The following is a 144,179-nucleotide window of genomic DNA, read 5'->3' as shown; positions in this document are numbered from 1 at the left end:
AAAATGGTTGGCATACAGATTAAAAAAAGAAAGAGAAAAGAAAATGATTAATAAAATAGAGTTCGGGGAGAAAGTGACAACGCAACAGGAAGAAATTAAAAAAGCCTTCACTGAATTTTATAGAAACCTATATGAAGAGCACCCGATAAACCAGGAACAGGTGATAAGATATATAAAAACATCAAAAATAACAACTTTATCGGAAGAACAAAGAACACATTTGAATCAACCAATTTCCATACAAGAAGTCTGGGATGCGATAGACTCAAACAAATTAGGGAAGGCACCCGGTAATGATGGATTAACTGCAAAGTTTTACAAAGTCTTTAAAATGGACTTGGCGGGTATCTTACAAGAAATCATGAATGGAGCCCTGGAGGGGAACCTCCCAAACTCATGGAAGGAAGCCGAAATAATAATGATACCGAAAGAAGGGAAGGACAATTTGAAACCTGCAAATTATCGTCCGATTTCTTTATTAAATAACGATTATAAAATCTTTGCTAAGATCCTAGCCAACTGTTTAAAACACTGTCTTAAAGATTTAATTGATGTTGACCAGAGAGGATTTCTTCCACAAAGATATATGAGAGATAATTCCAGAATTTTGTTAAATATTTTAGAGTACTATGAATCCCACAATGATAAACAATTGGGCTTATTATTTTTAGACCTGGAGAAAGCCTTTGATTCTGTGGATTGGTTTACCTTATCGGAAATATTAAAGAAAATTCAGGCGGGACCAAATTTCATTAATTGGGTAGAGAAAATTTACAGTAATCAAAAAGCTCAAATTAAAATAAATGGAGAAAAATCTGGATTCATAAGTATAAAGAGGGGCACCAGACAGGGATGTCCCCTATCCCCACTCCTGTTCTTATTGATTATAGAACTCTTATTAAAAGAGGTTAAAACCAATGATCAAATTAAAGGGACAAGAATTAAAAATCAAAGCTACAAGATCAGAGCATTCGCAGATGACCTGATCATGATTGTAGAGGACCCCCTTGTAAGTATAGAATCGGTTATTGAAACTTTAGATAAATTCGGAGTAATGACAGGCTGTAAAATCAATAAGACGAAATCGGCAATTTTAACAAAGAACATGAAAGAATCTGAACAGAAACAATTGGAGAATAAATCAGGAATTAAAATTGAGAAAAAAGTTAAATATTTGGGACTTCAATTTACAAACAAAACAAGCTCCTTATTTGAAAATAATTACAAGAAGGTTTGGGCCAAAATTAAACAAGATTTGGCAAATTGGAATAATTTGAATTTATCCTTAATGGGAAGGATTGCCACCATCAAAATGATGGTTTTACCAAAAATCTTATTTTTATTTCAAATGCTTCCCATTATAACATTGGAAAAACCCTTCAAAGAATGGAACAAGGATCTGGCTCAATTTATCTGGAGAGGTAGGAAACCTAGAATTAAACTTAAAATAATGCAAGACACTAGAAACAGAGGAGGTTTAGATCTACCAAATCTTAAATTATATTTTGAAGCCTGTGGACTAATGTGGCTCAAAGATTGGATGACCCTAGAAAATACAAATTTATTAGACTTAGAAAGCGAGGGGAATACCTATGGTTGGCATGCCTATCTAATATATGGAAAAGATAAGGTTAATAGGGCCTTTAAAACACATTGTATTAGGAAACCATTAATCAGAATATGGAATAAGTACAAACGAAGAATAATAGAGTCTCTTGAAGGTTGGGTTTCCCCCCAGGAAGCTTTCTATAGAAAAGAAATGATTATGAATTCAAAATGGTACAGATATAGAGACTTACTGTATAGTAACGAAGGCAAAGTGTGTTTAAAATCCCAAGAGACGCTCAATGAGGAAGGCTGGAAAATTAATTGGTTTACATATAATCAGATCGTTATGAGATTTAAACAGGATATGAAAGAACAAAAGGTAGTAAGATCCCAAGGTAATCTGGAATTAGGGAAATTATTATTAGAAGATCATGAGAAAGTAATTGGAAAGATCTACAAAATGTTGTTATCTTACGAAATGGAACAAGAAGTGGTGAAAGAGGATATGATTAAATGGGCACGGGAAATAGGTCATCCAATTGAAATGCTGCAATGGGAAAGAGCATGGAAAAACAATTACGAATTTACAGTTTCTCAAAATTTGAGAGAGAATTTTTATAAACTATTTTTTCATTGGTATATAACGCCAGCAAAAATTGCGAAAATCTACAAGGTCAATAACAATTTGTGTTGGAAGTGCAAGAAAGAGATTGGAACTTTCTACCACTGCTGGTGGACATGTAAAGAAGCTAAAAAATTTTGGAAAATGATAAATAGTCAAATTGTGAATATGTTGGGGGAAAAGGTACAATTGAAACCAGAGATCTACCTGTTGGGTATTTTTGACGATCAGATAAAAGGAACTGATAAGAAAATTCTTTATTACTTAATAGCTACTGCTAGAATATGCTTCGCTCAAAAATGGAAGAACGGAAAGGGCCCAAGGCTAGAAGATTGGATTACAAAAATGTATGAAGCTATCATGATGGTCACTTTAACTCAAATGTTAAGAGATAATGGAACAGAACAGGTTAGGGACGAATGGGGAAAGGTGATTCAATTTTTAGAGAGGCAATGGGGCGAAATAGCAGTAATGTCCTTTAAATCTACTATTGCTCAGGCTCGCTAGGAGATATATATATATGTGGGTAGATAAATCTCGATAGTTAAGGAAAATCGGATCCACTTGTGATAATGTTAGCATCAGAAAGTCATATATCCTGTAAATTTAGTAAAGGTAGGAGGAAGTCAAATGGAGAGATTGGTAAGAATGAAGAGAGAGAGAGTTGTATGTGTGTAATTAATGAAGAGTAATAAGGCGATGATAAGGAAGAAGTCAGAAGGTAACAGTAAGTGAGGAAGGTGTGTGTAGGTAGATTAGAATAGATAGATAAGATAGGATTGGAAGAGAGTATGTGAGAGAAGAGATTAGAGGGACAATGAGAGAGAAGAGTCAGAATACTTAATAGAAAGAAGAGTGGGAGAAGTGAGATTGAAGGTTACTCTTTATTTGGAATAATATAATGGATATTATTATATTTCATAAGTAGGAATATATGAATGAGGTATGTTTGGTGTTAGTTTGTATGTGTTGACATGTATATACGTATCTGCTTATGTATTGTTTTTTTCCTCTTTGGTTTTTTCCTTTTGAATGTTGTTGTAATTGAGTATATTTGTGTACCTTTTAATAATAAAATAAAATAATTAAAAAAAAAAAAAGAAGGGCAACCTCTCCTGGATGACTCAGACTTCATAGCAGAAGTATACCAAGGCTTGAATGAGACAGCCAAGATTTACATAGGGCCAGCTTCACAGAAAATATGCACACTAAACTGGAAAGGTTTCCTAGGTCACATATGTGCAGCCTCACAGATATTCTGGGCATGGGAAGCGCAGAAAGACATGGCAAAGAATATGCTTGCTGCCGTGTCAGGCTGCAGCACTAGGAACACAGGCAGGAGGGCAGACAAGGACAGTGACCCGGTCCACATAGTTACATACCGGAACAATGGACCCTATTCACAGCCCATATCTAAGGAACCTGGACACATTTGGATCAACAACCCATTCCGGAAGAGTGCTAGAGGCAACCTCAGAGGTCCCCCAGAGAAACAGGACCCCTTGCAGGAAATTAGGAACACAGTTTGGAGGCAGCTTAAAGAGTTTGGCTTCACCGGGGAGGAATTACTCGCCAAACCCACTGCAGAGCTCACAGATCTCTTAGAGAAAACTTTGAATGGCTGCCATGCGGTAGGGCCTAACCCTGCAACGGCTTCCCCCAACCCCCAGAATATAGGACACTCAGGCTAGGAACGCCTGGGATCCCCTCGCTCGCAGAAAGCATGGGCAGACCCTAGGAATCTGGGCTGCAACCCCCATTGCCTGGAAAGATAACCCCCCCCCCCCCGTCACAGACTACCCCCAGAACTGGACATATTAAGGCCCCTGCACACCCGTTTTCTGCAATCCATCCACAGACCGCACCCCCTCATCTAGATCCCACATCCAAACTGCCATGCCTGCAGATAGTAGTGACCCTAAAGCCAGATTTATGGGGACGTCCCACAATATATGTAAAGGTAGGTCCCCCAGCAAAGCTGAAGCTGGCACAGATGCTAGTAGACTCCAGCGGCTGCCGTTAACACCATGAGCCCCAAGCTAGCTGCATTGGGACACAAGACAGTAGACAGCATGGAGCTGGTGGGATTCGGTAAAGGAAAACACCAAGCTGCCATTTGGTCAGACATTCCCCTACAGTTAGGCCCCCTTTTTGATTTGATCAGGGCATGTGAAAATCAAGGAGAGGACGATGGGATTCTTGGCGTAGGATTGCTCAAGAAACACAGGGTCACTTTAGACTTAGCCAACAGTCTCCTGTGGCAACTAGAAGAAGGTCCCTTGGTTATTTCAGCCATCCACCGGTGCGCTGCCTTAAAGGCCACGGCACCCATTTTCCCTATTGCAAATGACCCCTGGACAATAGATTTCCCCGATGTTTGGATTAAGGACAAAATGGATTGTGGAAAGGTTAAGGGAGCATGCATGCTCATAGAAGGAAAGGATCTCCCACCCCAGAAGCAGTATAGATACCCCTGTGAGGCAGAAGAAGGTATAGCCAAGACTATAGAAGGTTTGCTGAGATGGGATGTAATTTTGCCCATGCAGTCCATTTGCAATTTGCCCCTATGGCCTGTGCTTAAAGCAGATGGTGTCACTTGGAGAATGACTGTGCATTTTAGAGCCCTCAATGCGGTCACTCCACCGGTAGCCCCCGTAGTAGCCAAGTACAATGAAATCCTGGCAGCCATTGCCGCTGGAGCAAGGTTTTACAGTGTGATAGACCTAGCAAATCTTTCCACTCAATCCCACTCCACGAGAGCTGCTTCTACAAATTCACGTTCAAATTCCGTTGCACTCAGATGTGCTTCTCCCGCACGCCACAAGGGTTCCACTCCAGTCTCAGTATTTGCCATGCACACGTGGTCAAAATGTGGACAAAATTGTGCCCCACGTCACGCCTTCACATCTTGTCCTACGTGGATGACATTTTGATCCATTCGGGTTCACAAGAAAAGACTGCAGACATTACCCGAGAGGTGTTGGAGCTCATTCAGGACACAGGATTCAAGGCCAACAGAGAAAAGGCCCAGTTAGTGCAGACCCAGGTCAAGTATTTACGACTAAACCTCCAGACAGATTGTAGGACCCCAGATCTGCAGTGAGTAGACACCATAAGAAAACCCCCTACCTCCACAGATGTAGCTTTCCTCAGAGCACTCCTAGGTACCTTTAATTTCTCCTGCAAGTTCCTAGAGGACTTTGCAGTTAAAGCCAAACCCCTGTACTCATTGTTAAAGAAAGGAGCCATTTGGAAATGGAGACAGGAACAGCAAGAGGCTTTTGCCACTTTAAAGACGGATTTGGCCAACCCCGAAGTAACCCAGCCATTTTACATTCAGTTAGCCATTGCAGACAGTCATGTAGGAGCAGTCCTCACCCAGCTGAGAAACAATATACATAGAGTTGTGGCATATGCATCCAGGAATCTCTCACCCACGGAAGTAAAGTTTAGTCCGTGTGAGAAGAATTGCTTAGCTTTAATATGGGCTTTAACTAGATGGGAATTCATTATAGGAGGAGCCCGAGTCATAGTGCAGACCCCACACACCCCACTCAAGTTCATTCTGTCAGGGAAAGTTCAGGACGGACAAGTTCACAGTGCTAGGATAGCAAAATGGACCCTAGAACTGTTGAAGCGTGGCACTGAGTACCACCGGCAAGCTAGTGAACCTAGCGCCCCCTACAGACTGGTAGTTACTGGTGCTGCCCATGAATGTCCCCTTCCTGTTTCCATCCAGAGCGACTGGCCAGTTAAAGCAGGCAAGCCTCTGGAGGAAGCTTTGAAAGAGGAATTTATGTGCTGGTTTTGTGACGGTTCATCCTCCTGCCCCGACGGGACCCGCCTAACGGGATTTGGAGTGATCCATGTCAACAACAGCCATGTCCTGCAAGGTTCAGTCAGGCCCCACTCCAGCCAGGCCGCCGAGGTAGAAGCCCTCCGTGCCGTCCTCGACTTTGAAGACCCTCACTCCCCCTTAGCAATTTTCACAGACTCTCAATGGACTGTAAATGCAGCCATAGATTGGCTCCTGGTATGGATGTCCCAAAAGTGGAGAACAAATGATGACAAGCCAGTCACTCATGCAGACAAATGGCAGGAAGCTGCCTACCTAATTCAGAAACGGATGTCCCCCACGTGAATGTCCTACGTTAAAGGCCACCAGAAAGGCACCGGAGAGGAAGCCCAATGGAATAACAAGGCAGACGCCTTAGCTAAAGAAGCAGCAGCAATCCCTATGGCTCCGATTAATGTAAGGCCCAAGGAGCCCATGTTACCTGACACCCTAGATTTAGCCTAACTCCACAAGGGAGACAGTGAGATCAAGGCATTGGCAACAGCAGAGAAGGATCCCACAGGAAAGTACAGCATAGCTCAGAAAGAAGGAGCATGGTGGGCGGTATAAGCAGAGGGTGTCCATCACTGGATTGTTCCCACAGAGGTTCACAGAGAGCTCATTCAGTTCATGCACAACATAGGACATAGAGGCAAGGCGGCCACCTTAGAGAGAGTTAAAGAGACAGGATGGTGGTCCCGCATGAAGGAAGATGTAGATCAATGGGTAGAGAATTGTCTCTCCTGCGCCATGTTAAATGCGGATCTCAGTGGCCCTAAGGCCCCCATCCGCTACCAGCGCATTGAAGGACCCTGGTCTAAGCTGCCGATAGATTTCATTGGCCCCCTACCGACCACTCCATGGCACACCAAGTACTGCTTAACAGTCATAGATCTCATTAGTAAATGGATAGAAGCTTTTGCCACGCATGACAACACCGCACCCACCACTGCAAGGGTGTTGTTCGACCAAGTATTCAGCCGTTGGGGAATGCCCCGATCCTTCACTATAGATCATGATTCAGGCAGCCATTCCACAGGAGAAGTCATGCAGACCCTCTGTAAGGCTTTAGGAATCAGGCAGCAGTTTCATCTGGCTTTTAATCCAGCGAGTTCCGATTTCATAGAAAGATCCAATAGGACCCTAAAGGAGGCCATGAGAAAGGTAGTTAAGGCCTCTGGGAAAGACTGGGATGCAAAGCTCCCCATTATTTTGATGGCCCTTAGAGGAACTACAGCTTCCCACGGCTTTACACCGCACCAAGTAATGACCAGATGCAAAATGATCATGCTGGAAGCCTTCTGGCTCAACACAACTCTCCCTGCAGATCTAGAACCCGTGGTCCTAAATCACGAGTGGATCAAAAACCTCCTTCAGAGCATTCAGCAAATGCATAGACTAGTTGCAGAGAAACTAGGTCAGAACATGCAAGCCATAGACAGGAAGCTAGGATGGGTCAGAAACCCCCAACAGTGGGATCCCGGACAACTAGTTATGTACCGGAACTTCTTTAAACACAAGCACAACCTGGCCGCGAAGTGGTTAGGACCAGTAGAAATCACAGAGAGGATTTCCTCTGCTGTGTACTAGGTGCGCATTCCAAGCCACCAGGGCACCCGGTTAAAATATTTTCACTCATCACAGCTGAATGAATGGAAAGGAGGACCGAACCCGGTAAAGTCGGTCCGTCCTGAGCTACCCTTTCCGCCACCCGTGAATCTGTCAGAGACTTTTGTGAGTCTGTTCCCAGAGTAGAGATAGCATTAGTAAGTTTGCCTCTCTGTTTCCCTACAGGGACAGGAGATGGCTCATATGTGGTAACCGCTCACCTCAAAAGATTATAATGAGGATGGATAAGTGAAAGAGTCAGAGCAGGCGTCAGATTCATTTCATCTTTGTTCCACAGGTTGAAGGGAAACACAGGAGAAGAAGAAAAAAGAAGAAAAAAATCACTAAGCAAACAAGCAAACTGTAGTTACTGCTGCTGCCAAAAAGAGAATTATGGTGTACCTGGAAGAAGCCTCCTTGAATGAAAAGGAGGAAGAGGAGATCGAGGATTACAAGCCTCAGTTAAAGATGGAGGAGATTAGCACTCTTGCCATGATGCCAACAGAGGCAGAGCCTGGTTCACCCAATAGTAGCAGCAGATCAGGAGATGTCAGAGTCAATTCATCCTCTTCAGTGCAGAAAATCAACATCCCCATCCTTGATGAACATCTATCACTTTCTAGATCTCTAACCTTTGATCTATACCTTTCTTGACTACCCTTTCTTGTAAATCTCTCTTGGCTTGAACTCTGTTCAGGACTGATTCTTCCTTTGAACTTTGGATGGTATGCATCATGATTCTGGTTGTGTCAGCCTTGAGCCTAGCTCAGTTTTGCCCTGCCAGTCTCTAGGGATGTTAAATGTATTCCCTGGAGAACTTGTCAGCTTTAAACAGGACAAATTGTCTATATTCACTCAAGTTCCCTGAAACAACTCTGAGAGCAACGAAGTCAAGATATTGTTGTGCAGGACAGCTGCTGAGACCTTTGCTTCCCGAAGCAGACCAGCTCTTCACTCTATGCACTTTCAAATGGGCTTTTGTATCACCAGGATGTTCCTATAGGACTATCATTCCATGATCGTCAGCTAGCAGGACATGTTTTCTCTATAAAACTCTTCACATTGTTTTGGTGGCCTTGCATATATGATGTATTATATGAAAATCTGCCCCAACTGCCACTATGCTAAAAAGCAGCCTAGCAGGCCCTAGCAGCCATTGCCAACCCCTTCTGAGCCTTGGAAACTGGTCTCTTTGTACTTTATCATGTGGGGACATCCACCATCCTTGCCTGAGGGGTGCAGGGGAACCCTAATTGTTGTAGACTTCTTCACAAAGATGGCAAACTTTGTTCCCTGGGTGGGCATACCTACCACCAAAGATACCATACAGCTACAGTGCGCCCTTGCCTTATGTGGGGGATCCATTCCGGATCCCCTCCTTGCGTAAGCCAAAAAACATGTATGCTCGAGCCCCATTCACTTGAATGGGGCTCATGCATGTGGCAGTGGTGTGTTGGTGCGGCGACGCACATGCGCTGCCCCTTGCACCCTGCGCACTCTTGCGCAGGCGCACTATATTTATTCAACAAATCTTTTGCTTCCATTGGCTACCAGTGGCCACAGATTCAGAATAAGGCCATCAAGTTCACGCCTCAGTTTTGGCAGATCTGCTTCAATAATTTTTTCTCCACTTCTTTCCTTAGTACTACCAAATTTTTATCTTCTATTTCCTTCAAATCTTTCGTTATATATTTATATTTTATATTACTTCTTAATCTTATCTCTAAACTTTTTTGTTTTATAAACTCAGATTCCTCTTTTTTTGTATAATTAAATATAATCATTTCTGATTTATTCCAATTAATCTGTAACCCTGTCATTTCTCCAAATATCTTTAAATGTTCTTTTTCAGTCAGTCAGTAATTTATTTCAGCCAACAAGCCATCAACATCAGAATATATATAAAAATATAAAACATATAGAGCATTTAAAGTGTTTAAAACATTAAAAACATCAAAATACACGGACTTTTTAAAAATAAAATCATGGAATATATATTCATAACCTGTGCAAAGGATAGAAATTTATATTTATTTTAACTGAAAAGCTCTAAAAGGAAAAAAAAAAATGTATAATACAAGGCCTTAGGCACAGAGCCTAGATAAGTGCAAGTTGCAAAAGGCCAAGCTGTTCAATTATGTTGACTCATTGTCTTGCGTGTTTTAACAGCCGAACAAAGAAACTTAGCCACTATTTCCGTTCTACTTTTCTCAGTATCGTTCAGCAGGTATTCCATATACCAACTGTTCGATCTGCCTGGAGACTTGAGCAGGAGGGGAGAGATTAATCTTGCCCTCTCGTCTTTATAGAAGGTACAAAAGAATAAAACGTGTTCTAACGACTCAATAGAACCATCACCACAGGGACAAACCCGTTCATGGTAAGGGATTCCCTTGAACCGACCCTCTAGAAGTGCTGAAGGAATTACATTAAATCTGGCTTTAGAGAACACAGCTCGGTGCTTTGGAATAGTCAGGTTTTGCAGATAAAATGCCTCCTTCTCTGAGTTAAACTGTAGCCCTAGGCTAACGGGAGAGCAGGTGGTACAGGCAGAAGATAAAGAATATTGAGTATCAATATCTCTTATGCGGCGTATCATAATCTGCTGGGCTCTCGAAAGGTCTTGTGACATTAAAAAACTATTTGAGAAACCCAATCTCAGCAATTTTTCCTGGATATTTTTAGACCATAGGGTGGTATAATTGTCTTTCCGTATAAGATGCCAGAGACCTGAGTCAGGGCCCGCATAAAAGAGTTTCAACCAGTACTTTAAAGTCCACGTCCAAGCAGAGCATTCCACAGAGTGGCAGCCCGCTTCAAGTCGTAAAGCAGCTGAAGGGACGCAATTAGGTACTCCAAATAATTTGCGAAGATAAACGGAAAAGACCTGTTCTAATTTTACAGAGAAACCTTGGATCCAGATGGGTATTCCAAATAACAATTGTGGTATAACCTTGGCCTGAAACACCTTCAAGGCTGCAGGTAAAAATTGGCCTCCTTTAGTATAAAAGAATCGGATTAGGGCTTTGGCACTATTATTTGCTGATTGAACAGCTATTGAACTCTGGGATGTCCAGCCAAGAGATGCTTGAAAAGTTATTCCTAAATACCTAAAAGTGTTAACTTGTTCTAACCTATGTCCATTTAAAATCCACCTGGATCGAGTCTTTTTTCTTGAGAAAACCATAATTTTTGTTTTACTATAATTGATGATCAGGCCGTTATCTTCACAATAACTTCCAAAAACTCTCAAGATATGTTTCAAGTCTATTTCCGAAAAGGAAAGGAGAACTGCATCATCTGCATACAAAAGTAAAGGAATATTAACAGAGGCTAGTTTAGGAGAGTGGCGTGCTTCCGCGGAAATGGAAGCAGAGAGATCATTAAGATAAAGGTTAAATAATAAGGGTGCCAAAATGCAACCTTGACGCACACCTTTTTGAGTGGGGATAGATTTCGTGAAATTACCCTGAGTGCCACATCTCACCTGTATAGTTGTATCTCTATATAGATTCATAATTAACCAAAGTAGTCTCCTATCAATAGAAGAGGCAAAAAGTTTTACCCAGTCTATCCAATAAATTTTAATAGTTAATAATGTATCATCGGCAAATAAACTAATTTTATGTTTTTTAAGTCGTATTCCTTCCAAACTATTATCATTTCTCATAACATTCGCTAACAACTCTATAACCATTGCAAATAATATTGGTGATAGTGGACACCCCTGTCTTGTACCTCTTGTCACTCTTATTTCACTTGTTATCCCATCATTTAGTGAATATCAAGATATAATTGGTCTATTAATCCTCTTATTCTATCCCCCTTTCCAAATCTTTTCATAATTATTTTTAATGTTGACCATTCCACACAATCAAACATTTAAATATATCTAATGCCAAAATCCTTGCCCTTATCTTTTTCTCCCCTATTACATGTATTTAATTCAACACTCTACCTACTAAATTGGACATTTGTCTTCCTTTCACAAATCCACACTGATCCTTTCTTATATATTTATACATACATTTATTCAATCTATTTGCTATTATTGCTGATAACATCGTTGCATCTTGATTTATTAATGATATTGGTCTGTATGATCCTGGGTCCATTAAATCTTAATCTACCTTTGGTATTAAGATTACTAATGATTGGTGCCATGATACTGGTATCTTCTCCCCATTCATTATTCCATTATAAAATTCTAACAATTTTGGGATTAATATCTTTTCAAACACTTTATAATATTCTGGTCCCAATCCATCCATCCCCGGAGCTTTCCCATTTTTCAATTTCTTTATTACCTCCACTATCTCTACCTTCTCAATGGGTTGCTCCAGTAACTCTTTATCTTCTTCCTCTAATTTTTGCCCCCAATTTTCTTCCACATATTTCTTTATTTTATCCAAATGATTTTCTCCTGCCTGATATAATTCCTTATAAAATTCTTCAAATTTTTTAAATTTTTCTTACATCAATCTACATATTTTACCAGATTTATCTCTAACCGTATTTATCATACTTTCCATTTTCTTCTTTTGTGTGGACCTGGCCAACATTTTTGAATTCCTATTACTATATTCAAAAAATTCTCTTCTTAAATAAATCAGATTTTCTTGTATTTCATTTATTTCCATTTTATTCAATTCTTCCCTTTTTGCCCTTAATTCTACATATATCTGTTTAGCTCTGTTAACTATATATCTATTTTCCAATACTTCTATATCCTTTTGTAATTTCCTCTTTCTTTTGTCTTGTCTTTTCTTAAAATGATATGATTATTCCTCTTGTAACTGCTTTCATGGTGTCCCATAACAACCCTTTTGTCACCTCTTTATCATTTATATCCCATATTTCTTACCATTCCTTTCCAATTTTTTCTACAATTTCTTTATAATTCAATATCTTAGTGTTTAACCTCCACCTTTTTACTTGTTCATAGCCCTTCTAAACCACTATTTCTACATTCACCAAGGCATGGTCCGTTATTTTTATATTTGATATTTCTGAATTTAATATTTTATTTATCATATTTTTTGATACAAAGATATAGTCTATTCTTGTATATGTTTTATGTACAGCAGAATAATACGTATACTTTGCTTCATCTCCTTTTACTAATCTCCATACCTCTTTAAACTCCCTTTTGCTCATTATTTTATTTAAATTTGTTATGTTTTTACTTCTATCCTTTACTGAGGGATTAGATTTATCTTTTATCCTATCTATTTGCATATTAAAATCACCTGCCAATACCACGTATTGTTCTTGTAGCTTTTCCACTTTTCTTAATACTTTCTCATAAAATTCTTCCTTTTTTTCATTTGAGGCATATACATTTGCCCATACATATTTATCTTCCCCTAATTCCCCTTGTATTATTATATATCTTCCTTCATCATCTTTTAATACCCTTTTTATTACAAAATTACATTTTTTTGCCATTATTATTGCTAACCCCCCTTGATTTAGAACTTCCAAATGCTTTCTCATAATTCCTTGCCCAATCCAATTTCAGTTAATTTTGTCCATGCTTATGTTGGTGCGTTTCTTGTAAAAAAAAAAAATCAAATCTGCTGCGTCCCTTTTTAATAATGCTTCAATCCTTCTTCTTTTAACTGGTGAACCCAGACCTTTGGTGTCTAAGGTTGAAATTTTCAGCTTATTTGACATAATCCAGTTTATTTCTATTTCTAATGGCTCCAATTAGTGCTCCCCAAATCCAAATCCCATCCCCTATCCCCCCTTTCCTTCCACCCTCCCCCATGTCCATTTCACCTCCCCACTTCCATTCACTAGGGCACTTTGCCCTAGCCTCGATTGCCAAGGCTACCCTTGTGGAGAGGGGTGGCGAAGACAGCCAAAGGCCCCAAAATGCCCTCCCCCTGAGTGCTCATAATTTTTTTATTTGATTGTAGTAGTTCTTTCTTCCATCTCCAAATTTCTGACTCTTCCAACTGCTCCCAAGCTTTCTTCTCCTCCAGTTGCTGCAACCATTACTTCTTCTCCGACTCCTCCAGGTGTTCTCCCACCCTCTCCAGCTCCTTTTCTTCCAGACATTTTTCCGGGTCCTCCAGGCTTTTTTCCTTCTTCTTTATAGATATTCCATTTCTAGCTGCTTGCATCCTTCCGAGTCCATCCTGTGTTTCACCCCTCCTTTTTGGTCACTCTAGATCAGGGGTTCCCTGCAGGCACTGCATGGGGAAAAGGGGAGGGGGCGGGCCTCCTTCCTCTTTCCCTTCTCCCTGCGAGTGCTGGCCCTCGAGAGGAGAAGGGGATGGGGGCGGGGTCACCTCCTCCTCCCCTCCCTTCCCGCGGCTGCCAGGGAAGGGGTGGGGGCCCCTCCTCCTCTTTCCCTCCCTTCCTGTGGCTGCCAGACAGCCGCAGGGAGGCAGGGAAGGGGCGGGGGTCACCTCCTCCTTTTTCCCTCCCTTCCCGCGGCTGACAGACAGCCGCGGGGAGACAGGGAAGGAGCGGGGGTCCCTCCTCCTCTTTCCCTCCCTTCCCGCAGCTGCCATTATTATCCTTTTAATAATAAAAATTAATTAAAAAACCAAAAAAACAAGGCAGACTTGTATATTTTTAATGATAAAAATTAATAAACAAACAAACAAAAAAAACAACAACAAGGCAGACTTGTATCTTTTTAATAATAAAAATTAATAAAAAAAGGCAGACTTGTATATTTTTAATAATAAAAATTAATTAACCCCCCCCAAAAAAACAACACCAAGGCAGACTTGTATCTTTTTAATGAAAAAAAATAATAAAAAACAAAAAAACCCCAAGAAAATTAATTAAAAAACAAAAAAGGCAGACTTGTATCTTTTTAATAATAAAAATTAATTTTAAAAAAAGGCAGACTTGTATATTTTAATGATAAAAATTAATAAAAAACAAAAAACAAGGCAGACTTGTATATTTTTAATAAAAAAAATTAATAAAAAACAAAAAAGGCAGACTTGTATATTTTTAATAATAAAAATGAATAAAAAACAAAAAAACAAGACAAGACTTGTATCTTTTTAATAATAAAAATTAATTAAAAAACCAAAAGGCAGACTCGTATATTTTTAATAATAAAAATTAATTTTAAAAAAAGGCAGACTTGTATATTTTTAATGATAAAAATTAATAAAAAACAAAAAACAAGGCAGACTTGTATATTTTTAATAATAAAAATTAATAAAAAGCAAACCAAGACAGACTTATATAGTTTTAATAATAAAAATGAATAAAAAACAAAAAAACAAGGCAGACTTGTATAGTTTTAGTAATAAAATTAATTAAAAAAACCAAACCAAACCAAACAAAACAAGGCAGACTTGTATATTTATAATAATAAAAAATAATTAAAAAACCAAAAAAGGCAGACTTGTATATTTTAATAATAAAAATTAATTTAAAAAAAACCCAAAAAACCAAGGCAGACTTGTATCTTTTTAATAATAAAAAATAATAAAAAACAAAAAAACAAGGCAGACTTGTATCTTTTTAATAATAAAAATTAATAAAAAACAAAAAAACAAGGCAGACTTGTATCTTTTTAATAATAAAAATTAATAAAAAACAAAAGAAAAACAAAAAAAAAACCTAGGCAGACCTGAAATGGCCACTCACCTCCCCACCTCCTCCTCCTCAGCACCATTTGGCACCAAGAAATGGCGCTTTCTCCTCCTCCTGGTCCAGAGGCCTACTCTCCTCGGTCCGCCTCCTCCTCCTCCTAGTCTTCCTTGTCCTCCTCCTCCTTTTCCAAAGCTCCGCCTCCTCAACACTGGCCAATGGCACACTGGGGCTGGAAACAGCCCTGCTCCCGCTCTTCTGCCATTGGCCAGCCAGCCAAAGGGGACAAGCTCCTCTTTCTTAGGCCCGCGCTCAGGCGCGCAAACAGGGCAAGTGTGCGCTGCTGCCAGCTGTGGCCCAGGCAAGTGCCGTGGGTGGCGCAGCCGCGCAGAGAAGGCGGCAGCGGAGGAGGAGGGCAGCGCTGCCGAGGAGGAAGAGGAGGAGGGCGGCGCTACCGAGGAGGAGGTGGAGGTGGCTGGCTGGTCGCGTGCATTAGGGACTGCGGCGATGGCTGCATGAGCGGGCCCGGCCCAGAGGCCAGACCCAAAGCCAGGATTTGGCGGCAACTGGGACGGGATGGGCCCGGTACCGCCAAAACTGTGATTGTCTCGGGTGCAGGCGGGATATGGCATCCTTAAATCCAGGGTCAACCGAGAGATGGGTAAATTTGGGGAAACAGATAATTTACAAATCCTGTTCCACTCCTGTTCCACTCCAAACTTGTGTTCAATTTGAATTTGCCAGGTATGGAACGCATGTCTCGGTCGCCCTTGGATTGCCTTCGAATCAGACTAGAATTCCCAAGCTCCTTTCCCCGGGGGCGGGCAGGGATGTAGCTAGGATTTTAGGAAAGGGGGGGGGGGTCCAACCATTATAATGGGGCTTGGGTGCGGCGGCGCAGCAGCACACACCATTCATTTTTCTAATGGAAGGGGGGTCCGGACCCCAACCACCCCCCCGGCTACGTCCCTGGGGCGGGGATGCTCTGGCCTCCCCAAAAAGTTAAAAGACCGGCACCAAAGTCAGCTTCTCTCTCCCTCCGGGTGTGTGTGGGGGGACTTCCTCTCAGAGTTCTGGAGCTGTTTGGGGGATGAAGCTGTCCTCCCCACAGACAGACAGACAGTCACACACACACACACTCCCTCCTCCTCTCAGCCCTTTCCGGCTCTTTCCCTTTTCAAACTCATCCTCTCCAACTGGTGGGAAGGGATTGGCCAGAGCTCTCTCTTTCTCTCTCGCTTGGCTCCCCGTCCTTTGGCCCTTTGGGGTTGCCCCCTCCTCTATTTCTGGTGAGATGACTCAGTGGTAAGCTTTGAAGCCGCTTGCCCTTCCTCCCCTTGCCTTTAGCATGAGCTTCTCCCGTGTGAAATTGTCCTTAGTGGCTGATTCCTGTACTTGATCCTGTCCTCTGGGGTATTAGCTACTCCTCCTAATTTGGTGTCATCTGCAAATTTCTAAGTATGCCCCTAATTCTGTCATCCAAGTCACTGATAAAGACTTCACAATAAAGGGCAGAAGGTATGCAGACAAAATATAATTTCCCCTAGAATACATATGACACTACATTGACAGGGGTTTATTCCTAGATTGAAGTGCCTAGAATTAAAAATTCAATCCCAGAACCAAGAGATAGGCAGCAGTGTCCTTTCATTAAATGTACAATTCCACAAGCGTGGTCCACTTTTCAAGTTCTCTGGAGTATGACTGCAGTCTCAATTTCCAAGCAATCTCACACTCTGCCACTCAGTCTAAACTAATTAAGTTCCCTCGCAAAGTGTCAGCAAAGTGTCCCTCTCACCTCTTATGTCCAGGCTGTGCAAAGCTCCCATGTTTCACAACCACACTCTTTCCTTATCACTATAACCTCTCCAACCAGTGGCGGGGGGGGGGGGGGAGGCTAGATAAAGCAGTGCCAGCCTTGGGAGGAAGCTGGCTCAGAGTACCAGCTTACTGTGTATCCACACTATAGAAATAACCCGGTTTGGCACCACTTTAATTGCCCTGGCTCAAGGCTCCGCTCCGCTGTGGGCTCACAACAAGCTCCAGTTCCCAGAATCCGATAGCCTTGAGCCAGAAGAGTTAAAGCATTGCCAAATACAAAGAGAGCGCTGCAGAGTCGGTATGCAGAGAGCTTCTAGCACCTTTGAGAGTCCCTGAAAAAAGAAGAAGTTGGGAGCCTGGGCTGCCCTCCGGAGCCCTTCTCCCGCCCTCCTGCTGCTTCCTCCGGAGCCTCTGGGGAAGAGGGAGCGGTCGTACTCATGGGGCACCGGTCCCAGGAGCGCCGAGGGCCAGGCTTCTTCTGCTGCTGCCTCCTCCTCCTCCTCCTCCTCCTGGGCTGCCTTATCTGTCCAGGGCGGGCTCAGCAGAAGCAGCGCCGGGCCAGCAGACGCATCACGAGGAAGGAAGGGCTCTGGCCCCTTTTCCCGGGCGAAGGAAGGGCCGCTTTGCTGGCTGCCAAGAGGCCCAGAGCCAGGCCCAGTCCAGGCTTCCCTCACTGGCCAGCCCTGGAGGCGGAGCCTCCTCCTCCTCCTCGTCCTCTCGGCCAAAGGGACTGGTGGAGTTGGAGGGAGGCGGAACGCTCTGACTCGCTGAGGGACGCAGGGGCAACTCTCCCGGCAGACAGCCCTTGTGCAGCACCGGGGGCGCCTGCAAGGGTCTTCAGTGGCCGGGGAGTGAGTCAGTGGGTCAAGCCCCCCCCCCCCCCCCCAAACCTCGAAGCTGCCGTCGACAAAGAAACTCCCAGATGGAGGTCCGTCGGGAAACAGCTTCTGGGAGCCCTCCAAGAGGAAACTTAGGGGCTTTGCCAGGAGAAAGGAACTGACTCCCCCCCCCCCCCCAGCCCTCCTGGGCCCCTACTGACTGCTTCCAAGACTCATAGAATCCTAGAATTATAGAATTATGTAGAATCCAGTCCAATCCCCTGCCATGCAGGAACTCTCAATCAAAGCATCCCCAACAGATGGCCCTCCAGCCTCTGTTTAAAGGCCTCTAAGGAAGGAGACTCCATCACTCTCCGAGGGAGTTTGTTCCACTGTCGAACAGCCCTTACTGTCAGGAAGTTCCTCCTAATGTTCAGGTGGAATCTCTTTTCCTGTAACTTGCATCCATTGTTCTGGGTCCTGTTCTCTGGAGCAGCAGAAAACAAGCTTGCTCCCTCCTCAATATGTCATCCCTTCAAATATTTAAACAGGGCTATCATAACACCTCTTAACCTTCTCTTCTCCAGGCTAAACATCCCCAGCACCCTAAGTCATTCCTCATAGGGCATGGTTTCCATACCCTTCACCATTTTAGTCGCCTTCCTTTGGACACACTCCAGTTTCTCAACATCCTTTTTAAATTGTGGCGCCCAGAACTGGACACAATATTCCAGGTGGGGCCTGACCAAAGCAGAATACAGTGGCACTATTACTTCTCTTGATCTAGACACTATACTTTTATTGATGCAGCCTAAAATTGCATTTCCTTCTTAGCTGCCGCATTGCACTGTTGACTCATATTCAACTTGTGGTCTACTTGGACTCCTAGATCTCTTTCACATGTAGTTTCATTCAGCCAGGTGTCCCCCATCCTATATCTGTTCATTTTATTTTTCCACCCTAAGTGCAGTACCATACATTTCTCCATGTTGAAATTCATTTTGTTAGCTTTGGCCCAGATTTCTGATCTATTAAGGTCATTTTGAATCTTAATCCTGTCCTCTGGGGTATTAGCTATTCCTCCTAGTTTGGTGTCATCTGCAAATTTGATAAGTATGCCCCCAATTTTGTCCTTCAAGTCACTGATAAAGATGTTGAATAGCACTGGGTCCAGGACAGAACACTTTGGGGCTCCACTGGTCACTTCTCTCCAGGATGCAAAGGAGCCATTGCTGAGCACTCTCTGGGTTCGGCCAGTCAACCAATTACAAATCCATGTAACGGTTGCCTTGTCTAGCCCACTTTCTACAAGCTTGTTTTCAAGAATGTCATGGGGAACCTTGCCAAAGGCCTTAGTGAAATCAATATATACTATACCCACAGCATTCCCTTCATCTACCAAGCTGGTAATTTTATCAGAAAAAGAGATTAGATTTGTCTGGCATGACTTCTTTGAAACCCATGTTGACTTTTTGTGATTATGGAATTGCCTTGTAGATGTTCACAGACTCTCTGTTTAATGGTCCTGGAGCTTAGTATCAGCAGTGACTGCTTTTTGAAAGAATTGGTGCCAGCTAAGCAATTCTCTTACCTGGTGGGTTTGTGAAATGTAATTAGTCAAGACAAACCTTTCCTGATTAATGTTGTGCCCGACTCTTTCTTTTTCATGATTCCCCTACATGATGTGCACTGATGAAAAGTAATGGCAGGCTCTTTCTAGTAGGAGCAAGGAGTTTCCTGGCATGTGTCCAAGGGGCAACATAGTTGGAACTTTGTTCTTGCATCTTAGTCTTCCAAGAGATTCCTCAGTGGGAAACAGAAGACTTTCAGCCACCATCACCTCCCCACACTTTGTGGTGAAGGATTGATTCCCATTGTTATTTCAGCTGTTCCAAAACTTAAACTCATTGGTACTGTTTTATAACAAATTCATAGAAAATGGTCTAAACATAAAATTTCCACTACATGTTTTCATTAGGAAAATATTATGGAATGAATGATTAAAGAGTGCTAAATTATTATGTTTGCTACATCAAGTATATACTCACACTGGAAAAAAAACATGTTTCTCATTAAGTGGACTGCAGCAGAATGTTCTTCCTATATTAAATTTAAGGCTGACTGGAAAACCTGGAAAACCTAAAACACTGTCTGCTGAAGGAAATGGTGTAGATATAACATACTTTCATTATAGGGGTCATTCCCACTAGCAGTTTTAGTCGCAGTGAATCAATTCTTTGCTGCGCTTTGAAATTCAAATGGTCCCTCGTTCCTACTATCCAAGTGTTTTTTTTTTCTTACCCCAACTAAATTGGTTCTTTTTGTGGGACAGTTGTAGTTCCCACTAGTTGCCCCGCTTCAAAGTACACGCCAATCAAAATTGACATAAGAAGTGCCTGGAATTACAAGCCTGTTCGGGAGGTGGGCATATCACACATACGCACACACACACCTTTCTCCCTTCACATCTGTCTCTCACACACACTTTTCTCCCCTCACATTCCTCTCCTCACATAACATAGGCAGCAGTGGCCGGCTTTGGCCTCTGGGAGTCCCCAACACCCCCAACTGAGGCACAGGGAGCCTTGGAGCTCCCCGACTCTAGGCTGCTATTGTGTGCCTCACCCAGGACACTGGGCTGCTCCACGGAGGATCCGGAGCTGCCTTCTGCGTGAGGATTGTCGTTTGTCATGGAAAAGGAAGAGGAAGAGGAGGAGGAGGAAGCTGAGAGGAAGGCAAGGAAAACCTTTGGTTATTTAAAAAAAACTGAGCATGAAATCACTAGAACAATTTAGCAATTTTTAGTTGTTGTCAAACCACTCTATCAATTTATCAATCAATTTTTACTTTAAAAAAGGGAAAAAATGCAGCATCCCTCTGCCATCCCTTCCTCCCACCCCTCTGCCATTCGTCCCTCCCACTCCAAGTGATGTGATTCTGATGCATTGTTCCCACATGTTGAAATCGTTGTAGAATTGATGGTTGTTTTTTTTTAAAACTGCTAGGGAATTGCTCTTTGAATAATGCAGCTTTTTTTCATTTGCGTCGCATCATCGTGATTGCAGTCAATCACACCAGTATCAGAACCAGTCTCAAATGGGGATGAGGGTCATATAATTTGCTCCGTGATGTGATTTATTTTGTAGTGGGAATGACCCCCATGTAAGGCTTTTGAGAAGGTCCCCCATGACATTCTTGCAAAGAAGCTTGTAAAATGTGGATTAGACAATGCAACTGTTTCTTAACTGATTTAATTGATTTAATGGATTTTTAATTGACCAGCTGAACCCAAAGGGCGCTCAACAATGGCTTCTCTTCTTCTTGGAGAGAAATGACTAGAGGGGTCAGGATTCTGTTCTAGGCCCACTGCTATTCAACATCTTTACCAACGACTTCGATGCAAATTTACAGATCAAATTTACAGATGACACCAAATCAGGAGGAGTAGGATCAAAATTCAAAATGACCTTAATAGATTAGAAAGCTGGGCCAAAACTTGTCCTTTAAAAAAGCTGGTGGGCGTCCCTGCGTGATAATCGCCACTTACTAGAGCGGGTGTGGATTGCTCTCCAGATTCCCCTTCTCAAATGGCTTCCGTCTGTTCCACGTAGCGAAACAGACTTACTGCTGATTTCTCAGCTCCTGAGAGGTGTGGAATCTTCCACCGAGCCGCTAAATTAGAACAGTGGCTGAAGAAACAGGAGGCTATCATCTCCAGAGTTAGTTCCAAATATTTTGGGCCCACTCCCACTGCATACTCTTAATGAGTCTCTGCCTATGGATGCAATCCAAGACGCCCCTTACAACCCCAACTGGGAGAAAGAGCCTGCACAAGTCTACCCCTTTAGAAGCAAAAAGTTGCGCGAACTCTGGCTAGTGGCAGGACCAAGGGGCAAGATGAAGAAAAAATCACTTTGACTGTGACAGAGGCCAAAACCATCACAGACCTGTTAGATCCCCTAAACAGGGGAACAAAGGTTGTGGCTGAATGCAGTTGCACACACACATAGACCCCTCAGCTGCTTACTACTACTACTACTACTACTACTATTTTCTTATATCCCACCTTTCTCCCAATATAGGGACTCAAGATGGTGAACAAGTATAAAATAGGATTTGATGGACACTGAGACATTGGCTCTAAAGTCATCCCTAGTAGCCCGAGATCTTGCCACTTTGGATATGTACCCATGGATGAGAGAACTCATTCAAATCTTGTGGCTAGGTCAGATGTCAGATGTCCCGTATGTGATGGAGTGCCAGGCTCTCGGTCAAAACCCTGAGGCTTTCATGGCTCAGAAAAAGTTACTTGCCATCCTAGCAGGTGAGGTACAGTGTGTGCAAGTGAGAGGCATATACGATTTTGACAACAATGAATTTAAGATGCTTCTTTACAGAGAGATTTCCCAATCAAAGATGGCATTGGGCCTGATCAATCCCATTTTGGCGAGGCTTGTTGGGGAAACTAAGGATAGTTTCACAGCTTTTTGGGGCTGTGTAAACTTAGATGTGTAAGAAAGGCACCATGGAAGAATGTGGATTCCATGTCTTAGGAGTCTGTTCAACTGGTCACCTACAGCAAGTATTCCCCCCCCCCCCCCCCAAGTATAAGAAGACTGAAAATCAGGCATCCCACAGTAATGGGGTGCGGGAGAGAACAGAGAATTGCACAAGTGGTCATAACAGTAAGAACTAATGTAATGGATCACTCCTGAACTCCAGGACAATCCCCCCATTCTAATACCACAGCAAGGAAATAGTTTAACAGAGCACCCACAGGGAAAGCCCCATTGGGAGGGTATGATCCCCAAAGGCCCATTTTTGGTGAAGAGAAGAGACGTATTTGGGAGCTGTTGTGATGAGCTCATATAGAGATGTCCTAGTTTGACCAGCACCCCACTATGGAGCTGATGTCCTCATAAAACATCAAAGGGATCAGGATAAGGATCCCCAGCCAGTGGATTCCATCCTGCTCAAACAGACCTCAGATCCAGGGTATTCATACTAGTGATAACTTCGGTCTGCTGCTCTTCACCAGGGAATTGTAGCACAGCTGAAAGCTGATGTCTGGGAAAGGCTGATGGTGAAATCAGACATTGGAACCACATGAGCTAAAGCTCCTGCAAAAGCTCTTGGTACATACTAGAGCTGCTCAGAATGTCCCTCATCTGGATTTGGCTGCATGTTATTATTATTTATTATTTATTTATTATTTACAGTATTTATACCTCACCTTTCAACCCTAAAGGGTCACATTCACCCCAAACCTCCAAAACTATGTCACTTAATGGCCTTAAAGGAAGTTGTCAGGCCCATCCTGGCTGAGGACTCAGATGAGGACTCTGAGCATGAGCTGGTGCCCCAGACTGGACCTGAGCCTCAACCTGGTCCTAGCTCTGCCCTGACATCTCCAGCAGAGGGTCTGGCTTTAAAAGACAATTAGGAGCCAAATCCGGCAGCAGAGCCTTCTAATATTTGGGCATGGAGGAGGAGGACAAGCATATACTTACCTTTAGCCAGAGACGATCTGAAAGGGTGTGCCTTTGGCGCTCGAGGAGGCTTTATGAAAAATGCCAGCTTATCAAGACCACCTGCACTAATGAGGGCTGATAATAAAAGGCTGGGAAGGATGCTAGGGCTTTTGTCAGAAGTATCTGAGTTCTCTGGAGAAAGCATCTTGCGTCCTGATTTGGTATTGCTTTCTTGGCTTGAAGCTTTTGACTACGGACTGACCTGACCACATTACTTTTCTGGAACCCTTGACCTGGACTGTCTGACTTTGCTCTTGGCTTGACCCTTTGGCTTATACTCAGACTGATTTCTGATTTGGTTTGCCTTTTCCTGTAAGTCTGCCTTTCAAGGCTTATCTGGTTCCACAAATTCTGTGTGGAGTCTTTTTGTTTTGGACTCATTATGAGCTGTTGGCTGCTTTCCCGGAAGAGGCTTTCATCATGCTAAAATATGGAGGAAAGTCCCCCCCTAGAAATAGGAAAAATTCAAACTGGCATCAATGTTTGTGAAAACTGGAGAGAAGATGACAGTATCTTAGGTGTGCCCTTTTTCCAGGATCACAACCTGACCACAGATTTAGGCAACAGCTTTCTCTGGCAGCTAGATGGAGGCCCCCCACCCACTATGAGATTAATGCTATCCACTGGTGCACCACCCCTAAGGCACCATGCCTATTCTATCCCTTTAAAAACAACATTTGGGTTACAGAATTCACAGAAGTCTGGAGGTGAGACAAAGTGGAATATGGTACTGTGAAAGACACTTGTATTTTAATAGAGGAATGATCCCCTAGCACAGAAACAATGCAAGTGCCCTGCTGTAGCTGAAGAAGGGAGAGGAAAGGCAATAGAATATTTACTTCAATGGGGTATAATCATCCCATGGAGTCTATCTGTAACATTCCCTTATGGACAATCCTCAAGGCAGACAGTAAGACTTGGAGGATGACAGACTTTGATTCCTTCAGAGCCACCACCCCTCCTGTTGCCCTTGTAGTGGCCAAGTATCAGGAAATTCAGACCACTGTGACTTCTGCTCCAAAATATTATAGCATAGTGAACCTCGCTGATGCATTCCATATGGTTTCAGGAGATATGTTTACATGAATTTATGAACTTGTTTCATGACCAACAATATATCTTCAAAGGAATGTCTTGGGGATTTCATTCCAGCCCTGTGCACCGGTGTACAATTGTCCCTCTGTATGGTTGGTGCTTGTCATCCAAACCGGGCATAATGGCAGAGGCATCTACAAGTCGGCCAGAAAAAGGGAGAAGGACATCCTGGTTTTCTGTGGAGATGGCTGAACTGATAGCCATATGATCACAAGTGAATGTGCAGGAAAAACAAGAAATATCACCTTTCCACCACATTCCTGGTGTGATTCATGTTCTTGCTAAATAGTCCCTACTTGGGTGTGGTGTTGTCCTGGTAGTTTGGAACAACAGTGGAACAAACTCCCTCAGAGTGTAGTGGAGTCTCCTTCCTTAGAGGTCTTCAAACAGAGGCTGGATGGCCATCTGTCGGGGATGCTTTAATTGTGATTTCCTGCATGGCAGGGGGTTGGATTGGATGGCCCTTGCGGTCTCTTCCAACTCTATGATTCTATGATTCTATGGTATGGCTTCATGAGCCACTTCCATATGGGATAGGCACAGTCAGAGACCAGGAGTGGGCTGATCTGCTAGCTCCTCAGGGTGTTGGTTGGGCTCCCTGGCATGAAGATGCCAGCATCCATGGTCTAGAAGATGGCAGAGTTGCAGATTACCCAAGCATTGTAGGTGCTTACCCTCCAGCTTATCCTCCAGCCAATCTCCACACCCACAAAGTGCCCTGTCTGGTCATTGATCCCATGGGGGAGGATGGAGTAGCTGTTCTTGCAGTTGACAAACTGTTCTCTCCACCCCAGTAGTGGCAAGATCAGACAGTCGCACCCATCCATGGTACCCACTGCTTGTGGGAAGCCCAGATCAGCAAAGCCATCCATGATCTATGGGTGAGAGGAAGGGGGGAAGGGAGGGATCAATGACAATGGCAGTGCACATGCACAAGCTTGTTGGAAAGATAACCCATGGTCATTGCCCCTTATAAGATATGATGACAGAAAAAACACAGGTGTGCAGGGATGTTGAGGGATGAGAGTTTGTGGCTCATAGAATCAGAGAGTTGGAAGAGACCACAAGGGCCATCCAGTCCAACCCTTGCCATGTAGGAACTCTCAATGAAAGCATCCCTGACAGATGGTCATCCAACTTATGTTTAAAGATTTCCAAGGAAGGAGACTCCACCACTTTCCGAGGGAGTGTGTTCCATTGTCAAACAGCTCTTACTGTCAGGAGGTTCCTCCTGATGTTGTGGTGTACCTTGCATTCCCCAGGTACACAGTACGTGAAAGCAGTAGCTTCTCCATGGTCAGGGCAAACTCCATCAACACCTTTCCAGTGGTGGTTGTGCCAACCCCAAACTGCTGATCAGTTTGCTTGCAGCTGCCTCAGTCTCAAGCACCAGGTGACCATGGTGACCCTCTTCTCCACCAGGATAGCTCTTCTCATGGCGGTGTCTGCCTTCTCCAGCTCCAGATGGGGCATTCAGAAGAATGTCTGACATTGCTCATCTGCTCAGATGAATGTGACAAACCCATCTCACCAATCAGTGCTTCTGGAATACATCCACCAGCAGTGCAGGCATCTGGCTGGTACCATCATGATGGTGGCTGTGGCATCGCTATGTTTAATGGCTGCGGCACCTGCTATGATGACTGTCTCGCTCTGCTGTGTGTGATCACTCTTTTGGGTTCCTGTGGGGGTTGGTGTTGCTAGTGGAAGCGTGCATGTACTGGCTGCTCTACCCACAGATTGCAGGGTGAGTGACAGTGCAGGCCACACAGGCAATGTGGTATTCATGATCTTGCTAGCTGGCTCTGCCCTACTGTGACATTGCTGTGATGGTGCGAAGGGTTACATGGTTGCAGGTGTCAACGTTGCATCCAGGGTGGTGATCCTTTGTTTACCTGATTGTGTGTATGCATAGGACAGGCAGTGGGGGGGGGGGGGGCAATAATGGAGTGGTACAGCTCTAAGCATTCACTCCAGGCTGATGTGGTTTGGTGGCTCTTGAATGAACTCACTGCCATTTCAGGAGCCAACTTTCAGCGCAATCTGAGGAGGATGTACTTAGATGCAACTCAACAATACCATAGCAGAATAAAAAAAAATGTAAAGATAATCCCTTGACATTAATGTCTAGTTGTAACTGACTGTAGGGGGTGGTGCTCATCTCTGTTTCTAAGCCGAAGAGCCAGCATTGTCCAAGGACTACTCTGGTGGTCATGTGACCAGTATGACTGTATCGGATGGTGTTACTTTCCTCCTGAGAAGTGGTACCTATCTGTCTACTTGCATTTGCATGCTTTTGAACTGCTAGGTTGACAGAAGCTGGGACTAGTGACAGGAGCTCACCCCATAATGCAGCACTGAGGCCATGAACTGCCAACCTTCAGATCTTCCAATCATCAGAACTGGCATCTTACCCACTAAGCCACTGCATCCCATAGCATATTTCAGTAAGCACTAAAGTTGCATCTGTCTGTAGGCACTCTAAAAGTTCAACTGTGATATCATCTGTTCTTGGTGATTTATTTTTCCCATTTCATTTATTGCTAAATCTTAGAATTTGGGGTTCATCTTCATATGGCTCCTCATTCCAAATATCATTCATTCCTTTATCTTTTTTGTATAATTCTTCTGTGTATTGCCTCCAGCATCTTTTTATTTCTTCTTGTTCTTGTATTATGTTCTTTTTTTCTCCATAGAGCATCCCTGCCCTCAGTTTGACCTTGGCTTTAATTTCTCTGATTTTTTAATAGAAGTCTCTCATTCTTACCTTTTTGTTGTTTTCTTCTATTTCTCTGCATTGGTCATTGTAGTATTTCCCCTTACCCCTGTGTGTCAGATGTTGGACACTTGTCACTGTTCATACATCTGGCTTTGTTCCTGTCTCCCTTTGATTTTTGCTTTTCTTCTTTCTTTTATTGCACGAAGTGTTTCATCTGTCATCCATTTTTTCTACTTTTTTTTGCTTTAGTAACAATGAGACATTATGATTAATAGTGATTAATAATTATGATTAAAATTGTATAATTAATAGTGCCTTGACTATAAAGAAATCAGATGTTATATGGGATTCAATGCCATTCTATAGAGGACACTTTCATGGTTTATTACTTTGAATGTCCCCAAGCCGATTATAAAGAAATGGCTTCTGTATTTTTTGTACACATTTTTGCTACTGTTATTATGACATACCATGCTAGACACTATATGGATATGCTAGACTACATGGCCACCCCTAGATGTTTTTTGGACTTCAAGATACCACATTTTAGCTGTCACAGGGGAAGAGAGAGCCAGTGCACTGGGACTTCGCGATCTGAGGCTTACTAACAAAGGTAAAGTAATCAAAGGTAAATCAATCAGTGTAAGAGAGTGTGTCTTCTGCTGAGGGGGTAGGGATTCTGTGAGTCACTTCTGTGAGTCACTGGGGGGGGGGGTGGAGCTAGCAGTCTAGCTCTTTATAACTGTTGCCAGAGGCTTTCCAGGTCAGTCTGTGCACAGTCTTAGATGGGGAACACACAGAGAAAGTTGCTGAGGAGGAGGTCACTTCACATACAAGCCAGGAGTGCTTGGTACCAGCTTTGACCGATACACCAACTGCGTCCCTGCCTGGACCGAAAGGACCTTGAAACTGTAGTACACGCACTGGTAACCTCTCGCTTAGATTTCTGTAATGCGCTCTACATGGGGCTACCTTTGTACCAAGTTCGGAAGTTTCAGCTAGTCCAAAATGCTGCAGCCAGATTGGTCGCTGGAACCTCAAGGTCAGACCACATAACACCTGTATTAAAATCTCTTCACCGGCTGCCAATTCACTTCCAGGTCCAATACAAAGTGTTGGTTATTAACTTTAAAGCCCTACATGGCTTGGGCCTGAGTTACTTGAGGGAATGCCTCTCCCTACACAATCCACCCTGCACTCTCAGAACAACTGGGAAGTATCTACTTGAGCATCCCAAGGTGAGACTAACAACTAATCACCAAAGAGCATTTACGGCCATGGTCCCTATGCACAGGAATAATCTTCAAGAAGGCGCTGAAAACCCACCTCTTCCAATTAGCATACCCCCCTGACTCTATATAATAGAATATCATTCCCAAACTGGAGCCTACCTCAAGATGCTAATTAGGATTGCATATTGCAAGTTTTTAGACAGATGATTGTTTTTATACTTTGCTTTTAATAATTGTTACTGGAATTGTTTGTAATTGAATTTGTATCTGTATTGTTGTATTGTATACCCTGATTGTAATCCTGCTTCGATCCATCGGGAGAAGCGGGAAAATACAAATGAAAAAAACGTATTATTATACACAGGAGGTAGACAGATAGAGGAATGTCACATACAGAAGTAGGCAAACCAGGGACCATTCTGGGAGCTTACAGCTGCAGAATCAATTTGAAGCTTCCCTTATCAGGAAGAGCAGCAGTGACAGTCCTCAGGGACAGTGCAGGAGTCCCTGGAAGTACCACTGCAAGGAAGAGCTGCTTGCCTCAGAAGCTTGCTCAAATAACCACAGGAGACCAAATTGGAAGAAAGGCCACAACTTTATTAAGCAAACCATTGGAAGGGTTGGCATAAAGCATAAGGTCAGGATCTGAAAATATCAGACAACCCCATGTTTGTCTGATAGCAAAACCTGGTACCCACCAGGCATTGGGATGACCTAGGGGCTAATGAACACCGCTTGACCACACCACTGCCGTGTGTTCACATATTCTCTAAGCCCCTGGTCACCGGGAGGCGTCCTTGCGTTATGGCCCCCGCAATGGCCATACGCTTGCCCAATTTGCCCCCGGGTCCCTACTGACTCCCAAACCAGAGCTCCGTAGCCCTGGTACCACACCGTGCAGATCCTGGCCTATGCTGCCGCCACAAAAGCCGTTACCAGAACGGCTACCGCCAACCCTGCCAAGAGCGAATTCAGTGCTCGCCGCAGAGGTCCAAGTGCGGACGAACATAAACCGAATAAGCCTTAGACTTCCATCTCCCAATGCGCTTGATATCACGCACCTGCATGCCTGCGCGGGAGGCAGCAGTAGCCGCACCAATGCGGAATGAATGTCCCCCAAAAGCATCGGCTGGGAGCCCCAAAGCATGTAAGGATTTCTTTAACACAGCAACAAATTGGTACCTAGTCAAAGGAGTACCATCCATGTGAACAAACAAAAACCTGTCGACCGAAGGCCGAATTTTCCAATAATCTCACAAGGCTTTAACAGCACAGACAGGAGAACCATGCAAACGACGCAACTCAACTGTCTGTCCAGCCCCCAGCTGGTCGCACTTGGACCTGCGCACAGTCAAATATACACCATGTCTCGTGAATGAAATGTCAGAGGCACAAAATGCCCTTCCTGACATATCGCTCTTGGACCCAGCCACCAGCTCTCCCAATCTGAATGCCCCAAAAAATGCAACAGTATAAGCAGCATAAAACAGTTTACATTCAAAATTGGAAGAACAAATAACAGGCAATTGAAAACAGAGCTTCGATAACAGTTGATAACAAATCGGCCTGCAAACATCTTTGGCCGCAGCATAAACCCGTTTCCAGCCCTCAACAGCCCTTTTGACCAAAAATGATGAGCAAGGATCAACAAATCCACCCGCCTTTGAGAAGAATGAGATCCCGGCAAGGTGAATCGACATAATCTTGGGAGCAACGTTGGAATGTCTGAGCCATACCAAGAAGCGTAATACCACATCAGTATGCACCGGCCAAAGAGGCTGCATACCCACTGAAGCATAAAATTCAAACAATTTTTTGATGGCATGCTTATAAGTCTTAAGGGTGGACGGTGCAATAGAAGATATCACTCCCTCCATTACTTCAGACATCCAACCTCCCACATGGCAACAGGAAACTGGGTGGGGCACAGGTCGGCCTCTGGAGCCAACTGTCAAAATCGCTGTTCCTGGAAACGAGAAATGGCGTCTGCAATGTTATTTTGTACTCCAGGAATATGGCCGGCTGTAAATGAAATGTTATTGATGAGACAGCATAAAACAAATGTATGAACCAGAGCCATAACTCTCTCAGATTTAGAGGATTGTTTGTTTATGACAGCAACCACGGCCTGGTTATCACACCAGAAACAAACCCGCTTATCTTTAAACTCAGAGCACCAAATGTGAATGGCCACCACAATAGGAAAAAATTCAAGGAATGTCATGTCCCGTAGGACACCAGTTCCATGCCAAGACTCAGGCCATCTCTGAGCGCACCAGTGACCCTGGAAATAAATTCCAAATCTGATGCCCCCTGCTGCATCAGAAAAAACCTGCAACTGGTCACCGAGGCACCACACCCTTTGCCAGATGGCGACACCATTAAAACTTTTTAAGAATTGGAGACAGATTTGAAGATCTAACTTAATGGGTCTGGTAACCCTAACATGATGATGCAGCAACTTAGGGCCAGCCAATGACCTGGCAAGCCTAGCACAAAATGCCCTGCCCGGCGTAACAACTTTGCATGCAAAGTTGAGGTGACCCAGCAAAGATTGAACCTGTTTAAGTCGTAGCTTAACAGAACACAAAGCATGTTGGATTAACTCACACAGATTAGCAATTTTGTCCAAAGGCAAAGCAGATAAACCTTTTAGGGAGTCCAATTGAATGCCTAAAAAGGACATGGACGTGGAAGGACCTTCGGTCTTATTAGCAGCCAAAGGAACCCCAATCTCTTGAGCCAAGGCTTTAAAGGTGTCTAACAGCTGAGCACACCTGGGAGAATTGGCAGGGCCAACAAAAAAGAAATCGTCAAGATAATGGGTCAGCAAAGGCGAGGAAGCCCTTTTTTTAAATTCCCATTCAAGAAAGGTGCTAAACGACTCAAAGGCCGCACAGCTGATGGAGCAACCCATCGGCATGGCCTTATCAAAATACCAGTTACCCTCAAACTGGAAACCCAGGAGATGGAAATCGTCAGGATGAACTGGTAGCAACCTAAAGGCAGATTGAATGTCACACTTTGCCATGAGTGCACCCTTTCCACATGCCTTAACAAGCCTGACCGCATGGTCAAAGGAGGCGTATTTAACAGAACACAGCTCCTCAGGAATGGCGTCATTTACAGAGGACCCAGGTGGATAGGAAAGGTGATGAATAATACGAAATTCACCAGGCGCCTTTTTAGGGATGACACCCAGCGGAGAAATATGCAAGTTAGGCAACGGTAATTCAGCAAAGGGGCCAGCAACGCGTCCAGCTGAAATCTCTTTATGGATTTTTGTCCTAAGGACCTCGGGCATGGACCTGGCAGATTGTAAGTTTTTAGGAAAATTATGGGCTAAGGGAGCAGAAACCGGGATTCTAAAACTGACAGAAAAACCCTTGGACAGGTAAGCAGCAGCCTCCCGATTGGGATAGCTAGCCAGCAACTTACTAAGGGCCTCAGGATTTATAGGTGAAAAGGCCCTAGAAAAAACAGATGACGAAGAAGAGGCAACTGAATTATTTATGGCCCCCTGCAATTCCGGCCTCCGAACCTCCAGATCCTTCCTTTCTGCCGGCAGTTGCTGAGGCAGGGCGCCCACCCCGAAAGGGCTGAATACCTGATTAGGCCGGGCACAAGAAGACTTAGCATAGGGCCCTTTACAATTCATACATCAATGGTCATATTTACACTGAACCCGCGTACAACGCCCTGCATTAAAGTCCCAACATGGTAAAATACGAGAACTCTTTTTTGCAGTGTCTTTTTGGGAGCCCTTAAATCTGGCTTGCGTGCCCACTTCCAGCAGCCAGATCTCGTTATGTAGCAAGTCCCATCGCTCCCGCGAGTTTTGTGATGCATGCTGCCGGAATGCAGCATCATAAGCGATGGCCGCCGCATCGCCCGCAAAGGCTTTTGCCCGAAGAACATTCAACAGATGACTGTCCAGGTGCCAAGCACGTTCCGGGAAGGCCATAGAAACAACGGCCTTAAAGACCGTGAAACCTTCCAACCAGTTAGCAAAGGTATGATCTGCAGGAGCAACCTTAGACTCGTGCTTGGACTTCTTCGTCGAAGTCACCGCAACTGCTTCTTGACCCTTCGGCTGGAGAAGGGAAAAGACATCAACATAACACCCCCACAGGATATTCTTGCGGACCTTCCTAGGCAAGTTCGCCCCAGGTGGACGCTCATCCGGAGAGCAGATGGGGTAATCAGCCGCAGTAGAATCTACCCACACACCCTGAAGTCCAGGACACCAAGCCCTCTTTTTAATGGCCCAGCGAGGCAAGCCCGGCAGCAAAGCGTGCTCAACCCAAAAACCCTCCCTCCCGATTGGCACAGAAGGATGATCGCCACCTTCAGACGCCGGCAGCCACGCCCCGTCACCATGGGATCTGCGCCTCCTTTTCTTGGCCTTGCGTTTCCGCTTCTTTTCCTTTCGCCGTGCAGACACAGAAGATGGTTCCCCCATCATCGTCATCAGAAGACGAAGTAGACGAGCTCGATGAAGAAGAACTGGACGAGCTGGACACACAACCTACAACTGGTTGTGATGGCGACACGACGCTGGCAGCTTGACTCTGCGACAACTGTGACACAGGAACAGTCGAGCTGGCCACATGGCGTCTAAATGGCTGACCAGAGGGAGGGGCAGGCGAAGCCTCAACAGTAGACTGACTAGACATAGTTGCTTGTTGAATCAGCTCTGCAATAGATCTGGACAAAGCATCCAAAGCCCCAGGCGACAGCCCACCAGACACATTACGTTGAGAAGAAGTGGTTACAGGCAAAGCAAAATGTCTCTGGTCCTGAGATGAGCCCCCGCTGAAACCAACCGACCGACCAGGACATGATGACTCATCGCTGGCACTGGCAGCCGACCCCACAGGCACAAGGGCAGGAGAAACCTTATCACCCCCAGTCTTCTTGGGCCTCTTGGAAGGCATGATGAAGCTAACAACAATTTAATGGCCCACAGCGACTCAGAAGTAAAAGAGAGGCACAAAAGACAAATAGTCCAATCAGCAAATTATCAGCAAAAAACAGCCACAGAGTTCACTAAAAGAATAAAAGCAACCAGCCCAAAGGAAAAAAGGTGGGGGCTGCTGAGAAAACAACTGCAAAATTGTAAATCTGGGAGACTCCTCTTCCAGGGCAGCTAGCCAATGAGCTGCCCTGGAGGACCGGAACTCCCTGACCATAGAGCCCGGCCCCCAGAGCGTTGCGGGGCGGGAGCAGCCTACTTCCGCCCCGCACACCAATCAGGGGCCAGGGCAAGCCCCAGAGGCATCTGGGGCTTGTAGTTCGCGCCGCGTCTAGCGGCAAAGCGGCCTGCCTGCCGAGCCAGGTGGCCGCTTTTTGGAGGAGGCCTGTGGTGATGGTGGGGGACTCCTTGCTGAGGGGTACAGAAGCAATAGTTTGTGGGCCTGACTAGATGTCTTGGGAGGTGTGTTGTCTCCTTGGGGCAAAAATCTGTGATGTGGCAGAGAGGCTGACAACACCTGTCAAGCCTTCTGACCATTACCCCTTCTTTTCATCTATGTGGGAACCAATGATACTGCAAGTCACAGCCTTCAGAATATTAGACAGTATTATGAGGCTTTGGGTAGGAAGATGAAATTACAGGATGCACAGGTTGTCATCTCATCTCTTTACCCAGTTGAAGGTCATGGTCCAGGAAGAGAGAGGAAAATAGTGGATGTTAACAATTAGCTCTGCAAATGTGTCACTGAGAACGATTTGGATTCTTGGACTGCGATTCCATGAGGGGAGACTTCTGGCAAGGGATGGGTTGTATCTCTCTCCAGTTGGCAGAAGCATTTTTGCCAATAGTCTAAAAAATGTGATGAGATGGACTTTAACCTGAGGCCCGGTACAAGCGCCCCAAAAGGGCGGTCTGCCCGCGCCTTGTTTTGCTGCGCGAGGAAGCTGCAGCGGACAAACCATGTGGCTTCCTCACGATGCAAAAAGAAGCCGCAAAAAGCGGGTTCTTTTTGCGGTGCCATAATGACACCGCAGTGCGCCAATGGTGTACTCGTGACGTCATTATGCTGTGACGTGCGGGCACTAAGCGTTCATTGCGTAAAAAGGGTGGCACCCATCTGTACAGGGCGCTGCCATTTTGATGCCCTCATCACGTGCGAGGGGCGTCTGGAAGCGTCGCCCCTCACACGTGACGAGGGCGCCCTATCATGCCCGTCTATCCCACGCCTAAGTTATGTGGGAGAGGAGAAATCATTTTGGAAGGCAGGGGTACATCAAGGGCTGGAGATAATACTTAAACTGTTATACGTAGATGCAAATAAATAAATACAAATAAATTAGTGAAATGGCTAAGCAGGGATGTTGGGAGCACAGAAATAGCATTTAGTATTTTTATTCTGCATCTGATTACCTGGTCAGTGTCGATCACACCAACTGGGCTGCCCAATACTCACCCATAGAACATAAAGTTTACAGGATGACCAAAAGTCCTTACCACAAAAGAGGACAAAGCATCACAAAATGTAGGACTTTCAAGAGAAATGTAGGACATTACAACATATAAATGCTAACAACACTAATATAAATATAAATTAATGCTTCTTAGCCATACTCAAAATGGAAGACGTTTTGGAATTTTTCCCGGGCAGAAGATTGATATAGGACATGTTCTGTAAAATATCAAGCCAACAATCTCAACGGGTTTTGCTGCTGAAATAAATAAGTTTCTAATTTAAAGTTGAAAGCTTTCATGGACAGCATGCATAGTTTTTTGTTGGTTTTTCGGGCTACATGGCCATGTTCTAGAAGAGTTTATTCCTGATGTTTTGCCAGCATCTGTGGCTGGCATCTTCAGAGAATGCTGGTATGGTAAAGAGTGCCAACTCTCTACCATACCAGCATTCTTTGAATATGCCAGCCACAAATGCTGGAGAAACGTCAGGAATAAACTCTTCTAGAACATGGCCACATAGCCCAAAAAACCAACAAAAAATATAAAATAAGTTTCTGTTTTGGCAATTTGAACTAGTCACAACATGGCTGGCAGCTCAAACCATGTTTAATGTGTCCAGGAACAGGTTGATTTCCTGCTTGCACCAATATGCAATATGGCAAGCTAGTCTCTATGCTTTCATTGTGCCCTTAGGCAACAAAAGTGCACAAGGGCTTATCTGTATCCCCACCAGCCATCCAACAGCACCTGAACAACTACATGATTCCCATGTCTGTAATAAAATAATAACCTTATAGTTATTATGCTGTTTGTTTTTATTTAAATCCTGTTTTATTCACACATTTTTATCTTCTTATTGCTCTGATTCTAAAATAGGTGATGAAGCAGCATGTACAGCTGAATGGATGCCTGTACGTTTCTCTCTATGACCACATCCTGCCAAACCAGAAGTCTTAATTAAAATGCAACTATAGAAAGGAAATCAATTAACAGACACCTTACAGTATGGTTAAGTCTCCACTATACACACTCAAAATTACTTACCACAGCATTGCTCACTTAGGATATTAGTTAGCCAGTGCCGCAAATGAGCTGTAATATTATTGGACTGGATAAAAGACACCTTGGGAATCCATGAAAATTACGCCACCACAGCATTTGCTTACCAGTGAACCTCATTTTTCATCACAGAGAATAAGAGGGAAACTGATTTCAACAAATAAATAAAACTCCCATGTGGATTAATTCTGGATTCTCTTCAAATTCTCCAGTTTGTTTAGCAAACAGCTATTATGAGCAATTAATGTCTTTGCTATGGGTTTAGAAATATTTTCTGGGTGTCATCATTAAGCTCTTCTATATGTGAAATATAAGGTAAAATAATATTTTTCTTAAATAAATGGAATGCTGTTTCTTTTTAGCAAAGCCTAGGGAAAAGAAGCCTCTATGCTACATTATGTATAAAACTAAAACATATTTTTCCTGCAAAAAACTTTTCATGACTTTTTAAGTTAAAACATTACCAGTCATTTAGAAGAAAGCATATTTCTATCCAGCTTCGTCATTCTTGTGTTGCTTTCTGGTGGGTGAGTGCAGTCAGCAAAGTACATCCAGTGTGGCTCTAAACCATCAAACCCAGGAGGCCATGAAACATCTGGTGTTAAACAGTGCTTTTCAAGGGATGGGGAGTGGAAATGTGTATACCAATTAGTTTTTAAGTTCAAAGAAATAGCCATGTTAATCTGTAGAACAAGTATGTAGAGAGATCTTGCAGCACCTTTGAGACTAATTCAAGAAAGAAGTTGGCAGCATGCGCTTTTGTAGACTTAAGTCTTCTTCCTCAGGTACATTTGGTGGAGTGGTAAATCAGGAACAGACATATACAGTGCACCCACGACATACGCTGGAAGAGGCACTGGAAGAAGCAGCGTTACTGTCTGAACCAGTTAAGATCAAGTGTAATATTAGAACTATCCAGTTATTTAATATATATATTGATCTAGATAGTTCTCTGTGTTGAAACATTGTATAGTGTTGGGTGTTGGGAAGATAAGGTGGGATATTAAGGGTGAGGTTTGGCTTGGTGAAGGGGCCCTGCTAAGGGTTTTGGAATGTGGGATAAACTGTAACGGTTCTTCAAGGTTAAGGTGGTTGGTTGCCGTGGTGATTGAGTCATGGGTTGGTTTAAAAGAGGGAATTTTCCCCTGTGCTTCAGATTCTGCAAAGACGTGCTTGAGGTTACTTCTGCTGTGCATCTTACAATAAACTTTCTTGTTTTACAATAAGTCTGTTGTGGATCATTAGCCCGAGGTTTCCTATCTCACAGTCACGCACCGGAAAAAGTAATGGCGCACACTTCTATGGTGCATTGCCATGTGCCACTACATGCCACTACAGCCACGAGCCCCATTATCTTTAATGGGGCTTGAGCATCCGTGGAATTTCCCTTATGCGGGGGAGGGGGGTCCAGAACTGTATATGCTCTAGGTGTGTGAGAATGTCAATTTGATTTTAAAATCCTTTGTGGATGGAAATGAAGTGGTAAGCCCAGTTTTAACTATGGTCATTTATGAACAAGGGCATTGTAAACTTGTCCAGGCACAAAGGCTAGTTTACAATGCTTTTGTTCACAAACAATCATAGTTAAAACTAGGCTTGCCACTTCATTTGCTCCAACTGGCCAGAACTAGACTGCCTATGGTTTCCCAGGGGACTTTTACATCTACTTGCCCCTACACTGTGGAATGACAACTGGAAATTCTGACTGCATTTAAAACAGCGTTAAAGACATATCTCTTCCAGCAGGCCTGTTGAGTCAGTTTTAAATCATGATTTTTAAAATTTGAATACAAACTCTTATGAGTGCATTTTAATGATTTTATAGTATTGTAAATTAACTATGTGTTTATGTTTTTAAAATTGTGTTTTGTATTTTAACATGCTGTACCTTGCCTCAAGCCTTGAGGAGAGGTGGGAAAGAAATTATTATTATTATTATTATTATTATTATTATTATTGACAGCAGTTTTGAAATTACTTCTGCCAGTTCTTTTAGTACCCTTGAATGTAGTTCATTTGGCACTGGAGATTTGAATTCATTTGTACTAGTGAGGTATTCCTGTACTATCTCTTTACTTATTCTGTGTTGAATTTCTCCATCTGCATTATCTGCTTCATCTCAAGTTGAGCACTATTCTGCTTTTGGGAGAAGGCTAAAATAATGGAGTTATTGAGTAGTTCTGCCTTTTCTCTGTTCCCTATCAGCATTTCACTATCTTCTCCACACAATGTCTCTATCAATTTTTTGTTCTTCCTTATGCTACGGATATAATCCCCCCAAAAATCCCCTTTTATTTTTTTAAAATTTCTCTAGCAAGCTTGAGCTCATTCTGTGCTTTAGCTTTTCTGACTTTCTCCATATGCATGCTAGGCACTTTATTTAATTCTTCTTTGGTGATTTCCTCCTTTTTCCTTTTCTTATACATACACTTTTGCATTTTAGCTCATTGACAGTTCTTTAGACACCTCCCATTTTTGCTTCTCATTGGAAATGTTGGAAATTGGGCTTTCAGTATCTCACTTTTGAGAAACTCCCATCCTTCATGAACCCTTTCCTCTATTAGCATTCCTGACCATGGAATTACACCTAGTATTTCCCTAAATTTACTGAAAAACACAAGAGAAATCATAGGTAGGTTAGGGTCATTGAATACCCTCCTTAAGTGACTTTTTTATTCAATTTTAGCAACCATTGAACTTTTTTCCAGCCTTGCAAGTATATTCAAGAATCTGAGGGGCTGTTCAGAGTGCCGAGAAGGGACAGCATGGAGCAGCCCCTGTGTCAGCAAGATTGGGGCCATGGAAACCTCACACTGCGGCCCTGATCTGGCTTTCCCAGGGCACAAAAAGGAGCTGCAAAAAGTGCCCTTTTTGTGCCCTGGAGAGGGTGTCATAGCCACATTGCCACGACTTGGCGGCACTCCTTCAGTGCTGTGTCGTATGGACACAGCACTGGAGGAGCACCATGATGCTGCACACCATGTGGAGCTGTGTGTGGCATTATGGCGCCCTGGGGTGGGTGGAGTTGGGGCGTGCATCATGTGGACACAATGTCCCAACTCCACCCCCAGGCCAGCCTTAATGTCCAGTCTGAACAGGGCCTGAGTTCTTTTGCAGCAGTGCAAGGCCACTGTTCTGCATAATAAACCCATTTCCCCCAAATTCATCTTTTCAGCTTTTTATGCATATTATAAAAGTGTGAAGGAATTATAGAAGAATAACTAGTGTGATATGATTTTATGACTTTACCCATCTGCCTTATCAAACCATGCATTTTCCTTTTTAATTTGATAATTTTCTGGTTCAGAAACCTTTTTTAAGAAAAAATTGTCAGACCGAAATTGTTGTACAATAATGGATGCTCTTCTGGGTTGGATAGGTGGCAATGGTGGATCACCCTTAGGAGACTCCCAGGGGTGAGATCTCCACGCGGGGCTTTCCCCTAAATATAACATATAAAAATACAAATATCGGGAACCAAAGAGGGGGACTCCCCATCCTTAGAGAAAAGGAGGGGTTGCCTGGCTCGCAGAGATCTCCAGAAGTCCTGAACGGCGGGTGAAGAAGCAGAGATGGAGGTAGCCATCCCCGCCGCCGTGGTAGAGAAGGAGATGGAGCCAAAAAGGAACCACGCAGATGGAAGCCGTGTTGAGCGACCGGCAAAAAACCACCACCAGCAACAAATAAAGACTAAGTAAGCTAACTATCTAATAAGAAATCTTGTGCACTGAGAGAAAGTAAAAGGGAAAATCTGACAAGATAGCTACAAAAACAAAGGAAATAGTATTTAAAGAACTAAAAAACTCTAAGGAGAGAAGCGGCAGAGAAAAGGGGGAGAGGAAAAAGGAGTCGGAACAATAATAAGATAAATAGAAACGAAATAACAAAGACATAACTTCCTGTAAGTCTTGCTTTAATAGTAACAAAGTGGCAAGGAGGGGTGAAGAAGAAAGACAAGAGAGAAAGATACAATCATAATTACAGAAAGAAAGCTAAAGAGAAAGATAAGCGGAGAGAAACGAATCTCCCTCAAAGGAAAAAAAAATAAAAAAGGGGTGAAATGTCTTTGAGAAAAGGGGGAAAGAGAAGTCACCTCTCTACTTCAATATAAAATAAAACTGAGAAGTGCAAGAAATATTAAAGTAAAGAAGGACTTGCTTGCAGTGTTCTAAATTGAAAGAAAATAAACTATAGCAAATAAGTAGGAGCAAGCTATATGTTAAACATTGAATATTTTTAAAGGTTTTTTTTACAACTGAAGAACTGAACCAAAAGTACATTGTAAAACAATAGCAAAAAGTAAGACCTGATTACTGCTGCAGACACTTCAGCACCAAGAGATAAGAGGAAAATCTAGTCAAAACAACAGTGAAATCAAGGATGGTTAAGGGAGATACAAAGTGCTAGAAGCTAACATAAGAATCTACATAACGACGACACTTAGTGGTAAGGAAAAATCATTATAGAAGATAAATCTAGGGAATAACGACACCTGGTGGTAAAAAGAAATTAATACAAAAATAAGAACAATAAAACGACGACATCTGGTGGCGAAGAAAAAATACGAAAAAGTATTATTGGGTACTGAAGGAGAAAAATACTAAAAATTAAATAAGAAAAGATAAATTAAACAAATTAAATTATTTACAAAGACTGTCATATAAGAGGAAGAAGCAAATGAAAGAAGAGATGGCAATGTCTCTGAGAAAATATACAACACAAACTAATATCCAACAGAGAAGACCATCTTTAAAATTTAACACTAAACAAACAGAGCAATATAGTAATACTGGATGAAATTAGATAACTGAGTCAAGGAATGCAGGACATGCGGCAAGAAATGAGAGACATGAAGACGGATTTGAAACGGGAATTTAAGACAGAAATTAAAGGTCTGAAACAGACTATTGGAAAAAGTGACGAAAGATTTAAAAGAGACTGATACAAAAGTCAAGATACTGGAAGTAAGAACAGGAATAGAAATAAAAATAAATAATCAAAAATATTAGTAATAGGGGTTTATGGCCCATTGGATAAAAAAGAAGAATTTTACCTAAAAATTATGAACAAAATTCTGGACCTAAATTATAATGATATTACTATGATAGGAGACTGGAATGGGGTATTGAACCCAACTTTAGATAGAAAATCAAATAAAATGATTTAAAAAAATCAGGGAAAACTTCCAACTAAATTTAATAAAATGATTGAAAACTTGGGATTAATAGATGTGTGGAGATACAAATACGGTATAAAGAAAGACTTTACTTTTTACTCACATAGACACAAATCGCTATCCAGATTAGACATGTTCTTTATTTCTAAAAATTGGGCAAAAAATATAGAAAAAATGGAATCATTAGCAAAAATTATTTCTGATCATAATCCAATCTCAATGGAATTAAAAATAGGAGAAAAAAACCCTTCGTGGTATCTAGATGAAAATTTACTAAAAAGAAAAGATATACTGGAAAGAGCCAAAGAAACATTACAAAATTACTTTAGAGAAAACTCTGGGAAAGGTACGGAAGATGATATAGCATGGGAAGCTAGTAAAACAGTTATGAGAGGATTTTATATACAGGAAAACATACAGAGAAAGAAAAAAAGAAATAAAAAAATTAACAGAATTAGTGAGGAAATTAAAAGTAAAGAAGAAAATTTGAAAGACAATCCAGAAAGAGTAGAAATAATAAATGAAATCAAAATCCTTCAAAATCAGATATCAATGTGCTTAACTGAAGAAATGGAAAAGAAAATGAAATTTACAAATCAATATTATTTCGAAAATGCGAATAAAACAGGAAGATGGCTAGCATATAAAACAAAAAAAGAAAGAGGAAAAATACTATAATGAAAATTAAATTAGGAGAAGAAAAGATAACAGAACAGGAGGGAAAAAAAAGAAAACTTTTATAATTATTATAAAGGTTTATATGACAAACAAGATATTGATGTAAATCAAATCAGAGCATATTTAGAGAAAATAAATTTCCCGTAAATAACAGAAGATCACATTGATAGTTTGGAAAGACCAATAACTAAAAAAGAAATTAGACAAGTGATAAAAGAACAAAAAATAGGAAAAGCCCCTGGGCCTGATGGGTTTACAACAGCATATTATAAAAAATTTGAAGACCAACTAATAGATCCACTAGAAAAAATGTTAAATAAAATTAGTATTGATAAGTTTCCTAAAACCTGGAAAGAAGCAAATATCACTTTAATTTTGAAACCTGATAAAGATCCACAAGAGACTAGAAACTATAGACCTATTTTATTATTAAATACAGACTACAAAATTTTTACAGCCATATTAGCAAACAGATTAAAGAATGTCATCCGAAGTTGGATAGGAGAAGAACAAAAAGGTTTCTTACCCCAAAGATATTTAAGGAAAAATACAAGAATAATGATAGATACTATTGAACTGTTTAAAGATAAAAAAGATAGGGAATTGGCTATAATATTAATAGATAGGAAAAAAGCATTAAACAAAGTAAACTGGAAAGTAATATTTGAAATTTTAAAAAAGTAGGAATCAAAAACAGATTTATGAATTGGATAAAAGCTATTTACAAAGAACAGGAAGCATATTTAATTGTAAATAGAGAAAAAACCAAAACAGTAAAAATCAAACAAGGTACGAGACAAGGATGCCCATTATCACCCTTACTATTTATTATGGTGATAGAAATATTAATCAGGAAAATAGAACAGTTAATAACAAAGGAATTGAAATTAAAATGTAGGCGTTTGCCGATGACTTAGCCCTTTTTCTAAAAGATCCTTTATTAAGCATCAGAACACTCAAAAATGAATTAAAAGAATTTGAAAAAATATCTGGACTCAAAATAAATGAGAGTAAAACAAATATATTGACCAAAAATATGAAAAAAAAATGAGGAAAAAGAACTAATGGAAATATCAGGTTATAATACAACAAAAAAGCAAGATATCTGGGAATAGAAATTACTACGAACAATGCAGACTTATTTAAGAATAATTATAATAAATTGTGGAATCAAATTAAAAAGATATTGAGAACTGGAAATCCTTAAAACTATCTCTATTAGGAAGAATAGCATGTATCAAAATGAATATCCTACCAAAATTATTATTTCTCTACCAAACAATACTAATTATACTAAAAGAAAAATCAATTCAAATTGGGTAGAAAGACTTAACAAAATTTATTTGGATGGGAAAGAAACCCAGAGTCAGAATGAGAACACTTCAGGATGCGAAAGAAAGAGGTGGGCTAGCCGTACCAGATTTAAAAGTTTACTTTCAAGCTGCATGTTTAGTTTGGCTCAAAGATTGGCTAGAACTTAAAGACCAAAAATTGTTAAGATTAGAAGGAGAAAAACTAAATTTTGGATGGCACGCTTATTTATATTACAACAAAGAAAAAATAGATAGAGAATTTAATAATCACTGTATAAGAAAACCACTGTTATGGATCTGGAAAAAAGTTAGAAAAAAATTGGTGAAAAAATTACATTAGAAACCTCCCCTCAAGAAGCTTTCCTTTGGAGAGAGAAAGGGATGGTAAAAAATTGGTTAAGATATAGAGATTTATTAGTCAAAGAAGCAAAAAATTATAGGTTTAAAACAGAAGAAGAATTAACGAATCAAAATTATAAAATACATTGGTATTTAAAATTACAATTAAAAGAAAGATTCAAAGCTGACCAGAAAGAGAATTTAATAGCTAAGGAGGAAATAGAACATGAGAAAATATTAAAGTCTAATAACAAAGGACTTTTGTCAAAAATATATAAATATTTACTAAAAATTGAACTAGAAAAAGAAACAATTAAGAGCAACATGATAATTTGGGCCCAGAATATTGGACATAACATTGAATTAGGCCAGTGGGAATTCACTTGGAATAAAAGATTAAAATATACAAGAAGCCAAAACATTAGAGAAAATTACTATAAAATGTTTTATAGATAGTATATAACACCGGAAAAATTAGCAAAAATATATGGGACACATAATCAATGCTGGAAATGCTCAAAAGAAAGAGGAACCTTTTTCATAGTTGGTGAGCTTGTGTAAAAGTAAAAAAATATTGGCAAACAATTCATAAAATAATTTCTGATATACTAAAAATAAAAATGAAATTTAAACCTGAGATCTATTTGCTAAATATAATAGATAAAGAGTTGGAAAAAATATGGTAGAATAATATTTCTTTTGATTACTGCAGCAAAGATTATATTGGCACGTAGATGGAAGGAAGGGAACATACCAAATTTGAAAGAGTGGATTGAAAAAATATATGAATTGGCTGAAATGGACAAACTGACACGACTGTTGAACGACGAAGATATGGAAGAATTCTATAAGGATTGGAGAGATGTGATGGTCTTTTTACAACGAGAAAGAAATGAACTGCTTATAGAAGGCTTTAAGGATTAAGTAGAACTAAAGAAATAGTAACAAATGTAATAAATATAAGAGATCAAGACATGTATATAGAATCATGGTTAGAACAGCCAAGAAAGTAAACATGAATCTTAGAGTTTATTAGGAATTAAGTTAGATGAAGAAGTAGCAGACAAAGTATAAAGAACAGAATGAAGATTAATAAGGATCACAAATGAAGTTATAAACTATAGTATTCTAGTGCACAAGAATGGAAGAATTGTTTTAGTTATGTGTAGTGTGTATAATATGTTATGTGAAGTGATGTATTTAGAGACAGGTTATTAGTTAGGTTTATTTAGGTTAGATTTAATAAGACTTTTTTTAGTTTAAGACTTATGGTGTGGTTTTGTTAATGTTGTGGGTTTTTTTCCCCCTTCGGTGTTTTTTTTTGTGTTAAATGTTATAATCATCAATAAAATCTTTTTTTAAAAAAATAATGGATGCTTGGAGCAGATCATTTCTTAAATTCAAAAATTCTTCAGAGTAAAGCTTCTGCAGCAAACCTGTTTGTATCAAGGAGTTCCATTTAATCCTCTTCTCTGAAATTAATATTGCTTGCTATATTTTTTAATGTCCTGAGTCCTACTGCGAGCCCCAGGCACCATCTTGGCACACTGCCGTTTACATGGCGTGCATGTCGATGATGTGGCTCATGTCCAAATGGTGCAGTGCATGAGAGACGTCATAGTGCCGCTCCAGGGTGCTTATGGGGCCTCTGTTGCCGTGGACAAAGGAGCCGCATGTCGTGGCTCCTTTGGGGTAGGGTTGTCATAATTCTCTATCACCAAACTGGGACAAAATGTAGAAAAAATGTAGGACAAAATTTACCCCAAAATGTAAGCCATTCAAGAAAAATGGAGGACATAACCAGCTAAAAGCAAAAAACATTAATTTCTAAAAAAACATTAATATATATGCTTATATTATAGAAATCATGTTGCACCTCTGAGACTAAATGCATCTGGGGAAGCAGACTTTAGGAAAGCTCATGCTGCCAACTTCTTTCTTTCAGTTAATAATAATAATACTAATAGTAATAGTAGAATTCAAAGACATAGAGATTTTGGAGCACCTCTGAGACTAAATGCGTCTGAGGAAGTGTGGCAGGAAGCAGCAGTGGAGGAGAACAAAGATTTGATCCCTTCTTTGGGCATAAAAAACCCACTGGGCTTGCCAAAGCCTTAAAAGAAAGTGAAGGCAAATCCCCTCTGAACAAATCTTCCAAGAAAACCTTGGGGCAAGTCACACACTCTCAGCCGCGCTGGGGCTGGTCCCGCCGCCTCCGCAGGCCGCATCAGGCCCGTGGGCCGGGGGTTGCCGACCCCTGGCTTAGACAATTGTAACTTTAGTGCCCAGTTGTATGTCTTTACATTTTAGGATCTTGTCTAGTTCTTTCATAGCTGTTCTTCCCATTCCTAATGATGTCCTGATTTTTTGACTTCAGTCTCCATTCTGATCTATATTTGATCAAAGGTAAGTGAACTCTTTTTCTGTTTTGATTACCTTGTTGTCTAGGTTGAATTTATGTAGATCCTCTGTGGTCATTATCTTTGTGTTCAGCAGTAGGCCTGCCTTTGAACTTTCTTCTTTAGCTTTCCTTAGTAGTTTATGCAAGTCTTAACATTTTCTGCTAGCAGTATGGTGCCATCAGCATATCTTAGATTGTTGGTGCTCCTTCCTCCTGTCTTTACTCCTCCTTTTTCTAAGTCTATACCTGCTGTTCTGCATACAAGTTGAACAAGTAGGGAGATAACATACAGTTGTCAATCAATCAATGTTTATTGATTAGCCCTTAGGCCATATCAAAATAACACAAAAGCAGATAAAACACGCTACAAAAATTCTATACAAGTTCTATAGAAATTAGAGGAGCTAACTATAATAAAATACCATACAGATACCATGTGAATGCCATGCAATTTAAATACAAAACCCATAAATGAAACAAAATTATAAAACTTGATTATAAAAATCTATATAAAAGATTCAAAATACAAAAATGGGTAAAATAGAGAGGGGGAAAATACAGCTTTAAAATGATAGGACATAAAACAAAAGATTGAACATCAGTTACACATCAAAATTCCTCATCACCTCTACAGTTGACCCAAATTGTCCCCACATATCTAGCTTTCAACTGTATTGCTTTACGTAGAAACCAAGCTGTGGTAATAGATATTTTTGAATCTTGACCACTCACGAAGAATGAAGTTTTAACATGGGCATCCCAGAACATTGATCGTTTGATATAGGGACCAAGATACTGGTCTCTTTCCTGTTGGTACAAATTACACTTGAATACAATATGAGCTAAATCTTCAATCTCTTGGTCTCCACAAATACAAGTTCGCTCATTGTAAGGAATACCATTAAATCTACCATATCTTACCATTGTGTCAAGCTGATCAAATCTAGCTCAAGTAAATGCCTCCCTCAGGTATTTTGGCATTTGTATTTTTAGATAGTTAGGTCTTTGAAAAGTGCATTTAAAACGGCTCAGCCATTTTAAATTGCTTACCTTACTAAGGGTGGTTATATCATTTTGGGCCTCGATATCCTGGATTCTCTGTCTCGCACCCTTTTTTGCTTGCTCATTGACTGTGCAGGTTACAGGGAGACCACAGCTCATAATAAAGTTTGTTATTTGTCTAAACCAAGAGGACTCAAGATGGGATTGAGACTGTTCTAAGAGACATAATTTTGGTAGTCTATCTGGCCCCATTTCATTGATTTTACACCAATAGTTAAACACTTTGATTTTGGCTTGCGAATGAATTGAATATATTTCTAGTTCCGCTCTAACAGCAGCCGCAGATGTCCTCGTGTCTACACCCAATATACATCTCAGATGTTGAGACTGAGCTAATTCAACTACTGAAGTGGGATTTAGACCCCAAACTTCTGCTGCGTATAAAAGCATAGGTGTAACTTTAGCTTTATAAACATTAATTATTGGGGTTAGAGAGCCAGGGTATTTGTGAGCTTTTAGTTTAAGTATGAGATTCAAATGGGCCTTTGCTCTAAGTGAACTCCTTTGATGATGGCATGACCAGGATCCATTTTCTGAGAATGTTATACCTAGATAAGAGATGCTCCTTACTTGATCTATTGGCTCACCCTCTAATTGCCATCTATGACTCTGCGTTCGTTTACCAAATACCATTATGTTTGACTTAGATTTGTTAATAGTCAGAAAATTATTCTGACAATAACCACTAAATCTTTTTAACAATCTCCACATACCTACTTGAGGATATGATGACAAAATCATGTCATCAGCATAAAGCAAAGTGTTACAAGGAGTATGTAGGACTGTTGGCATATGGACTGTAGAATCTTTCATTACAGATGGCAGGTCATTAACATATAAATTAAATAATAAGGGAGCTAATAAGCACCCTTGTCTTACCCCTTTGTATGTATTGATTTTATTTGTCAAGGCCCTGTTTAAACCAAATCTCACTCTCAAACTAGTACCTGTATAAAGGGCTTTGATTAATAACAACAAACGCAATTCAATTTTAAAGTCAAGTAGTTTGTTCCATAGATTTTCGCTATTCACTGTGTCAAATGCTGTGGAAAGATCTATGAAAGCAGCATACAGATGTTTTCCTTTGCTAATATATTTGGCAATCACATGGTTTAGAATAAAGCAGTTGTCAATGGTAGATCGATTTAGTCTAAATCCAGCTTGTTCTTCTGTGAGTATTCCATTATCATTAAGCCAGCTTTCTAGTTTGTTCAAAAGAAACCTCAAGTATATTTTGGCAACAATATCTATTAGGCTAATCGGCCTGTAGTTACTAGGATCTTTGTTGTTACCTTTTTTGTGAATGGGTACCACTATGGCTAACTTCCACCCACTTGGTATCTGACAGGTATTATTTATAAAGAGATAACATACAGCTTTGCCTGACCCCCTTGCCAATTGGGAATAATTCTGTTTCTCCATATTCTGTTCTATTAGTAGCCTCTTGTCCTAAGTGCAGAATTCTCATTATTACTATCAGACGTAACAGCATTCCCATTTCTTGAAGATCACTCCATAGCTTTTCATCATCTTATGTTTGCAATGGGGCCCCTAGTGCCTCTTCCTTTCCTGAACTCTGCTTGCCTCACTGGGGTTTCTCTCTTCATATGTGATTGGAGTCTATGCTGTAGTATTTTGAACATGATTTTGCTTGCATGGGAAATTAACACTATAGTCCTGTAGTTGTGCAGTCTTTTGTGTCTTCTTTTTTGTGGATGGGGATGTTTGATTGTTTCGAATCTGTTGGCCATTGTTTTGTTTTCCATATACTGTATGTTGGTATATTTTTGTTAATATAACAGTTGCTTCTGTCTGTGTGGATTATTGCAGTTCGATGCCATCTGTTCCTGGTGATTTGTTCATTCCTATTGCTTTTCAAAATATGGGATTCAGCTTCATAACATTCTTCTTCCTATGTGTCATTCAACCTTTCACTTTTTATATAGCTCTTCTGTGTATTGCTTCTATTGTCTTTCCATGTTTTCTTAATTGTTCAGTATGTTCTTCCTGTGATTGTAGAGCATCCCCGTCCTTGGTTTGAACTTCCCTTTGACTTCGTGGATCTTGTGGAAGATATCTCTTGTTCATCCTTTTTGTTGTTGTCTTCTATTTCTCTGAATTGATTATTATTGTAGTTCTCTTTGTCCTTCTGCACTAGTCACTGAACCCTTGTGTTCATGATTCTGATTTTATTTCTATCTCCCTTTACTTTTGCTTCTCATCTTTCCTTTCCTGCGTGAAGTGTATAATTTGTAATCCATTGTTCCTTCCTTTTTTTCCTGGCCATTGGTAATGTTTTCCTGCACTCTTCCTTGATTATGGCTTTGGCTTCTGACCATGGTTCTTCTGGCTCCTTGTTGATTATGCTTAATAATGCAAATGTGTTTATTACATTATTGTTAAATTCTGTAAATATGTTGCTAACATATTTTGGAATGATTTGCCCTTGGACCCATTAATTGGTCTTTTTAGCAGTTCACAATATCTGTAGAACTCTTCTCATTTCAAAAGAGAAGAGCATAACCTAGCCCCACATTTCAAATGAACTAATTTTCTACCTATCAGCTTTCTTCACTGTCCAGCTTTCACAGCCATACACAGAAATGAGAAATATAATGGCATGGATAACCCTAACTATAGTATTGAATGATATATTTTTACATGACAGCTAGTTTGTTCATAGCTGACATTCCAAGTCCTAATCTTCTGATTTCTTGAGTGCAAGCTCCATTCTGATTAATGCCTGAGCCAAGGTTTGGGAACAGAGCCATTTTAATGTCTTCATTATCTAATTTAAAGGTAGGTAAATCATCTGTGGCCTTTATTTTTGGTTTTTTAATGTTAATCTCTAAACCTGCTTTGTACTTTCTTGCTTGATTTTCTTCAGTAATTGTTCCAAGACTCTACTATTTTCTGCAAGTAGTGTAGTGCCATCTGCATATCCCACACTGTTGATGTTTGTTCCACCAATTTTCATGCCTCCTTCCTCCATGTCTAATTTTATATTGGATTATACCAAGTCTTATTTTAAACTGGGTTAAAATAAACCTAGGGAGTTGGTATTAAAAGTCTCTGATAGAACTGGGAGCTGGCAGAAAATATTCTGGATAAACAACATGTGTATGGATCTCCAAAATAAATAGGAAAGAAAGACTAGTCATGTTGACTGTACAAACAACAATTTTTCCTTATTCCAATCCAGACATTAATTATATAGCAAAGACAAAAAAAACCTAAAGGATGCAGATTTATGTCCATTATGCACTTTCTAGATTTATGTCCATTATGCCCTCTGATAATAGAGAATATGCATATTTTAATACCGATAATGCAGAGTTTTTATAGATATGTGAACACATTGGTCTGAGACCATTTCTTGGTGTATGTGCTCTGCATTGAATAGAATGTATATTCTGTTTTTGTTTTATTGTTCTCCCAATTTAATGGTATTCATTGACAAGAAATAAATAGTGCAGTGGATCAAATGCTTTTATTAGTTCCTTCAGTGGAAACTGAGAGGATCACCCTACTCTTTGGCCATTCTGATGACTTCCAAGCCCAGCCCTACAACTCCCCAATCACTGAGCAGCAGCAGGATATATATTTTTAATTAATTCCAGTTTTACCTTCATTCTGTAAATTAAGGGGAATAGTACTGGATTTATCTGTGGTCAGAATAACAAGGATTTCTCCAGGGACATTCTCCTAGTGAAAGAGGCTAGCAGTAATTTTCAGTCATGAGTAATTGTGTATAATATAGTCCTAAATGATTTTTCTACTGTAATTTCATTAGAGTTTAGAAATTTAATTAGATTTTGAATCGCTCTGAAATAAAGTAGTAAAGTATCCAGAGACTAAGAGCAGTGGTTATTTTGTCCTATGAGGCCAAATTCTTGCTCTCAAATTGGCATGCGTTCATTAGGAGGAACTTTGTAGAACTTTGTGATATATTGTTGTCTTCCAGAATGGACTCTGAATAGGCCTTTGGAGAGCATTACAGGAGCATACAATTATTATGCACTCTCTTCTTGAGGTTTAAGATCATCCTCTTGTATGCACTTAATAAAAAATTGCTTCCAAAGTTTAGAAGAGAACAGTGGAGATAGGAAATTTGTTCTTCAAATGCCCCTGTGCTCTTTGGGCTTTATTAGTCACCCCAGTATTTCTACATGATGATCCAGTGAGGGGTTGTTTACTTTTTCATGATGATGAGGTAGGCTGATGATTCTTTTTATTGCTGTACCATTATGAAGTGTCATAGTGGTTGTAATTAGAGGCTTGTGAAATTTCCATGTGTCCCTTTTGCCCAAGATGGGAAAATAATTTCTCCTCCCAGCCTCAGTCAGGAAGTTCACTGAAATGCTCTTGTGTTAAGCATAAATAGAAAGCTCAGTTTGGTTAGTTGTTGCTAATCGCCAGTTTGTAGTCAACTTGCTAGAAGGATGAGGAATGTAAAATACAGTAGCGCCATATTGCTTTGCCTCTTCCTCAACCTAGCGAGAAGATTCAGGGTGCAGTAGTGTGTTTGTGGCTAAGGCAAAGCTATCACTAATTTATTAAATCCAACCAAAATGGTCTGTTGAAGAAGCACTCTGTGTAGCTCAGGAAACACCCACACCGACACACATTGCGGTGCAATTCTCGTCCTCAGAACTAGCAACCTGAAGAGGCTATAAATGCTCACACAGTTGTATTGATCCATATTTGTGAGAACTACAGTTTCCATAGCTGGGTGAGGAAAGATGGGAGCTATAGTCCATAGTTTTTCCAAGCTCTTATTCTCTCTCAGTCTCTCTTTCTTCTTCTCCCTACCTCTCTCTCTTTCTCTCTCTCCAGTGCATACTGTTGTGCACTGAACTCAATGGAAGATACAAATGTGAGATACATAATGTTCCATTCAACAGCAATAACTAGCAGCTTTTCCCTTTTTAAAAGCCAAATGGTATTCATTTTAAGTAACTTTTGGGCTAGTGTGTTACTTTATCATAAGATATGGCCTTCCAGCTATTGGAGAAAGAGAGAGAGAAAGAGAGAATTAGAGCTTGCTAAAGTTTTGCACTATGGCTCCCATAATCCCTCACCCAATTATGAGAGGTTTAGTCCAAAAAAGGCAATGTTTTCAAGCTCTAACAGATATGGATCAATGCAACTGCATGAGTATTAATAGTCTCTTAAGGAAGCTGGCTCCAAGGATTAGTATCACAACCTCTCTCTCTGTCTCTCTCTGTCTCTCTCTCAATGTGTGTGTGTGTGTGTGTGTGTGTGTTTCCTGAGCTACACAGAGCACTTCTTCAACAGATTATTTTGGTTGCAACATGTAATGAATGGAATTAGAAAACTGATTCTACCTTTCTCATAAATAATACCAATGTACCATCTCCCACCCCTCTGACAGTTTCTGTTTTAGGTTTGAGAAATTTGAATCCAGTCATTTGCAAAAACAACAAAAACACACATTTCAATATCTCATTGGCAACACACTAAAAAAGAATAGTTTCCTATGTTGCTAGACCTCTCCAACATGAAGATGCACAGACTGAATTGCACTCCAGCTGTTTGCACTGAAGCAATAAATCCCTAAAACATCCAGAACATCAAATTTCAATGGAAGTTCCTGCCCCAGATTGGAATGGATGAGCTCTGTCCAGTGTGAGGGGCAAGATATTTTAATTATCTCACAATTCTCATGTGGGGAGGACAGTAATCATATTTCTTACCCTTCTTCAAGCATGAGAAGAATTATGCAATCAGTTTACATCTCTACTGCCAACATTTTTGGCTTTCAAGGTGGATCTTAGCTTAAATATTGAGAAGGGAGTTGAAAAATGAAAGAGTGAGATAAATTGCCTAGCTGTAATAATTTAGAGTGAGGATGAAGGGATTAAAGGCAACACCAAACAACCATGACAAACAAGAAATATCTTGGAAGAAGAATGGTTACAGCTTTAACATTACAGCTGTATAGGTTGACTTGGCATGAGGCACAGATCTGAGCTTGAACCCAGATCTCAAATGACTATGCATTTGACTTGGCCTGATCTCATGGCCAATTATGCCAACCGTATCTGCAGGCCAATTTTCTATGTTCAATCTAGAGCTGGAGGTGAGCTGACAACTATGTTTGAGGAATTCCCCTTTACTTTTTCTTTGTTTTTAAGGGCCTTATTGGGGGCTTCTATCTGCTTTTGGCCTTGTGATCTTCCTGAGCACATGGTCTGAGGGGGCAGGAGCTACCAGCAATTAGCTCTATATATCGTCCCATTGCCTCTTTCCTTTAAGTTCAGTCTCAGACAGCAGAAGGTGAGTTGTATTTGAGGGATTATTTAATTTTTCACTTTTTTAATGGGCTTGCTGGGGGCTTTTGCATGCTTTTGGCACTGTGCTCTTCCTGAGGGGGTGGAGCTTCTGTTGACCTGATTCTGGGAGGTGCTACCAGCAACTAACTGTCTAGTTTCAGAGAGTGTTTTGGGAGAGTTTGTTGGTGAGGATCAGTTGACATAGTCTGTTTGGTTTGTTTGTTTGAGCCTAGTGGAGGCTTGCTTATGTGTGTTGTAGTTTTTATTGTTCTATTGTTGTTTATGACATTCTGTCTGTTGGATCAGGGCTGATTGAGGACCTTGCTCAGAACCTTGCTCAGAGGAAGTGAGACATAGACTTGGTTGGGGGAGGACCCAGCAGCCAGTAGCTCTCCATATAACTATAGCTCCAACCTGGTGAATAGGCAAAGCCAGCTGGGTGTATTTGCATGGGTGTTTAACAGGTGAATTTTGAGGGGGAAACTCAGAGTTCTGTTTCAGTGCTTACTTAACACTACTGAACATGGACAGTGAGGGAGCTGCTGCAGTCACCTGCAACCGTGTGGTGGTATGCTTGCGTTCTTGCCTAGGGATGTGAAGAACTTCATCTGTACTGAGTGCAAATTGGTCGACCTATTGGAACAGAAAATACAGCAGCTGGATGCCTAGGTATCTGCATTTCAGCATATTAGGGAGCAAGAGGTTTTTCTGGACAGAACAGAACAGGTGGTCCTGGATGGGTAACACAAAGAGGAGGTTTCTGGGGAGAGGCTCAGTTTTTATACATAGGAGGTAGAGAGCTGGTGGAATGTGACAAGTAGAAGTAGAGAAGCCAGGGATTGTCTCTGTGCTGCCAGCTACAGAATTGCTCTCTCTTATCAAGGATGATATTTTCCAAAAGGGAAAAAAGAGGATACCAACAATTATTGCCCAGTTAGTCGGATATCAATACCAGGAACGATTCTAGAGCAGATCAATAAAGTCAGTATACATTTAGAAGGGAATGTCATACTCACAAAAAGCCAACATGGGTTTCAGAGAAGCAAGTCATGCTAGATTAATCTGATATCCTTTTTCGATAAAATTACCAGCTTGGTAGATAGAGGATCATATTTAATTTCATTTATTATGGCAAATAGCCTGCATAGACAGAGAGACATAGAATAATTTGATTTCGGTAAGGTCTTTGAAAAGGTCTCCCATGACATTCTTGCAAACAAGTTAGTAAAATGTGGGTTAGACAATACAACTGTTAAATGGATTTGTAATTGGCCGACCACCCGAACTCAAAGGGTGCTCTCATCTTGGAGAGAAGTGACCAGTGGGGTGCCACAGGGTTCTGTCCTGGGTCCAGTGCTATTCAACATCTTCATCTATCACTTGGATGAAAGAATAGGGGGTGTGCTTATCAAATTTGCAGATGACACCAAATTAGGAGGAACAGCTAATACCCAAGAGGAGAGGATCAAAAGTCAAAATGACCTGAATAGATTAGAAAGCTGAACTTAGCCTGAACTATGAAAAAGAGCCTTCCTTCCAGTCTATCTGCCTTGGTCCAGGCCTCAGAGGGAGAGAAGAACTGGTCCCCTTCCCTACCACCATTCCTTTCTCCTTTTGTGTCATGTCTTTTTAGATTGTAAGCCTGAGGGCAGGGAACCGTCTAATTAATAATAATAATTGTAAGCCATTCTGAGAGCCTTTAGGGCTGAAGGGTGGGGTATAAATACTGTAAATAAATAAATAAATGAATAACATATTTATTAATGACTTGGATGACAGTATTGGGGGCATAGTTATCAAATTTGCAGAAGACACCAAATTAGTAGCTAACACCTCAGAGGACAGAATCAAAATTCAAAATGACTTGAATAGACTAGAAAGCTGGGCTAAAGCTAATACAATGACAGAGAAATGTAAGGTAAGGTACTGCGATTTTAGGCTGCATCAAAAGCTAGATCAAAAGAAGTAATAGTGCCACTCTATTCTGCTTTGGCCAGGCCCCATCTGGAATAATGTGTCCAGTTCTGGGCACCACAATTCAAAAAGGATGTTGAGACACTGGAGCGTGTCCAAAGGAGGGCCACCAAAATGGTGAAGGGTCTGGAAACCATGCCCTATGAGGAATGACTTAGGGAGCTGGGGATCTTTAGCCTGGAGAAGAGAAGGTTAAGAGATGATATAACAGCCCTGTTTAAATATTGAAAGGATGTCATATTGAGGCGGGAACAAGCTTGTTTTCTTCTGCTCCAGAGAACAGGACCCAGAACAATGGATGCAAGCTACAGGAAAAGAGATTCCACCTCAACATTAGGAGGAACTTCCTGACAGTAAGGGATGTTTGACAGTGGAACACACTCCCTTGGAGAGTGGTAGTGTCTCTTTCTTTGAAGTTTTGTAAACAGAGGCTTGGTGGCCATCTGTCAGGGGTGCTTTGATTGAGAGTTCCTGCATGGCAGAGAGTTGGCCTGGATTGCCCTTGTGGTCTCTTCCAACTCTATCATTCTATGATTCTTTACACTGTCTTTCTTAACCTTCCTTAGTAGTTGCTCTAGGTCTGTAATGTTTTCTGCTTGTAGTATAATGTAGTCTGCGTATCCTAGTTTGTTGATATCCCTTCCTTCTATTTTCACTTCTCCTTCTTCTCTGTCTTTCAGAATTTGGATGGCCCTTGAGGTCTCTTCCAATTCTATGATTCAGTTTTTATAGCTCTAGTAAGATAACCACCAGAATGTTAACAACCCAATTATCATAGCATCTTTCTCTGCATCTGTTTTCATTCAAACAGTTTTTACTTAAACAGTTAACATTTTAAAAACATTTTAATCACATTAAGGCATATGAAAACAACACATTTCATGTCCATTCATAAAACCCATACAACTCTATAAAATATATCAAGTATATTGCTTCAGTATCTTCTGTTGACCTTATTCTTAATCAAACTTATAACAGCTTATAAAATCTTAACATGTCACTGATTTATTTAATTCTTTGAATAGGCATTAATGATCTTGTTTATTTTAATACATATAAAACACCCAAACACAATATATTCTTATACAATTAACATTATAACAAACTGTGGCTTCCGGTGGCATGGTGGAGTGAAGAGCACCCTCCAGGAGAAGCTCCAGAGGGTGATAGCTAGCAGCGGGGAGGGAGTTGCCGGGGTAAGGCACCGACAGCTGGAAAGTATCCTCTTGAAAAGGAGGAGGCAGAGGGGCTCAACGAGGAATCCACCCCAGGCTCAATCAATTTGTAGTTAACAGAAAGAAAACATGAAGAACATGGTACAGATGAGCCAGGAAGGGACCTGAGCTACCACGCCTGCTGCAGCAGTTGCAAGCCATGGCTTAACGACAGGGGCTCCGCCGCTACTATTTTATTGGATTTTAAGGACATAAAATAAACAAGAATTATCTACCAACTGTTAAGCTTTCTTCATGGGGATCCTTTCCGAGAGGCGATGGTGTGGGTAGTAGAGGAGGAGGACTAGAGAAGTAAAGGAGAAGGAAAGTGTGGGGGAAGACGCTAAGTGCAAACTGAGGCGGCTGTTGTCGGTGGCGGAGTGAGAATATGCAGCGTGTCTGGATGAGAGGCTAGAGAAAATCCCTCCCAGGCCCCCCTCCTCCTCACTCTCCCTTATTTTCTAGTGAACGGACTGGGATCTGATATTGTTTTTGTTTCTCTTCTTTTTTTTCCCCACTTTCCTTTGGAACTGCATTTGAGCTGGAGAACTGATATAAATCATGCTTTTGAGATTTTTTGGAGAACTGTGCTCTGGTTCCAGAATGGAATATATGAACTGAACTGAACCGAATATATGAACTGAATATATGGGTGAGCTGAGAAGAGAGTGAAGGAGCGAAGGTGAGAGTAGACTACGAGCGAAGGAAAGTCGAGAGAGAAGGAAAGACCGGCAAAGGCATGGGGAGACTAATCGGTGTTTGAGCAGAAAGTAGATTGAAGAACAGAAGGAGAGCGAAAAGAGAAGAGGAGAGAAGAAGGAAAGAGAACTGTGGAATAAATTTAGGTGAAACTTATTAAAATAAATCTCAAAATTTAAGTTTTAACAAAGCGGTTGGGTAACATAAACTGGGGGGAAGGGAAGAAAAAGGGGAGTGTTTGAAGGAGAAGGGGGGATGGCGTCGGAAAGGGTTGTGGTTCCATGAGGAGGGACTTCTTGTAACGGACGGGTTGCATCTCACGCCAGTTGGAAGAAATGTTTTTGCCAACAGTCTCAAGAACTTGATCAGGAGGGCTTTAAACTGAGTTCCGTGGGGAAGGGAGACAATATTAAGGAAGGTGAAATGGCTGGAGAAAATAGCCAAACTGACATAGAGGAAACAAGAAAAGAAGTGCAAGGACCCAACAGTGGGAGGCAAAAAAACTTACACAAGCAGCAAGTAAATGGGACCCGTGGTCTGCAATGTCTCTACACTAATGCACAGAGCATGGAAAATAAGCAAGATGAACTTGAACTCTTAGTACAACAAAGCAAATATGATATAATAGGCATCGCTGAAACCTGGTGGGATGAGTCTCATGATTGGAATGTGGAAATAGAGGGGTATAAACTTTTAAAGAGAAATAGGACAAACAGGAAAGGAGGAGGAATAGCACTATATGTCAGAGATATTTACACAAGTGAAGAGATCCAGGACATCAATCATGGAAGCCAGGTGGAGAGCATCTGGATAAAAATTAAATGGGAGGGAAACAACAAGGATGTTACGGTGGGAGTCTACTACAGACCCCCAAGTCAGACTGAGGAATTGGATGATATCTTTCTAGAACAGATGACCACACAGTCAGAAAATAGAGATGTAGTAGTGATGGGCAACTTCAACTATTCTGATATTTGCTGGAAGTCAAACTCAGCAAAATCCTCAAGGTCTAGCAAATTCTTCACTTGCCTGGAAGACAATTTCATTGTCCAAAAGGTGGAAGAGGCAACAAGGGGGTCAGCTATTTTGGATCTGATCCTAACCAACAAGGATGACTTGGTTAATGATGTGCAAGTGGTGGGATCATTAGGTGCAAGTGACCATGTTCTCCTGGAGTTTGTTATACAACGGAAAGGAGAAGCCAGGCATTGTCAAACACGCATTCTAGACTTTAGGAGAGCAGATTTCAGTAAACTTAGAGAAGTATTGAGGGTGATCCCATGGTCAGAAATACTAAAAGGGAAGGGAGTTCAGGATGGATGGGAGTTTCTCAAAAGGGAGATACTGAAGGCACAATCTCAAACAGTTCCAATGAGAAAGAAAAATGGGAGGTGTCTCAAGAAACCAGGATGGATGACTAAGGAACTTTCAACTGATCTAAGTTTGAAACGGAACATGTACAAGAAATGGAAAAAGGGGGAATTCACAAAAAAGGAATTCAAAGAAATAGCAGGCATGTATAGGGGTAAAGTCAGAAAAGCCAAAGCGCAGCATGAGCTCAGGCTTGCTAGAGAGGTTAAAAAGAATAAAAAGAGATTTTTTGGATATGTCCGCAGCAAAAGGAAGAAGAAGGAAACGGTAGGGCCACTGCATGGAGAAGATGGCAAAATGCTAACAGGGAACAGAGAAAAGGCAGAATTACTCAACACTTTCTTTGCCTCAGTCTTCTCAGAAAAGGAAAGGGGTGCTCAACCTGAGGATAATGGAACAGAGGACAGAATAGGGGAATTTCAGCACAGATTAAGTAAAGAGATAGTAGAGGAATACCTTATTAATCTAAATGAATTTAAGTCTCCAGGACCAGATAAACTACATCCAAGGGTACTAAAAGAACTGGCAAAGGTAATATCGGAGCCATTGGCAATAATCTTTGAAAACTCCTGGAAAACAGGAGAAATCCCAGCAGACTGGAGGAGGGCAAACGTTGTCCCGATCTTTAAAAAGGGGAAAAAAGAGGATCCCAGCAATTATTGTCCAGTTAGTCTGACATCAATACCAGGGAAGATTCTGGAGCAGATCATTAAACAAAGAGTCTGTGAACATCTAGAAGGCAATGCCATAATCACAAAAAGTCAACATGGGTTTCAGAGAAACAAGTCATACCAGACAAACCTTATCTCTTTCTTTGATAAAATTACCAGCTTGTTAGATGAAGGGAATGCTGTGGATATAGTATATCTTGATTTCAGTAAGGCCTTTGACAAGGTTTCCCATGACATTCTTGCAAACAAGCTTGTAAAATGTGGGCTAGACAAAGTAACTGTTACATGGTTGACTGGCTGAACCCAAAGGGTGCTCAACAATGGCTATTTTTCAGCCTGGAGCGAAGTGATCAGTGGGGTCCCACAGGGCTCTGTCCTGGGCCCAGTGTTATTCAACATCTTTATCAATGACCTGGATGACAGAATTGGGAGCATACTTATCCAATTTGCAGATGACACCAAATTAGGAGGAATAGCTAATACTCCAGAGGACAGGATCAACAATCAAAATGATTTGAATAGACTAGAAAGCTGGGCCAAAGCTAACAAAATGAAATTCAACACAGAGAAATGTAAGGTACTGCACTTAGGGCAGAAAAATAAAATGCACAGATATAGGATGGGGGATACCTGGCTGAATGAAACTACATGTGAAAGGGATCTGGGAGTCCAAGTAGACCACAAGTTTAACATGAGTCAACAGTGTGATGCGGCAGCTAAAAAGGCCAATGCAATTTTAGGCTGCATCAATAAAAGTATAGTGTCTAGATCAAGAGAAGTAATAGTGCCACTGTATTCTGCTCTGGTCAGGCCCCACCTGGAATATTGTGTCCAGTTCTGGGCACCAGAATTCAAAAAGGACATTGAGAAACTGGAGCGTGTCCAAAGGAGGGCGACTAAAATGGTGAAAGGTCTGGAAACCTTGCCGTATGAGGAACGACTTAGGGTGCTGGGGATGTTTAGCCTGGAGAAGAGAAGGTTAAGAGGTGATATGATAGTCCTGTTTAAATATTTGAAAGGATGTCATATTGAGGAGGGAGCAAGCTTGTTTTCTGCTGCTCCAGAGAACAGGGCCCGGAACAATGGATGCAAGTTACAGGAAAAGAGATTCCACCTCAACATTAGAAAGAACTTCCTGACAGTAAGGGCTGTTGGACAGTGGAACACACTCCCTCGGAGTGTAGTGGAGTCTCCTTCCTTGGAGGTCTTTAAGCAGAGGCTAGATGACCATCTGTCGAGGATGATTTGATTGGATTTCCTGCATGGCAGGGGTTTGGACTGGATCGCCCGTGTGGTCTCTTCCAACTCTATGAGTCTATGATTCTATAAACCCAAAGATCAAACAAAAAAAGAATGGACAGAGGTTATCAAGTTCTTAGAACAAAAATGGGGAAAAGTAGCGGTAACAAACCTGTAAGAAAAGTATTGTAATTAGTAAGAAAATTTGTAAGAAAAGAAATTCGTAATACTAATGAAAGATAGATAAATAAATTTACATTTTAAGGAAGATGGATCCACGACTAAAAAAATCAAATGTAAGAAAGACAAGATTAACAAGAATAGGGTGTAAGTTGGTAGAAGGAAGTCAGTAAGAATGTAGTTTATGTTGGTATGTATGTTATTAAAAAGTTAGAAGTAAGTTGAAAGAAGAGAGAGATGGGAAGATAAAGGTAAAAAGGGGAAAGTAGGTGTTGAAGGTTAGTGTAGGTAAGTAAGAAGAACACAGTAAGAAGTTAGTAGAAGGCTAATAAGAGTAGGAGGAAGAAGAGACGTGAAGAGAGAAGGATAATTCTGGAAAGGTTTAAAGTAGAGAGATAAAGGTTAGAGTAGGGGAAGAGAAAAGAGAAGGGTGACTCTTAACAAGATGTTAAAAAATGAGTGTGTGAAATAGAAATGTGTATGTATATATGTATATGTTTGTACATGAATGTAGGTATATGTTTTGTTTGTATAAGACTATATATGTTTTAATAATAAAATTTATTTTTTAAAAAACATTATAACAAACTAAACTTATCTATAACTATATAACCAAACATAACAACCAAATAAACAAATCCAAAAGCTTATTAATATGTCCTTATATAACTATCCCATAACTGCCCCCACTAACAAGCCATATAAACCCAGCACACACTATCACTTAGTATCTAATACACTACATAACTACAAATCCCATAACATAAACTCAGGCCCTGTACAGACCGGCACTTTGGACCGGCCTGGGGGTGCATTCAGGCTCCAAGGTGCCGTGACATTGCATGACACATCACAGGGTGGCTACATGACACATCACAGGGTGCACAGCATCACGGTGCTCTCTGGCACTGCATCTGCATAACACAGTGCCAAAGAAATACCATATAGTTGTGGTACCACGGTTATCACACCCTTTCCAGGGTGCAAAAAGGAGTCGCTTAATGTGGCTCATTTTTGTGCCCTGGATAGGCCAGATCGGGGCTGCAGCATGCAGTTGCTGTGGCTCTGATCTGGCTGAGGAAGGGGAGGCTGGAAGCTGCCCGTCAGTTCCCAACCCTTAATTAACTAGCCTATAAAATAACTCTAATAAAATATCAAACCAAATCATAACAGTCAAAAGAAAAATTATGGCAGTCCTGACATACACTTATGTCTGGTATGGTAAAGCTAAAACCAGCAAAGAATTTGAGGGCCTGTATATCAGGAGACTGCTACTGAGGATTTGGAAAGACACCCCCCCCCCATAAAATTTACAGAAGAATACAACTGTATATCACTACAAGAAGCCTATTTGGAAGATGGTAAGAAAACAACAAGTAATGGATTAGGAATAAAGATTTATTGTCCCTGGATCATCAAAAGAAATATGATATGGAGTTGACAAAAAACCTGGAATTAGAACCACAAAAAATGTGATTTGTTTACTTATAAACAATGCACAGAAAGATACAAAATGGATCTGAAATTTGAGGACTTTGAAAATTAAGAAAAAGTTGGGAAAGGAAAACAAAAAATGGCAAAGCTTTGTAAATATCTTTTAGAAAGCATGATGTAATTAAAAACAATGATAAAGTGGGTACAAAACATTGGATATGAAATAAAAGTGGAACTTTGAGAGAAGTTATGGAGAAAAAATAACAAATTTACATTTTGTCATGATTTAAAACAGAAATATTTTGAAATCATAGAGTTGGAAGAGTTGGAAGGCCATCCAGTCCAAATACTAGCCATGCAGGAATACACAATCAAAGCATTCCTAACAGATTGTCATCCAGCCTCTGTTTAACAGCCCCAAAGAAGGAGTCTCCACCACCTTCTAAGGGAGCATGTTCCACTGTCAAATAGCTCTTACTGTCAGAATACTGGTATGTTACACCTGTAAAACTTGACAAGATGTATAAAATTGGAAAGAATAATTGCTAGAAATGTCAAGGAAGCTGAGGAACTTTCTACCATAAGTGGCAGAACTGCATGAGTGTGAAGTACTGCATTATCATACACTGTGTGAAGGCTGAGTATTCAGAGGCAGAAGATGTGAAGGAACCCAGCCCTGACCCTGACCCAAGTTCCTTAATGCTCATGTCAGCAGGCAAGGCTGCAAACAAGGACGCCAGGAACCTGGCACCAGTTTAGCAGAGGCTCCTGCCAGCTTGGGCACTGAGAAGAACAAGGAGTCGAACTTACCCACACCTCCTTTCAACCAGCGAAGGTCAGAAAGGGAGGGCGTACCAAAGAAGGGAAGGGTGACAAAGATGATTAAAGGTTTGGAAATCAAGACTTATGAGGAACAAATTAGGAACGTGGTTACATTTATCTTGCAGAAGAGAAGACTAAGAGGTGACATGACGGCTATCTTTTAATATCTGAAAACATAACTTGAAGGGGAAGAAGCAAGCTTGTTTTCTGCTGCAGAGACTAGAATAAGAACTAATGGATTCAAATTGCAAAAAATTCCACCTAAACATCAGGAAGAATTTCTTTACTGTAAGAGATCAGCAGTGGTACAGACTGCCTGAGATGGTGCTGGACTCTCCATTTTACAGGCCTCTTAATAGAGGTTGGATGAGCATTTTTCAGGAGTGCTTTAGGAGGGAGGATTGACTAGACCTGCCAACTCTATAATTCTATGAAGGAGTGGAGTGGAGGCTTGCTCTCTTCTTTGGAGGTTTTTAAAGAGAGGCTGGATGGCCATCTGTCAAGGATGCTTTGATTTCTGCATGGCAGGGGGTTGACTTGATGGCCCTTGTGGTCTCTTCCAACTCTTTGATTCTATGAGTCAATGTAGGCAGAGGCCACTCCCCTCTTGACCAAGTGGGGTCTAGGGACAAAGCGCAGGAAAAAACACAATGAATTTCAATTCCATTAGCAACAGAAAAATAACTGCCCTTGAGATCAGGTTTGTCCCTTTCCTGCAAGAAGCTAACTGCATTTTCTTCAGCAGTGAAGCTTTGAAGGCTTGGATGATGTCTTTTGTGCATTAATGGTTTTTATATGGTCTGTAAACCGCTTTGATCTATGGAAAAGTGGTATACAAATAACATTTATTATTATTATTATTATTATTATTATTATTTTAGTTGGCCCAGTAACAGTATAGCTGTTTTCTGGATTTTATTGTATTTTGTTGTATGGACAATCCAGCTACCTCTGAATATGTTTCCCAATTACATGATATCTCAAAACAATTTCATATCCCACATTTTTTAAAAAAAAGAAGCATAGTCCACACAATTCACTTTGTTTTATGAGAGCTGAAAGAAATTTTACCAGAAGCCTATTTATCCTGTACTTCCTCTGTTCAGATCTCCAATAAACTCTTCTTTGTAGCTGGTTTAATTAGTTTTCATTGCAATAGCAATGACTTGCACACATTGTAACGTTGCATGGCTGAAATTCTTTTATTTAGCATTTTATTCCTAAAATGGAATCAGGATTGAAGAAAGAGGGAAGGACCTGCTGTCCCAAAAATTCACTCCATTGATAAACCTCAATAATTACTTTTTAACTGTACAGTCATCCCTCCATATTTGCGGATTTGATATTTGCGGATTTGATTATTCACGATTTCATTAATATGTTCTCTCTAGGACTGTCTAGGTCCTCCAGTGCAACTCTGTGGTCAACTTTAACTAAAAGTTGTACTGAAAGACCATTTGTAGCTACTCCAGTGCCATTCTAGAGATTCCTAGAGAGGTGTCCTCTCAGGTAAAAACAGTGTTTATGTTATTTGCGGTTTTTCCATATTCACGGGGGTCTTGTTCCCCTAACCCTAGTGAATATGGAGGGACAACTGTATTACTTTTTAATTTTATATATATCAGTAGTAATAAGGCTGTTTTTTAAAAAGAAGTGATCAAACAGCTTAAACACAGTGGCTTGTTCATGAATTTAAGGATGGGATTTTTTAGTAATGTATATGCATCACACAAACATTTAATCAGCTTTCTGTTTGTATGCTGTACTGAGTGTAAAGCCATTTGAAAAACTAACAATTGTCAGCATTCTATCAACTCTTTCAACTCTCTATCTTCTGAATCTGCCTCAACTCTCCTCCATTGCAAAGTCCTCTGTTCTGAAGTCAGATGGCTGATCACAAACCTGTCTCACTGAGCAGTCCAGCACATCTGCTGCCACGGTGGGTAATTTTACTCTGAGGTCAGAGTGAGGTGTTAATGTATAGAGTGGTATGAAAATGTTCAGATGTAACATTTTGGAAATGATCATTTACTTTGCAGAAGCCTAGAATTGGCTGCAGCTGGAACTCAAACCAGCAGGTAATGTCTAAGGTCACAGTGTGTGCCAGAGAGCACGTAGCAAGATGTAAATATACTGTGCCATCTTTGCAAGGGGGAAAGTATTCCAAGATGCATAGGAACTTGTACAGGAAGGGGCTGGACAAGGTGGCTGCATGGCAAATGTGTATATAAGCCCAGATGTCGGATTGTACAGTTTCTTGGGGTTTGTAGTCAGTGGGTGGTGTTGGTAATTGTTCTCGTGTTTGTCTTTGCAACAAATAAACAAAGTGCCTCTTTGGAGATAAGCCAGGCTTTGGTTTCTTTTCTTCTAGCAGCTGTTTTCCTGGCATGCTCCAGCAGCTTAACAATTGTTTGTCTTCACACAAGCTTCCAAGTTTACTCTATGCGTTCACGTTTGCATCAACATGAGGTGCCCAGTGGTAGTCGCATAACTTTGTAATTGGTTGACTGGTTGAACCCAAAGCCAGCTCCTCTTATTATTATTATTATTATTATTAACCTTTATTTATAACCTTTATTTATAAAGCGCTGTAAATTTACACAGCGCTGTACATACAATCTTTTTAATTGGACGGTTCCCTGCCCTCAGGCTTACAATCTCATCTTGGAGAGATGACACCAAATTAGGAGGAATAGGTAATACCCCAGAGGACAAGATCAAAATTCAAAATGACCTAAATAGATTAGAAAGCTGGGCCAAAGCTAACAAATGAATATTAACACAGAAAAATGTAAGGTACTGCACTTAGGGCAAATAAAATAAAATAAAATGCATAGATATAGGATGAGGGACACCTGGCTTAGGGAGAATACGTGTGAAAGGGATCTAGTAGACCACAAGTTGAACATGAGTCAACAGTGTGATGTGTCAGCTAAAAAGGCCAATGTGATTCTAGGTTGAATCAATAGATATATAGTGTCTACATCAAGTAGGGTTGCCATATCCCACCTGGGGGCGGGACTTTCCCAGTTTGGGGCAGGGCCACACAGTCCCACCCCAGTTTGGCCCCACCCCCAGGGCTCCCCCCCCCCCAGCAAGGCCCTTGAGGCAGCTCCACCTCTCCCCATGGCTGTGTGTCACCCTCCCCGTCTCCCTGCCTTGGATAGCCTAGAGAGCAGGTCTTCAGGACGCCTTCCACTCAAAGCTATTGTCAGCCCACTTGGTATATATGTCTTGCAAGAGGCCTTACTTTCCAGGTTACAGTGAGAAAAAAAAAGGCCATAAATCGTTCATTTTTCACTGGGAGTCTAAATGCCTCATCTTTTAAATGTATACCGCATCAGTATTCTTGTAATTCTTTATCACAGGATCGTTTTTGAGGCCCTAAACACCTTTACTTGTAATATGCAAATTTCTCCCGAAGCTGACCAATGGGAAATAAGCAATCAGCCCTCCACTTGGGTTGGTTTTCAATGGCTTGGTGAAGGAAGATATTTTGCCTTGGTGGTAAATAGAGGGCTTTGGGGTAGCAAAAGGCTGCAGAAATAGTTTGACCCCCCCTTAAACATGGCTCAGTGCTATAGGATTCTGGGAATTGTAGTTTTGTTGTGGCACCAGAGCTCTCTTGACAAAAGGAGGCTGAATGGTCCACAGAGCTACAGTTCCCAGGATTCCATAGCCTTGAGGAGGAGGAGGAGGAGGAAGGGTGCCTTGAAGGGCAGAATTGGGGCAGAGGAGGAGGAGGAGGAGGAGGAGGAGGAGGAGGAGGAGGAGGAGGAAAGCTGAATCAGTGGCCATTAGGTCTACCTTGTTTTTTGGGGTTTTTAAAATTATTTTTAAAAATATAAAATACTTATTTTATTTTGTTTTATTAATTTTTATTATTGCTTTTTATTTTTTATTTTATTAATTTTTATTATTGCTTGTTTTATTTTATTTCATTAATTTTTATTATTGCTTGTTTTTATTTTATTTTATTAATTTGTATTATTGCTTGTTTTTATTTCATTAATTTTTATTATTGCTTGTTTTTATTTTATTTTATTAATTTTTATTATTGCTTGTTTTTATTTTATTTTATTAATTTTTATTATTGCTTGTTTTTATTTTATTTTATTAATTTTTATTATTGCTTGTGTTATTTTATTTCATTAATTTTTATTATTGCTTGTTTTATTTTATTTCATTAGTTTTTATTATTGCTTGTCTTTATTTTATTTCATTAATTTTTATTATTGCTTGTCTTTATTTTATTTCATTAATTTTTATTATTGTTTGTTTTTTATTTTATTTCATTAATTTTTATTATCAAATATATACACCCCTGCCTTGTTTTTTTTCATTATTTTTTATTATTAAATATATGCAAGTGCATTTTCTGTGTATTTATGGCGCTTTGAATGCTAACAAGTCTGCCTTTCCTGGACAATTATAGTGATGATGATGATGATGATGATGATGATGATGATGATGATGATATTGATATCAACAAGCCTCTAAGACATGGTCAATGTAACTTGCTGTGATTTTTACAAACTCATGCGCAGTGAAGAAAAACCACAGTCCTTTGACCAAGTACAGACTTCTGAGAAGTGCAGTTGAACCTGAGGGCAAATACATTTCTGGCATCTGTCTAGGAATAATGCCAAAATGTCCTCCATTTTAAAAAAAAAACTCAATTTTTTTGCACGTCCTCCATTTTAAAAAACGTGTCCTACATTTGAAAATGTTGCCCTACATTTGTCCTACATTTGTCCCGGTTTGGAGGTCCTGACTTATGGCAACCCTAAGATCAAGGGATAAGGCCTCACCTGAAATACTGTATCCAAACCTGGGCACCACAATTCAAAAAGGATGTTAACAAATTGGAGCATTTCAGAGAAGGAAACCATGCCTGATAAGGATAGACACAAATATTACTGGGTATGTTTCCCACAAATGGAGCAGGGTATATTTAGCCTGGTTCAGGGATGATAGCCCTGTTTGTATTTGAAGGGGTGTCACATTGAGGATGGAGCAATCTTGTTTTCTGCTGCTCCAGAGACTAGAACACAGAACAATGGATGTAAGTTCCAGGAAAAGAGATTCCACCTCAACATTAAGAGGAACTTCCTGGCAGTAAGAGCTGTTCAACAGTGGAACACACTCTATTGCAGCATGGTGGGATCTGCTTCCTTGGAGGTCTTTAAGCAGAGACTGGATGGCCATCTGTTAGGGATGCTTTAATTGTGATTTCCTACATGACGGGGTTGGACTGGATGGCCCTTGTGGCTTCTTCCAACTCTAAAGTTCTATGATTCTGTGGCTGGGCACTTCATTCTGACTTCAGAGCAAAGGGATTGGTAGCAGCAGTGGATGTGCTGGGCAGCTCAGTGGGATGCATGTGCATTCAGTTATCCAGCTTCAGAACAGAGGGCTCCAGATCTTCTGAGAAGATCTGGAACAAAGACGTTTGAAAATCCATGGTAAGGTGGTTAAACCCTGGTTCAGGTGATGAGTGAGTCCACTGTCACTCAGTCTGCTCACACCAAAACCAGGCTTTGGGCCATGCACTGTTCAGTCTTCCTGCCAAGGGAATAGAAGGAGTCCATTATACAAGTCTTATTCCTAGTGCAATCAGCTCCTCTACCCTAGCCAAAGCACACCTCAGTGCTTGAGGATGTTCATCCTATGCTATTTTCTTCTACAGTTCTGGTGTCAAATCTCCTTGCAGACTGTCCCTCCACTGAAAACTCTAGATTCCTACATTTACTGTTCATGACCTCCATTGCTCATGGATATGATTTCTTATTCTGGAAACTCAGACAATGTTGCAATCATAGATCTCACTCCCTTTAGAGACAGAATGGAATATAAAGTTTTGGAAAAGAAGTTGCCATGCTATATGCAGTGCTACACGAAATACACAAGTGCTGGTTGAAATATCACATGTACCTCCTGGGATGACCAGAATCACCACTCTCAAGAGCTTCTTTGTCTATCTTGAAATGGCTGCCGCTTGTTCCTTTAGATCCTGAGATAGGGAGGTTTCTTTTGGAAAGAGACATCAACTGCACAAAATGAGCAGTATTGTGCTCTATAGCTCCAGTTGTATCGATGTGCCTGCCTTTGAGGAGATCTGAGAATGTATGCTGCTGCACCCCAAACAACCCAGCATGTCTTTCCTGTAAGAGGCATTGGGGCAGTTTCCAGATATATGGAAAACTGGCCTCTTGTGATATTGGTAATGGATTACCCTTTGCTCCCATTTGACTCACAGAAGAGTTTTAGCCACTGCTATTTGCTGAGGCTCCGCACAAGTGTCAGTAATTTAGGCATTAATTAAACATAGTACTGAAATCTTACTGTAAAGTTCTGCAGACAGGAGTTCAAAAGATGGCTGAAATCTTAACAGAATTGTACACAATTAATTTATTATGGTTGAATATAACTAATATAACAATATAACAAAATAGATCATTTCTAGTTGCATTGAATAATAGGGGAAATAGCTAGCTGGCTGCAGTCATATACACATGCATACATAGATGAAAACAACAGTGAACACAATGAATCATGCGTCTGGGTTTCAGCAAGAAAAACACTATGGACTCGGTACATACCTTCTTTTCTGGTCCGGGCTGGCGGGGGCCTTTTCTCCGCTGGAGGGAAGCTGCAGCCGCCAAACCGTGCGGTTTGCTAATGGTGATACGTTACCAATGTGGATTTTGATTTCAATTGATGGGAGTTGGGGACAGAGAAGACTCAATAGTTGCTGCAGCAAAAACGGGGTTAACGGTATATTGAGAAGCCTAGAGGTTGTTCTCACTAGGGGAAATCCTGCGTTCTGAATCGAATCCTTGGAGTGGCATTCCTACTAGGATCCGATTTAAACCTAGAACGGTTCTAGAGCAACCCGCAGTCGTCCCCACTACAATTCGAATCGTAGAGCGGTGTAAAATTTTGAATCGTGTTTTCGTCATTTAACGCGCGTTAAAAAAGTACTAGGGTCGAACCTACATTTTTTCCTTGAATCGGGATAGGAACTGGAGCATTTAAATAGGAACGACAGCCTTTGAAATCGGGTTAGCTGGATGGGAGGAGCGGAGTGCGATGGGGCTGGCCTTGGGGGAGTTGCCCTTTCTGTCCCCATCCGTCGTGGCTGTCGCCATTTTTGCTTCCCTCACCCCTTTGTCCGCTGTGGTCTTTCAATAATAGATAAAGATTTATTTTTTATTTTTTATTTTAATGGTTTACAGGCGCTTAATCTCTTCAGAGCTTTAAGCGCCTGAAGTCCCGGCTGCTCAAGCACCTGCATCTGCCAAAGGACTACAAGGCTTCCCCCGGTGGATTGCAACCTCCCCTCTGTGTGGGGAGAGCCCATTTCTAACGGAGGAGAGGCAGGAAGGGAAGCCTCCTCTCGAAGAGGCATTGCCTGCCCGCTTGGGCTCTGATCTCGCCCAGGCAGGGAAGGGAAAGCTCCTCGCGAGGAGGCATCTGATCTCGCCCAGGCAGGGAAGGGAAGGCTCCTCGCGAGGAGGCATCTGATCTCGCCCAGGCAGGGAAGGGAAGGCTCCTCGCGAGGAGGCATCTGATCTCGCCCAGGCAGGGAAGGGAAGGCTCCTCGCTAGGAGGCATCTGATCTCACCCAGGCAGGGAAGGGAAGGCTCCTCGCGAGGAGGCATCTGATCTCGCCCAGGCAGGGAAGGGAAGGCTCCTCGCGAGGAGGCATCTGATCTTGCCCAGGCAGGGAAGGGAAGGCTCCTCACGAGGAGGCATCTGATCTCGCCCAGGCAGGGAAGGGAAGGCTCCTCACGAGGAGGCATCTGATCTCGCCCAGGCAGGGAAGGGAAGGCTCCTCACGAGGAGGCATCTGATCTCGCCCAGGCAGGGAAGGGAAGGCTCCTCACGAGGAGGCATCTGATCTCGCCCAGGCAGGGAAGGGCTCTGATCAATGGGGGGGGGGGGGATAGAGCCTTTCTCCCTCCCTTTCTCAAATGGAAACTGCCTTCTCCTCCAACCCTGGAAAGAGAATCTTTGGGAAGAGTGCTCCCTCCCTGCTTTTCCAGCAGCCTCCTTCATTGATCTCTGGGCTCTCTGAAGGGATTCTCCCTGGCTGTCTTGGGACGTCTCTTGCTCTTGCTTTATTTGGCTTTCACTCTCTCCTGTCTCTTAGGTCTTTACCCCACGCTCTGTTTTCTCTCCTGCTTTCTCACCCTTGCTCTTGTCCCTTTATCTATTTTTTGACTGTAGCCTCTTGCCGCTGGGATCGTTCTCTTTTCCCCTTTTCTGTCTTGTGTCTCTATCCCATTTAAACTGACTGCCTTCTCCTCCTTGATCCCATTTTCCAACCCTGGGCTTTGCATGCAGAACAGTCTCTACCCACTGAAACCCACTGCCTTCTCCTCCTTGATCCCATTTTCCAACCCTGGGCTTTGGATGCAGAACAGTCTCTACCCACTGAAACCCACTGCCTTCTCCTCCTTGATCCGATTTGGCAAACACACACACACACACACACACACACACTACAGACAGACAGACAGACAGACAGACAGACAGACAGACAGACACACACGATTATATATGAATACTCACACACACACATGCATATATATATAAATGCATACACAGACAAACATATAGGTATATATACACATATATATTTGTGTGTGTGTGTGTATATATAAGGTAATTATAAAGTAACAACTTTTTTAATTTATGAAAAAACCCTCATCTGTAGTTCCAAACCCACTGTAGAAATAATACAGTTTGAGACCCCTTAACCTGCCCTGGCTCAGTACTAAGGAATTATGGGAACTGTTGTGTTTGTGAGACATTTATCCTCCTCTGCCAGAGAGTGCTGGTGCCATAATAAACTACCATTCCCAGGATTCCCTAGCACTGAGTTATGGCAGGTAATATGGGGAGACGCAGAAGAGGACGTTTGAGCGATTAAGTGCCTTCATTGGTCCATTTGGGGGAAAAAACCCGCCAAAAATACATCAATTCACAAACGGTCAATGAAATGGAAACGATGCCAAAAGATAAATCGCTTCCAAATATTCCGGATTAACGTTACGTCATTCTGACGTACTATTGATTGACAGCTCCAAATAAGGTATGGAGGAGAAAAATCGATTTATTTAAACACCGATTTCATGCCAAGTAGGAACGCTAGCAGGTAAAAACTTCGATTTAAAAAACCAGATAGGAACGAAGAATAAAAGTGACTCAGAACGCGGGATAAGACCAGGGTTATTTTGAATCGGTTTTATTAAAAACGTTGTATTTTAAATAGTTTCAAATCTTAAGTTAGAATACCCCCTTAGTCTAGTCAAACCGACAGAGTGCCTGTATGTTTGCAAATTAAACAAAAAACTGGCTGTTTTGGTAGCTGTATATATAACCCAGATTGTGTCTTGGGGCAGAAACCAAGACTTAAAAGGATTTAGATGCTCTGCTAAATGGTTTCCCAGAGGAGATGAATGGTTTCAACTAGGAGCAGATGGGTTGGGTGACTGCAGAAAACATGCTAGACAAAGGGATTTCCAGTGTGCCCTTTCCCCAGGCAATTTCAAACGATTACGTTCGGCCATGAACCTCTCATTAGCCTCTGTCAAGAGGGATTATGTTGGAAGGGCCTTACTCTACCCTCAGGGTGCCATGATGCCACACAGGATCATGACTAGCCTCCAGTGCTGCATCCAAATGATTCAGCATCAAAGGAGCCCTGTGGTTAAATGCCTGTACTGCAGCCATTCACTCAAAACCACAAGGTTGCGAGTTCAAGACCAGCAAAAGGGCCCAAGCTCGACTCAGGCTTGCATCCTTCCGAGGTCGCTAAAATGAATACCCAGACTGTTGGGGGCAAATTAGCTTACTTGCTAATTAGCTGACTTGCTGTTCACCGCTATGATCTTTGGAATAGCGGTATATAAATAAAACAAATTATTATTAATTATTATTATAAAGCTGTGCTACCGTGGTTATGGCACCCTTTGGAGGGTGCAAAAAGGAGCCACTTTTTGCGGTTCCTTTTTGCGCCCTCCAGAGGCCGGATTGGGCCACGGTGTGAGGTTGCCATGGCCAGGAAAGGGACGGCTGCAGGTCACCCTTTTGGGTGTCCAAGAATGAATGAAAAATAAATCAAATCCGGGAAAATTTCAATTAAAAAAATATAATTTTCCTCCCCTACCATTCCCTTACTTGTTGATGTTCGCTACCTTCAAGTTGAGCTCAGCTCATGGTGTCCCTGTGAGTGAGATGTCTCCAAGCCTCCCTATCCTCTCTCTCTGCTCAGGTCCAGTAGGCTCGGGCCCATGGTTTACCTGATTCAGTCTATCCATCTGACTTGCAGTCTTCCTCTCTTTCTACTGGGGAAGCCCTATACCTTATCCAGCACCATTTTATTTTCTAATAAACAATGAATTGGGACAGCAGGTCCTTACTTGTTTCTTCAATCCTGATTCCATTTTAGGAACAGAATGCTAAATAAAAGAATTCCAGCTGTGCAACAAGAATGTTACAATGTGTACAAGTCATTATTATTGCAATGAAAACTAATTAAACCAGCTACAAAGAAGAGCTTATTGGAGATTTGGCAGATGTACAACACCCTCAATTTGTCACCTTGGTTTCAAGGGAGAGTTCAGACTTAATTTGTTCTAGAACCTAATTGTCTTTTTGGCTATCGGCAGTATCCTCATCACTCTTCTTCTGCACCTCATCTCAACTTAATTAATTTTCTTTCTTTCTGCTTTCTTCACTATCCAGCTCTCACATCAGTACATGGTAATGGGAATACAATGGCTTTGGGATTTTGTCTAGTTGTTTTCATACCTGCCCTTCCCATTCCCAATCTTCTGATTTCATGATTGCAGTATTCATTCTGATCAATGTTTCTTCCAAGGTATGGGAAATCTTTAACAATTTTTATTTCCTCATTATTTAGGTTGAATTTTTGTAAATCCTCTGTCGTTATTATTTGTGTTTTCTTTACGTTTAACATTAGATCTACCTTTGCACTTTCTTATTTGACTTTCTTAAGTGATTGTTCCATGTCTGTGATGCTTTTCTGCTACGGTGCTGTCTGCATATCTTACATTGTTGATATTCCTTCCTCCTATCTTCACTCTTTCTTCTTCTGTTTCTAAACCTGCTCTGAGTATGCTATTTTCTGCATAGAAATTGAACAGACAGAGTGATAAAATGAAGCCTTTCCTGACTCCTTTGCCAATTGGGAACTATTTCTCCATATTCTGTTCTTACAGTAGGCTCTTGTCCCAAATACAGACAGGACTATCAAATGTAGTGGACTCCCATTTCTATTAGATCATTCTATAGCATTCCATGATCTATGCAGTCAAAGGTCTTGCTGTAGTCTATAAAGCACATGTTGATTTTTTCCCTGGAATTCCTGGCTTACTCCATTATCCATTGTATATTTGCAATGTGGTCCCTATGCCTCTTCCTTTTCTGTACTCCGCTGGAACATCTGGCACTTCTCTCTCCACATATGATTGGAGCCTATGCTGCAGGATTTTGAGCATAATATTGCCTGTGTGGGAAATTAATACTATGGTCCTGTAATTGTTGCAGAGTTTCTGTGTTTCCTTTTTGTTGCGGATGGGATGTATATCGATGGTTTCCAATCTGTTGGCCACTGTTTTGTTTTTCATATTTGTTGGCTTATTTTGGTTAACACTGGAATTGATTCCTTACGTCCCTGGAATTCCTTCCTCCATACTTATCCAGCTTTGTTGTGAAAGTTCAATACTTGAAAAGGGGGAGAAAAACACACAAGCTATAGTAATTCTACTTAAGTAGGATATGGTCACATACATTGCCCTGGTTCACATACAAGCTTTTAGAAACTGACAAATTCAGACTTCTGCCGTAAACAATCAGCATTGTGAAGATTGTTAATATCAAGCCCATAGATCATTAAGGTTATTACCTAAAATTATATGATTCAGACTGAATTATACACTTCAGACAAAATTGTGTACTTTAGCTATACCTTGCAGACTTCCTTGACACCCACCATAGTTCTTTTTCTAAAGCCAAGGAAATTTAAAAAGCAATGTAAGGATTCTCTGAAGATGCCAGCCACAGATGCTGATGAAGTATCAGGAATAAACTCTTCTAGAACACATGGTCACATTTTATGATGTTTTGCCATGATTCTAATACATGTTGAGCATCCCTAATTCAGAAATCTAAAAATCTAAAAACATGTGATAAACTTTGCCCCTGCTTCCTGCTTCCACATTCTAGCCAACAGCCACAGAACTCCTTCTCATTTGTATCTCAGATCCTCAGTCTCTCTTCAGTCTCACATCTAATAACATAAGTAGTGAATGCAACTGGGGAAAGATGTGAGGATTTGTGAAGTGGTGGGAGGTGTGGATTCACACAGAGGTCTGTGGTTGCATTCCTGCCATTTTATAGATCACCAGTCTCTCTCCAGCTGTGTCTCTCTCCAGCCTTACAAATACAGTACATACTATACTACTTATGTTGTGTATTGTGTATATTCAAATACAAGTATTAAAAAAAATTAAAATCTGAAATTCCAAACATTTCTGTTCCCAAGTACCCAAGGGGTGCTCAACCTATACCAAAAATGTTTTTGATGTGTAGTTTTTGAAAACTAGTTCTGTGATATATCTCTCTCCCACATCAAAATCTAAAATTAGCACAGAGCTGAAGAGTCTCAACATCTTTAACAAAATATATTGACCATATGGGCATGCTGCCACATTATTTGATCACATATTTACTTAAACAGGTGTTAACCTTTGACTCTGTATAATAGCCTTTCTTACGTGAGGCAATGTTTACATGAAATCTTGTTAATAGGAATATATGTGATTATGTATAATTGTTGTTTTTGATGCCTAGAATCTATTTTTTTTTTCCATGTAATCCCCGAAACTCTTCAAAACTAAACTGTTACAACTAAGAGGGAGGAGATAGAGAAATTCATTGCCTGGTAGAAATACTAAACGTTTACAAGGGAATCCCAATACGTTCTTATCTTTAAGGGCAGATTTACTACCCCAGATCATGATACACAGACACACAACTGTGTGTGTGTGTGTGAGAGAGAGAGAGAGGGAGAGATTGAGAGAGAGAGAGAGAGAACTATTTAAAGCAGGATGTTTCAGCTTGCTCAAAATAAAAGTGCACTGTATTACTAGCAGGATGCCAGCCATGATGGAAAAAATCTGTCCAGCTCATCATGTCTGCTTTGGCATTTAAGTCAGTGTCATATATTTCTTTATGATAATATATAAAGATTATCAATAACATATTATTACTGTAATTATATTATTAATAAAATAATGTGTTAATGTAACATTAAACAGATTAACAGTTATGAACATTAGTGTAATTTTACTGAGCTTTCATGATTTTAGTTTAAGGTGTCCAATCCAAAAAAGAGTGCTGATATATTAGACACAAATCTGGAACATACTTAAGAGCCAAGCTTAAGAGGCAACACCCTCCATCCTCCTCCCCCACCCAGCCCCAGGTCTAGGTAAAAATAAAGCTCAGGACTGTATCCCTGTATATATTGGCACAAAACATAATGTGCACTGCTTGGTTCACATAGAGCCTTATCACATGTGAAACTGGAGCTCCAATGTGAAGCCCTTCCGTGGCACTTCAGTAGTGAGGGTGAAAGGGAGTCAGTTTGAATCTAAGGCAATTCAAGAGATGTATTATCTCACGTGAAGAACACAATTGTGGTGATTCCTGAGTCAAAGCGGAGTGTGTGCAAATTGAATTACCACATCAGTACATACCATGCGGATTCAACTATTCAAATTGGGACACTTGCACATGCTCAGTGGGGGTTTGAACGCATCGTGAACCTTTGCACTTCTCGGGTGAAGAAGGGGCCACTTCCTGGTTCCACTTTCACATGAATGCTAGCCTCACATGAATGACAGCTTCATGTTCTATGGGCTTTAGAGTCCAAACTAGCATTCTTTTTCTGGGCTTTCTAGTCTGCTTTTTTCAGTCACAAGCACCCTTTTCTATGGGAGATATAGTCTGTTTTTTCCAGTCACACAAGCACCCTTTTCTATGGGAGATATGGTCTGTTTTTCCATGCACACAAGCAGCCTTTTCTATGGGAGATATGGTCCATTTTTCCAATCACACAAGCAACCTTTTCTATGGGAGATATGATCTGTTTTTTCCAGTCACACAAGCAGCCTTCCCCAGATGCTTCAGAAACAGCCGCTTTCCACCTCCTTGCCAGCATGTCTCCTGTCCACATTAAAACGTGAATACATTCATTTCCCAGTAGCTCTCTCCCCTTTCCCCAGCGGCACTGGAAACAACCGCATTTCCCGCAGCAAGCAGGGGGCAGTATCAGAAGCAAATGGGCAAAATTTCAGCATGGCATCATGGGAAATGTGGGACTTTGGCAGTTTGGGGGGGTGTACCAGGATGGAAGCAAAGTTGCATTCCACACCAGACCAATTCGGATTGAAATCGAAGTGAGTTTGAAAACAATTTTTGTGAATTCGCTTGTTACCGAATTCACAAAAATGAGGAGTTACTGCAAATTCACTGTGGATCTACCTTGGAACAACCCCCCATAGAAAGCAACCAGGTACATCACGATATAACATGAATTCACATGGCTGGACCAGGAGTGACTCCAGATCTGAGCTGCAAAACCCCTTGTGTGATAAGGGCCATAGGCTTGTGAACATCCTGTTGCTTGTGCTTGAAAAACCTATGTGAATAGGGTCACCAAGTGTATTTTGTGTATTTTGTGGCAGTAAACACTAGTCTTGAGCTGTAGTCTTACCTAGACCTGGGGCTGGGTGGGGGAGGAGGATGGAAGGGGAGCTTACAGTTGAATGACTAAAGCTACTGAAGTACATCCGGATAAGCATGTTTGGCTGGATAATTAACAGTGATGTCTGTATCATTTGCATTTATTTTCTTCATATTGACATGGTACAGAAGTTCAGATAATTCTACAACACTGATTAGAGACTAGAACTGCCAAGTGAAATAGGGCTCCTGCACATGTGATAACTGTGAGTCAAGCAACACCTGCTGACCTTTTTCCTAAACAACTATTAAAGATTAACAAACTATTAAAGCCCTGTCCTGTACTTCACTCGAAAACCCTGTTAGAAGAAGACTTTGTGTCAAACCTAACTAGAGCAGATAGAGATGTTGCTACAAGTAGTATATAATAGAAGCAGGGCCCTATAATACTACTTATTTTTATTTCTGCAGCCTGTAGTTATGTCGTAAAAGGCTTATGCCCCATTCATTATTGCTGTGCTTTGTGAACTTGCTTTAATGTTTGTAATGTTATAAAACAGCATTAAAATAATTAACAAACAAAACAGGCACAGTCAAACATAGCTGGGTAAACAACTTGCTGATCCAGTACCCATCTAAATCTTTATTGCACCATGCAAAGTGAAGTTCAGTTCTGGAGTGCCTTTTTGATGGACTGTTCTTTCTGTTGGCTTCCGAACAGAGGCAAGGCTCTGCGTCAAAGAATGTAGCATGCAATGCATCTGTTCAGCCCAATGATGAAATGTGCTATTTCTGAAATAACACAAGGAATACAATCATGTTTGAGACACATGGGCACATTCTTGTATTATTATTTTTAATGATGACTTTCACACAAATCCTTTTCACTCACCACTGATGGCATGAAAATGCAGTGGTTTATAGTTTGAATCACTCTTGAGGGCTGGCCAATCACAGATTACATTCTATCACTCAGTCATGTTTGTAGCATTGCCAGAGGCAAAGCTGTATGTAAAAATAGCTTATGAGTGCCTGTCTGTTACCTGACACTGCATGGTTATTCCAATACGTATGTTTGCCTCTTCTCCACCATGTTCTACACTAGGCTTCTCCTTACCTAAGATATATATGTTGTTTTACTGTCTTTGGCTTTCTGTCTCTATTCATATCACCTATTTTGGAAGGTTATGGAAGCAAAGACAGATCCTTCAACTTTCAAAAGCACCATTCTAATTCACATCAAAAAGACGAGTCTATTGAGGATATGACACAGGGTTAGTGATAAGCAGGCTGGTGTTAAATTTAATATTCTGTAACTTTGTCTCAGCTAAGGACAGCACTGTGACCATCCATCCACTGAAAAACTTGGATATAAAAGGTAAGTTATAAGAAATATTTTCCTTCTTCAGTTAGCATAAAAAATGGTATAATTGTGTATAAATATACTAAAGTTATAATATTAAAATATTAAATAAACATTACAGGTATAAATAAATCTTACAGTTATAGCAATTATTAAAGATAAAATACTTGGGAGTGTCATTGAGCTCTGAGGGACTTATTTCTTAGTAAACCTCTCTAGGACTGAATTATTTGATTAATTGTTCTTTATTTCATTTTCAAAATATATAAAAACATACAGACATACAAGCAAGCAAATAAGTAAGCACATACAAACATTAATACTTCCTGTCCGTGCTTGTTTAAACTACCATTTGCTAATAGACTTCACCTTTCACTAATTCCCAAAGTAAAAAATAGATACCTTCCTTATTCTATATCTTGGTGTTTTTTACTCTAAATCAAGAAACTCTGTTGTATTTATCCCTTCTATTTCCTTTTCCAATAAGGGCTAACATTTAAAAAAAAACCGTCAAAGGAAATGACAATCTGTCCCCAAAATTGCAGGATTATCTTTTTTCCCAAAATTTTTACATATAAAATTAAAATTAAAATTCTGCACTCTTTTATGCTAATCTAGAAAATCTTTCAGTTTACCTCAGTCTCCTTCAAATTTTTCTTTTAGAGTATCTCTAAGTAACATCATTAGTTTATCATTAACCATATATTCTGTCAGTTTTTCTTTCCATTCTCTTAACCCTGGGATGTCTGTTTCTTTCCATTTTTTGCAAGAATAACTCTGGCTGCTGAGATCATATAGAACACTAATTTCCCATAACTTCTTTCCACTTTTTCCTCCACTATACCTAGAATAAATGTCTTGGGAATCATTTTTATTTTTATTTGTAAAATTTCATTTGTACTACCACAGATCAAACCTCCAGTATTTTCGTACCTTTTCACATGTCCACCACATGTGGAACATGGAACCTTTCTCCTAGGACTGAGTTATTCAATGTAGTTGCTAAAATGTGAAAAACAATTGTAATCTTTCATAAAATGGGGTTGGAGAATGCATTGTTTGATATGAAAATTTCAAAAACATTTTCTGGATGAAATGTAGTGTAATGTTAGTTAAATAGTCTTACATCCTACAAACTGAATTGTTTTGTTATTCCCAGTTGTAATATGCAGATACATGAGCAATTCAGCTAAAACTGGAAAATTCTATCCTATTTGTATTCATCAAAAGGACATAAAGATTTATTTATTTGGGCCAGATACATATTTTGCTTCTTTGCCTTTACAAAGATATAAATAAAAAGATTGAAAAATATTATGAAAGAGAATAAGAATGGCTGTGCTGCATCAGACTAAAGACCTAATCAGTCCAACATTTTATTCATAAAGATACCTATGGGAAGACTATAAGCAAGACAGTTCCCTGGTAACTGTTTTACAAAGACATAATGCTTCTGGTACTGAAAGTAGTACATAGTCCTTTTAAAAATATCTATAGGCAAGTTTCAGATTCCAACAACATTTTGTTGCTATTGTGTGCCTTCAAGTAGTTTCTGACTTACGGTGACCCTAAGGCGGACCAATCACAGGGTTTTCTTGGCAAGATTTATTCAGAGAGGGTTTGCCATTGGCTTCCTCTGAGGCTAAGACTTACCCAAGGTCATCCAGTGGGTTTCATGGCCGAGCATGGCCAGAGTTGTAGTCCAGACAACTGAATCCCACTGGCTCTGTATCCAGTAGCATTGTTAAGGGTAATTGCACAAAAAGTGTCCTGAAAGGGTTCTAATGACATTCATGATATTCAGGGAAATCTAATAAATGCCATTCAGTCTCTTTCCAAACATTAGCTTAGCCTATCTTATCCAAAAGATAATTTTAAGGGCTGTGAATTCCTCTGAGGTGCAGATTCAGTGACCATGGCAATGTGGGATCTACAGTGATGCTTTGGAAGAGAGAGGTTATCAGAAAGGGATGGAACCTACTAGATCAAGAGGGAAAGTCTGGTGGTATCTGATGGCCCAGTGTGGAACCTAATTAACAAGTGTGGGAGGTAATACTGATCAACATGTCATCAAACTAAGCAGAAAATAGATTTTCTACTTTTCTCTATTTCTTCCAGGAATCCTCAAGAAGAGGATCATACTTGGAATAGCATATCAAATAGTGAGCTCTAGTTATCAAATAATGAGGCCTAGTGTAGCTCTTGTTGTCTGTTACAGTTGGTACATCTCTGTATCTTGTATATTGAGGCTGGAACTAAGGATGACTTTAATTTTAGACACTGTACCCTTTCTTCATGTGAACTGATCTCAGAGGTCACCCAACAAAGCAACTTTAAGACTTCATTTCTTTTCCTTTCTCTCACTTCTGCTTCATGACTGCCAATGTAGCCTCTAGACTGTATAGGAGCTACTACCTGTTGTCTTCACTGTCACATTCCCTATAACAGTACCATCAGAAATCCCAATATGCTTCAACATACTACTAGGCTACTCCCTAAAATAATGAAATTGAGGGATATTCCAATGTGGGGGGGAAAACCTTCCAAAAACAAACTACAACACCTACCCCTCACAAAGGATCAATGAAAAAATAATCTCTTATTTCCCCCTAGGTTCTGACAGCCAGAGATCACAGAATCATAGAGCTGGAAGAGACCACAAGGGTCATCTAGTTCAACCCCCTGCCATGAAGGAAATCACAGTCAAAGCACCTCTGACATATGGCTATCCAGCTTCTGTTTAGAAACCTCCAAAAAATGAGACTCTTCTACATATTGAGCCAGCACAGTCCACTGTCAAACAGCTCTTTGTCTCTGAATATGGTGATTCCTTGCTTTTATTCACCTTTGGAATTAGTTGTCATACTAAAAGAAGTAGACCAGAAAAAAGTATTATCTATTAAAATTGATTAAGCCAGTGATGTCCAAACTCTGGCCCTCCAGGTGTTTTGGACTTCAGCTCCCAGAATCCAAAACCATTGGCCAAGGTGGCTGAGGCTTCTGGGAGCTGAAGTCCAAAACAACTGGAGGACCAGAGTTTGGACATTGCTGGATTAAGCACATATGTACTCCTGTACATACAAGTAAAAATACATTCAGAAAGTCTTCTTTCTTATTTATACTAAAGATCTGCAAAACTTATATAACTCTACTACTGCTCATATTTGCCATAAATCTAGATCTACAACCTGTGAACAATTAATTAGCAATATTCTTACTGAGGGAGACAAAAGTCTGAATATTAGCGCAATGACTGAGAAATAAATAGTTGACTCCTTAAAGCATGAACCAGTATTTCAACAAACTAAACATAACATTATGTATTCCACCTCCCAACTCTAAGCTATTAGTGACATCACCTTTGATTTTGTCTCTTTCTGTTAACTACAGACAAGTGAAAGAATGATGAAAGAGATGCTTAGGCTACAGGCAGAATTGTGAATGGGTGAAAGGCCCTTGTTGTTCTGTCCCTTCATATGGCAACTGTAAGGTGAACCTATCACAGCGTTGTCTCAGCAAGATTATTCAGAGAAGATTTGTCTTTGCCTTCCTCTGAGACTGAGACAGTCACCTAGTGGGTTTCCATAACTTGATGTGGATTCAGACTCTGAACACTCAAATTGCTATAGCATCCTGGTTCTATGAAAGGTTCAACTAGGCTTCAAAACATAGCTAGATCAGCATTTGTAGGCAAGGCAAAGCCTCAAAATAATTTGTTGATGGCAGAGGAGGCCCTTAGTATCTGCTGGGGTTTAATTCTAGGACACTCTAACTCCCACTGTGGATACCAAAATCCATGAATGGTCAAATCCCATTATATATAATGGTGTCCCTTATATAAAATGGCAAATTCAAGGTTTTACTCTTTGGATTAAAAATATACATATTTTAAAATTCTGAGTGTTTCATAGAATCATAGAGTTGGGAGAGTTGCAAGGGCCATCAAGTCTAACCCATTGCTATGCAAGAAGACAAAATCAAACCACTCTTGACAGATGGTCATCCAGCCTCCATTTAAAAAACCCCAAAGAAGGAGATTCTACCACTCTCTGTCAAACAGCTCTTACTGTCAGGAAGTTCTTTCTAATGTTGAGGTCAAATCTCTTTTCCTGTAGTTTGTGTCCATTTCTCTGTGTCCTGGCTACGGTGACACATGCCTTGATTACATCCCATTTGGACTACTGTAACAAACTCTATGTGGGGCTGCTTTTGGAAACTTTTCAGAAATTTCAATGGGTCCAGCATGATGACTGGGCCAGTTACAGGAAGCATATAACTCCCTTGTTAAAACTGCTTCACTGCTACTGGTTCACTTCTGGGCACAATTTAAAATGCTGGTCATGACCTATAAAGCCCTATATGGCTTAGGTCCAGACTATTTAAGAGATCATATCTCCTCATATGAACCTGCTAGACCCCACAGAAAGCTTTCTCTTGGTTCCACCACCATCACAGGCTCACTTGGTGAGGACACGAGAGAGAGCTTTTTCAGTTGCTGGTCCCATCCTCTAGAACTGCCTTCAATGGTAGGCTAGGCTGGCCTTCTCAGTGCTGGCCTTTCACCAGAAAGCAAAAATGTTTTTATTTAGGCAGGCTTTTTAACATAATAATTGTAACAGGATGATTTTATATGGTGTGTGTGTTTTAGTTATATTTTAATTTTTGTATGTTTTTAATGATAATTTTATATTGTTTTAATTAGATGATTTTAACTGTTTTTTACTGTAACTTTTTAAAGGTGTTTTTATTTTCTGAGCTGCATGGGAGAAAGGCAGCATAAAAATGAAATAAATAAATAAATAAATAAATAAATAAATAAATAAATAAATACAATAGTCTCTAGAGCAGCAGAAAACAGCTTGCTCCATCCTCAATATAACACCCCTTCAAATATTTAAACAGGGCTATCATGTCACCTCTTAACCTTCCCTTCCTCAGATTACCTACACGGTTCCCAAAGCTATTTCTCAGAGAGCATGGTTTTCAGACTTTTCACTATTTTGCTCGTCCTAAGTTGGGCATACACCAATTTGTTGATATCCCTCTTGAATTGTGGTGCTCAAAACTGGACACAGTATTTGAGGTGAGGTCTGAGCAAAGCAGAATAGAGTGGCACTAAAGTATTACCTCCCTTGATCTAGACCTATACTTCAATGGCTTTTTAAACTGCTGCATCACAGTGTTGACTCATATTCAATCTGTGGTCTACTAGGACTCTTAGATCCCTTTTTATGTGTCCCCCTTTCTATATCTGTGCATTTGATTTTTACTGCCCAGATGTCATATCTTACATTTCTCCCTGTTGAAATTCATTTTGTTAATTTTAGCCTAGCTTTCTAATCTACTAAAATCATTTTGAATTTCGATCCTGTCTTCTAGGATATTATCTATCCTTCCTAACCTGGTGCCATCTATAAATTTGATAAACATGGCCCTTCAATCATCCAAGTCATTGATAAAGCTTTTGAATAGCACTGGGCCTAGGACAGCCTTGTGGCAACCCGCCAGAATGAATAGAAGCCATTGTTGAACACCTGTTGGGTTCAGTCAGTCAACCAACTACAAATCCATCTAACTGTGGCATTATCTAGCCCACATTTTACTAGCTGTTTTGCAAAGATATCATGGTTGAAACCATGGATGCAAAATTCAAGGATATGGAGAGCCAACTGTACATTCTTTCCTGATTACATTTCATCAAACATATCTCACTGTCATACAGAAGTGTTCACATTGGTGGACAGAACCCAATACCCTCTAATAGTAGTATAAATAATAAATAAATAAAACTTTAATTTATATCCCGCTTTTTGTTACCACAAAGTGGCGTACAACCTTTAAAAAATACAATATATACATTCCCCCGCTTTAAAAAAAGGATTAAACAATTCTATCCATTAAAATTACAAAGGATAAAATCTAAAAACAATAATACAATAATAAAATAATGGTGGGCAAAATCTTCATTTATATATGTCTGTGGGGGGAACGTTACATGGCCGGATTCTATTCCGGGAAGGCCTGCCAGAAGAGATTCGTCTTGACAGCTTTCTTGAAGCTCTCTAGGTTGGTAATTTGACAGATCTCGTCCGGCAGGCCATTCCATAAAGTGGGAACGATTGCGGAAAAGGTCCTTTGAGAGGTCGCTGTCAATCTGGTCTTTGTGGACTGCAACAAATTCCTCCCAGAGGATCTGAGGGTGCGGGGCAAATTATACGGAAGGAGGCGATCCCTTAAGTAGGTTGAGCCTAAGACATGGAGGGCTTTAAAGGTAACGACCAACACCTTGTACTGTGCCTGGAAATGAATAGGCAGCCAGTTGTTCCTGTAATCAGTCTGGCTGCCATATTCTGTACCAGTTGAAGTTTCCGGACTAGGCACAAGGGTAGCCCCATGTAGAGCGCATTGCAAAAATCAAGTCTTGAGGTTACCAGTGCATGTACTACAGTTTTGAGGTCACACGGCTCCAGGAAAGGGCGCAGCTGACATATCAGCCGGAGCTGATAACAGGCACTCTTGACCGTTGCATTCACCTGATTTCTCATCTGAAGAGACGAGTCGAGAAGCCCCCCTAAGCTGTGAACACAGTCCTTTGAGGGGAGCGTGAACTCCTCTAGGACTGGAGGTTGCAGCCCGATACCTGGTTTGGGGGCCCCTACCGTAAGTACTTCCGTTTTGTCTGGATTCAGCTTGAGCTTGTTTTCCCTCATCCAGTCCATTACTGCTGCAAGACATTGATTGAGGGGAGAAATGCCATCTGTCGTCATTGCTGATGAGCAAGACATGGAGAAATATATTTGGGTGTCATCAGCATACTGATAACACCCCACTCCATGTCTATGGATGATTTCTCCCAGCGGCTTCATATAGATGTTGAATAACATTGGGAACAGGATGGTGCCCTGAGGGACGCCACAATTAAGCTCAGTTTTTGAAGAGCAACTATCCCCGAGCATCACCCTCTGGAATCTACCTGAGAGGAAGGAACAGAACCACTGCAAAGCAGTGCATCTGATTCCTAGCTCTCTCAGGTGTTCCAAGAGGATGTCATGGTCTATTGTGTCAAATGCCGCTGAGAGGTCTAATAGCACCACGCTAATAGGGTCATGCTTCCTCTGTCGATGCTTAGACGAAGGTCATCAGTTAAGGCAACCATGGCAGTCTCCACCTCATATACTGTCCTGAAGCCAGTTTGAAATGGATCTAGAAAATCGGCTTCATCCAAGACCACTCGGAGCTGAAGAGCGACAGCCCTCTCAATCACCTTACTCAAAAATGGCAGATGGGAAACAGGCGTATAATTTTTCATGTCCAGGGGGTCCAGGGAAGGTTTCTTCAGAAGCAGTCTAACAACCGCTTCCTTTAAGGCAGATGGCACATAGCCTTCCCTAAGGGATGCATTGATGACATATCTAAGAAATGCCATCATTATGTACAAATATATAATTTCTGTGGCAGGAGGTGGAGACTTTCATTTCACTATGGCTTCTATTAGGACAAAGTGACAACTGGCTATTATTTAAAAGTCTACAGGAAGAAGGAGTAAAAAAAATAAAACATTGAAAGCCACCTTGAATCCTGTGCTGGGAGAGAAGCAGGTTATTAATTATTTAAAACAACGTATATTGCTTTCGAATGTCCTAATTAACTAATCAAATTATAGTAAATTGCTAAAAAAATCCACCTTAATGGCAGAAAAGAGCATATGAACAAGTAAAGTATATAAAAAAATTAAAGCATCATGGAAGACGATACAGTCCATCTAAGGCTAGGTGAGGATAGAAACAATCTAGCCTTCCTTACATAAAAGGCCTAGCTTGGTTGTGACTAAGAAGATTATCGTATATCGTTCTCATAATGTTATGAGATGGAATGTTCTGGGAACGGGTATTATCGCATTCAAGAAAGTAGAACGTGATGGGAACGTAATGGGAATGCATTTTGCTGCACAGCGCATCCCTTTTTCTTGAGAATGTTCCTATAACGTTTTGCTGTAGTGCATGCGTATTTCATTTTGAGGACTGTGTAATGATGATGTCTCCACTCTGTGGTTGCTTTGACTCCATATAACTTTGCTAACATTGGACTTGTAAAAGTTGCTGTTATGAATTCTATCTATATAAATATGTGTGTGTGTGTTTGTGAGTGTGCAGAGAACACACAGACACGCACACACACACACACACATATATGCACACATTAGCCATTTTATATATAATTTGTGTTTGTATAAGTATATATATATATATTTGAGTGTCTGTGTGCAGAATGCAGACACATACAGAGTCCCTTGGGAGGATTCCCTTGGGAGGGAAGGAAGGCAAGCCCCGCCGGAGCTTGTCCTCCCTCCCAAGGGAGTCTGAAGATTCCCTTGGGAGGGAAGGAAGGCAAGCCCCTATAAAACGTTGGGGCATCATATGCTGGCATATGTTTGTAGAAAATAGGATAAAACCTATGTTACTTTTGTCAAAGAGGGCGCCGTGTCATACCTGGGAGAGCAATAAACATTTTTGCACGCTCTAGGACTTTGGAAAGAGAAGGGCATTCTTTCAGCCAATCAGGAGACGGAGGAATGAGAGAACGGAATTGGAAATGGTTCTCTCGGCACAGACCTCTTATGAAACATTCTGAGAATGTTACAGCTCGCTGGGAACACATCTAATCTGTCCCCACCCTGGAACGCATGTGGAACACATCGGGAACGTTCTGGGAACCCGATGGGAACACATACGTGCGATAAACTGTGATGTGTTCTGTTCCCATTGGGTTCCCAGAACGTTCTCAGAACGCTGTGCGATATTCTTCTATGATATGCCCACTAGCCTTGTTTGTATGGTGAAGATTATAAACTTCTGGGATGGTCATTTCAGAGGAGGCTTTTCTGTCCTTTAACCATTTAGGGAAATCTTCTCTATCCTCTAGATTTAGCCTTCATTTTTAAAGAAAACTTAAAACACAAATTTACACCATCACTGTCTTTGTTTTTCCTGGACAAAGTCCCTCAGACTTCCTTGTGCTTGTGATCTCCATTTGTTGCTTTAATTATGAAAGTTTTTGCTAGATCTATTTTGGCTGTGTTGTTGTTTTTTATTATTAGAGATTCGTTTGTTTTACTGTTTAGGATTTTATGGAGATTTTATTATTATGTCCTTTCCCACCATGACATTAGAAAGCTGAATAGAATAGAATTCTAATAAATAAATAAGCAAATTTTTCACATGAATAGGTTTGTAGTCCCTATACCTATAGAAGAAAACATGAATTTATGTGGTTATGTGATTGCAACATTCAAGACGCCAGCTCTAATCTACCTTTTCTTTTCTAACATAGGGGTCAAACAGACTGGCAGCCCCAAACAAGTCCTGAGTGGTGCGGGATCACAGCAGCCAAGACCAGCCCCTGCCGCAGTCTGGAATGGGCCACTGGCAAGGGGCGGTTTTTTCCCACTGCTTTTGTGGCGGGCTTTGGGCTGTATTAGCCAATACTGGCATGGCTTCTGGCCTATCCGAGGGCATGCGTCATCTGCATGACATGCCCCGGATTGGCCTGAAGGAAGCACTTTTTGCCCTTCAGTTTTGGGCCATTGATAATGAAACCAAAACTTATGCTGTAACTGACCAGCAAATGAAAATGCTGAAAATCCCCTTTAATCCTCTCTTGATATCTGAATAGAAGGGAGTTGGGGCTTCTCTATTTCTTTTTACTAATTTCTTGTTAGTGACAACAATTTTATTCACTTTGGGCAGAGATGTAGGGTGACTGAAGAAAGAAGTGATATATTTGTGGCAGCAACAGGTGTAAAGTTCAGTCTGCAACTGAGGAGCTAGACTGAACAGCAGCAAGCTGGTTATAATTATAAATAAAGCTTCACAGATAGCTGTTAATTTGAGCCAGGGCTTGGCTTTGGGCCTGGAACCTGTTCTCAATGCCTTAGAACTTAGTAGCAGCAGTAGTAAAGGTGCTTCTGAGTAAAAGCAGACAAAAGTTCTTTCACTGTTGAGTAATCAAAGCCATTTCCACTACATTTATCTTTTCATATGGCTTTCAGTTAAAGTAGTCACATACAAAAGGAATTGTGTGTCATGCACAAGTATTGTATACAAAGATTTAGCCATGTTAGTTTGTAGAATCAGAACATAGAGTTACCTTGTAGCACCTTTGAGACTAATTGAATGAAAGAAACTGGCAGCATGAGATTTTATAGACTTCAGTCTAATGCATCTGAGGAAGTAGACTGAAGTCTACTAAAGCTCATGCTGCCAATTTCTTTCAGTCTCAAAGGTGGTATAAGATTGCTCTAGGTATTATGTGCCATACAGTTGATGGCATGCCCCCTCCCACCCTATAATATTCAGATGTACAGGAGTTGTGTCTTCTTTTTTATTTGGCAACCCTTAGAGTATGGGAATGAAGGGTTTTTTTAAAATGATATTCCACACCCTCTCTCATTTCAGAAATGCTGGATTATATGTATAAATCGCATACATAACAATTAATCCAAAGAAACTCATTTCCCTTTTCAGACTTCCTAAAATATAGACTGAAAAAGATGAAACTATTATTTGAACCACTTTCGCCATCATGACTGTAAGTACTAATATAGAAGGAATGTATATTGAGGTTTCTGCTGGAGAAGATGTTTCAGTGGGAACCTATTAGTAGATGAAAGTGCAAGCTTATATAAATGATGCTGAACCAAAACACATGCCATGGTTGATTATAACATTGGGGCTTGACAGACTGGCCATTAAGGCTGGCCTGGAGGCCAGAGTTGGGGAGTGGCATCCACATGATGCATGCCCCGATTCTGCTCCCAGGCTGGTGTGATGCCATGCGCCACTCCACATGGCTCACGACATCACGGTGCTCCTCTGGAGCTGCATCTACATAATGCAGCACCAAAGGATAATGGAAAAGCCGTGTACTGGTGGCTATGGTGCCCTTTCCAGGGTGCAAAAAGGAGCTGCTTTTTGCGGCTCCTTTTTGCACCGTGGAAAGGAGAGATTGAGGCTGCAGCATGTAGGGGTGGTCTGTTGAGCCCCATTATTATCTACTATTTACCATTATCATTAACACTCATATAACAGCTAAACCAAACTTGGGGGGGAGGGGGTTGTCCACAAAAAATCTTGATTACATTTAAGAAGGCTCATCCTCTCCTGTTGAATTTTCCACTATTTTTCTGAAGGTGTTATAAAAGTGTTATAATATGGTTTCTCAGACATTTGTGGGAGGATATTGTTGAGGATCACCCATGTGATGTGTTATCCTACAGATACTCAGCCTGAGCAGGGCATTTGCAATGACAGCAATCTTCTAATGGAATCAGATGCAAAGAAAAGGGCACAGGAGATGGAAATTTAGCAATTGTTTTTTCTCACATCAGCATCAGCCCTGGCAAAAATGTGCCTTCTTTATAGCAGTTCAATGTACATGAACCTTGGTTGGCCAGCCTTTGGTGCTGGTCAGTCTAGGAACTCTTTCTTACAGTAATGAAAGTAAGGTATGAAAAGCTGAGTTGCCCATAAAATAATTTAATACATATAAGTGTGTAACACACACAGAGACAGACATTTTGTTTTTGTTTTTTGGCAAGTGATGACACTGCTTGACTGTTTTCATTCCCATTATGCCTGAAACTGCATTTTCACTCAAAAGCAAAATGTACAAGGAGTATGGAACTTGTTTTAGAGAAAAAGACTACATTGTGAGGAGTTTGTTTGCCATATATTGTTTGCCATTACCCATCCTATTTATCTTAATCTTGAGGGAATGGGCTGAGCAGGAACTCTGTGTAATGACAACTTTCACTAGTTTCAGCTTGCAGACCCTGATTCCACAGTCACTTCTATCTTACATAAATACTATTGTCCAGTAGCCTGACTGGTTGCAGTGCATGCCTGTTTTTCACATACAGCTATGTAGTATGATTTCTACCTTTGATCAGAGGCTGCAACAAATTAGCCTTTAAATCACTGCCTAAGATATTGCTGTAGGGGGTCAAGAAAAGTTAGCCATTATGGCATAGGCTTCACCCCATGTCCTTCTCCTCCGCCCAAGTTGTAGGGATTCAGTATTACCACATGACACTGTTATAATGTTATTCACACTAAACTGTTATTATTCCACTTTTACTGCTATGGCTGCCTCCTATGGAATCCTGGGATTTGCACTTTAAGGAAGGATATTTGGAACTGTGAACCAGAGAGCTCCTAGGCCTTGCTAACCTACAAACCCCAGAATGCTATAGGAGGCAGCCATAGCAAAGAAAGTGGAATAATAGTGCTATATAACAGTGTAGTGCAGGATTGTCAATTAATTCTGCTTCTAGTTGTTATAGAGAAATGGTCAAAGGCAGTGGATTTGGGTTGAAACGCTTAAGGCAATACATGGCATCCACAATTATAGGGTGAGGGGTGGAGATAGGGTTGCCATAAGTGAGGACCTCCAAACCGGGACAAATGTAGGGCAACATTTTCAAATGTAGGACATGTTTTCATAAAAATGGAGGACGTGCAAAAATTGAGTTTTTTTTTTAAAAAAATGTTAATATAAATGCATGTTTTTTAGGCATGATCAAAATGGAGGACATTTTGGCATTATTCCTAGACAGATGCCAGAAATGTACTTGCCCTCAGGTTCAACTGCACTTCTCAGAAGTCTGTACTTGGTCAAGGGACTGTGGTTTTTCTTCACTGCGCATGAGTTTGTAAAAATCACAGCAAGTTACATTGACCATGTCTTAGAGGCTTGTTGATATCAATATCATCATCATCATCATCATCATCATCATCATCATCATCATCATCATCATCATCATCATCACTATAATTGTCCAGGAAAGGCAGACTTGTTAGCATTCAAAGCGCCATAAATACACAGAAAATGCACTTGCATATATTTAATAATAAAAAATAATGAAAAAAAACAAGGCAGGGGTGTATATATTTGATAATAAAAATTGTAATAAAATAAAAAACAAGCAATAATAAAAATTAATAAAATAAAATAAAAACAAGCAATAATAAAATTAATGAAATAAAATAAAAACAAGCAATAATAAAAATTAATAAAATAAAATAAAAACAAGCAATAATAAAATTAATGTAATAAAACAAAAACAAGCAATAATAAAAATTAATAAAATAAAATAAAAACAAGCAATAATATAAATTAATGAAATAAAATAAAAACAAACAATAATAAAAATTAATAAAATAAAACAAAAACAAGCAATAATAAAATTAATGAAATAAAACAAAAACAAGCAATAATAAAATTAATGAAATAAAACAAAAACAAGCAATAATAAAAATTAATAAAATAAAAAGCAATAATGAAAAGCAATAATAAAAATTAAAAAATAAAATAAAATAAGTATTTTATATTTTTAAAAATAATTAAAAAAAACCAAAATACTAAGGCAGACCTAATGGCCACTGACTCAGCTTTCCTCCTCCTCCTCCTCCTCCTCCTCTGCCCCAATTCTGCCCTGGCCTCTTCAAGGCACCCTTCCTCCGGATCCTTCCTCCTCCTCCTCCTCCTCCTCCTCCTCTGCCCCAATTCTGCCCTGGCCCCTTCAAGGCACCCTTCCTCCGGATCCTTCCTCCTCCTCCTCCTCCTCCTCTGCCCCAATTCTGCCCTGGCCCCATCAAGGCACCCTTCCTCCGGATCCTTCCTCCTCCTCCTCTGCCCCAATTCTGCCCTGGCCCCTTCAAGGCACCCTTCCTCCGGATCCTTCCTCCTCCTCCTCCTCCTCCTCTGCCCCAATTCTGCCCTGGCCCCTTCATGGCATCCTTCCTCCGGATCCTTCCGCCTCCTCCTCCTCCTCCTCCTCTGCCCCAATTCTGCCCTGGCCCCTTCATGGCACCCTTCTTCCGGATCCTTCCTCCTCCTCCTCCTCCTCCTCTGCCCCAATTCTGCCCTGGCCCCTTCATGGCACCCTTCCTCCGGATCCTTCCTCCTCCTCCTCCTCCTCCTCTGCCCCAATTCTGCCCTGGCCCCTTCATGGCACCCTTCCTCCGGATCCTTCCTCCTCCTCCTCCTCCTCCTCTGCCCCAATTCTGCCCTGGCCCCTTCATGGCACCCTTCCTCCGGATCCTTCCTCCTCCTCCTCCTCCTGCTCCTCTGCCCCAATTCTGCCCTGGCCCCTTCATGGCACCCTTCTTCCGGATCCTTCCTCCTCCTCCTCCTCCTCCTCTGCCCCAATTCTGCCCTGGCCCCTTCATGGCACCCTTCCTCCGGATCCTTCCTCCTCCTCCTCCTCCTCCTCCTCTGCCCCAATTCTGCCCTGGCCCCTTCATGGCAGCCTTCCTCCGGATCCTTCCTCCTCCTCCTCCTCCTCTGCCCCAATTCTGCCCTGGCCCCTTCATGGCACCCTTCCTCCGGATCCTTCCTCCTCCTCCTCCTCCTCTGCCCCAATTCTGCCCTGGCCCCTTCATGGCACCCTTCCTCCGGATCCTTCCTCCTCCTCCTCCTCCTCCTCCTCTGCCCCAATTCTGCCCTGGCCCCTTCAAGGCACCCTTCCTCCGGATCCTTCCTCCTCCTCCTCCTCCTCCTCTGCCCCAATTCTGCCCTGGCCCCTTCAAGGCACCCTTCCTCCGGATCCTTCCTCCTCCTCCTCCTCCTCCTCCTCTGCCCCAATTCTGCCCTGGCCCCTTCAAGGCACCCTTCCTCCGGATCCTTCCTCCTCCTCCTCCTCCTCCTCCTCCTCTGCCCCAATTCTGCCCTGGCCCCTTCAAGGCACCCTTCCTCCGGATCCTTCCTCCTCCTCCTCCTCCTCCTCCTCTGCCCCAATTCTGCCCTGGCCCCTTCAAGGCACCCTTCCTCCGGATCCTTCCTCCTCCTCCTCCTCCTCCTCCTCTGCCCCAATTCTGCCCTGGCCCCTTCAAGGCACCCTTCCTCCGGATCCTTCCTCCTCCTCCTCCTCCTCCTCTGCCCCAATTCTGCCCTGGCCCCTTCATGGCACCCTTCCTCCGGATCCTTCCTCCTCCTCCTCCTCTGCCCCAATTCTGCCCTGGCCCCTTCAAGGCACCCTTCCTCCGGATCCTTCCTCCTCCTCCTCCACCTCCTCACGATGGCTGGTGCCCGCGGAGGGAAGCAGGGCAGGCGCGCGCGCTGCCACTGGCCCCTGTTGAGGCCTGGGCGGCGCACGCTGAGGAGCCCGTCCTCTTTGGCCAGCTGGCCAATGGCTGGCTGGCCAAAGCAAGGGACGAGCTCCTGTTTTGGAGCCCCGCGCGCGCGCAAGCCCTTACGCTGGAGGCGCGGTGGCAGCGACGCTTCTGCCGCCGAGGAGGAGGAGGAAGGCGGAGCCGGAGGAGGAGGTGGGTTGGCGCTGCCCACCGCGAAGATGACGAGGAGGAGGTGGGTTGGCGCCGCAGCAGCCGCATTAGCGGCAGCGGCAATGGCCAGAGCGGGCCCCCGAACCGGGAACAAGGCACAGGTGGGGGCCCAAACCGGACCGGGACCGGGAGGGGCCCCCCGAAACCGTGATTGGCACGGGGGCCACCGGGTTATGGCAACCCTAGGTGGAGAGACAATACTAGCAGTTCATATTGACAACATTTGCCCTCTGTCTTTCTATGGCCTGGTACAAACGGGCCAAAAGGCGCGTAGCAGCGCTGATACTATGGTTCGGGAGTGCACATTCCCAAACCCTACGGTGTATTGGCGGCAGCATCATGGCACCATCCCATCCGCATGGATTCCGCTATTTTGACGTAAGGGATGTGCAGTGTATACACATCATTGCGCATCTTTTACATCATGAGTTCACCAATGGCACACTCGTGACATGCCAGCGCCATCGCAAAAAGAACCTTTTTTTTCCAGGTTCTTTTTGGGGTGGAGGGATGCCGGGAAGTTTGGCTGCTGCGGCATTCCTCTGCAGCCAAACAGGCCATCGCCATCCCTGCCCTTTCCCAGAGGTATATACCGGGCCTTAGATAACACACAGTGACAACATGTGGGGTTGGGGCAGGAATGGAGAAGAGAGATAATTCAAACAATTCACCCAGAAATTCTCTATAGCTCACTTAGACTAGGCCATTTCTCAAAGTTAGTGTTTGATATTTTTGGGCTACACTTTCTTTAAGTCCAAAATGTAATTATCATATTTAGAGATAATTGCTTCTATAACAACGAATTAGTACCAAAATTCAAGTTAATTCCTGATTTATAACAAAATCTTATTAATAAGCCATGAGAAAGCTTGGAACTGTTGCTAAAAACAACTCATATTCTGATCTGCAGAGGAATGAGGTAGATCAGTTCATTCAGTTTTCCATAGTTAGACAGTCATATGAAATAAAGAGGCCTGCATTATGTTTTGCTCATTGCATGCCACTCCCAGGAATGGAGTGTCCAAGTGCCCTCCATTCTGAAATGAAAAGGGATTGTTTCCTAATGTCAGTTTTCTAAACTTGGCCTTTCCCAGATAGTTCTTTGACACCTCATGGGAAAGGGTGGCCAAAGTAGAATAGCAAAGGTAGATTAATTTGTCTGACTCCTGAAGGTGAGAAATCACTTCACGCCTTCCTCTTTGAAGAAAGTAATATTACCACTGTATTCTGCTTTGATCAAACCTCATCTGGAATACTGTGCCCAGTTCTGGGCACCACAATTCAAGAATGATGTTGACATGATGGAGTGAATCCAGGTGAGGGCAACTAAAATGTTGAAGCTCTGGAAACCATGCCCTGTGAGGATCTGGGTATGTTTACGCTGGAGAAGAGAAGGTTAAGAGGTGATATGATAGCCTTATTTAAATATTTGAAGGGATGGCATACTGAGGATGGAGCAAACTTGTTTTCTGTTGCTCTAAAGACAAGGGTACAGAACAATGGATTTGAGTTACAGGAAAAGAGATTCCACCTAAACATTAGGAAGAACTTCCTGATGGTAAGAACTGTTTGTCAGTGGAATACATTTCCTCAGAACGTTATGAAGTTTCCTTCTTTGGAGGTTTTTAAACAGAGGCTGGGTGGCCATCTGCCAGGAGTGCTTTGATTTGTGTCTTCCTAACATGGCAGGTGATTGGACTGAATAGCCCTTGTGGTTTATTCCCATGCTATGATTATTTGACACCATAGCAATGTAACACAACCCTCTTGTACAGTGTCAGAAGCTGTAGGCCCTTCCATCTTCAAATGTCCTTATTACAGGCATTATCAATGAGAAGGCAGTGAATGAAGTAGCAGTAGCATGTCTCTTATCTCAGGGATAGGAGAGAACAAGCCTCCACTGAAGCATCCATCATATAATCACAGTGTTGGCAGGTACTACAAGGGCTAGTTAATCCACTCTTCTGCCATGCATGAATACACAAATAAATCACTCTTAAAAAATTCTCACCCAAACTCTGTTTATAGGCCTGTAAAAATGGAACCCAGCACCCTCTCAAACAGTCTGTACCACTGCTGAATAGTTCTTACAGTAAATAAATTCTTCCATATGTTTAGGTGGAATTGTTTGCAATTTGAATCCACTGGTTCTTATTATAGTCTCTGCAGCAGAAAACAAGTTTGCTTCTTCCCCTTCAAGTTATGTCTTCAGATATTAAAAGATAGCCATTATCTCACCTCTTAGTCTTCTCTTCTCCAAGGTAGTCCTGTCAGTCCTGTGCTCAAAAAATAAAACTCATTTGAACCAAAGAAGCTTTATTGATGAATCCAGGCAGAAACAACCAGTGACACATTTTTGCAAAGTCTAAAGCACCAAGGATCTAGTTACACTATTTATATGCCCTCCTTAAGCCAAAGCCATTCTAACTGTCTTCCTAAAATTTTCCACAAGATGCTATTCTATAACCTATCATTTTATACTACACATTTATATTATAATATATATTATATATATATTATATATTATATTTATATTATAATATATTATATTATATTACTACAGACTACATATTATAAACTACAACTTCTACTTTAACCTGAATAACAAAACCTTTATATATTTTTATCCTTTATGACAGAACCCTTATACACTGGTTCTGACATAGAGTTGGAAGAGACCACAAGGGTCATCCAACCCCCTGTCATGCAGAAACTCACAATCAAAGCATCCCTGACAGATAGCCATCCAGCCTCTGCGTAGAAACTGCCAAAGAAGGACAGTTCACCACACTCCAAGGGATTGTGTTTCACTGTCAAACAGCTCTTACTGTCAGGAAGTTCTTCCTACTGGTGAGGTGAATTCTCTTTTGCTATAGTTTGAATCCATTGCTCCAGGTAATACATTGCTCTAGTAGTGGCAATTGGGAGACTCTCATGAGGCTCGGGCACAGAGTATCACTTCTGTGACTTGGAACAGCACCATTTTGGGACAGACTGGAGCAAAAAGTTAGAGCACATGGTGGCAGGGGAGAAGTGGTGGCAAAAAGGTCATCTGAAATTTGGGACCCTGCCTAAGCTCTGTGAGCTTTGCTAGGACTTGGCTAGCAGGTTAGTGTTGCACTGCTCCTACTGCTTTCTTTCATCAGACAGGCTGAGATAAGAGGTAGTAGAAGAATCCACTTTTTTTGTGGGAGAGGGGACACTTGAAGCTGTATGGAGAAGACATGTCTTCTGCTCTGAGAGCATTTCTAAAGAGTCGGGGATAAATACAATTTATAATAATAGTAGTAGTAGTAGTAGTAATATATCTGGGAAGGAGTAACTGTACTCCATTATTGGAAAGAATCCTTTGTCTTGGAGTGACTCCTGGAGTTAAAATCTCTCCCTTTCCTGGTCAACACCAGTCTACAGTCCAGAGCATGTGGCCTCTGTAAACCCCTACGTGTGTACCAGCTGCACCTTTCTCTGCCCTAAAATCACAGAATCATAGAATTGTGGGGTTAGAAGAGACCACAAGGGCCATCCAGTCCAACCCCCTGCCATGCAGGAACTCTCAATCAAAGCATACCCAACAGATGGCCATCTGTTTAAAGACTTCCAAGGAGGGAGACTCCACCACACTCTGAGGAATTGTGTTCCACGATGAAGGATTGAGAGTCCCTCCTCTCTGAGGAGAAGCTTCTCTCTTGTACCTGGTCAACCTGGGAGCAGCAACTGAGGCTGGGGCCTCTTATTCACACTTGCCTTTGCTGCAAGGGTGAGAGTCTTCTCAGTCTCTGCTTGACCAGCGGCTCAGTTGCTACTCCTGGGATGACATGGCACAAAGGGAGCAGCGACTGAGCGGCCAGTGAAACAGTGACCAAAAAGACTCTTGCCTGTGCCGGCCTTTGGTACAAGACTAGCACAAGTAAGAAGCTTCTCGGTCACTGCTCAGCCAGTATTGATGAGATTGGCTGTTTTATTATTTATTATTTATTTATGGTATTTATATCCCGCCCTTCAGATCTAAAGGCTATCAGAGCGGCTTACAATTATTATTTTTAATTAGATGGTTCCCTGCCCTCACAGTAGACCTAATATAAAAAAAAATATGCTGGTTTTTTTTTTTGGGGGGGGCACTAGGGTTGTAGCCCAAGAGGAAAGGGGGCAGCATCTCAGAAAAGTTTGAGAACCACTGATCTAGACACTATACTTCTATTGATGCAGCCTAGAATTGCACTGGTCTTTTTAGTTACTGCATCACACTGTTGGCACCTCTTCAACTTGTGGTCTACTAGGACTCCTAGATCCCTTTCACATGTAGTCTCCTTAAGCCAGGTGTCCCCCATTCTAAATCTATGTATTTCACTTTTTTTGCCCTAAATGTACATTTCTCTGTGTTGAAATTCATTTTGTTATCTTTGGTCCAGCTTTCTAATCTATTAAGGTCATTTTGACCTTTGGTCCTGTCCTCTGAGATATTAGCTATTCCTCCTAATTTGGTTCATCTGTAAATTTGATAAGCATGTTCTCCATTCCTACAATGTCATTGATGTTGAATAGTTCTGAGCCAAGGACAGAACCCTGTGCCACCTCAGTAGTCACTTCTCTCCATGATGAAGAGGAATCATTGCTGAGCATTCTTTGGGTTTGGCTGGTCAACCAATTGCAAATCCACCTAACAGTTGCATTGTTGTTAACAGTAAAACTAGTCCACATTTTACTAACTTATATTGGGGGGGGGGGGGGGGGCGCATGTCAAAGGCGTTACTGAAATCAAGATATGCTATATCCACAGCATTCCCTTCATCTACCAAGCCAGTAATTTCATTTTTTTTTAAAAAAGGGTGGGGGGTCAGATTAGTCTGGCATAACTTGTTTTTGAGAAGCCCAAGTTGACATTTTTGTGATTATGGCATTCCTTTTAAATACTCACAGACCATTTGTTTAATGAGGTGCTTAGAATCTTTCTTGGTATTTATGTCTGGCCAACTGGGCGGCAATTAGATTCAATAAATCATTAATTAAATTATTAATTTTTTAAAGAAATAATCTTTATTGAAATTATACAACCAGTAAAAATGCCCAAATATATACAACATCCATATTTCAGATCTTTTTCTCCAAAAAACAAACAAAAACAAAACGAATTTCCCCCCCCCCCCCACCCAAAGTTATCCATTATGATGACTGATATCGTACAGTTAGCCCTACTTATTTGCCTACCTCGGTTAATTAACCTCCTTTGCATGTAATGAATAGGAAGGTTCCTTTTTTTGGAAACTCTCTTTCCTACTCTGTAAGATACAAGGCTTTTAAGAGAAATATCGGAATACTAAGCATGGGCTGTATCGTGGAACAAAATGCATCTAGTTGCTCTGTATAAGTAACAAAGTAAGAAATATTAATTAATTAAATTATTACATTAATTAAATTAAAGTAATTTAATTCATTTAGATTAATTAGGTATTCCTGTACAGTGCGCCCTTCCCTTCCGTGGGGGATCCGTGGATAGCCCTTGAGGTCTCTTCCAATTCTATGATTCTGTGATCACTCCCACCTAAGGATGCCACCACTTGCACCCCATTAACCATGCCATCCCTGTTCATTAGGAATACATCTAAAATAGATCCTCCTGTTGCCTCTTTCATCTTTTGGACAATGAAATTGTTTTCCAGGCAAGTGAGGAATCTGACTTCCAGCAAATATCAGCATAACTGAAGTCACTCATCATTAAACATCTCTTCTTTCTGAGTGTTTGGTCATCTGTTCTAGAAAGGCATTATTCAGTTCCTCAGTCTGACATGGTGGTCTGTTGTAGACTCTCACAATAAGACTCCTGTTGTTTCCCTCTTCCTTGTGACATAGCCAGCCCTCACTCCCCCGCCTCTGGCTTATCATTTTTAATCACTCTAGACAACTAGAGCCCAATTAGAGCTTTAGCTATTCATCTGTATTATTCTTTGGTGTTTTTGCTTTTCTTCATTTTTTATATTTGTCTTTCCAGAAAGTCAGTTTATCTGAAAGTTCCACTTGGGTTTTAAAAAGCACTTTCCACCTTTCTTCCTCACTGGAATTGTTTTCTACTGTGTGTTCAATGTATCATTTTAAAGAAACTCTCATGCATCACAAACATCCTTTCTTTTAGCATTTCTGACACTGGGCTTTCACCCAGTATTTCCCTACACTTCTTGAAATGAGCATTTTTGGAGTCCAAAGTGTGTGCTTCATTATGTTTGGCTTCCTCTTTCCTCTGTATAAAAAGTCCCAAGAGGACATGGTCACTGCCACTAAAGGATCCCAATATTCCACCCTGTTGGTTCCAAATCCAAAATAGCTGATCCCATTGTTATTTCCCCAACTTCCTATACAATGAAGTTGTCTGCAAGACTGATGAGGAATTGTGAAGTCGAAGGCTTTCATGGCTGGCATCCGTGAGGAATTGTTTGGATCTTATATTCTTTATAGAATTTAAACCAATATCTTGGTCATTAAAGTCTGTCATTAGTACTGTATCTCTCCTTTTTGAATGTTTGGTCATTTGTTTTGGAAAGGCATCATCCAAATCTTCAGTCTGGTTTGAGGGAATCTAAACACCACCACCACACACACACACAATGAGCTCACTCTTGCTTCTCTTCCCTTTAATTTTCCCAAATGTTCTCAACTTGGTACAGGCAGAAGAACCTCCTATCTCTGAAGACAGGGAAGCATCCTTGCAGTGTTCTATGGATGAAAGGGCTACTATCCATTTCCAGAGGAAGGAGAGAAATGTGGTGGTAGTAGGTGACTCCCTCTAACGAGGAAAAGAAGCAGTGGTGCATGAGCTTGATAAAATGTCTTGAGAGGTGTGCTGTATGTTTAGAACACTAATTTCTCTAAGCAGCCTGTTCACATGCTTGGGCTCCACAAACTGAAATAAATCCATTATTGTTGGACAAGCAGGAGCCAGCTACCATGCCCAAGGCAAAGTGGATCTGAGTTATTTTATCTGCAAGGTACCATGCACATTCTTCACATCCAGATTACATTCTTTATTCAGGAATCAGACTATAATAGACATCTGACCACTGGATGCAGCTGTACTGCAAATACAGTGGTTCCGCCCACACTGCCATGGAGTATACCTTTTAAGACTCCACCTTTTGTTCAGTTAGGTTTGCACTGAGTCTTCAGCAAACATCTGTCAACTTCAGTTCAGAAATCCAGGCTTGCAGTAGTAAAATCAGAAAAGCTTTATTTGAAACTATAGATGTTCATCACAGATGTGTGTTGCCAGGACTGAAAGTAGAGACAAGTATGGGGGGGGGGGGACTTCAGGATCTGTCTGGCACTTGGCTTTTCACACTGTCTTCCTCCCTCCAGAATGAACAAATGAATAAATACACCACAGTCCTAATAGTTCTACTCACAAACAAAATTCACTGGGTTTGCTAGAACTAGCCTTGGAGGATGGCAATGGCAACCTCCCTCTGAAGAAACCTGCCAAGAAAACCCTATAATAGGTTCATCTGAGGGATTTGGATCTGTCTGTTCCAAGTCCAACATGTTAAACCTTTATCTGTACTGTTTCTGTCAGATCAGTTCTAACTTTTAAAATGCTATGCTAAATTTGCATAATTAGAACACTAATTAGAGTGATTTGTATAATTAGTTAACAACAATAACAAGGATGGTTTTACAGGTATCAAATGGAGTTGTTTAGAAAATATCCCTGTCACTTCTCAAAGTACAGCTTTCCCTTTGTTGACAGATAGGTCTACAATAAATTCCATACTGATGTGTATCCAACACTGGGTTGAGATGAGCAATGGTCAAGCATGCCACCAATAGTGTTTCCTAACCAAATGTAATTGGTTTTACAAATTTAAAATGTCCAGCAGTTTTGATGTCATGACAGAATTGTAATATTTTCTCCCTTGGTTGCTCAGGTACAAACATCTTGTTCCCTTTGAAGTACATTACATTTTTGAGCTACGCTTCATTGGGTGCTGTGTTGCCTACTCATCTTGCTCAACCCCTTCCAACAAACTTTTCTAAAGGGATTCTTCTACTGGAATAGGCAATTTGTCTTTTGCTGTCTGTCCTCAAGTCATTATTCCAGCCCCAGCTGCATTTAGATGAACACTCTTAAGTTGTGGAGTCTGTACAAACCATCTGCCAATATATATTTTTTCTCTCAGGCAGGTACTTCAATGTAAATTTAAATTTATAAAAAAATACTCTGTCCATCAAATTTGTTTTTGGCATTTCCAATGCTTCCAAATTTTGGTAGTCAGTCCACACTTCAAAAAGCAGTAGGTTCCTTCCAGCACATGTCACACTTCCAAAATCCTTTTCATGACAGAGGCTTCCTTCTCTCACACTTCCCAATTCACCTTTGCCCCAGGATTTTTTAAAATATAAATATAAATAAGCACACGGTCTCAGCAACCTTTGATAATCTTTTTGTAAAGGAACAGCCCCCAAAGCAGTGCCATTGGCATCAACTTGCACCACAAAAGTCTGTCTGGGGTCTGGATGTTTGAGGACAGGCTCAATTTCAGCTCCCTGAACGTCTGTTGACACTCAATACTTTATTTTGGCACTGGATGATTTTTTTTTACTTGACTTGGATTTTGACCTTTCTTTTTAGTTTTTAGCAAGTCAGTCAATGGTAGTGCCACTTGCACAAAATTAGGAATGAACTGCCTATAAAAATGTGCAAGAAGTTCTGCAGCTGCCCTCATGTTCTGGAAGTTCCCAACTCACGAGATCTGAGATGGGTGAAGATGTGATACACCAAATACTTTAGCTTTTTCTCTGTGGTATTCATATTTGAATAGTTTTACAAACACCTGATTATCTGTCAGCTTTTTAAACTTTATCAGCATTTTGACATGTGATTACATATCTTCCAAATAAATTTGCATGTTGTCCAAATACACCAGTACTTCTTTGTATAACAATGCATGAAGGACATCATTTATGAAATGTATAAACATTCCCAGGGATTCAGCCAACCCTAAAGTACTGAAATGCTCCCAACGAAACAGTTAAATGAGTTTTAAAATCATACCCTCCCAAATCCTAACACAAAGGTAGATATCTCTCAAGTCCAAGTTGGCCAGCTAAGCCAACAGACCTTTCATGAGTGGAATAGGAAGTTGATTTGAAGTGCAACTAGCATTTAAGCACTGGACCTCCATGACCAGTCTCAGCAACCCATCTTTCTTTCCATGGAAAAATACAGGGGTGGTCATTAGCAAAACAGCAGGTCTGATAAAGCCTGGTGCCAAGTTTTTATCAGTGATGAACATCTACAGAGCAACAATTTCCTTGAGAGTTATGGAATAAAGTTTAAATTTGGCTCCAGATCCAGTTGAATTGTGCAGTCTGATTTGCACAAGAGAGCACTTTCTTTCTTGAAGAATACCTCTTTCAGGTTCAGATATTCTGTACAGATGTTTAGTTCCCCTTCTCCTGCACACCTCCCAATGTCTTTAATCTCTCCCAAGCTGCTGCACTCTTGATTGCTATCACTCTAAAGCAAAAGAACTTGCACCATGCCATGCAGTAGCTTCACCTCTTCCCTAGGTTCCTGCAATTTGGCTTTGCAAACTTCCACCTCAAAACTCTTCACTGAGTCACCAACACACCTGTCCCAGTCAGAGAACCTTCTGATTCTTCATCACCCCTGCAGTGGTGGATATGCTGTGGTAATTCCTTCATCAAAGGGGTAACCATTACCAAATCTCTTTTAGGGTTCCTTCCCACTATGATTTACTTCAAATTGTAAGTCGGGCTAAATGTCCATTGTCCCCACTTATCACCAGTTTTGATCTAATTCTGATCTGACAGAGTTTCTCAAAAGTGAGGTGAATGCATAAAAATGTTCTTATTTGAAGTGTGAAATACTTTTCTTTTTTTCTTTTTAATTTGTTAAAAATGAGGTGAATGCATAAAAATGTTCTTATTTGAAGTGTCAAATACTTTTCAGGAGGTTCTTTTGAGAAGAACTGAATCAGAAGCATGCTCAAGTGGGAATGACCTTCGGATCAGAATTGCATTTCACTGCAGGGGAGGGACTATGGCAGAGGGGTTGGTAGGGAGTGTCACCCTTCCAGCCTTTGGAAGGAAGGAAAGGTGGATTTAACTGCTGAAAAAGAGACAAGGCACAGCAAAATGTAGGGCATTCAAGAAAAATGGAGGACATGGCAAAAGGATGACAAGGGCAAGCCCCTCAGAGGATCCTTTGCCAAGGAACCCTGGGATAAGTTAGCCTTGGGGAGAGTCATACTCTCTCAGCCTCAGAGGATCCCAATTTAGCTAGAGAAACCACCTCTGTGAGCTCTTGGTTTCCCACAGAATCCAATGCCGCAGCCCTAATAGCCACTTACCAGTGGGTAAGTGCTATTGCGATAGGGGGGTTTACATCGAAGTAGAGAACCAGGTTGGTGTAGTGCCTTGAGCATTGGACTAGGACTCTGGAGACCAGGATTTGAATCCTCACTGAGCCATGGAAAACCACTGGGTGACCTTGGGCAACTTGAACTCTCTCAGCCTCAGAGGACAGCAATGGCAAACCCTCCTCTGAAGAAACTGGCCAAGAAAAGTCTGCAATAGGGTTGCCTTAGGGTCATTGTCCTTTCCCAGGAACCATCCTACATTTTTAAAAATTATTATTTATTTTTTCTCTTTCAGTGATTACATTTTGCATTCAGTTACAGAAGATGATACAGACTATTTCAAACCATTGTAGAATTCCTAACTAATACAAAATTTTCCCATCTTTTCATCTAATTATCTACCTATATATTTCAATTTTCACTGAATTCCTTCTTATTTTCCACTATATTTAAACACAACCCCCCCTTAATCCCATCTTTTATATGCTTGGTTTTGTTTGGCGCTTGATTAAGCAGTTATCCCTCATTTTTTTAATCTTTCTATTCTTTAAAAAGAAAAGAAAAAAGTGAAAGAAAAAAAGTGAAAAAAGGCAGACCTGCATAAAAACATATGGTGGATTTTATCACATTTTTTAAACATTTTATCACAAAATACCAAACAGAACCATCCTACATTTTAACCTTCTGTCCAAAACATCCTCTATTCTGAGCTTGACTAGGAAGCATGTCCTCCAAGTCCTGGAAGGCTGGGAGGGCACCACCTCAGCTCCCCATGTCTTTCAAGTCCTACAAGGTTAGGGGGCTTTTCTTTTGGAGGGGGATCTGTTGTGTGTGTGTGTGTGTGTTTTAATAATTTTTAAAATTGGAAATGTGATTTCTCATCGTCCTGTAGAAGCACCAAAGTGAGCAAAGGCTTTCCTATTATGGCCATGCTAAAAAGTAAATTTAAATAAAGAAAGCTGATGGGGGGAGAGCACCACGAAGGATCCAAATGTAGCTGAAATTACAGCTGGGCTGTGTTGCCAAAATTATGCCTGACCATGTCACCAATGACACAGCAATGTGATCAGCTTGATTGGCATTTAAAGGGGGGGGGGGCGATGTTGTGGCACAAATACAAGTGGGGATGACAGTAGAGTCCAACACCCCCCCCCCCCATCCGAACAATCCTGTTTCATAGTAGGAATGATGCCACGGTGGAATCAAATCAATGGTGCAGATTGAAACCTCATTGTGAACCAGTTTAAATGGTAAGTGGGAATGAGGCACTAGGTTTTTATCATACATAGGTCCTATGTGCTTCCATCCCAAAAATGGTTAAAGTGGTGGCATCCCAGAAAAGCAATCCCATTTGCTATTGGTCATCACACACAGAGCACAACAAGGAGTTAAAAGCACATTAAAGTGGGCCCAATGTGAAACTGGCTATCAAAAGGAGACAAACAAATCCCCATCGCAAGCTTAAAAATACCTTTTCTGAGCATGCTCAAAACTGACATTTCCACAAGTGCACACTTGTGGTTTTGCTGCTAGTCACCACAGCCCCCTCTCCCAATATGCTCCAGGGAGGGGAGGGTATATGGGGGGGAATCCTCTTTGCCACAGAAGCCCCAAAAGGTGTTTCAGAGAAAGGCAGAATGAGGCTGCCCTTTGCAAACTCCTAAAACCACACACAAAGACAGACAGACAGACACACACACACGAGAGAAAGAGAAAAAAGGAGGCTGGGTCCATAAGCCTGCCTAATTCCATGACCTCCTTTTCCAAGGCATGTCCTCCATTTCTCCCTCTTGTCCAGGAGGACTTCCAAAGCGCCCTCCCAGCAGCTCTTCCCTTAATTAGAGGAGGAAAAGCAGCTGGGGAGCCTAAAGTGGGAAGTGTGTGTGTATCCCTTTATTTTATTTTATTTTATTTTAACTTTATTTCATAAAAATACAGTATACAGTACACATCTAATAACAATACATAAACATAAACATCCGTACAAACATCCATCCCTTTAAGGGACCAGAGCATTCTCCCTCCCTCCCAGCAAGGCACAAAGTCATCTGAGGCTTGCTTTCCACACGGCTGGCATTATGTGAAGGGAGTCAATTCGCAAGCAAAATGGAAATGTAAATCTGGTAGTTTTGTGAATTTACTTATTTCCTGATTGACCTCACATTCACCCTAGATTCTTTTCTGATTGCCTGCAGCATCATGTGAAAAGCAGCTGCAAATCTGTCCCTAAACCCTGGATGACCCTGCATTGGCCCATTTTAAACTTCCAATTTTGTCCCGTGTGATAACGTCCCTAGTGTTGCCACCTTCACTCAGGGTCTGGTTTTGCTGCCAGTCATCACAGCCCCCTCTCCCAATATAGTTTCACATTCCAGGAGCTCTGTGATTGAGTCATCATAATTGATTACTGGGGTTTGGATCTTGTCTTCCTGTGAATGCAGTATCAAAACCAGTAAAGATTTGTTCAGAAACTATAGATGGTTACCACAGATGTATGTTGCTCAGGACTAAAATGCCAGTGTTTGTACAGTAAAGTTGAAGTATACAATCATTCAAATTTTAAGTGGGCTGGCATCCTATTTACCCAATAAACCAAACAAATTTATTTCTGCTTCTTTCTAATGCCCCTTCTATTGTCCCACACCATCCATTCCTATTAGAATGACCTTGAATCTCCAGTAACAGTTTGGCCTCTCTTCCCCACTGCTTGTTAATTACCAATGGAATGTGAGCAAGTTAGTTAACTTGTGACTATGCATCCCATTATCCATATCAATACCACATGTAATTGAAATAAGCAAATGAATCTAAAAAGCTATGGTAGGCTATCTGGGGGAATCAGCTCCTGATATTATCACTCTAATCTCCATCTCATTTGTTTCAGCACAATCAACTCTGTGGAAAGCCATTGGCTCTACCCTGCAAATATCCACCACCCTGGTCATTTCTCCATTCCAGGTGTCAACTCTTGCTACAACAATCAGGGACTAAAGTGACAGGAAAATCCACAAATCCTGTAAAAAAAACCACAACTATCCAGATCCAATGCCCTGCCAGAATAGGCATCGGTCCCCTACCTCTGCAGAGGTTCTAAGTTCCAAACAGGTAGCTATCTGTATATGACAAGGGAACTACAAAAATTTTCACTACTCCCAAAATCATCACAATCCCATCCAGTACAGAAAACAAGGTCTCAAGTGTGGTTAGCAACATGAGTGGGGCCAGATAGTATCTTGGACAGGCACTTCTCTGTCAGGGCAGTTGTGAATTCTTCAGCCACTCCTGACAGTCAGGTACAACATGGATGTTTAAATCCCCCAGCACCACAAGCAGAGGGGACTCAGACTCCTACACTAGGCCCATGACTACCCCAGCCAGCTCAGGAAGTGAAACTGTTGCACCTAGGGGTGGGTTGTACACCAACCCACCCCTTGGTGCCCTGGTGGCGCAGTGGTTAAATGCCTGTACTGCAGCCATTCACTCGAAACCACAAGGTTGCGAGTTCAAGACCAGCAAAAGGGCCCAAGCTCGACTCAGGCTTGCATCCTTCCGAGGTCGCTAAAATGAGTACCCAGACTGTTGGGGGCAAATTAGCTTACTTGATAATTAGCTTACTTGCTGTTCACCGCTATGATCTTTGGAATAGCGGTATATAAATAAAACAAATTAATTATTATTATTAACAGAATCCATGTTTTGTCCATAAACTGTTGCAATTATTTTCAGAGCTACAGAGAACTTTGTAGCTTCCTTTAAATTTTGAACTCTTTATAGAAACAAAATATAAAGGAAAGGTGTACAAAAGCTGACACAAACATGGAAAACACAACAAAGTAAATTTAAACCAGTCATTTTTACAGAGAGTGTCTGGGAAATTGGTGTACTTTAGTATACATAAAATAAATCATATGAAAAAATGAACTGGGATGCAATATTTTGATTTCATGAAAATTTAGAAACTCATATTGCCTGGTTGTGGTGTATTTTTCAGTTAGTGTATAGGTTGGCATTATGGTATTTCCTGACCCCCAAAAAAGAATTCCATGTCCCCTGGAATGGGGCCAATATTCTTGTTGTTAACTGCCATCAAGCTGACCTAGCTCCAAAACACACTGCAGAAATAATCCAGTTTGAGACCACTTTAACTGCCCTGGCTCAGTGCTAGGGAATTCTGGAAAGTGTAGTTTTGTAAGACATTTTGCTTTCTCTGTCAGAGAGCTCAGGTGCCACAATAAACTAAAATTCCCTGGAATTTTAGCACTGAGCCAGGGCAGTTAAAGAGGTCTCAAACTGATTATTTCTGCAGTATGTCTTGGACCTTAGATGTATGGCAACGCCATTAATAAAAAGATGTCCAAGTCACTCTATCATCAACAGCCCTACTCAGGTCTTGCAGATTCAGTCTATCCATCTGGAATGTAGACTTCCTCTTTTCTTACTGCCTCCAAGCTTACCAAGCATTACTGTCTTTTCTAGTGAGTCAGGTTTGATTCGCTCTAGAACCCATTTATTTGTCTTTTTTGCAGTTCATAGTACCTGTAGAACTCTTCTCCAGCACCACATTTCAAATGAGTTGATTTTCAACCTATCAGCTTTCTTAACTGTTCAACTTTCACAATCATATATACAAATGGTAAATATGGTGGCATGGACAATACTAACTTTAGTATTCAATGATATACTTTTATGCTTCAGGATCTTGTCTCGTTCCTTCATAGCTACCCTTCCAAGCTAGTCGTCTTCTGATTTCTTGACTGCAGTCTCCATTCTGATTAATAACTGCACCAAGGTCTGGAAAATCTTGAACGATTTCAATGTCTTCATCATCTACTTTAAAGTTATGTAAATCATCTGTGGTTATTATTTTTGGTTTCTTTTTTTAAAAAGTAATACTCTTTTTTTCTTATTGCAACATAATTTTAAAAGGATGTTGAGAAACTGGAGCATGTCCAAAGGAGGGCAACTAAAATGGTGAAGGGTCTGGAAAGCGTGCCCTGTCAGGAACGCCTTAGGGAGCTGGGGATGTTTAGCCTGGAGAAGAAAAGGTTAAGAGGTGATATGATAGCCCTGTCTAAATACTTGAAGGGATGTCATGTTGAGGAGGGAGCTAACTTGTTTTCTACTGCTTCAGAGACTAGGGCGGGTTATAGACCGCCCATTTGGGGCGGTCTGGACCCGCCCCTTTCCCCGGAGTATCGGGGCCTCAGCGGCCAGAACGGCAGCCGCTGAGGCCCCGATCCGCTGCTTTTCAGGCTGCGGGGAAGCAGCAAAACGCCGCTTCCCCGCATCCTGAAAAGGGGTGTCCCTGGGGCTTCAAGCCCCAAGGACACCCCGCGGCGGCAGGGAGAAGAGAAAGGGGCCGCTTGGCCCCTTTCTCTTTTAGTCCGCTGGGCGCAGCTGTCTGAAGGCTGCGCCCAGCGGACTAAACCAGGAAGGAGCTCCGAAATGGAGCTCCTTCCTGCTCCGTGTTCAGGGCGCACTAAGTGCCCTGGCGCGGAGCAAGGACGTCATGTCCGCGCCGCCCCATCTAGAGGCGGCGCGGCCGTGACGTCCTCACAGCGGCGGCCATATGGAAGGGCCACCGCCGTTTAGTGCGTGACGAGCACGCACTAGGGTTAGGGCAGTGCAGAAGCACCGCCCTTTTGTAACCCTAGTGCGTGCTCGTCACGCACTAAAGTGCCGGTCTGTAACCGGCCTAAGACACAGAGCAATGGATGCAAGCTACAGGAAAAGAGATTCCACCTCAACATTAGGAGGAATTTCCTGACAGTGAGGGCTGTTCGACATTGGAACAAACTCCCTTTGAGTGTAGTGGAGTCTCCTTCCTTAGAGGTCTTTAAACAGAGGCTGGATGGCCATCTGTCGGGGATGCTTTGATTGAGAGTTTCTGCATGGCAGGGGGTTGGACTGGATGGCCCTTGCGGTCTCTTCTAACTCTATGATTCTATGATTCTATAAAATATTGTCAACAACAAAAACACCATCTATTTCAGGTATAGATAGATGGTGTTTTTGTTGTTGACAATATTTTATAGAATCTGGATATAATTGTAGGTATGAAGTCGAAGGCTTTCATGGCCAGCATCCATAGTTTTTTGTGGGTTTTTCTGTTTATGTGGCCATGTTGTAGAAGAGTTTATTCCTTTCATTTCACCAGCATCTGTGGCTGGCATCTTCAGAGAATGCTGACCTGGAAGAGAGTGGGCATATATATATTGTGTGATCCTGGGTAAGGAGGAGTGATTCCCATGTCAATCTGTGTATTGTTCTGTTGTTGATGGCTGGGCCTCCGGGTAGGAGGATATGCAAAAGAGAATTAGTGTCTTCTAATTGGTGATCATTATCTGGTTTCTCAGCAGATGGAAATGAGGAAACTTTGAGGAGACCTTGGTATAATTTGAATAATAAAGAATTCTGTACTTTAACATCATTAGCCTTGAATCAGGATATCATCATAAAACCAGCAGATAAAGAAGGAGCTACAGTTCTTTTATACAGGCATCATTATCAACAGGGTTTGAAAAGCAACTCAGTGACAGTAGTAGTTATGAAGCTTTAAAATATGATCCTTGAGCTATATAGATTCATCTACAGCATCCTTTTTGATACAAGAGAATCCTTGCATTCCTATTTTTTTATATTTTACCTAAAATTCATGAAGCAGGTTTTCTGCTTCCTGGCAGACCAATCATTTCAGGTTCAGGTTCATTTTTGGAACCATTATCTCAATTTTTGGACTCATTCTTGGCTCCTATGGTTGTGAAGGCACCTTCCTACATTAAAGACACACATAATTTTATTCAACATATAGAGATTCATCTGCCTGTCTAATCACGTTAGATGTAAATTCCTTGTATACATTCATACCTCATTCAGAGCTTTGAGAAATCATTGCAAACAATTTACAGTCTCATTCAGTTCAGAAACCACATACACATTTTTGTTGGCTATTTTAGATGTGATTTTGCAAAAGAATTACTTTAGAACTGATAAACATTTTTCTCCTAATCAAAACAGTAGTGATGGGCAGTCCAGCCACCCCTAGTATAGCTAACTTATACATGAGTCTACTTATATTACCAATCTGGATGTAAATCAATTTTACGAGTTCTCTGGCATTCTCTGAAGATGCCAGCCACAGATGCTGGCGAAACATCAGGAAGCAACTCTTCTAGAACATGGCCACATCAGGGACGTAGCTAGGATTTTAGGAAGGGGGGGTGCAGCCTAAGTGCCACCATTATAATGGGGCTTGGGTGCGGCGGTGCAGTAGCTCATGCCATTTATTTTTCTAATGGAAAGGGGGGTCCGGACCCCACGAACCCCCCCTTGGCTACGTTCCTGGCCACATAGCCCGAAAACCCCACAAAAAACTAATTTTATGAGCATTTTGAGTTTTATGGTTGGTATATCAATAGAATCATAGAATGACATTTTCATTCTTTTCTCACAAGCCTCCAATGTGGATCAGTTTTTTTTATGGATGCCACTAATCCCCATATTAAATTTACATGTCAGTTTAATCTATCTCAAATACCTTTTTTTGGATGTTTTGGAAAAAGCTTCGTTGTTCATAAGAAATCACAAGACAGAATTATAGGATGATTAGCATTCAATCATGTTTCACATCACATCAAATGGATCATTTTTAAGCATTGGCATATTGTTTAAAATATTCCAGGTTGTGCTAAATTACCTACTATGTAAAACAATGAATAGAGGTTTCTTGGCAGCCATTTTGACTAGGTGAGGTTTCCCCCCAAAAAACCTTTGTGTGTTTGCCTGAGGGGGTGGGGCTTCTCTGAGTCACTGGGGAGGCACACAAAATTTCTCACTAAATGGAGGCTTAGAGCAGAAGGTACTTTGTCTCAGGACTTCTCCTTTACTTTTAACTGTTTTATTTCTTTAATGGGCTTGAGAAAAGCTTTTGCTCAGAGCAAGTGAATCAGAGACTTGCCTCAGGAAGGAGCTAATAGCCAAGAGCTCTCTCTCTAGCAATAGACACAGTCTCTTGAGCTCAGTCACAGAATTTGAGGAAGAAGCCAGGCCAACAGCGGTCTTTTTCCTGGGTGTTTAATACACAGTTTTTGAAGGGGATGTTCACAGTCCTGTTTCAGTGCCTCCTTCAGACCTCTGAGGAGGGACAGTGAGGGAACTGCTGCAGTCACATGCAACACTTGTGGGATGTCTGCCTTCCTGCCTAGGGATGTGGGGAACCTCACCTGCACCAAGTGCAAGTTGGTAGCCCTTTTGGAAGAGAAGGTCCAGCAGCTCGAGGCCTGGGTATTTACCCTTCTGCATATTAGGGAGCAAGACATTTTCCTGGACAGAAGAGAATGGACTGTCCTGGTTGGGAGACATGTGAAGGAAGTTTCTGGGCAGGAGGTCACTTCGAATACACAGGAGGTAGACAGTTGGAGGAATGTTACACACAACATACATACAACTAGGAATACCAGGGATCATTCTAGGAGCTTGCAGCTACAGAACTGATTTGAAGTCCTCTTCCTTATCAGAGATGATGAGGGAGAGCAGCAGGGACAGTCCTGAGTGAAAGTGCAGGAGATCCCTGTAGAATCAGTATAGGGAATGGCTGCTGCTAAGCCATGAAGGAGGTGGGTAGTGGTGGTGGGCGACTCCTTGCTGAGGGGTACTGAAGCAGTGATTTGTGAGCCTGACAAGATGTCTCGGGAAGTGTGTTGTCTCTCTGGGGCAAAAAATCCATGATGTGATGGAGAGGTTGGCAAGACTTGTGAAGTCTACTGACCATTTCCCTTTTCTTTTGGTTCATGTGGGAACCAATGATACTGCAAGGCACAGCCTTCAGAATATCTGAAGGGATTATCAGGCTCTGGGTAGGAAGCTGAAAGAAATGGATGCACAAGTTGTCATCTCATCTCTTCTCTCAGTTGAAGGGCATGGTCCATAAAGGGAGAGAAAAATAGCAGACGTAAACAACTGACTCTGCAGATAGTGTCGCCAAGAATGATTTGAATTCTTGGATCATGGGCTACCATGATTTTGCATGGGGACGTCTGACAAGGGATGATTTTGCACCTCACGCCAGTTGGCAGAAATGTTTTTGCCAGTAATCTGAAAAATTGGATCAAGAGGGCTTTAAACTGAGTTATATGAAGAAGGGAGGAGTTCATCAAAGGCTGGAAATAATAGTCAAACTGTTACGGAGGGGAAAAGCCAAATAGTGCAAGGATCCAACAGTGAGAGGGAAAAAAACTTACACAGCCAGCAAGTTGGGGGGGCACAGTTTTAGATATCTCTACATTAATGCACAGAGCATGGGAAATAAACAAGAAGAACTTGAACTGCTAGCACAACAAAGCAAATATGATATAATAGGCATCACTGAAAACTGGTGGGATGAGTCTCATGCTTGGACTGTAATAATAGAGGGCTATAAGCTTTTTAAGAGAAATAGACCAAACAAAAAAAGGAGGAGGAATAGCATTATATGTTAGGGATGTTTACACCAGTGAAGAGATCCTGAACTTATATTCTGGAAGCCAGGTGGAGAGCATCTGGATAAAAATTAAAGGGGAGGGAAACAACAGGGATGTTATTGTGGGAGTCTACTACAGATCGCCATGTCAAACTGAGGAATTGGATGATGGCTTTCTAGAACAAATGACCACACATTCAGAAAGGAGAGATATAGTAGTGATGGGTGATGGTCACTTCTCTCCTGGATGAAATGTAACTATTGTTGAGGACCGTTTCTGTTTGGCCTGATAACCAATTACAAATCTATGTAACAGTTACCTTGGCTAGCCCACATTTTACTTGCTTGTTTGCAAGAATATCATGGGCAACCTTGTCAAAGGCCTTACTGAAATCAAAATATGCTATATCCACAGCATTCCCTTCATCTACCAAGCTGGTAATTTTATATAAAAAATAGAGATCAGATTTCATACTATTCAATGCCATTTTCGTAACCTTCAATCTGTTGACTCTAACCATCTTGGTCAGACCCTGGACTCATCTCTCTCTTCCCTAAATCTCGGGGATTCTGCTGACTCAGCAATGTCTTTATTTAACTCCACTCTCTCCTCGACTCTTGACCATTTTGCCCCTGTCTCTGTATGCACTTCTTCCTCTAAGACTAGGCCTCAGCCCTGGCTTACCCCTATCATCAAGTTTCTCCAGTCCTGCTCTAGAGCGGCCGAACGTCTTTGGAGAAAGTCCAAAGAGTGGGTTGATTTTATTCATTACAAATTTGTTCTTTCTTCCTTCTCACATGCCCTGTCTATGGCTAAACAAACTTATTACAAATCATTGATCTCCACCAATGAGAGGCACCCGCAGCGTTTGTTCTCCATCTTCAACTCGTTGCTTAAACCTCCCTCTCCTCCTGTCTCTTCATCATTCTCTCCTAATGACTTTGCTAATTATTTCATCTAAGATTACCACCATTCGCTCTGAGATAGTCCCTCCCGATTCCTCTTCTGCTCATAATCTTCTTTCGCCCTCCCCTAAAAAATTTTCTGTGTTTCCTCCTGCTTCTTTGGATGAACTCTCTACACTTCTGAACTCTTGCATACCTGCAACCTGTTCTCTTGATCCAATTCCTACTCGTCTTCTAATCTCTATCGCTCCTTCTTTTCTCCCCTCGCTTCTCCATATCTTCAATCTCTCTCTCTCTACAGGCTCCTTCCCGTCAGACTTCAAACATGCTCTCATTTCCCCAATTCTGAAAAAACCTTCTCTTGACCCTTCCTCTTTGTCTAGCTATCGTCCGATTTCTCTTCTTCCTTTTCTTTCTAAAGTTTTGGAACGGGTTGTTTATTCGCGCTGTCTTGAGTTTCTTGAAGCCAACTCCATCCTCGATCCTTTTCAGTCTGGTTTCCGCCCAAGGCATTCTACAGAGACAGCTCTCACTAAGATCTCGAATGACCTTTTACAGGCCAAGGCTAATGGCCTTTACTCTGTTCTCATCCTTCTTGATTTGTCTGCAGCCTTTGACACCGTTGATCACTGTCTCCTAGTTGACATACTCTCTGACCTTGGGTTCTCAGACTCTGTTCTCGACTGGTTTAGATCTTATTTGTCAGACAGATCTTTTGCAGTGGTTGCAGGCGGTCAGACTTCATCTCCTGTCCCCTTATCTGTTGGAGTTCCCCAGGGCTCTGTTCTGGGTCCCCTTCTGTTTTCTCTCTACACACTGTCGTTAGGTAAACTCATCAGCTCTTTTGGTTTTTCCTACCATCTGTATGCCGATGACACCCAGTTGTATCTTTCCGCCCCTGACCTTTCTCCAAGGCTTGAACAGCAAGTCTCGTCTTGCCTCACAGCTGTCTCGCAGTGGATGTGCCATCTCGCAGTGGATATGCCATCGGCATTTGAAGCTCAACATGTCCAAGATGGAGCTTCTGGTCTTTCCTCCTAAGTCCACCCTTCAACACTCCTTTTCTGTCTCTGTGGACAACATTTCTATTCAACCAGTCCAGCAAGCCTGCAGTCTTGGTTTTATCTTTGATTCTTCTCTGTCGTGTATCCCTCAGATCCAGACCACAGCCAAAGCTTGTAGATTCTTTTTGTACAATATTGCTAAAATCTGACCTTATCTTTCTGCCTCTACTGCCAAGATCCTGGTCCATGCCCTAGTGATCTCACGACTTGATTACTGTAACATCCTTCTGGCAGGGCTTCCTCTTTCTCACCTCCATCCTTTAATTTCTGTCTAGCATTCAGCTGCATGCATTATCACATCCACCCACCGCTGTGACCATATCTCTCCTGTGTTGGCATCCCTTCACTGGCTCCCCCTCCCTTTCCACATTCAGTATAAGCTCCTGCTGTTGACATTTAAAGCCCTCCATGGACTGGCCCCTCCTTACTTATCAGACCTTATTTCTCCTCACTTTCCAACTAGGGCCCTCCGCTCTGGTAGTCAAGGTCTGCTGTCACAGCCCAGGATTTCCTCTGCCTCATCTCGGATTCGCCCCTTTTCACTCACTGCCCCTCACTCCTGGAATCTTCTTCCTCCGCGAGCAAGAACCATCACTTCTTTAACCAGCTTCAAAACGGAGTTGAAGACCATCCTGTTCAGAGAAGCCTTCCCAGGCATTGCATAATTGTCGCTTACTATTTGATGTTCTTTTGGTGCCTGTTTTATTGAATCATTTCCTATATTGCTATGTATTTTATATGTATTATCCTACTAGAAAGGCCCCTTCCCCACCACCACTCCCTTTGTGTCGTGTCTTTTTAGATTGTAAGCCTGAGGGCAGGGAACCGTCCAATTAAAAAGATTATATGTACAGCGCTGTGTAAATTTACAGCGCTTTATAAATAAAGGTTATTAATAATAATAATAATAATTTGTCTGGCATGACTTGATTCTCTGAAACCTGTGTTGACCTTTTGTGATTATTATTTTTTAATTGATGTTTAAGTAAACATATTCAAAAAAGGGTACATTGTTTGAATATGTTACAATAGATTGACTTCCTCTTCAATATATACTATTATACAGTTTCTTTTTTGTTGTTGTTATTAGCATCTTGGTCACTCAACTATTTTCCTTCATTTACAAATTAAATTAAATCTAACCACCTGGAAACAAATATAACTATCTTATCCTTTATTTTGTTGTATTATGAAAGCTTCCTTACGTCGCTATATAAATTCTTTCCCACTATATATCTTTCTAAATTCCATAGTCCTTAATCCTTAGTAATTCAATAAATCATTCTTAATTTCAGATATATCATGCCACAATTGTAGAATTGGCAACCATTCATCTTCTAGTTTATTTTTTGTTTTATTGTTAATCAAATATGGTGATCTGTCCATTTCTCTTAGTTCTTGTACCTTTATTGCCCATTCTTCGATAGATGGAGTTTCTTTATTTTTTCAGTTTTTAGCTATCATTATTCTAGCTGCTGTTATAAGATATAAGATTACTCTCCAATGTTTTCTTTCATCCTTTTCTTACATGACTGATGTTATATTTAGCAAGTATAACTCAGGAATCATTTCAAATTGAATTTGAAATGTGGTTTGAATTTGTTTATGTATCTCTGTCCAGTATTTTTTTATTTTTGAACATGTCCACCACATATGAAATATAGAGCCCACATCACTACCACAATGCCAACATTTTTGATCATGTAATTTATAAATTCTATTTAGTTTTATCGGTGTTAAATACCACCTGTTAGCTATTTTCATATGATTTTCCTTGAGATCTTGTGAAGCTGTAAACTTATTTATTCCCCCCCCCCCCCATGCTTTCTGCCAATCTTCATATGGAATTACATGACCAACATCCCTTGCTCACTCTATCATGCTTTCCCTGATAGTTTCTTTTTCCATGTTTCTAGTCAATAATATTTTATATATTTTTGATATTTTTTCCTATCTGGTTTCCATCATAGTTCATCTAATTCATTTAGAGTTTTTTTTCTATCCCTTCTTTCTTAATGTTTTCCATATATTTCCTCTTAATTTGTGTATATGTAAACCACTGTATGTTTCTACTTTCCTTTATTAACTCCTCTTTGTTTTATTTGAATGTTGCTATTTTCATCCATCTTTGTTACTTCTTTGCATGTTAGTCACTTTGGATTGCAACTCCATCTGTCAAAAAATGCCTCTTGTCTTGAGATCCAGAGAGGTATTTTATTATAGAATTTTCCTTTTATTTTTAACCATGTCTTCAGGAGGGCTTTCCTAATGGTATGATTATAAAAGTCTTTATTTATTGATTGCTTATTATACCATGCCAGACGTATCTCATTCTCGCTGTTGGGAAAATGGGCAGAGATAAATGCAGAGTAATCTTGGAAGCTTGTGAGTAGATAGACAAACTGGCAGACTGGAGCCAGGAAAAACAGCTGTTAAATGAAAACACTGTAGGCTGGCTTTTCTCCAAAGAGGCACTGTTTATTCTTGTTGTAAACACACACATGAGAACAAAGCTACAAAGACAAATTCCTCCTACTATAAACCCATACTGTATAATGATGATTTGAGCTTATATACACTTTTGCCATGTGGCAATCTAGCTCAACCCCTTCCTGTACAATCTCCTGTGTTACCTGGATTACTGTCCACCATTCCAGATGACACAGCATATTTACATAAGTGCTACGTGCTCTCTGGCACACTCTGTGGCCTTGGACAATTACCTGGTGTCTGGAGCCACAGCTGCAACCAATTCCTGGTTAGGAGCAGTGAGTGTCCATTAGCTCCTCTGCCACATCTGAACATTTTACATGCTGCTCCATAGCTCAACCCTTCTAGATTTAATACTCCAGTATTTTCTAAGTTTAATCCATTCCTGTATCCAGATGAGACTACATGCCCATGAATATAATTTTACATCTGGCAAGGCATACCCCCCTCTCTTCTTACTGTCTTGTAATGTCTCATATTTTATTCTTGGCTTCCTGCCCTTCCATATATTTTTTTTTATTTCTTTTATCCATTCGTTCCTTACTTCTTCTCTTATTAGAATTGGTAGGTTGGCAAATAGAAAAATGATTTTTGGAAGTAGGGTTATTTTCACAACTGATATCCTCCCTAGAATTGATAGATTTAACTTATTCCATTTTATTACATTTACTTGTATTTCTTTCCAGTTTTTTTTTTTTTTTTTGGTAATTGTTTTCAAAAAGGTCTATGTTATTCGTTAACCAAATACCCAGGTATTTGATTTTTTTTTGCTATTTTACTTCATGATTTTTGAACTAATATTCCTTCTTATTTTGATGACATATGTTTATAACAATAATAACTTTATTACAGCCATTTGGCCAGCACAATTACAGAATTCCAATTTAAAACATAACTGAGTTTTATACCATAGGTTCATGTACAGGCAGATTGGAGAGTATAAGCAAACGATAGTTTATAAAAAGTAAGGATAAAAGGTAAGGATAGGGCTGCATGATCAGGTAAACACACAACAATGAGTAGGCTGCCATCACCTCGCAAACAACTCTATCATATTGTATAATAGAGCACCACATTCAAGACATATTAGTTCAAAACCACAGTCATATCCCCTGTCCAAGCAAGAGTTAAACTACAAAGTGTCATTAATCAGATGCAACTGGTTGTGGTAACTTCTTTGATGACATATGTTTTGTTAAAATCCAAGTTTTTGTTAATATTCAAGTTTTATTCATTTTAAAACCTGAGAATTTCCCAAACTCTTTCAATTCTTTCATTAAATCTTCTATACTTATAACAATATTGCTACCATATCATCTGCAAAGGCCAGCACCTTTTTTCTTGCCCTTTTGTTTTATTTCCTCTATTTTTTTTATTGTTTCTTATTTAATACTTCCCATACTATGATAAAAAGTAGTGGTGACAGGGGACACCCCTGTCTTGTACCTTTATAAATTTTAAATTCTTCTGATTTATTGCCATTAATTTTCAGTGTAGCTGATTGTTGATTATAGATATTTTTAATGTTCCCAATAAATTTTTTGCCTAAATTCATCCTCTCGATTACCTCCAGCATTAATTCCCACCTAACGTTATCGAACGCCTTTTCGGCATCAATGAACATTAATGCTACTTTCCCCCCATTGTTTGTTTACATTGTAATATTCTATATTGTCCTAATGTTGTTTCTTAATTGTCTGCTGGGAAGAAATCGATTTTGATCATCTTTTATTATTTTGGCTAGGATGTTTTTTTAACCTTTTGGCAAGAATCATTGTGTAGATTTTATAGTCTGTATTTAAAAGGGAAATTAGTCTATAATTTGCAGTGATTAAATAGTCTTCTTTTGGGATAAGCTCTATAGTTGCTTTTCCCCATGATGTTGGTTTCCCTTGTTCTACAATCAAGTTTAAAGTTTTACATAAATGTTCCACTATTTCATTTTTTAAATTTTTTATTAAGTTTTAAAAACATGTTGATTTGTAATTGTTTTTGTAGAAGTTTAAGTTCAATTGAAATTGAACTTAAACTTCCTGTTAATTTCATTTATGACCTTATCCTGTTTTTCCTTCTTAATTTTCTTAATTTCGGTAGTTCTTTGTAGAAATAGACCCCTTGTCACCACTTTACTGGTGACCCATACTATTTTCATTGATAAGTCTGGAGTACAATTTTTTTTAAAGAAGAACTTTTATTCTTTTTTCACTTTATTTACAAATACCTCATCATCAAGTAGGTCATCTTTTAATTTCTATTCATATCCATCTCTGTTAAGTCTTTGAACATATAATTCTATTAAATTGTGGTTGGAAGATGTTCTAGGTGCAATTTCCATTTTTTGGATTCTTATAATTAACTCTCTTGACACTAAAAATAAATCTATCCCAGATAACGATTGATAGCTTTCTGAAAAGTACATGAAAGCATTTTTGTTACCATATAGTTTTGTCCACACATCTGTTAAATCTTGTTCCTTGAACATTTCCAGACAGCTTACTGGAAGCCTTCCTTGGTTTCTTTTAATCTTTTTGTTTGATTTCTTATCTCTTAATGGCTTAATCAGTCCATTAAAGTCCCCTGTTAAAAGTGCTTTATTTTTACTCTAGACCGACAGTTCCTGATTCAAATATTGGGAAAAGCCTTATATGTCAGGGACATTTACACCAGTGAAGAGATGCAGGACATCAGTCCTGGAAGCCAGGTGGAGAGCATCTGGACAAAAATTAAAGGGGAGGCAAACAACAGGGATGTTATTGTGGGAGTCTACTATAGACCCCCAAGTCAGATGGAGGAACTGGATTATGCCTTTCTAGAACAGATGACCACACACAAAGAAAGGAGAGATGTAGTAGTGATGGGTGACTTCAACTATTCTGATATTTGCTGGAAGTCAAACTCAGCCAAAACCTCATGGTCTACCAAATTCCTGACTTGCCGGGAAGACAACTTCATTGTCGAAAAGGTGGAAGAGGAAACAAGGGGATCAGCTATTTTAGATCTGATCCTAACCAACAGGGATGACTTGGTGAATGGGGTGCAAGATGTGGGATCCGTAGGTGAGAATGATCATGTTTTCCTGGAGTTTGTTATACAGTGGAAAGGAGAAGCCAGACATAGTCAGACGCACATACTAGACTTTGGGAGCGCTGATTTGAGTAAACTTAGAGAAATACTGGTGGTGATCTCATGGTTGGGTATACTAAAAGAGAAGGGAGTTCAAGATGGATGGGACTTTCTCAAAAGGGAGATACTGAAGGCACAAATTAAAATAATTCCAACGAGGAAGAAAAATGGGAGGTGTCTCAAGAAACCAGGATGGATGACTAAGGAACTTTCAACTGAGCTAGTTTTAAAGGGAACAAGTATATGAAAAAGAAAAATGGGGAAATCACCAAAGAGGAATTAAAACAAATAGCTAGCACGTGCAGGGGTAAAGTCAAAAAAGCTAAAGTACAGAATGAATTCAGGCTTGCTAGAGAGGTTAAGAACAACAAAAAGGGCTTTTTTGGATATGTCCACAGTAAAAGGAAGAAGAAGGAAATGGTAAGGCCACTGCATGGAGAAGATGGCAAAATGGTAACAGGACCGAGAAAGGGCAGAATTACTCAACACCTTCTTTGCCTCAGTCTTCTTAGAAAAGGCAAAGGGTGCTCAACGGGAGGATAAAGGATCAGAGGACAGAATAGGGGAATTTCAGCACAGAATAAGTAAAGAGATAGTACAGGAATATCTGGTTAATCTAAATGAATATAAATCTCCAGGAACAGACGAACTACATACAAGGGTATTAAAAGAACTGGCAAATGTAATATCAGAGCTATTGGCAACTATCTTTGAGAACTCCTTGAGAACAGGAGAAGTCCCAGCAGACTGGACGAGGGTAAACGTTGTCCCCATCTTCAAAAAGGGGGAAAAAGGGGATCCCAACAATTATTGTCCAGTTAGTCTGACATCAATACCAGGAAAGATTCTAGAGAAGATCATTAAACAGAGAGTCTGTGAACTTCTAGAAAGCAATGCCATAATCACAAAAAGTCAACAGGGGTTTCAGAGAAAGAATTCATGCCAGACAAATCTAATTTTTTTTATATAAAATTACCAGCTTGGTAGATGAAGGGAATGCTGTGGATATAGTATATCTTGATTTCAGTAAGGCCTTTGACAAAGTTCCCCATGACATTCTTGCAAACAAGCTAGTGAAACGTGGGCTAGACAAAGTAACTGTTACATGGATTTGTAACTGGTTTACCAGCTGAACCCAAAGGGTGCTAAATAATGGCTCCTTGTCATCCTGGGGAGAAGTGACCAGTGGGGTCCCACAGGATTCTGTTCTGGGCCCAGTGCTGTTCAACATCTTTATCAATGACTTGGATGACAGAATTTGGGGTATACTTACCAAATTTGCAGATGACACCAAATTAGGAGGAGTAGCTCCTGAGGACAGGATCAAACTTCAGAATGACCTTAATAGATTAGAAAGCTGGACCAAAGCTAACAAAATGAATTTCAACACAGAGAAATGTAAGGAAGTGCACTTAGGGCAGAAAAATGAAATGAACAGATATAGGATGGGTGACACCTGGCTGAATGAGACTACATATGAAAGGGATCTGGGAATTCAAGTAGACCACAAATTGAACATGAGTCAACAGAGCGATGCGGCAACTAACAAGGCCAATGCAATTTTAGGCTGCGTTGATCTAGTGTCTAGATCAAGAGAAGTAATAGTGCCACTCTATTCTGCTCTGGTCAGGCCCCACCTAGAATATTGTGTCCAGTTCTGGGCACCACAATTTAAAAAGGATGTTGAGAAACTGGAGCGTGTCCAAAGGAGGGCGACCAAAATGGTGAAGGGTCTGGAAACCATGGTCTATGAGGAAAGACTTAGGGAGCTGGGGATGTTTAGCCTGGAGAAGAGAAGGTTAAGAGGTGATATGATAGCCCTGTTTAAATATTTGAAGGGATGTCATATTGAGGAGGGAGCAAGCTTGTTTTCTGCTGCTCCAGAGACTAGGACCCGGAGCAATGGATGCAAGCTACAGGAAAAGAGATTCCACCTCAACTTTAGGAGGAACTTCCTGACAGTAAGGGCTGTTCGACAGTGGAACAAACTCCCTCAGAGTGTAAAGCGTTTTTCCCCCCAAAATGAAAATTTTGTTTCTTTTTCCATTCTGAGTTTAGTCCCTTCACATTCCAGGAGCCTAACTTAATAGACATCCTTTCTTGTTTGTCTTTTTAAAATATTACTAATTATTTTCTATTTCCTCCTCTGATTCACTGTAACTCTTTTCTGTTGGGTCTCTTATATTCAAACTTTCTTCTTTTCCGTTTGAGGGATCTGTTCTCTGTTGATTTCCTCTTTCTCTTGTTTTCTCTTCAACGTTCACTTTTTTATTAAAAATCTCTGGCTTTCCCTACTGTGTTGATATTATCTCTTTTGTTTATATGTTAAGGAAATGCCCTCTGTTTTTTCCCATTTATAATTTATGCCCCTCCTTTGTAATATATTAGTCAAAAAATTATATTCTTGTCTTCTCTTTAATACTTGAGCTGGGAGATATTATGCTATCCTCTATAATTAATTTTTTGTGTAGTTTTGTTGTAACAATTCCTCTTTTATTCTTAAATTAATGAAACATATAGCAATGTCTCTAGGTAGCTTCCTTTCCCTTGCTATCTTTGAGTTTATTCTGAACATTTTTTTCTATTTGTGAGTGCAAGTAGTCCTCTGCTGTGTTAATATATTTAGCTAAGGTTGGAATACTCTTTTCATAAAGTTTTTCATTTACAGCTTCAGGGACTCCTCTTAACTTAATGCATTTTCCCCTAAATCTAGTTTCTTCCAGTAAAGTGTTCTGTTAATTCTGTCTTAATCTTGTTACTAGCATGTCTGTTTTGTTTTCTAAACTTGTTGTCTTAATTACAATTCAATCTACATCTGTTTTGACAACTTCAATTTCTTTATTTATTTTATCTCTTTTTCCGCTATTGTACTTATTTCTTTGTGCATGTCTTGTTGTATTTCCTCGTATCCTTAAGTTCGTCTCTTATTTCTTTCTTAAAGTTTTTCTTAAACTCCCTCAATTCCTGAAGTATAATTGAGCTGACCTGTGTCTGGTTCTAGTTGAGTCCATTGATTCTCTTCTGGAATTTGCCATTGTTTGAGTCTGAGACAATGTTTTGTTCCTAGTTTGCATTTTCTATCTCTTCTGTTTTATAGCATAGTTTCCTCTTACCTGTAGTTATCCAACAATTAATATTTCCTTACAGTATTCCTGAGTCTTGTCTTTTAATTTTTTTTCCAGTAAAGGTCTTCTAGTTTAGGTCTCTCTTTTTACCTGTATAACACAATGCTTCTTTTTCTCTATGACTTTCTTAGCTCCAAAAAGTCATTGACAAAGTTAGTTCCTATAAGATGTGCCCAATCACCACCTGGCTGCTCTGCGGCTCACAACTTCTCTCTATTGCTCCACCATCAGAGGAGGTGAATCAATAAGAGGAGAAGCCTAAGTGAGCCTCCTTTGAGCCCCCAACTCTCATACTTCGCTTGTGTGAGTAGCCATACCTAGACCAATTGGTCTCAGTACTTAAGCAGTGTTCGGAATGGAGTGTGAGATAGTCACCTCACACTCCCCCATGTCTTGCCATCCCGACTGGAAGTCAATAAAAGTCTGCAGCTATTTCACTATTGTCTTTACTCTTAATTGTGATGGCACGCCACTACACAAGTGTTATTCTTGCTGTCACACTGCTACCTTTGCTGCCATTGCTGCCACTTTGGGTGATGATTAGGTAGCATTTTTGTAGCCTCCACCGCCCCGAAGCTCTGGACACCGCACTGGACTTTTTGTGATTATGGCATTGCCTTCTAGAAGTTCACAGATTCTCTATTTAAAGATCTGCTTTAGAAACTTTCCTGGTATTAACTAACTGCATGATAATTGTTGGGATCCTTTTTTCCCCCTTTTTGAAGATGGGGACAACATTTGCCCTCCTCCAGTCTGCTGAGACTTCTCCTGTTCTCCAGGAGTTCTCAAAGATTATTGCCAATGGCTCCAATACTACATCTGCAAATTCTTTTAATACTCTCATAATCATCATCATCATCAATTTTTATTTATATTTCTGGCCTCTCCCAATGGATCGAAGCGGGATTACAACAAGAATACAATGATACAATATCTAAAACTGCTCCAATAAAATCAGTAAATGGCAATTCTGACCTGAAGTGAACCATTCTTCTTTATAGAAGATCTGGGGGTAGGCTTGCCAGAAGAGATCCATCTTTTTTCTTTTCTTTTCTTTTTTTATAAATTTTTATTGAAACTTTGTCACACACAAACAAACATAAACAACCATACAAAATTACAAATTTACATACAGATCTTCAACAATACACCAACGTAAAGTTGAGCAACCACTTCCACTACAGTAGGGGTGCTCTTCATATCATTCCTCTACATTCTTCACATCTTCGATTCTTTTCCCTTCTTCCAATTCTATTCTATTCTATTTTATTCCTCCTTTCTTTAACTCTATCATCCTTCTTTCTTTGACCAACTCATACCTTCCTTGATCTCGTTTCTAACCTATTACTCTCCTCCCAAATCCTACTCTAATAACTCCTATCTCCACTTCTCTAACCATCCTCACTTACACCTTCTTCAACATACTAAAACTTTCTTTCTTCCATCCTTTCACACAACTACCCTCCCTCCTCAATACTGGTTGCTTTGTTTCTCTTACATTTGACTTTCATCTATCATCTCATTGTACCTCCACTTGCATTCTTCACATTTATAACATAACATATTAACTTGTAAAAATTGAGTAATCTAGATACTGCTAATTGAAACTTATTTAGATCCACCTTTTCTTCCTCAATACCAGTAATATATGAATATATAAATGTGAATGTTTATATATTATATCTATTGTATGTCCCAAGTATTTTCCAAATATATCAATACTTTTTCCCATGTTTGATCAACCTCATTAGTTGTTTCTCCTCTCAATAGAGAGATCCATCTTTAATGCCTTCTTAAAGGCATCTAAGGTAGATATGAGGCGGATCTCTTCCAAAAGGTTGTTCCATAGCATGGGGGCAGCAGCAGTATATGCTCTTTGGGAAGTAGCTGTTAATCTCACTTTAGGATAGTCAAGTAGGTTCTTCCCAGTTGTTCTGTGGGTGCAGGGCAGATTGCGTAGGGAGAGGCGTTCCCTCAAGTAACTTGTGCCCAAGCCATGCAAGGGCTTTAAAGGTAATGACCAACACTTTGTATTGCACCCGGAAGCTAATTGGCAGCCAGTGTAAGGATTTTAAGACTAGTGTTATATGGTCTGATCTGGAAGTTCCAGTGACCAATCTGGCCGCTGCATTTTGGATTAGTTGAAGCTTCCGAACTTGGTAAAAAGGTAGCCCCATGTAGAGCGCATTACATAAATCTAAGCGAGAGATTATCAGTGCATGTACCACTGTTTCAAGGTCCTTTTTGTCCAGGTAACGACACAGTTGGAGTATCAGTCGAAGCTGGTACCAAGCACTCCTGGCCATCGTATCAACTTGAGATGATAAATGTAAGGATGAGTCCAGGAGTACTCCCAAACTGTGGACTTTGTCCTTTAGGGGAATGTGACTCCATCACACTTCTTGAATGTAGTTCATCTGGTCCTGGAGACTTATATTCATTTAGATTAACTAGGTATTCCTGTACTAACTCTTTACTTATTCTGTGCTGAATTTCCCCCATTCTGTCCTCTGCTCCCTAAACATCTGATCTTCTACAATCCCTAAATATCTGATTTTTTTTTAAAAAAAATAACAGCAGACCTACATCCAATAGTTAGCTCCAACTACAGTAGATCCAAAAGCCTCTATTTCAGATCGCTTAACTTAGGCGGTTTACAGACCGCCCCTTTGGGGCAGCCTGTACCTGCCCCTTTCCCCAACGGATCGGGGCCTCAGCCGCCACAGCGGCAGCCCTGAGGCCTCGATCCGCCGCTCTTCCAGGCCACGGGAAGCATCAAAAGGCCTCTTCCTGCAGCCTGGAAAGGGGTGTCCTTGGGGCTTCAAGCCCTAAGACACCCTGACAGCGGCAGAGAAAAGAGAAAGGGACCACTCAGCCCCTTTCTCTTTTGTGCCGCTGGCACAGCCATGTAAAGGCTGTGCCAGCGACACAAATGAAGGAAGGAGCTCTGTTTCGGAGCTCCTTCCGGTGCCGCTCTGTTTGGAGGTGGCACGGCCGTGACATCCTAATGGTGGTACCCATGCAGAATGGATGCCACCATTTTGTACGTACTGTGTACGTACTAAGGTTGGGGGCGTCTGAAAGAGACGACCCTGGGCAACCCTAGTAAGTACACAGTACGTACTAAAAGGCCCATCTGGAAAGGGCCTTAGTGACTTGTGAGGATTCCCAGTTATTGAATGGTGTAGCCCAGGGTAGGCAGCTGCTAGGGGTTGTGAGGGACTATTCTGGCCACCTGCAGAACCTTGTAGGTTCATTCCCATCTGCATTCTCCCACCTTCAATTTTTTAAAAATAGCTAAACTAAAAGCACTTGTTTTGAGACCCTGAGCCTATTTTATAGCCCTCAGGTTGACTTCCATAGAATCATAGAGTTGGAAGAGACAGGGGGCATTCAGTCCAACCCCCTGCCATGCAGGAACTCACAATCAGAGCACCAGTTTATTTCCTAGTCAAATAAAGTATGTGTCACTTTTATTTTTATAAAGCACATTTCCCTCCAATGGGGGACTAGGAACTCCTTGAGAGATTCAAAATGGCCTTGGGATATAGATGTAGATCACAGGCTCACTTTACCCATTCATTATATAGTCTAATAAATAAGGGGTTTTTTTCCCATATTTCTTTCCTTATTTTATATTTTATGTTACAATAATATGAAACTGGGGGTCAATGGTAATTGAACAGAAAAGGTTAATTTGCAGATGTTTTCTCTGATAACATAATAATATTTTATATATGTTCAATTTACAGAGCAGAAAGTCCCAGTTTGTGTTTCCATAAGGCAAATGAATGTAAAGCTGCATATTCTAAAGGAGAAAGTCATTCAGAGATGTTGCAAATCGATAAGAAATGGTAACCAAAAGAACTTGCTTACCTCTTTTATATACAAAGTTATTGTTTTAATCATATTATTGATGAACCATATGGACAATGCAGGAGAATAAGAAACAGACAGATGGACAAAGTGACTCCTCCAGCATTGGGAGTCTCCTAGATGACACAGATAGAGAAGTTTGCAGTCTCACTGATCGAGCCTTCAAAAGTCTATGTGTGGCTGAGCTTGAAACATCTTACATGGAATCTGCTCCAGGTGTGCCAAACAACAACCCCCATCAATTATCTAGCACATTTTTCCAAGGTGCATGGAACTACACTATCAAGGAAAATACTCTCTCACACAAGCAATTGCCAAAAGCTGAGAAGCAATCAACATTCCAGCAGTTTCCCAATGATTCTCAAGAAAATAAAAAGGCTTCTACAAACATAAGGAAGAATTTGGGTTTATCAGTGCCTGGACTGTGCAATTACAAACATACCTCAAAAGTGTCCTCTTTGATAAAAACATTTGATAAAGCTGAGAATGAAGCATCACTAGCTGTAACCAAACACCCAAATAAGAATAGTTTGAAAAAGTGTCCATTAATTTTTGGACACAATATCACTTTCTTGGGTAGCAAAACAATTCTTAATATTCAAAAGGAACTCTCTGAATTTTCTGACACATCCCAAGAAGTGGCAAATGAAAATGGCACACATGAGGTGCACAAGAGACACAGCAAAATGGATCTGATCTGTCAGGATCCATATAGTTTTTATTTTTCTCAGGCAGATGCCTGTAAGTCTAAAATCTCTTGTGTCTCTAAAATGACAGTGAAAAGCAGAACTGAGAAAGCAAAAGAACCAGCAAGAAAGGGCAGATTTCTCCACAGTGAAAACAGTGCCTTTGAATCGTGGAATGCTCATCACAAAAAACTGTCTAAAATTGGTGGCTCTACTGAAATTATACCCAAAGAAGGAAATCCTGCATACTTTGAAGAATCCTCTATTTCTAAACATAATGTAACTGACATCACAGTTCCTGGAATTCTAGAACAAGATTTCTCAGATGCTCTTTCAGAAAAGTCTGAAGTTTCTCTCTCTTCTGTAGCTGTACCCGAGATATCTTTGCCTAAAGGTGAAGACACTGTTTCACAGATCTTGCTACCCCAAGGTTCTACACCATCACCACCAGTATGCAAGATTCCTATATCACTATCCCTCACATCCCTCCCATCCAAAGATCCTTCCCTACTACCATTGGCTCCCCAGACTGATGTTTTAACAGTACCACTATCCAAGGTTCCTATTTCACTGTCTCAGACCTCTGTTCCACCAGTAACAGCATCCGATGGCACTGATAAACAAATGCTGGTGCCACGTGTTATTTTATTGCCAAAAAAGGCTAGTAGTCCAGAACTGGAAAATATTTGTCCACCCTGGAGGAAACAAAAACTTGCCTTTGGGGAAATGGAAGTGGTTCAGGATATTGCAAATCAAATGTTCAAAAGGAAGGATTCACCATATAGAAAGGTACCTGATTTCACTCTTTTGACTGAAGCAGCTGGATTTGATTCACCCATAGCTGTGTCTGTTCCCTCCAGTTCTTCTTTCAACATCTCAAAACTTTTAACTCCAGTTATACTTCAAGAGAAAGATGAAGCAGAAAGGCAATTATTACTAGTAACTCCTCCCATATCTGACACTGGAGCAGCCAACGAAACAACTCTTTGTTGTCCTCAGAACAATTATAAATCAAAAGCACCAAGTTTATTATTTAACCTAAAAGATATCCGAAAACGCGTGAAAAGCACTTACAGTCCCTCTCATCTCCTAAGAGCCACTGAAAACAAAAAATGGACTAAAGAACAAGATAACAAAAAAGCAAGTGTTATAGCAGTCAGTGTGCCACAAGAAGATAGTAAAAAATTAGTCGACAATAGTGATAATGATCATCACATCTCCAAACAAACAGACAATACCCATGAAAACAGCACTACAACTAACTTAAATGGAAATTATCTTATTCCAACTGCACCTAGATCAAAGGCAGATTCTCTGATTTACACAAATAGGAATAATTTAAGGCAACATACTTCATTGGATATAGAAAACTTTAAGATGGTCTCTGGGACTGCACTGCACCCAGCTGAAAACAGTTTAAGACAATATTCTCCTATATCCAATTGTTTCCTTGGAGATGTAACAACTGAGCAGGATGTGTACCTGAAAAATCATTATTTGCAGGACTCTAAAAATGAAAAAACTGTTATATGTCACAGTTCTGATGTGGGACCCCAAGCATCCCCACATTTAATTATTACTGCTGAAGAAAATATGATTAACAACCAGAGTCAAACATGTGCACTACCTGGGAATGAACAGAAAGGGAAAAGGAGCACCAGCTCTTCTGAGCAATCCTTCATATCCATAACAGACCAACCATCTAATGAGATGAACTGTTCTCTAATGCAGCTCTTTCAGAAAGCATGCCTTCAAGAAAGCCAGAGGAAGAAGTTTGACATGAGTGTGGAGGAAAAGCCAAACAATAAAGAAAAAGAAGAGTTAGGAAGGAAGGAAAAATTATATGACTCCCTTCTTAGTGACTACAACTGTTATATGGATAGGAAATGTGAAAGGAAAAAAGAGCTTAGTGAAAATGGAAATGCAGTACAAGAAGTAGTGGTGAAGGAGAAGAAAGAAGACAGATGGAAAACTATAGATTCTGCATCAGAAGGCAAGTCAGAAGAACCACTGACATTAACTTCATCAAATTCATGCAAGCCCAATTTATTCATGATTAAAGATAACACATTCAAATCATCACCTGTGATAAAAGCAGTCAAATTGCCCCTGCTCAGGTCTTTTTCCTGTGAAGATGCCACTGCTGGTAGTCATAGTGAGATTGAAAAACAAAATTATGGGCCAATGCAAGCCATAATGAATACTGAAGAGGTGGACTTGTCTTTTTCCAGAATGAGAAGCCAACAGAAAGTAGAGGATGCTGGAACAGACGGAAATACCAACGAATCAAGTGTCATCTCATTGAAAGTAGATTATCAACTGGAAGAAAGCAGTAACCCAACAGCAAAATATACTCTTACCGAAGGACTAGGAAGTATCATATCCTTGGTGGAATATGATGGTGGTGGTGGTGGTGGTGGTAGAGGTAATAGTACATCAGTGCTATCAGGAAAAGATTTGAAAACTAGTGAAAAATTGGTGAAAGAAAAGGTCAGAGCTGGGGAACTGAAGCTTAATCCTGACAGTCAACCAAATCTTGCTTTTTATGGTGAGCTAACACAAGACAAGCAAACTTCTCCTACAAGAGAAAAGGCAAATTATTCTAAGAATCACCTCATTTCTAAACACAGAGGTAGTTTCTGTGTGAAAAAAATAATCAGCCAAGAGACAAGATCCCCGGTTGTTTCTGATAATCCAACATCATCTCCTGCCCTCAGTGATACTATTGAAGACATTTCAGCTACAACAGTTAGCCTGACAAATTCTACACTGCCAAGTACAAGGTCAGACAGTGTGGTGTCATCTGCCTTCACAAGTCCATTGACAACTACAATGGCAGTCTTCAATGTATCACAAGCTGAAAAAATAACTAATACTTCTGTGCTAAACAAAGCAATAGAGAGTAAAGATCATCCTATCATGGAAATATTTAATCCTATACAGAATTATATATCTGAAGATGCTAGCCATTCTCCTGTGACAAATGGAAAACTGCAGCTAATGGCACACATGGCAAAGACTGCAGCTAAACCTCCAGCTGTACCACCAAAAACAGAAAAGGCATTACGGAAGGCAAAGAAACTAGCAAACAGGAGGAAGAAAACAGAGACACAACAGAAAAGGCTTCAGGAAAAACCTACATTACACTCTGGAGATACTGCACAATTGTCATTTGTTCAGTCTCCATTCTCTCCAGCATGTCCCAGTTCTCCTTTGACTCCCTCAGATTCTAACCTGGTAGGACTATGTACCACACCATTAAATCCCACACCTTCTTTACCTACAACCCAGCGTAAACTCCTTCAGGATCCAGACTCAGGAGAATATTTTATTATAGATTTACCAATTCAACTAAAGACTTTTTATGACCCAGAAAGTGGCAGATATGTTCAACTGTCAATCTCTTCTTCAGAAAGGAACTTGTCGCAAACACCCACTTCAGAGATTCCTAGTTCTCCTTATATCTTGTCCCCCAACACTCTCCCTCTCAGAGTTTCATCTGTTCCAGTTTTGGCATCTCCATCACAGCTTTCTGAAACAGCTTCATCTTTACAAGGAACACTTTTGAATTCTACTTTGAAGTGGCAACTAGCAGCCCAGTGTCCAGGTGGTCAACCCTGTGACGCTCATGGTCAAGAAGGTGATGAGTCACAATGTAACTTTGAAAAAGATGGACATCACTCAACTAATGCTGACATAATTTCTGTGGGTGCTATTGAAGATTTTGTTGTTGAAGGTATATTGTGAGAGTATAAGATGTTCACCATTACTGTATATGTCTCTGTGTGTGTATGTATGTGCGTGTGTATGCACACACATGCACATGCATGTATATATAATATGCCCTGACACTGCATGTACCCACTCTCTAATAACACTGGCTGGATCTTAGTGTAATTTATGTTCAAAAGAAATCTTAGCTGCTGTCTCTTATCAAATGAACCCCAAATTAACATTAAGGAAAACAGCCTGGTGAAAGTGTGATAGTGGAAAGTAATGTGTGACAAATTTCTCCTTGAGGAAAACAAAATACCAGGATTTTCTCTTGCAGGGGTTTCATCACCTACAGACTGAAAAAAAGTGGTCATGAAAATCAAATATATGAATGAGGTCACTTTTATGGTTTTTTTAAAAAAATAATTTTAGATGGGGTGTTCATTGCAGAAATATAAGGCATTCAATACAGAAATATAATGGCCTGGATAGGAAAGAGCCCCAATATAGCTTTTTTCTGAGGGGAAAAAATGTTCACATACACAAATCATATCTCATGGCAGGCTTGTACTCAGAAAATTCAGGTTTGCAAATTACATGAGTGGGTGAATGAGTGCTCCTTATTTGTTTTCATTGAACCATGTAAATTTTCATTTTTAAAGTTTTATCTACTGCCTTGAGGTATTAACCATCAATGTCCATCCAGTGAAAAGTTCACTGGAATATGTGATATCTTTGTCACTACTGGATTTCATTTTTAAATTAATAAAGCAGGTTTTTATTCTTCATGGTAGTATAATTACAATTGAAAATATTAAAGAATTCACAATAAGGCCCAGTATTACTAAACTCTGGAGTTTTGTGCCTTCTAAAGTTACTTATCCTCAGATCTCTTTTGTCTTCTGCTTACACATTCTTAATAGCTATGAATTACTGGTACTGTTTCTTCTACCACCATAATATCACTACGTTAAAAAGAGATTTAAATTACAGGAAAGCCTGGAAATAATTTTGCAATAAAACATATATGAAACAAGACATAATTTGAATGGGGATGTGCTAAATCTGAATAATCCTGGCTATAGTCTAATTTATAACATTTTAATTGTATTTTTTATCACATTTCCATCATGGTTATGAGAGATGGGGAAAAATTAGAAAAAGCTCATGTTTAGTACATGAATGTACTCACTACAGAGTACATGCAAATCACCCATTTATCAAGCACTAGAAACAAAAGTAATCCTAAATTATCCCACTCTACAAGTCACCTGACTGTCCCATTGCCAGCTAGTTATCTTCACACATTCATTGAGTCCATATCCTAAACATACTCACCTGAATAACAAAAAGAGCAAAACGTTTGGACTTTGACAGTGTGGTCAGACTTTACAAGTAGTCTGAGGTCAGCCTTTAATATTTTGTTAAACAAGTAATAACAGTTTGAAGTATTGGATCCCGTTCCATTATGATAGTATGTAGGGCAAAATCATGGGTTGTCTTGATTCCTCTGAGGACCATGATGATCAAGGGGAGTTTTTTGTACCAATTGTGTTCTGAAACATGCACTACCTTGAGCAGTGCTTCCTTTAAAGTGTAGTTGGTCCGCTCTTTGTGTCTTGAACTTTGTCTGTAAGCTATGTGGAATGTCCGCAGTTTATCGCACATCTGAGGCGTGACGAAAGGGAGCAGGATGGGAACTGAATGGGTTAAGGGATGCATTCTACTGCACACCAGAATGCTGCCACCGCCACTGGAAGTTCCCATTCCATTCCCATTCTGTCCCAGAGGAGGCAATTTTCAGGAACTGTTCAGAAGCGTTCTTGAAAAATCGCCTCCTCTGGGATGGATCAGGAATGGAATGGGAACTTCTGGCAGCGTCAGTGGCATTCTGGCATGTGGTAAAATGTGTCCCTTGCCTCATTCTGTTCCCATCCCTCTCCCTTTCATCATGCCCCAATCACATCACAAGGGGCTGTGTGATAAACTCCTCTGTTTTATGCCTAACTCCTTACAGAGTTCCTGGGTGAAAACTGTGATGTAGGAGCCCATGTCACTATGTAGTTCTTCTGTACTTTCCCATCTTTGTTAATTCCACACATTGTTAAACAAAAGGTGTCCCACAGTGACTACAGCATTAATTCTACAAGGGAAAGATTAAATTTGCTTGCTAAATGGGTCAAACATTGTGAAACAATACTTATTTCATTAGGGAGTGGGTGATAAGGGACCAAGGAAATCAATCTGGATACATGTCCTGGCACTTCAATACATTGATGTTGGATTGGGGCTTTGGGATCAGATTGGTCAGCATTAAGCATGGCACAGGAGAAGCAGTTTTCTACCCACTGTTCTATTTCCTGACACATATTGGGCCATCAACACATTTCTTACACCCTTTGTAAAGTTGCTTGCTTTCCTTTGTGTCCTTTTTCATGGACAAACTGAATCATATCTCCTTTGACCTCTAGGGGGCTAATCCAGTGAGGGTTCTCCTGGTCATTTACAGTCCAGATAATTCTTTCCTTTCCTCTGTGTCTCTACCTGCAGTGGCTAATTCTTTTAACTGTGAATCTCCCTTCTGGATAGGATTGCCATAACTGTCTTCCACAAAATCAAGATGGGGTGGTTGGACACCCTGCCCCTTCCCAGCCTCCCAGCCAATCAGGGAGGCTTCCGGCCAAAGGAAGGGGCAGCACTTCCGGCTGCAAAGGTCACTGGGGCTTGTAGTCGCAGGAGGAACCTGCTGCTGACAAGCCTCAGTGGCCTTTTGTCAGAATGAGGATCCCAGACAATCAACCAGTCAGCTTCATGTAGAATAAACAGAACTTTATTGATAGCTCCAGAATCAGCAACCACATCATTCAGCGTATTAGCTGAGACTGACCCCTCCCAGCAGAAACAATAGCTAAAACCCCCAAGCCTGTCTACTCCACCCCCAGCCAAAAGCGCGCGAAAGAACATCCCCACCTCTTTGTCACCGTTACTCCTTCACCCATCTCTCTCTCCCCCCTCAGCTCCCAACTCCCTTTGCTCTAAGCTGCATTCCAAGCCTCTGAAAGAAAGATCTCCAAGGCCACTAGATAAGACCCACCTGGTACCGCTCAGCTCCAACATGCTCTAACTAAACTACCCTAGCAAAGCACCCCAACTCCCATCGTCCCCACCAACAGAATATAAAGTATATATCTGATAGAATACAACCAGGATTCTAACACCTTTGCAGCTGGAGGTCTTGCCCCTTTTTCTGGCCAGAAGCCTTCCTGATTGGTTGGGAGGCAGGGAAGGGGTGGGATGTCCAGCTGCACTTCCTGCTGATTGAGGCAGAGGCAGTGGGCCAGAGGAGGAGGCCTGAAGAATAAGGAGGCTGGAGAATGAGGTGGAACTGGACTGGATGGGATGCCCCAAACCCGTGAATGTCCCAGCCAGAATGGGGACATGGCAACTCTCCTTCTGGAGGTTAGCTAAGTTTAAGATATGAGTGGTGAAGGTCTTTTTAGGGTTCACATTGATACAATTTACAGACATCATGAACTCAGGGGCATTATTTCCTTCGGGTTATTTACTTAGCAAGTGCATAAGCTCTACCAAATGCAAACTTTGGAAGAATTTTTCTGGTGGCCTTTTATATAGACTATCCAGATGGGAGCAGTTCTGTCCTGTATTATGGTGGTAATACTAAGCCATTTATCTAGATGGACAATGGGCTTCCCATCTGAGGTCTTACAGTCATTAGTAAACCAGACAGCTATCCAAACTGTGGCTGCTTTAGCAGTCCAGTCCAAGTCTATGCAGATTGATAAGTAGTAGTCATGGTTTTGTGCTCCACGATGTCTCTAAAGGCTTCTACCTCTGCCACTTTGATAAAGGAAGTGTAAACCATTCCTTGAAGAGTGAAGCCTCCACATGGGCTGCTCCATATGCTGTTTTGGGGATACCAGCCACATAAAAGGATAATCAGTCATAGAACCAGCACACAAGGTCTTGTAGTTGCATTTCTGCTAGGGATGGTTCCCAAATTGCTGGCCACTGAACATGATGAAATGGGGGAGGGGGCACTTGTGCTGTTTCCTAGTAACTATAAGGCCATAGAGGGCAGGAGATTCTTGCTGCTCTTTATTGAAACTCACCCTACAATTAACAAGGGTGAACATCCATTGTGCGATAGGTACATTGGAGATGTGGTCATTATGAACTTTTCCCAAGAAGATATACTTAAGAAGAGTGTATGTGGTCTGCACAATCACTCTAGCACCTCCAATGATTAACTCAGAGTGGGTGAGATTCCAAACCAGGGCCAAGAAAACTTTTTCACAAAGACTAAATTTAAGTTTAGCAGGTGTCAGATTGTATGAAGTGGATGCTACAATACTATGTGTACCTGACTGCTGTTAAGTGAGGGTAGTACCTATGCTATGTTCAGATATGGCCAACTTGGGAGAGGTTATAGGTATCCAGTAGAATTTAAAATTTAAAATTTCCAACTGAATTTAAAATTTAAAAACTGGGGCCTCTCCTTTCTCCTCCCACTAAGCTTCACTCCACCCATACTTTCACATCAGCATTAAAAGGACACAGGTGAATGCCACAGCTTGTTTCTGCCCAAAGGCAGATGTTTGAGGAGCAATGGTGTCACTCCCCCTTCGGGTGTCATGCAAGCATCCTGTTAGTGTTTTTGAAACCAGGTGTTGCTGGTGAACAAACAGTGATTACAGAATACTTCTGGTACAATACCTTTCAAATATACAATAAATCCTCTGTATCTACTTGTCATAGAAGCAGCACCATCAGTAGCACAGGCCAGAATGGTCCCAAGAGGGATATCTTTCTCACTGGAGTACCTCTTTACTTCTTCAAAAATTATTTCACTTTTAGTATCTGTTTTAAGCTTTTGAGCAAATAGCATGTTTTTACCTTTGTCATTGTGCAAATATCTAAGATAAGCCACCAGTATTGCTGTGTTATCTGGTAAACACAATTCATCAATTTGCAGAGCAAACTTCTGAACTTTTAACTGTGAAACTAGTTGGTTTTCAACATCCTCTCTCATTTTGTCAATATGCCTTGACACTGATTAATTGCTGAAAGGGATGGATTTGATAATTTCATGAGCATGTTGGTTCATGATGGCTGAAATAACAACAGACACTGCTGGCAAAATCAAAGATTCCCCTATAACTGTGAATCTCCCTTCTGGATAGGATAGTGTGTGGTTTTCCTTCCTTGGCTATCTGTTCGGATATCTTGTAAGTTGCAATTCAACCTTTGTCGTGTAAAATTGATTTCTGAACAAACATTTTCTTAGTGTAGGTCTAGTTTCACATTTATCACTCCACACTCAAAAATATTCCAGTGGTTTATCCTTATTGTTTTTATGAGACGTTTCCAAATACTTCTGCAACTTACATGGACACATACTCTTCTTGGAAAATGTAGTTATACATATCAAACACATAGATATCATGCAGTCTTGTGCTGATGGAATAAATCTGTAGTGAAGATACTTGACTGAGTGTCATCGTCATTTCTTTTTTGTGGGTGTAGCCATGGGGTGTTTAAATTTTAAAAAAAAAGCACCAAATTTGATACCGGTTCAGACTAATTTAGTTATGTTTGCCACCACAATATAATAAGATCACTTCTCTGAAATAAACTGTTAAAACATCTGAAGAAAGAAAAATGAAAAAGTATGTCTGATCCTGATAGATCTTATGAGAGAACAACTGAACACAACAACAACAAAAGGAATGGTAAACACAATAGCTAAAAATACCTGAATATTACATGTAGAACTCTTACATGCAGCAACATACCTCCTTTCATACTAATACTTGCATGAAGAAACAGCACTACAGACACTAACACTGCTGCAGCCACACATCTTGCCCATGACAAATTAGATGCAGACAGCTTGATGCAGGCTGCAGTGGAGTGCAAAAGTGGGAGTGCGAAGAAAACGGAAGCAACGCTACTGCAGAGTGCATGTGGTGATCCATCCACTGGGAAGTACGGTCACTTCTCTATTCACTCTACCTCTCTGTTTTCTTCATGTCTTTGTTTTCTTTTTTCTTTTCTTTTTTCTTTTCTCAGTCACTTCTCTGTTATTTCTCCTTGGAATATTCTGGGGGCCAGGGGTTTTAGATAATTCAAAGTGGTCCTGGCATATACCAATGACATGCTGATATATTCCCGGGACATTAAATCCCATATGAAGTTGGTGATAATTGTGTTGAAGTGCTTGTTGGACAACTCTGCCCACCCGTTATAAGGCTCCTGCCTTCCTGCTCTTTCCCCAGTTCCTTTTTTCCGCCTTTTTAGCTGCTCTAGGGAACTTCACTCGCTCTTGCTAGCTTCTCTCGGAATCACTGTTTTGACCTCGGACCGTTTTTTGGCTATTTTCTCTTCTGACCTTCGGTAACATTGGACTCTCAGCTTGTTGACGTTGATTTTTGGACTCTCCTTTAAACTGTCGACTTCGGTAAGGATGTCTCCGGTGCCTTTCAAGAAATGCGACATGTGCGGAGGCAAGGTTCAGGACCCCCATTCCTCATGTCTCCTCTGCCTGGGAAAGGACCACGACCCCAGGGCATGCACCTTGTGCAAGTTGCTATCATCTCAGGCCAGGAAGAACCATGAGTCCCGGCTGACTTCTGCCATCGCTCAGGGCAAGATCCAGGAGGGGGGCTCCTGGCCTATATCAGCTCCCACAGCTTTGGCCTCGGTCCCTGTATCTTCGTCCCGGGCCAGTGTTTCCAGTGTGGCCTCTGCCCCAGCGACTTCCGTGGCCCATGATTTGGGCGAGCCTAGCGCCGCCCCTGATGTGGCCCGTGATTCTTGGAAATCCAGCGCCAACAACAAACCCTCCAAGCGCCCCCACAAACCGTCGGGGACTGAGGGTTCTGAGCCAAAATCAATTTCTACAAGGAAGGCATCCGAAGGTGCCTGCTCCAAGGGAGGAGACGAGGCCGATTCCCCAGACAAGGCAGCTTCCACTTCGAAGTCCGCATCAAAGTCATCTCGGGGCGCCTCCAAGCCTTCTGGTACCGTATTCTCGGGATCAAGGGGTACCGCGACCTCGGGAGCAAGGCCCGCCTCCGACGGGAAGGCCAAGGCAGCCAAGTCGCAACCCTCGGGCGTCGCTGTCCCATCTGAATTGGCCGAGAATCCTTCCCCCCCCCCCCCGGACCGTGGAGAGACTCCTCGGTCCTCCAAGAAGACAAGGCCTTCGACGGAGACCCCAGCTGGCCATAGCTCAAAGAAGTCCAAGTCGTCCCGGGACCCGAAGGAGACGGGATCGTCTTCCACAGAGAGGGATCGTGCTTCCAAGAGGCCCCGCTCCCCTGACAAAGGATCCTCCAGGCAGACCCCAGTTCCAGAAGCGTTGCGCACTGAGGAACCATCCTCTCGGCACCGCAGCTAGCCCGACCCCTGACTTCCCACAGCTGTCGACTGTTCCATTCGTCCACCCGGGTGGCGAGGTCTTCCAGTTCCCACGTCGCGAGTCACCTTCGCCAGTCCTGCATGCTGCTGGAGAAGAGCTCCTCAAGGATGATCCTTCCGATATGTTTTACGACTCCAAGATGGACTGCTATTACATGTCGATACCGAGGGAGCTTGCATTCCAGAAGTTCATGGCCAAGCTCAACCTCCGTCCTGTGGCTCCTGACAGAGGCAAACCTTCAGCGTCGGTCTCTAAACCTCCTGCCCCCCCCCCCCGCAGCCCAGCAATCTGTGGTGCAGCCGTCCATCCTGTTGCAGGAGCCTGATCAGGCCTTGCTCCTGGACTCTGACTCGAAGCTCGAGATCCTGCCTCCCTCATAGGATCCTTCGGACGAAGACGCCTCTCGACAGGGGTCCTTGCAGTGGATGCACCATCCTGAGCCGTCTTCTCCCACCGATGATGTCCGCTCCTTCAACAAGCACATTATCAAGATGGCAAGGGCACTGGACATTGAGCTATCCTACCTTGAGGACGAAGCTAGGGACCCAGTTGAGCGTCGGGTCCATGGCCATGTCCCGACACCGCCCTCCATCCCATTGCTTCCATCTCTCGAGACCATCGTGAAGAGGTCCTGGGATGCACCTGCCTCCTTGGTGGGCTCATCGCGTAAAATCGAGTCCCTCTACAGGATTTTGCCGTCATGCTGCTGTTGGCTAGCCGACCACCCTAAACAGAACTCGGCCATAGTGGAAGGGGCCCAGCAAACCTTTATTCCAAAGCAGGGAACTTCTCCTGCCGACTGAGAAGCCAAGAAAATTGATGGCCTCGCCAGGAAAGCTTACTCTGCTGCAGCCCTGGCCGTTAAGGCCATAAACTACAACGCGTCCAGGAGCAAGGCCTGATCAGGCTCCCGCAACGGGATGGACGACTGCACCACAGACATCCAGACACTCATGGAAGGGATCTCACCGGTCATTCCGGCGGTTGGTCAAAATCAGGGATGAAACCCACTCCATAGGCAATTGGTTGATCACCGCATCCAGGAATGTGGCTGACTGCGCTGGAAGGGCCATGGCTGCCTCGATGGCTCTCCGACGACATGTTTGGCTCCGGGGGTCTGACCTCAACGTGAATGTGAGGTCGACAATAGAGGACATGCCGTTAGACGGATCGGGTCGTTTCCACGCCGAAACCAACGAGAGGCTGAACTGAAAGTTCAGGATGAAGGTGGCGGCAAAGAAACATGGCATGTCATCATCCTCGATCTCTCCGTTCTGGAGGAGGCAGCGTCTGTGGCAGTCCCAAGGTTAGTCACAGAGGGCTTTTCATCAGGACCATCAGCCCCAGCAGCAGGGTACCCAGAGGCAGAGATACCCCTCCCAGTCATCCTCCTCCTCTGGCCTGCGCAACCTTCCCGCCTGGTACCGAAAGTCTCGCCAGGGGAAGAAGAGGTCCTGAAGGGCTCCTGCGTGCTTCGCCCCATCCCCTCTCCTCTTTCTTGATATCTTGAGGCCTTTTGCCAACACCTGGGCCTCCATTACAACCGACTTGTGGGTTTTGAACATTGTCTGTAGGGGTTATGCCTTCGAGTTCGAAGAGCTCCCCCCAACTGGAGCTTTCCTTTCCACCCCTCCCTTGGACACCCTTCTTGACGAAGTGCGCACTTTGCGCACTTTGTTTCGCCCTTGCAGCCTGACCAGCTCTCTAAAGCATTTTTCTCCAGATATTTCACGGTACCGAAGGCGGATGGCAGTATCAGGCCCATATTAGACTTAAGGGTGTTGAACTATTTTCTTGAATATCGCCGGTTTCGGATGGTAACCTTGGCTTGTATCCTGCCTCTGCTTCACCAGGGACTCTGGTTCGCGACGGTCAACCTGAAGGATGCCTATTTCCATATAGGGATTCGAGAGTCCCACAGAAGATTCCTCACTTTCGCCGTCTGCTCCGCCACTTACCACTACAACGTTCTTCCCATCGGTCTGGCCACAGCTCCAAGGGTCTTCACGAAGTGCATGGCCCTGGTAGTGGCTTACCTCCACCAGAGGGGCTACAGAGTTTTCCCATATTTGGACGACTGGCTGTTTGCCGCCGACTCAGACGGAGAGCTGCAAGAAGTGGTGTTGTTCGCTTTGGATCTCTTGGCATCTCTTGGACTGGTCATCAATGAGGGCAAGTCCCACTTCACTCCGACCAGGCAGGCCAAGTTCATCGGAGCCATCCTCGACTCCGAAAAATGCATGGCCTATCTCCCTCAGGACCGTTTTCAGGCTCTGACAGCTTCTGTAAGACTTTGCCTAGCACACAGAAGGGTGAGGGCCAGAGACGTCCAGGTGCCTGTGACACCGTGGGCGAGACTCCGTTTCTATCCTCTTCAATCATGGTTCCTCTCAGTCTTCAACCCAATGGAGGACTCCCCTGCAAGGTGGCTCACGGTTCCGAAGCCTGTAGCCTCTTCCATGAGATGGTGGCTAGACTCCCACAACGTCTGTGTCGGTATGCCCTTCGAGCAGTCCCAGCCTCAGTTGACCCTGACAACAGATGCTTCCCTGGAAGGTTGGGGTGCCCATCTGCTCGACCTTGTCATAAAGGACAAGTGGTCCCCAGAGGAGCGGGATCTCCACATCAACACTCTCGAGATGCTTGTGGTCGAGAAGGCGTCGAAGGCGTTCGAGTCCAGTGTCTGCAACAAGGTGGTCCTCCTGAGGACGGACAACACGATGGTCATGTATTACATCAACAAGCAAGGAGGCACCAAATCCAAGACTCTGCTCGACATCACTCTGCAGATTTGGGACTGGTACATCCCAAGACAGGTCCTCCTCCAAGCGATTCACCTGCCAGGAGAGGAAAACGAGTTGGCGGACCGCCTCAGCAGATCTTCCTCGGTGTGTCACGAATGGAGACTTCACCCGGAGACGGTCAGCGACCTCTTCGACCAGTGGGGAACCCCCCAGATCGACCTCTTCGCGACCGACAGCAACAGCCACTGTCCCCAGTTCTGCTCCAGAACGCGCATTGAGGGATCCCTCGGAGACGCGTTCGCTTTCGTCTGGTCGGGAGAGATGCTGTATGCCTTCCCTCCCTTCCCTCTGATCATCAGGGTAGTGTCCAAGATGACAACGGACCAATCGGATGCAATACTCATCACCCCTTGGTGGCCGAGGCAGCCCTGGTTCGCGTCTCTCCTCCATCTCTCCAAGAGAGTCTTCCTCCGGCTCGACTTCCATCCGGACCTGCTGTCGATCCAGGACGGCCGGATTCTATACCCGGACATCGAGAACCTGCCGCTGGTGCCGTGGGGACTCCATCCTTAGCCTCACTGCTGGATTCGGTGAGGACGGTGATTCTGGCTGCCCAGAAACCTTCCACCCGAAGGTCCTATGCTTGTAAATGGAGAAGGTTCAGTCACTTCCTTGCACAGAAAGACCTCTCTCCTGCCCAGGTGACGACTCCAGTGGTGCTGGAGTTTCTCGTGGTGCTTCTGGATGCAGGGCTATGCCTCGCGTCCATTAAGTGCTACCTTTCAGCTATTTGCTCCCATTTCCAATTTGAGGGCAAGCTTTCCTTCTTTAGGGACCCCCTTGTTAAGAGTTTCCTAAAGGGATGTGCTAACCTACACCCCCTGGTGTTGGTACCAGCGCCAGCTTGGAGCCTGGACGCTGTATTGTCCGCATTGCAATCCAAGCCTTTTG

The 144,179-nt window shown here is 41.5% G+C and overlaps 2 protein-coding genes across 7 annotated transcripts; both read left to right on the top strand.

The window, feature by feature from the left end:
* The first annotated feature begins 6,707 nt into the window (after window positions 1–6,707).
* On the top strand, window positions 6,708–7,595 carry LOC149318998 (protein NYNRIN-like). The gene has a single exon (XM_089508368.1). The coding sequence runs from the start codon at window positions 6,708–6,710 to the stop codon at window positions 7,593–7,595; it is 888 nt and encodes a 295-aa protein (XP_089364494.1).
* Window positions 7,596–78,633: 71,038 nt separating this feature from the next.
* Window positions 78,634–137,457, top strand: CUNH10orf71 (chromosome unknown C10orf71 homolog). 6 transcript variants are annotated; one of them, XM_089510899.1, is made up of 5 exons: window positions 78,634–78,909; window positions 89,418–89,481; window positions 107,487–107,707; window positions 109,298–109,391; window positions 128,520–137,457. In XM_089510899.1, the coding sequence occupies exon 5, from the start codon at window positions 128,700–128,702 to the stop codon at window positions 133,074–133,076; it is 4,377 nt and encodes a 1,458-aa protein (XP_089367025.1). In that variant the 5' UTR covers window positions 78,634–78,909; window positions 89,418–89,481; window positions 107,487–107,707; window positions 109,298–109,391; window positions 128,520–128,699; the 3' UTR covers window positions 133,077–137,457. The 6 variants fall into 6 exon arrangements, with proteins under 6 accessions (XP_089367025.1, XP_089367027.1, XP_089367024.1 ...); XM_089510901.1 differs by lacking the exon at window positions 109,298–109,391 and adding an exon at window positions 81,013–81,056; XM_089510898.1 differs by lacking the exon at window positions 109,298–109,391.
* Window positions 137,458–144,179: the final 6,722 nt, after the last annotated feature.

Source organism: Sceloporus occidentalis, unplaced genomic scaffold, assembly GCF_023333645.1.
Source record: "Sceloporus occidentalis isolate IW3139 unplaced genomic scaffold, rSceOcc1.0.p SCAF_2, whole genome shotgun sequence".
NCBI classification, from domain to species: Eukaryota; Metazoa; Chordata; class Lepidosauria; order Squamata; family Phrynosomatidae; genus Sceloporus; species Sceloporus occidentalis.
This window is presented reverse-complemented; position numbering and strand designations above follow the sequence as displayed.

What these genes read in the sequence shown, in the direction of transcription:
- LOC149318998 (XM_089508368.1), top strand. Translation starts at nt 6,708, where the DNA reads ATGAAGGAAGATGTAGATCAATGGGTAGAGAATTGTCTCTCCTGCGCC.
- CUNH10orf71 (XM_089510902.1), top strand. Translation starts at nt 128,700, where the DNA reads ATGCAGGAGAATAAGAAACAGACAGATGGACAAAGTGACTCCTCCAGC.